Below are 114387 nucleotides of genomic sequence, written 5' to 3'. Positions count from 1 at the left end.
GATTGGGTGTTCCAATTAGGGATTGCTCTTCCAGATTATTCGGCAATATCGCTTTAAATGAAATTTTCACACGTTAGTTTTATTGTATAATGACATGGCACCGTGTCCTTGAGCAAGACACTTAACCATTGCTTCGTCCTTCGGATGGGACAGAAAGCCGTTGGTCACATGTGTTGTGTAACGCATGTAAAAGAACCCAGTGCACTTATTGCAAAGAGAAGGGGTTCGCCGCGGTGATTCCGTGGTTGTGGCTGCTTAATGCGCCGTAGCACCTTGTAAACCCTTATTAGGTGCTAAATAATTGGGTCTCAGAATTCATCACTGCAATAACCTATCTTTCTGAAAGTTTGTTATATACTCAGCGCCTTGAGTACCTTGTTTGGTAGATACGTGCGCTATGTAAGACTACGATATTATTATTATTATTATTATCATTATTATTATGTATATGGGATTAAAACAATCGAACGGCTCCAAAACCAAAGGTATACTTTGCCTTTAATGCGTCCAGAAGGCAACATCAGTAATGCAATGCGGAGTGACAGGATAAAGCCATACTGTCTTGAGAGCCATTTCTTGTACCATTTTAACATAACAGGCCAATGTCACCTGCCAAAATGGGTCAATGCTCGAATGAAACCTCGTACGTGTTCTTCGTTTTACAATTCTGAAGTACATGAAACGAAGAAAAAAACGTTCTCAGAATTCTTAGAATCATCTGTCTTTCGCCGCTCCCTATCTGTTTAACCAAAGACCGCTGGGATGGGGCTTGATAAGCTTGTGCAAATTCCTGTTCAGGGTGTAGTGAGGCATGATAAGTGATTCAACAGCAACTGGCGCAATTGCACGTTATAAAATTCACAAGACACCTCCAAGACATATACCAATATTCATTTCATTGGACTGTAGTATAAAATAATGAAATAAATTGATTTAAAATATGATCATTTGTAAACAGCACTGCTCAAGATCTCATTAGTATGATCATGCGAGCGTGATCTGATGACCAAATTAAGCAGGTATTATACCCCATGCATCCTATACGTGGAAATGCCTCGTCGCATTATTATTAGCAATAATTGCATCTTGCGGGGCAGACAGGTGCTGCTGATGAAGACGGGTGCAACCTTGAACAAGAAACAACCACTGTTACTTACTGATATTTAACAGTTCGAATCTCTCAGCTTACCACTGATTTCACAATGACTAGAGTAATGATATTGACGTCGAGTTACTGAATCACAATTTATTGACTGGCGCAATTCATAATCATATACGTTAAACCAATGTTTGTATGAGAGAGATTGGCTGTTTATATCCCATTGTGGATGTTTGTCGAGTTCCCTTGATGGGAAGATCATCTAAACAAACAAACAAACAAACAAACAAACAAACAAACAAACAAACAAACAAACAAACAAACAAACAAACAAACAAACAAACAAACAAACAAACAAACAAACAAACAAAACAGACAAACAAAACAGACAAACAAAACAGACAGACAGACAGACAGACAGACAGACAGACAGACAGACAGACAGACAGACAGACAGACAGACAGACAGACAGACAGACAGACAGACAGACAGACAGACAGACAGACAGACAGACAGACAGACAGACAGACAGACAGACAGACAGACAGACAGACAGACAGACAGACAGACAGACAGACAGACAGACAGACAGACAGACAGACACACAAACGAACATACCCTTCATTACGTAATGCTAACTTTTTATAATAACGCAAGCTATAACCTTCACAAACTGCAGTGGAAACTATAACCTATCATTGAATGTTACCATGGAGGAAGGAAGAGCCTTCCTCCATGATGTTACCAAGTCTGGAAATTATACACCGTTCCATTCTTATTAGACGATCCCGTGAGTTTAATCTGATAACAAGATAGAGCAAGCACTTTGTGTGCCCCCCCCCATCCTAAATTGATACGTAGACATGCATGGTTACACAGGGGCAGTAATTGCATCTTGCGGGACATAGACAGGTGGTGTTGATGGAGATGAGAAACAACCTTGATCTAGGGACATCCCCTGATATTACCTAGAACTTCATGCATATTAAACATAACCTTCATTACGTAATGCTTACTTTTAATTATAATAGGGGATGTCCCCTTAAAATTCATGCCTAAATTAAAGGCAGTGGACACTATTGGTAATTTCTCAAATAACTATTAGCATAAAACCTTACTTGGTAACGAGTAATGAGGAGAGGTTGATGGTATGAAACATTGTGAGAAACGGCTCCCTCCGAAGTAACCCAGTCTTTAAGAAAGAACTAATTTTCCACGAATTTGATTTCGAGACCTCAGATTTAGGATTTGAGGTCTCGAAATTAGTCATCTGAAAGCACACAACTTCGTGTGACAAGGGTGTTTTTTCTTTCATAGTTATCTCGCACCTCATCAGCAAGTAATATTTTTAAGGGAAGCCTTCAACCACCATTATTCTCAGACTGTGTGAGTTTGTACCCAGACCCTTTAACAACAAAACAACGATCATTCTGATTCACTTCATCAGTTCACATGGCAGTTTGTTTATTTGGCCAGTTTCTCAAAAGTGCACGGTACTTGGTGAACTATGGATTATAAACATTATGGCTAACTCATTAATGTTCTGAACCACCAAAATTCTCAGAAAGGTTTAGGTGTCTCTGCAAACCATTGTATCCCAATCATTCCACGTGAAGTTACAAAATTCCTTAATATGGCGAATTATTTTAAATTGCCTAAGATCATTTACTTATTACAAACATCACACTCGAGTGAAGAGATTTGTTTTTACCGAGAAAATAATTCGCTTCACTTCGTCCGAGATGAACACACGATGATGTGTAAAACGTCAACGGGGTATGGCCAGCATATGTGAATCAGTTTTCTTGGAAGCTATATAGTACACGTGCTGGGAAAGTTTGGAGTGCATATTCGTCATGAAAAGTCTGCCATCTGTGGCCATCTTCAATTCAGAACACACACAAGAAGCTGTTTTCTCTGCATACCGTATCAGAATAAGTCATGCCAGGAAATGTTATGGTATTTTGTTAACTGTGAATGAATTTGGTTTGGATTTTGACAGTTGATTTCTTTCAGGAGAACAACACTAAACTCTTTGATTCCATACAGATGGCATTTTGTCTCAATGTCTATCAGTATCGGAATGAATAAATGACCTGCTGTCAATTTTACCAAACTCTTCCAAACTTATATAGGATTAATCTTAAGAATTAGGACGAGTTAAGTTCCTTAACCATAGCAGTTAGGACGCATTGAACCCATCCTAAGATAGGACGAGTAACTCGTCATAGCGTTTCGTGAAATAGGCTGCTGTGTCGTGGATAAGAGCACCGAATTCAAGCTCTGGTGTTTCTGCTGAACGGCAGAGTGTGGGTTCGAGTCCCAGTCGTGACATTTGTGTCCTTGATCAATATACTTTAATTTATAGGTTTTCTCGGTCAAATTCGGCAAATGAGCAGTCAATTTCATTTTCATGCGTTCGAATTAAAGCTGTTTAGCCTCTCCAGTTGTTACTGCGTTTCAAATTCAGAATTCGTCCATTCAATTTCGTTTTGAGTCGAGTCAAATTCCTTTAGAACTCTGTTAAATTTAGCGTATCGTCATTCTTTTTCCTGACACACACGCCTCAAGAAGCGTCTGCGAATTTGAATGCTGCTTTGATGATTTCTTAAATTGAATGACTATTTTGTTAAATCGAATGACGCAACATTACAGTTGACTAATCATAAAACGAAATCGAATTACCCTTTTCAGTAGCATTCTATTTTCGCGCGAAATAGAATAGGTTGATGGTATAAATTGGCTGCTCATTTGCCGAAATTGACAAAGAAAACCTATACTATGATTGATCCGTCCTTTCGGATAGGACATTAAAGGGAAGGTGTACGTTTTGTAATCGCTCTTAAAACCAATGCCAATATAAACTTACTTGGTTAGAATACAGCAGCTTTCGATAAAGCATTTCGAGAATAAATACACGTCGAAGTAATGTGGTCAAGGAAAAAACATAGGGCCTACAGTTTGAATCCCACAAACTTTAATCTGAGAAACGTTACTGTCAGAAAACAAAAGATTGTTTTGTTTCAACTTTGGAAATGAAATGTTTTGGGTTAGTTTTATAGTTTGAAAAAATACATAGGCCTATTTAAAACAAAATCAAATGGTTCCAAAACCAATTGTATACGTACACTGGCGTTGTGCACGTATGGAAGATTCGGGGTTAACCCCAGTGTGTGTTCACACCACACACCCTTGTGAGGTCGTATCAGGCTTGCGAGATACATTGATTAAGTTTACTGTCATGAGGCTTCCTTGTTTTCATAACTTTATATTAATAATAATAACATCAACCGGAGCTATGACCTGAAGTAAACTTTAGTGTTAAGTATTCATCACTCAGTTGACGAATGGAAGTTTCAGCTGTTGTTTACGTTTAGTCCAGAAAAGAAAATTCCTCCTTCGTCAAGATTTATCCCCTGGCCAGGTGTGTTCAATTTAAATTAGCGCACGTATACATGCAATATCGGCAATTATGTCATCATGTTGACCGCGATGATGTCAGTTACTCTGCCCGAGATTCAGAGAAACTAACGGGGTACATGAAGTGTAGCCGAGACGGTAAGGTATACCGTTACGGATCGTTGATCCTCCCATGAGACTCATCGTTGGTCACAGCTCTTAGCATCTCCGAGAGGATTCCAATATTATAAATCCCGTAAATCTTCATATAAATTGGTAAAGGAATGTCTACATAGCAATGACACCAAAACATTGGTGCTCCCAAAACAAGGCATGGAATTTCAGCTAAGGATGTTAAGGTCCGCATAAAGTATCATTTTGAACTAAATATTAACATGTTATCGGATTTGATGCCGCTTGCATTGGTGAGGTAGCAATATATATTTGGTTTGCGGTAAGCATGTGTATTATCTACTTGCCATGGTAGAATATGTTCTTTAGAGAACTAGAACTGTCTTGCATAAAATATGCATGTTCTACTACCGCGGAGATTTGTCGGATTTTTGGGAGACTTATCAGATCTGAAAAACAATTATCCTGCATTTTTTTACGAGAAAATATGAATGGATTCATAGCAAGTTGGCTTTCTCATTTGGTGAACATTTGAAGAACAAATATTATTAGAATTCCTCTGTGCAACAAAACGTCGTCTAAGTTGCATTCATTAGGCCGATTAATCGATACTTAAATTTGATAATTACGTCAGCAGCGACTAAAATGTCTTCACAAAAGACTAAATACCATTACATTGTTGATAAACAAACCGCCCTGGATGGCATGGTCGGCCGAATGTTAGCAAAACATTCAATCGTGTTAACAGATGTTCCGACCAAATTAAACATTTTGTCACAAACTTTAAATTGTGGCCATATGTTCTTTTTTTTTGCATTTATGGCATTCCAATGTTTTACAACCTCGAGGCTATAAACGTGGTTGGATTCGACGTTAGTGTGAAAATACCATGACAGTTTGTTGCTGTTTCCTCAGCAAGCAGCGATGATATTCGACTGAAACTGCCATATGTGACATTTATATATTTCGAAATAATTTGCCTATTATAAAGCAACATTATGTTAGGAATAATTAATCGATATGACCTTACCTTTAAAGACCACGGGGGATCAATTTGACTAATGATGCAGGTAGAGCGTGCAAGCTGTCTTTGATTGAAGATCAAATATTAAAATGTCAACGCTCCACACTATAATAACAAGAGGGGAATGAGATTGCAGTTTTAAATGATGTACTGTTTAATGTTTATAATGTCAAAGACCAGTCTCCTCCCTTGGTGTATCTCAACATAATATGCACAGAATAACAAACCTGTTAAAATTTGGATATTTGAGTTTACTTTTGGTGTTTGGCAAAAACTTTGTGTATCCCATCAAATGCATAACATAACCAATCTGTTAAAATGTTGACTCATTCGGCCGTCGAAGTTGCGATATCAGAATGGAAGAAAAGAAAACCCTTTTCGCACAAGTTGTGTGCTTTCAGATGCCTTGATTTCGAGACGTCAGCTGAGGTCTCGAAATCAATTCAAATATTTCAGTAATAAATTACTTTTTGACTCAAAAACTACGTTATTTCAGAGGGAGCCGTTTCTCACAATGTTTTGTAATAATGTCAACAGCTCTCCATTGGTTGTTACCAAGTAAGTTTTTATGTTAACAATGGGTAATTACCAATAGTGTCCAGTGCCTTCAAACGGTATACTTTTGGTATTTGTCAAAGACCAGTATCCTCACTTTGTGTATCCCAACAAATAACAAACCCTTTGAATTTTGGGCCCAATTGGTCATCGAAGTTGCAAGAAAATAATGAAAGAAAAACTGTCGCCATTGTTGCATAGATTTGTGTGGTTTCAGATTTTCTTCTTCTAAAACTATACTTCAAAGGGGGTCGTTTCTAACAATGTTTATAATATCAACAGCTCTCCAGCGAGCTCTTAAGATTTCATGGCCATAACATTTTGGAGAAATTACCAAAAGGTTTACCTTCCCTTTGAAGAAGGTTGGTCCATGAATATTTGTATATTGTTTCCATGAATAAATACAAATAAATACAATTATAGCAATGTTGACCTCACCAAAAGAAAAAATAATCAATAAAAAGACATACACCGAAGATTATACAGTACACATCACACCCTAATCAAGAAATCATGCATGACTGCAGGCAGCGACTTCACGAAAAACAAAATGGCCTCCCGCCAGTTTCAATTTGGTCATCTTCAGGAAATCACTTTGAGAAAAAATGATGTCCTAATCATCACGTGTGTGGTACCCGACAGATGCACACGTAAACTACACTCATCACATTTTGCCCACGGCAAGGAAAATTGATTAATTTGTGTTCGTCTGTCCTAACATGACTTCTGGCAAAAAGTAATAATGACATGAAATACCTGTGAGTTCAAACCGGGGTGCTTGCGTAAAAAGCCTTGTGACAAGGCTATAGGAAAGACCCTGCAAGCGACCAGACGTATCGTCCATTATAGCCTCGGGCCTACATTTTGAAATAATTTTAAGATCAGATAAGAGGGAGCAGACCCCAATTTCGCTTAAACATTTCAGCCCACTTAATTCACAACAACGTTTCGGTAACATGATCGTTTTATCCGGTGTGGTATTATTCTTGACTATCCTCCGGCAATAATGCAGTAAAACATGATAACCTCATACACTAATGGTAATCGGGGAAACACAGCAAAACAGGAATGAATTGTTTCTGTCCGTACGTTCTTGTTCCTTTTTTATGTTATTGTTTGTCCGTCCTCAGGCATCTCACCACAAGCCACGGCTTCTAGATGATGCCTCCATACCTTATGAATATATTCTCTGCATTGCAAAATAGCCTTGTTTACTGGTTACTGCTTCTTTTTAAGATGTTGTTATGGCTTTGTACTGTTTTAATGAAGTATACAAATTAATGTGAGTTTGAACTGAAGGTATTATACAAGATTGTAGGGCAAAAATTGTTAATGTTTTGTGTTGAACGATCAACAATACATGAAACAAAAACCCTGGTAATTTTATGCGTCAAGAGCGAATAATGTTCAAGCAGGAAGATTAATCCCTAGTATAAAAGGAATACAGTAGCGCTTCTCATATTCAAATGTTGGGGCATAAAAACAGATTTCTTTTGACATAATAATAATAATATAATAATATTGAAGTCTTATATAGCGCACGTATCTACCAAACAAGGTACTCAAGGCGCTGAGTATATACAAACTTTCAAAAAGATAGGTAATTGCAGTGATGAATTCTGAGACCCAATTATTTAGCACCTAATAAGGGTTTACAAGGTGCTAAGGCGCATTAAGCAGCCACAACCAGGAACACCGGGGCGAACCCCTTCTCTTTTCGATAAGTGCACTGGGTTATTTTACATGCGTTACACAACACATGGGACCAACGACTTTACGTCCCATCCGAAGGACGAAGCAATGGTTAAGTGTCTTGCTCAAGGACACAGTGTCACGGCTGGGGATTCGAACCCACACTCTGCTGATCAGAAACACCAGCGTTTGAATTCGGTGCTCTTAACCGCTCGGCCACGACACTTCCACATTACGTCAAAAAGTCATGTTTCTCAAACGGTTTGATACTAACTAAAGCTGCATGCTGCAGATTCTTACCGGATGTTGTTATTGCCATTTATTTTGAGAGTGATTACAATCGCTTTAACCACTAGTTGGTTGTAGATGATTAACATTCAAAACTCGATAAATCATTATCATTTTCAGCAAACAAAAATGCCATTCATTAATACAACTGTCTTATCTATTAAAAGCACAACAAATCAGCCAATTTCCAACTCACAAACATAGTTTGTCAAATACGCACCCATAAAATGTCTTTTCCTTACAACTGATGATGCATAACCTTTCAATAAATATCGAAATTCAAAATTGCAAAGCTCCAGATGTATTCATTCGACCATTAATGATGAATATACTTGGCTCATTACCTTGCAGACATTTTGTATCATCTTCTGTGTAATATTGTATTATAATAACGCTATTACAGGGGAAAAATATACTCATAACCTTGACTTCTTTCAGACCCTTTCACACCACACAATTCTTAACATTGGACCCTTGACAATTAACACATAATTTCGTGCGAAATTTCAGTTGTGTGAACGCAAACTTTGTTTAATAGTAACCAAGGACCATTGTTTTTGTTTTTTTTAACAGAGATCCAGACCTCGGAAAAAAAGCAACCATGATAAAAATCACTACATAGTAGTGTGAAACGATTACACAGTGCCATAACGTAGGACCCTTGCTATGGCGATATCATTATTTTCATGCCCAAAAGGTGTAACTTTTATATCTTATTCCGGTCAGCCTGAAATTCAAGCACCCTGTTCACGACGTAAGACACTTTCAAGACGCCCATTTACGGATTCCTAGTTGGTTTAGGAAACTCGTCAACATGATAAATGAAAAGCCAAGCATCCTGTTCACGACGTAAGACACTTTCAAGACGCCCATTTACGGATTCCTAGTTGGTATAGGAAACTCGTCAACATGATAAATGAAAAGCCAAGCATCCTGTTCACGACGTAAGACACTTTCAAGACGCCCATTTACGGATTCCTAGTTGGTATAGGAAACTCGTCAACATGATAAATGAAAAGCCAAGCATCATGTTCACGGCATAATTTACTACTATTTGTCACACTGTCATGTTACATATAATAAAGCCACATCAATGAGATGGATCACCACTGACATCCAATACCGAAAGGGGGCGGTCTAAATTACTGCTCGGCTCCTTGGGGAACAAGGATGATCATGACCGAAAAACCCAAGTAATCAATCAGGTTATCAGACTGGAACAGTCATCAACCTCGTACTCAAGACAACGTGAAAAAATTGGGGTTTATTGAAAACGATGACACCAATTGCGATTTTGGCACATCACTTTATTTTTTTATTTTTTTATTACACACCCAACAGCACAACTAGCGCCAATAACAGAATGGATATGAAACAAGAAGAAATGTCCAGCTTTAGATGTGGGGAGGAAAACCCCAATGGGGGACAACCCATCAGTTAAGTAGGGACTGACAACCCAAACCACATGCACGGCTTTGGTCTGAGGTGGGATTAGAACCGGGGTCCCACAGAGATAATCGTACCGCAGTCTTATATAGCACACATATCTACCAAACATGGTACTCAAAGCGCTGAGTATATACAAACTTTCAGAAAGTCATGTAATATTGCAGTGATGAATTCTGAGACCCAATTCTGTAGCACCTTAAAAGGGATGTGCTATGGCGCATACAGCAGCCACAGCCAGGAACAATGGAGCGAACCCCTTCTCTTTTTGATAGAGTGCACTTGGTTCTTTTACATGCGTTACACTACACAACACATGGATGAAGGGAAGGATATCACTTTTTAGCCAAGTCTTTGCCACACCTTCTACGATGCCCAGCCCTTGATGAGGTGCTGCCTTGGACCTGATGGCAGCAAACGAGAAGGCTGTGAGGTGCGCCCAATCCTGGTCAAACATTTGAAGAGCAGTGTTGGACTCGAAAGAAGACAGGAAACTTAATTCATTAGTTCTCATCAAGAGTAATTTTATTTGAAAATTGTAGCTTAAATTTAAATTATAAAACATTGCATTTTTCTCTGGATTATAAATATATAGCATCACATATCAAACGATAATCAAATGGAATAGTATGAATATTTAAATTTTAGTTAAACTTATATCGATGATGATCACTGGATTGATATTCATAAGCACAAAAATATACAAAATACAATAAAAACAAATAAAACAGTTCAAAATTATATTCAGTTAAAATTAGACTGCATTGAATGCATCATTCAAAATAAAGGTAAATATTACAATAAATTAATTGTTAACATTTATTTGTTGCCACTACTTTCCAAAACAGATTAAGGAATAATTTATTTTCTTTCATATTTTGCTAAAAGTTCTTTTCTCTTGTTTATTTGTAATGTTTATTTATTAAAAAATATCATACTCCTTGATAAATTTCATAATTAACTTCAGCAGAGATTCATTTTTATAAAAAACAAAATCATACATAAAACAAAACATGGTAATAGTCAATAGAAGTTAATAATTAATACTGAATTGTAGCTTGGAATAAACCTATACACGTCACTGACCTTTCGTGCTCATAGACCTTTAAATCAGTGTAACCAAACTGAGGCTGGAAGGAATCAGTGTAACCAAACTGAGGCTGGAAGGAGAAATAGTCTGGTTCCTTTTTTTTTACAATGAATGTTAGCATATTTTAATGCTGTAGGATACGGGGAACATGACCAATGTGGTGGCCGGGCGATGAATATCTACTCTACATTCAGTTCAACACTGTTGATTTTGGGGAAATTAAACAGGCTTTGCCTGAAGCCTTTATCAGACTCAAATTTTGGGGTGAAAAAATAACCTCTTTCTCCGAAACATTTATTTTTACTTTAAAGAGTGTCGTTCCTAACAATGTGTTTAATCATCGACAGCTCTCCAGTGATCTTAACCAAATAAAGTTTTTATGGTCATTCATTTTTGGAGTAATTACCAAACGTATACCCCCTTTAAACCAAAGTTGCAAGACAAACTATGCTTACAAGAATAGTGTTACCAGCAAAAGTACCACTGCACATGTGCAATTTGTAACTGGTATCCTGCTCATTTCTGCTTAGCAGAAAATGATTAAGCAATATTTACTGCTAAAGCAGCTCTATGAAATTGGGCTGTTTGTAAAATCAGCTATGTGTAATAATATATTATTTATTATAATAATAGGCACATTGCACATGTTTGCCAAAGGCAACCCGAGTGCACCCTTCACATACATAACTACATCATGCAAAGGACTATTCCTTCCAATTATGATGCAGCCAATTAAACTTATAATAGCCTCTATTATAGTTTTTCTTAATTGCAACCCGTAATATTAAAGGGTTTTGATACTTTTTGAATATTAAGTTGTTGGCTATGGCATGAATCCCTACTCACTGTGAATGAATACACATACATGTACATGTATGTAATATAATTCACCCTCAGCCTCACTTTCAGCCTCATTAAGTCGTCAAGTGTTTTGGGAAAAAAGTGAAAATCACGGAGCAATGTTTTCAGGAGACTCCCGTAACTCCGTTGTACATGCTACAATAATTGTTGTCTCACTCAAAAAACAAAATTCTTGTGAAATTGTTTTACTCATTTCTCATATACGACAGCACCTCAGCACATACAATTTTAAGTGAAGCATTCTACCATCAATATTTTTAAACCATGTGAGTTTAATATAAATCTGTGGACGTTTGTGTTTTGGGAAATACGTAGTAAAAAAAAAAAGTAGCCAAACCCGAAGAAGAAAGTCTTTACTGTTTACAGTCATTCAATGAAAATAATTGCAGTTCATCCGTGCTAATTTTCTAAGAGTACCTCGGTCACAACATTCGGTGGGAAAACTTTTCTCCCGGTTCCGGTCCTTCATTTACGGAACTTGCACATTGTTCTCAGAGGCTTCTTTGTTGAAATCACTTTGGTAACATTTTTATCTCTGAGGTCATAACCTCTGACCTCTGAGTTGACCCGAGGTCAAGGTGCAGTGGTCGTGACCTGCCTACTTACAGTAGGTATCATCATGGGACCGTGCAGATTTAAGATCACACAACAAACTTGACTTACAAGAAGCATCACAAGGCCCAGGTATGTTCAACTTGTAATGGTATCTGAAAACAGGAGAAAAAAACAACCACAAACTCAATAACAAATCCCAACAAGTCTAGCTGGTATGACACTGCTCTATAAATGCAAAGGTCGTGGGTTCGATTCCCACTCGAGTAACATGCCTGTGACTTTTTTTTCCACAGAACTTGGGAAAGTATTGAATATACATATTCTTTATTCCCCAGACTTATCCCCCAGTCTACAAAACTTTAATGTCTTTAAGTTAAACTGATAAGTTTGTTCTCACCTGTAATATTTGTTGAACATCTTGTCATCTGTTTGAAATGTTTCTACAAGTTTATTCCAGTCCCTGGGCTGTAGTTCTTTTAGACCATAGGCAGCCTGGGAAACAAAAATGAAAAGCAAGTTTCATAAAAGGAGAGAAGAAATACAAAAATAATATGGTCATCAAATGGATATTGGAAGCCCTTAGGAGGTTCTTTGCTTGTTTCGTTCCATTTCTTTTCATTTCATTTCTTTTCACGAAGGACTCACAGAAAAGCGAACTTAATCAATGTACAAGCCAAGAACAACAAGGACAGAAGACAATGAACGAGTTTCTGTTTTAGATGTGGGAGGAAAACCCAAGAAATTAAAACCCTAGAAAAATCATTCCAGGGTAAAAACCCCTTTTCATTTAATTTCACAAAGAACTGTCAGAAAAACAAACTTAATCATATCACTGTACAAGCCAATAACCCCCAAGAAAAGAAGACAATGAAAAAAGTTTTATGTTTTAGATGTGGGAAGAAAACCCCAGACAAAAAAACACAGGAAAATATTCCAGCGAAAACCCCATTTCGTAAAGAACTCTGGGAAAAACAAACTTTTTTTTTTTTTTTTTTTGATTAAAATCATTGTACTAGCCAAGACAATGAAAGAAGTTTCTGTTTTAGATGTGGGAGGAAAACCCAGACACTTAATCCAGGGAAAACCAACGCAGTCAATTAGGGACTGAAAACCCAATCCACATAATGCCCCCAGCAAGATTCGAACCGGGGTCCTAGAGATGGAAGGGGAGGAGATAAACCACTACACCAACCCAACCATATTATAGTATACAAATATTGAGTGGCTCAGAGTGGAATGGGAGGAATATTATCGCGAGGTAAAATTTGGACTGTTCCATTTCACGAGTCTTTTATTATGCATCTTAAAGCAGACAAATTTCTGCAACAAGGGTGTTTGTTCTTTCATTATTCTCTTACAACTTCGATGACCAATTGAGTCAAACTTTTCACAGATTTGTTATTTTGTGCATATGTTGGGATACACCAAGTGAGAATACTGGTCTTTGACAATTACCAAAGGTGTCCAGTGTCTTTAACATGTTGCTTAAATAGTGCAATGCATTGAGTAAAAACAGGGTTTGATATGGGCCATGCAATAAAGATTTACATAGCTCACACTTGATGCTAAGGATTGACCAATCAGAATTGAAGATTCAAGTTTGTTTGAAGATAAATTGTTGAACGTACCTTTGCTGTGTATTCCAGTTTCCATATCGGTTTATCTGTCAGGTTTGCATCAGTTATGTTCATGACGTATGTTGAATGATCTAATACAGCCTGCAAATGAGAATACCAAATAACAAAAATTACTTCTTTGTATTTACCGTTTCAGTTTTAATGTGACCACTTGGTTAAATAATTTGCATTTATAACACACATCTTGCTTGTTCTGTATTCTGGTTGGCTGAAACACTGTCACGTGGGGTGAACTTATATAGTCTAGTGCTCGCGTGCATGTTTTACAGGAATAGTGCTTGGCACTACTCTTTGAAAATAGTGCCTGGTTACAGCGCACTCTCTTGACGTGAACCGTGTGGGTGGGTGAGGGGTTGGGGGGCAGGGCAGGGGCAGTCAAAGTTGAACTAGGAGTTCTTAGTCTAATGGGGTTAGGAGTAGTCAAAGTTGAACTATGAACTGTAATGGGGCAGGGGGTAGTCAAGGTTGAACTACATGTATGAACTGTTAGGGCAATGGGGCGGGGAAGTCAAAGTTGAACTATGAGCTGATAGGGTAATGGGGCAGTGGCAAGGGTAGTCAAAGTTGAACTATGAGCTGGTAGGGTAATGGGGCAGTGGCAAGGGTAGTCAAAGTTGAACTATGAGCTGGTAGGGTAATGGGGCAGTGGCAAGGGTAGTCAAAGTTGAACTATGAGATGTAATGGGGCGGGGTAGTCAAAGTTGAACTAGGAGACGCAAGGGTAAAGGGGCGAGGGAAGGCAAAGTTGAACTAGGAGCTGTTAGGGTAATGGGGCATGGGCAGGGAGTAGTCAAAATTTAACTAGGAGCTGTTTAAGTGTTAGGGTACTGGGCAGGGGGTCGTCAAAGTTGAACTAGGAGCTTTTATGAGACTGATGCAGGGGGTAGTCAACGTTGAACTAGGAGCTGGTAGGGTAATGGTTAGTCAAAGTTGAACTTACCCATGAGCTATTGAGGTAATGTCCATCCACTACATAGATTCTATAGTTAGGATTGATGTTTGAGTAGGTGGTAACACTGCCACCATTGTACAACATACTTGTTGGACGTTTCGTCTTCTCATCATAAAACAACTCAAAACTGTCTTTATGGGTGTGGCCAAAAAACTGTCCTCTTATGGTACTTTCATATCTGGAAGAGAAAAGCAAGAACTAAAATAAGACTCTTAGAAAAAAACACAATTACTATTGGCTTTTTCCTGATAATTTAAAAGCAGGGTTTGGCAATTGTTAAAGACCAAGATGCAGTTGGTCTTAAATAACAAACCTGTGAAAGTTTGGGCTCAAGTAGTCATCAAATTTGCACAAAAATAATGAAAGAAAAAAAAAACACCCTTGTTGCATTGACTCGTGTGCTTTCAGATCCCTGATTAAGGCTTCATGCCTGAAACCTTTCTCAGATTCAAATTTTGAGGTGAAAAATTACCTCCTTCTCTAAAACTACATTACTTCAAACATGTCAAAGACGGTAATTTCTAACAATGTTGTTTACATATATAAATAGTTCTGCAGTGCTCTTTACTAAATTATTATGGTCATTCATTTTTGAAGTAATTACCAAAAGTATATCCTCCCTTTTGTTTACCAGAATAAGGTTAGCATCCATTATCACATCTGTATCTGGTATCATGCTAATCTTTCTTAGCAGAAATTGTTCAAGTAGTATTTTCTGAATACTGTTTGGTTTTATTCTTACACTGATGTGTGTAAGCACTGTATACTCAGTACTTTTTCCTCAAGTTCTGTGAAGAAAGGCATAATACTTCTTGGGTGGGATTCGAACCCACTACCTTTGTAAATCTATTGTAGATGTCCTACATGTACCAACTAGATCACCGAGATTGCACGGTGGCTCGAGGCAGTTAGAGGCAGTCAATGCTATATTTTAGCAGGGGCATAGTACTTTCTGCATCAGCAGCTCTATGAATTTTGGCCCAGAGCACAACCCTCCACTGAATTAGCTATTACAAGTATGCTAGAACAGATTATCAATGCAATTATCTTTATTTCACCCAAGGGGGCGTTAAAAAGCACTTATTTTCAACAAATGGGTCAATACATTACAAAGAGCAAATTCTGCACCAGCCAAAATGCTTGTATAAAACCTTGTGAGAAACGGCTCCCTCTGAAGTGATGTAGTTTTTGAGAAAGAAGTAATTTTCCACGAATTTGATTTCGAGACCTCAAGTTTAGAACTTGAGGTCTCGAAATCAAGCATCTGAAAGTACACAACTTCGTGTGACAAGGGTGTTTTTTTCTTTCATAGTTTTCTCGCAACTCCGACGACCAATCGAGCTAAAATTTTCACAGGTTTGTTATTTTATGTACATGTTGAGATACACCAAGTGAGAAGACTGGATTTTGACAATTACTAATAATGTCCACTGCCTTTAAATAGCATCATGTAATGGTTTACAAGGTGCTGTGGCACAATATGCAGCCAATCAAACCAGGAACACTGGGGTGAACCCCTTCCCTTTACGATAAATGCACTGGGTTCTTTTTACATGCATTACACAACACACAGGACCAACTGGTTTACGTCCCATTTGAAGGAGAAAGCATTAAAGGCAGTGGACACTATTGGTAATTGTCAAAGACTAGCCTTCACAGTAGGTGTACATGTATATCTCAACATATACATGTACATAAAATAACAAACCTGTGAAAATATGGGCTCAGTCGGTCAACTTGCGAGATAATAATGAAAGAAAAAACACCCTTGCCACACGAAGTTGTGTGTGTTTAGATGGTTGATTTTGAGACCTCAAGTTCTAAATCTGAGGTCTCGAAATCAAATTCATGGAAAATTACTTCTTTCTCGAAAACTATGGCACTTCAGAGGGAGCCGTTTCTCACAATGTTTTATACTACCAACCTCTCCCCATTACTCGTTACCAAGTGAGGTTTTATGCTAATAAATATTTTGAGTAATTACCAATAGTGTCCACTGCCTTTAAAGGTTACAGTGTCTTGCTTTAGGAAACAAGTGCCACGACCGTGACTCAAACCCATACTCTGCTGATAATAATAATAATAGGGACATTTATATTGCGCAGTGACCTATATAAATATACTCTACTGCCCATTACAAGGAATACCAAAAAAAATGCAGAGAAAACAAAGAAGAAAAAAAATACACAGAGCAAGAATGAATTTAATGGGTGAAGTAAACTTAGATTAAATACATTTAGTGAAGAAGACTGTCTAAGACAAGGAGGGAGACAAGGAGGGGCGTATACAAATGCCCGATCACCTCAGGTAGCCCTTGATTTCCTTGATGGGTGCGACAGTAGGTTGATTGAGAGAGTGATTTCATGGTAATGAGTTCTTGAATGCACATGGGTGCTAAACCATGAATGGCTTTATAAGTTAATAAAAGAACTTTAAATGCTATGCAATAATAAGTCGAGTTGTCAACCACCGCTTCTTTTCAGAACCCACATTTCTTGAAAGCAATTTTACACATGCTACTGCAAACCTCATCTGACTGTACTCACACCATGCAAAGTTTCTAATCCTACATAAATAAATTAACATGTTAAAGGGAAGGTACACATTTGGTAATTACTCAAAACAAATCTTAACTTAAAAACTGACTTGGTCACGAGCATTGGAGAGCTGTTGATAGTATAAAACATTGTGGGAAACGACTCCCTCTGAAGTAGCATAGATTTTGAGAAAGAGGTAATTTCTCACTAAAATAATAAAAGACTTCTATTTATTCTAGCCAGTCTTTTGCTCATATCTGAAAGCATACAAATTCGTCCAACAAGGATGTTTTCTCTCATCACTTTCTCGCAACTTCGATGACCAATTTAGCTCAAATTTTCACAGGCTTGTTATTTTATGCTTATGTCGGTATACACCAAGTGAGAAAACTGGCCTTTGACAATTACCAAACGTGTACCTTACCTTTAATAGAAAATGAGACCAACCTGTTAATGATTTGGTTGTAATTCCAGCTCCATTGTGGTAAACAATCACCAGATCCTGGTGGGATATGACCGAGGATGTGAACAAACTCATTCTCATCCTCAGCTTTCTGCAAGACATCAATTAACCACTGGAGCTCGTTAGCTGGATCTACTTCATTATCTAACAACCACCTGTTGGTTAAATAGAAAGGTCACAGATTAAGAAAGGTCAGGGGTTAAGAAAGGTCAGAGGTCAAGAAAGGCCAAGGACTAAGAAAGGACAGAGGTTAACAAAGGTCAGTGGTTAAGAAAGGTCAGAGGTTAAGAAATGTCAGAGGTTGGGGATTAAAAAGGCACAAGGTTAGAATTGAAAGGTCAAGGGCGAACAATTAGCTTGAATAATAGTTAATAAGCCTGTCTTAGGCTGTGTGTGGAGTTTTGCATGTTATTGGGTCCAACAAAGCGAACTGGTGAATGATAATTGCAAGTTGTAAGCATTAGTGTGAGATGCCACTGTACTCAAGTTCATATTTTAATTATATAATATTTGCCTTATTAAGAGATGTTATCATTGCCTGGGAGTGCGTTATTCTCTGAATATGTGCGTTTTAAGGGATACTTTAACTTTCTTTGTAATTTCTTGAACCAGTGAAGCATCTATTTTACAGCAGTTTGGGTGCTCCAATGCAGGAGGGTTACCTCCTCTGGTTGCAACCCCCATTTGTACTAACTTAGTATTTATATCTTTATTTATTTACTTGTAACCATTATTCCTGTAATTTTGTTGTTGTACAAATGGAAATAAAACAAACAAACAAACAAACAAACAAACAAACAAACAAACTAATGTGCTGCCACTGAGGGTTTTCTTTGCACAGCAAGTTAGTCTGGAATGCATGAATTACTGCAATTATCAATCAAAACTTCAAAAACCTGTCTTAAAGAGTGTTTATCTTTGTGAGTAGAAGTCTAGGTACTTACCAGTTTTGATTGTTGCACATGTTCATATTCAATGAGATGACTCTTAAACCCGGATAGACTGGTACCGTGTAGTATCCACCTCTGGAATCAAAAACAAAACAAATATTTCATAAATTATCAAATGGTGTCAAAAAAATAGCTTGAGCAAACTCATCAAAACATTGAGAATAAACCAATCAAATCTCAGCTCTTTTCGAAACTATTACCAGTGTCATATCTAAGGTATGGAAGGGCCCAATTTTATAAAAATGTTTAGCAGAAAACACTGCTTAGAAAATATCTTGGCTCAGCAAAAATGAGTCGGGCACCAGTCGCAACAATTTAAACTTCATGTCATGGAATGATGGCTGGTAACCTGCTCCTGCTAAGCAAGGTAAAATGTGCTTAGCAAGTTTTTGTGCTTACAGGCTTAGTGAAATTGAGCCCTAGTATGGCACTAGGCCTGGGCACCAGGGAGCAGTTGCTATTTGAGTCAGACAAGCTTTTTCGGAAATTCAGGGAAAAAAAATATCTTCAGATGTTTGATCTGTTTTTTATTATCATGTGAGAGAGAGCTGCTTTGTCTATGTAGATTGATTTATTGAATTTTTCCTTTCTTTTCCAAATGAAAAAAAAAATAAAAACTTCCCTTCATTAACAAAACATTAAGAATAAGAATACAACATCCAGTTAACTTTTTCTTTTTGAAATTTGCAAACCACTTAGAGTTCAGAACTATAAAGAAAATAATATGTTGTATTAACAATAATATGATTATATGTTATTATCTTCTTGACTAAGTATAAAAAAGTAATGAACAACAAAGCAACAAAAAAGCGAAATATTATTTAAAAAAATACTATCAGAACAAAAAGTAAAAATACATTAATACAAAATTCTGTACATGAATTAATTATGTTAAGATACAATAATGAATACATAAAATTAAAATTGGGAAAGAAAAGGAAATTATGACAGCGGAGCATGCAGGATGAGAAACAGATTGTGGAAGGGGGAAAGAAAACTCAAACAAAAGAAAATAAAAATCGGGTGCTTGATAATTTAAATAGAAATTCAACACGATCCTGTATGATTCCTACCTGTTAAGAAAGGATGATGGCTGCATCAGTTTTCATTTTGTTTGAGCTCAGATTGAAAATCTGGAAGTTCTTTTTGTCTTTGGGCTTGCACGGAATCATGATCAGACGTCTGCACATGCTTTTAACGCTTGCGCAGAAGATTAATCCAGGGTTGCTTCCCTCCGTCCAGGAATGTGATTGGCGAAAATTGTTAATCGAGAGCTCTGTTAAGATGTAGGCGTTGCGTGATTTGCGATAAGACTAAGGCGCAAGGTTGATACGTTTTTGCGTATAGCGACATGCAAGCTGTTAGGAGACATGCACTATCGAAGGCTACATTGTTTCAAAGCCCTTTGTTGGGCTACAAATACAATTTCGCAGATAGGTTACAACATGCATTATGCAAAATCATTTGACATTATGTGAAGATGGATTTTTCAATACATGGGATATGCACGACCAAATAGAGCCAATACAAATAAGCAAATTTACCTAATTACATTATACATGCACATGCACATTAGTGTCACCTAATACAGCATATGATCGGTCAGCCATGTTCATAACATAACATAACAATTGAAATTTATTTCACCCAGATCAAAGCACACATAATAGAAATTAACACAGATAGAGTCGTAAGAAATTTAAGAAATGGAGATGAACATATTCCCTAATGACAGAAGGAAGATTGTTCCAAATCTTTAGTCAATCTACACTAAATGTTTTTCAACACAGAAATTTGTTTGCACAGGGAAAATTCAAGTGAAAAATGTCAAGTGTGGACTGAAGAAAACATGAAGGAACTGGACAGTGAATTAGAATGTTTTGAATGGATCTGTTCTCTAAATAGGTAGCCAGTGAAGTTCCCTGAGTGTGGGTAAAACATGTATGTTCCCTCATGGGTGTAAAACATACCAAACGATTTGCCCTAATCTTTGAACTATGTCCAATTCATGAGTCAGAATACCAAATAAAAGAAGGTTGCCGTATAATAGATGTTAAACTTGCATAGTGGATAAAGAATATTAATTTTGTTTTTTTTACCCATACACCGATGTGTGTTAGCACTGTATACTCAGTACTTTCCCGAGTCCTGTGAACAAATATCACAGGCATGTTACTCGGCCGGGATTCAAACCCACGACCCTTGCAATTCTAGAGCATTGTCTTACCAACTAGACCACCAAGGCTGCCCGGCAGCTAGAGGTAGTTCGAATCCTAGGTTGCCGTAGTTCAAACACTTTACTTTGTTGAATCAATATGCATTTCCCTTAAGTTTCTAATTTATAAAAGTCTACCTCCATCGTGTATGTCTCATCAAGAGACAACACAAGAGTCTTGATCAAACCTTTTGCTCGTAACCACCTTGCTTCAAAGTGAAGTTATTCTCAAAATACTTCATACACATGTACTTTCCAAAGCTGCTGTACTTCTAACCAAGTACATGTAAGTTTTTACAGCCACTAATTTTAAAAGCGTTTACCAAAGGATACAGTCCCTTTAAAGACTTTTGTTTAACTGTTTTGGAAAATAACCGTAAAGGCACAACTCTATCATGATGAAATCGGCATGTGAGGCATTTCCAAATAACTGTTTGATTCAATGGTGTTGACGACGATTACTACAATAGTGACAAAGCAGTTGATTAGTTCTGACATGAGGAAGTGGTTGGCTCCAAAGGCAATACAGCAAGGTAAAGAAGTGAACACACGAACAAACAAAAGGTTAAACAGACAAATGTCATACGTTGTAACTGGCTTACTTGATAATTGTAGATGTTGTTTCTTTAGGTAGCCATTTAGCGTCAGTCACCCATGAGTCCACCATAGATTGATACAGCCATGTTATTGAGTTATGACCAGTCACAAACGGAGGTGGAAAACTGTTTCAAAATCAAAATTATTTATAAACACCATTAATTACAAAGTACATGTAGTAATCATTAGGGCGAACCCCTTCTCTTTTTCGATAAGTGCTATGTTTTTTTTTATATGCGTTACAAAACACATGGGATCAACGGCTTTACTTCCCATCCGAAAGACGAAGCAATGGTTAAGTGTCTTGCTTAAGTGTCACGGCTGAGGATTCAAACCCACACTCTGCTGATCAGAAACGCCAGAGTTTGAATTTGATGCTCTTAACCGCTCGGCCACGACACTTCTACTACTTTACATTGTATATATATATATACCTGTTAACCGGTGAACTTTCATGGTTGCCAAGTGCAGAGTAAACTGGTACCCCGGGGAGGTATTTCATCAAGTATTGCGTTGTTTCGTTGAGGGCGCTAGTCTGATCTTGACGTGTCTGGTTCCACACATCATGCGCTGGAATGTCACCAGTTAAGTAAACTAAATCAATCTGTGCAAAATGAAATATAAATAATATAAAAATAATAATGTATAGACCTTTATCATGCTGCCTCCATCTTGGTCATGTTCCTCTTATTGAATAACAATAATGAATGCTAATAATCATTTTGCAATTAGGAACCAGACTATTTAGATCTTCCAGCCTCGATTTGGTAACATCTCCACATGGCTGCACCATGATAAAGGTATATTATGTGTATGTCTGTCACAAATGACACTTTTGGTGCGCTACAGCCATTATTATGAAATTTACTATAAACACCAGGGCAAACCCATTCTCTTGATGATAAATGCACTGAATTATTTTTTTGTGAATACACAACACACAAAACCTTCATATGGCTTACGCCCCATCCTAAGGACAAAGCAGTATAATGGTTTTAACCATTAACCTTTGTATTGCTTAACGACACTGGACACTATTGGTAATTGTCAAAGACCAGTCTTGTCACTTAGTATCTCAACATGTGCATAAACCTGTGAAAATTTGAGCTCAATTGGTCGTCGAAGTTGCGAGATAAGTATGGAAGAAAAAACAACATTGCCACATGAAGTTGTGTGCTTTCATGCTGCTTAAGTACTGTTGATGCAAGTTAGCTTGGTGATGCACGAAGGCGGGAAATAGAGGCGGGAAATGTAGCTCGGTGATGCATGGTAAAACTGCATCCTACTCATACACTATCCAAATAAATAAAAACCAAATTTACCTTGTGTGTCTGGGCGATTGTTTCCAGCAAATTTTCCACAACTCTTGTTGGGGTGTCACACCCTCTGTAGTCTCCCCATTTGCCTGCTCCGGGTACCCCTTTAGCTGAAATGAAAGGAGGAGTCGGATTAGACCAGTTCATTGTAAACCTTTTGAATCAATTTAAATGGATGTTAAATTTGCATCGGGGATAAAGAATAGATTTAGATTGCAGTGGTTTGGTCACCTCCAACGAATGGGAACAAATCGCATCACTAAATAACTCTACAACTGGTCACCAACCCATGGGAAACGCAGACGAGGGCGCCCTAGGACATCATGGAAAAATGTAATCCAGAGGGACCTCTCCAGACTGGGCACTGGGTGGTCTGTGGAGGAGGCAGAAGTGGCAGCTCAAGACCAGTCTATTTCGAAGCATCTCACAAGTCAGGCAGCCGGTGCAGAAATGCATGATGCTAACCGATGATGATGATGATAAAGAATAATATTTTTTTGTTTTTTTACCCATATACACCGATGTGTGTTAGCACTGTATACTCAGAGTGCTTTCCCGAGCTCTGTGAAAAAAAAACCCAGGCATATTACTTGGGTGGGATTCGAACCCACGACCCTTGAAATTCTAGAGCAGTGTCTTACTAATTAGACTACCGAGACTGCCTGGTAGCTAGAGGCAGTTTGAATTCTATGTTTTGGCAGCGGGTACGGCGACGATATAATACATGTTAAATTTGCATCGGGGAGAAAGAATATTAATTTTGGTTTTAACCCATACACCATTTATGTCAACTTTTGCTATATAGTTCGCAAAAGAACTGTCCTGTCAATCAAGTACAACCTGGGAAAGAGATAACGAATTGGCCAGGACTACTTCTTCTGCTTAGCGGATTGAAGGGGACTTCTTGTGTCTAACTTCAAGCTATTGTTAAAAGTCTTAAAAATCGAGTTGCAATCATATAGGTCAAGAATAGTGTAAAGTTTAAGCCCCACAGGTCAAGTCACAAGTCTTCAAGGTCAAGTTCCAAGTCCTTTCAAAGTACATTGAAACTAAACCAATAAGTGTGAAGCCTAAGTCCCACAGGTCAAGTCACAGTCCTAAAGGTCAAGTCTTAAGTCTTTAAGGTCAAGTGTCAGGTCCTATGTGTCAAAGCTCAAGTCATAACTTTGGGTCTTACATGTATGTACATTAATTTGGGAATGAAAATTTAGTCACTAGGAAATAATTTCAATTTGGAAGATAAAAGCTTTGAGTTAAAGCTAAATCTTCAAATACAAAACGTTATCTCTCCTGCCGTCGATTTCACAAAACTCTTCCTAACTTAAGACTAGTCTTAGGACTTGGGACGAGTCCCAACCCTGCACTGTAGCATGCAGACCTTTAGATTAATCCTAAGTTAGGAAGAGTTACTCGAGATAAGACGAGTCCTAACTCTTTGTGAAATCAACGGCTGAGAGTAGTCGGGTAAAATTTCATGTTATATTCTTATGCTCTCTTTGGTCACTTTAAGAGCTTTAATACATGTACTACCTGGTGGTCCGTCATTAGAGCGACAGCAAAGTGGTTCCCCGCACTCTGCATTGGTTCCCTCCATGTACATCCTATCCCAATGTAAATCACTAATATGAAGCACATTCATCGTTGGCAAGCCTTTCTGTAATGATAAATAAACCACAAGGGAAACTGACTGGGTTAATTTTAAATCATAAAATAACACTAATAATAATCGGTTTTTATATGTAGCACTTTATACAACATGTCTCAAAGAGCTTCAATATTATTACACCTGGTAACTGGGCCATGAATCATTCCTTAAACCATCTCAGCTCCCTGTGGAGTATACAGCCTGTGCCGCAAAATATGTAGCACACTTAGCTAATCAATCACAAGAACCATCTCTGCCCTCACAGGTACCCATATACCCCTGGGTGGAGACAAGCAATTATAGTTAAGTGTCTTGCTCAAGGACACAAGTGGCACGACCGGGATTCAAACCCACACTCTGCTGAACAGAAACACCAGAGCTCGAGTTCGGTGCTCTTATCCGCTCGACCACGACATCCCAAATCATTTTGGTTGAACAGAGAAAAATCAACTGGAGGGTGACTTGAACAAACGACCTCTGGTTGCAATTCCATTCAATTAAAAAAATTCGATTCAAGTCAAATCAACTCATTCAACAATTATTTTGGTAATGCCCTCACATAATATAGCAAGTCATTGGTGTTTCATGATATTAACAGCGACAGTTATAAACAGTAGCCATTATTATTATTACATAAAGTGCTAACACTGCCAACAACTGTTTTGTATACAAAACCAATTCTGTAATGTTCCTTTAAACGATGGAGGATCATACGATATTTAGATCATACCTTTGGTGGTAGTGGAACGACAACAGGTGGCTTAGGTGTTTTGGGCAGAGTGATATTCCACAGTGCATCTGGATTATACGGTACACCACAGTCACTGCCGAGTAAGGATCCGCAAATCTGTGTTGGTGTCGCATAATGACCAACGAGTACTCCGAACAATTCATCCTGAAACAAATGGAATAATTTCACAAGTAAAAAAAAGTAGCTAAGCAAAAAAAAAGTTGCTTCAGACAAGCCAGAACAGTTAACTCCCAAAACACCTTGTGGCATGTAACACCCTTGTTTGGAATCCTGTCTATTTTTGCTTAAGCAGGACACTTTTATGCACTATGTCTTGCTCAAGCAGCTAAAATTGGGCCCTGATGCTTAGACAGTTCAGTATTTTCCTGCAATGTATGAGGAGCTATGTTCCGAAGTACATGTATGAGACAAACTCCTTTAAATAGCACTCGATTTTTTAGGACGACGACGACGAGTTGACAGTCTCGCTCGTGCTGTCATGGCGGTGTCCACAAGTAAATCGTGTGATGACTGAGTGGAGCCTCCACAACAGTATTGTGAAAAAAGCAACAACATAATCGAGTACTTGAGGAGTAGGAATTACAAAGAAGGTTCTTCTGAAAGCCAGAAGAACACTCGTATGATAACAAAAAAGGTCTCAGGGATTTATTGCCCGGTGACGTCACCCGGAACTTTGAGCACACCGGACATCTGAGACCACGACAAGGGTGCTGTTATCAACACGGCCATGACAAGCAAATTGTATTATCAGAGAAGATAAAATTTACCTTGAACTCTGGTGCAATCAACTCACAAACTCTCGCTGACTCAATTTTCCCCACTTTACAAATGTCCACCAAGACGGCAAGGATATCATCTTCAGTAGAATTCATCTCCAGCAGAGCATCAACTGCACTTATTGCAAGCTTGCAAGCATCACATCCTAAACCATTAGATCTGGGTTGGTCCTGAAAGAACTGGTATAGACTGGTTTGGACCCCATTCATCAGGAGTGGTCTGGTTGTTGCTTGGTGGATGAGGCACAAAGCCAAGAGCGATAAGATTGGTTTGATCATCATGGTAACCTAAAACCAATAAGAAGGAAAAATGGGCTTTAATTTTACACTAGACAGTGAATCAGAGGCCAGTGGTTTGTTAACTAAAGCATGGTTTATACTTCCTGCGAAGGCAAATGAGAAGCAAATTTTTCTTCCTTTCGTGCCGAGTATGTACAATGTCTGGATCTTTAATCACTAGTCGTCATACACACACTCAAAATAGTTCCGTACTTTTTCAACGGTTTGTGTCTTTAATTGAGTGGAGTCTTGTACATTGTTCATGATATTCATTTAAACTGGAAAAAAATAGAATACAAGTGACAACCAAAACAAGGAAACTAACTGTCATAGTTTGTTTATAAAAAATGTCATTCGGCAGGAAAAGGGACACAGAGAAGGAAGAGTTTGAAATCAAAATAAAAGCAGGGCGCTAGATTCGCTTGAGGCAATACCGGGCCTGTATGCTTCGTTCTTGAAAGGGCAAGGACACGAAGGCATTTTCTCCTCGACAAACGGCATTCTATGAGGGTATTGTAAATTTCTACTCAGGGCATCAAGGCACTGACCGGGGGCATGGAGGCAATCAACGGAAGAGTATATATCAGGCCTGCATTACATGCAAGTGCACACTGATACTCCCCCTTTTTCTTTACGAAACTGACACTTTGCAAGGAGCACATTGTATAATAATATCGAAGTCTTATATAGCGCCGGATATACCAAACAAGGTACTCAAGGCGCTGAGTATAGGGCCTAATACAAACTTTCAGAAAGATAGGTAATTGCAGTGATGAATTTTGAGACCCAATTATTTAGCACCTTACATATAATGGTTTACAAGGTGCTACGGCGGGCATACAGCAGCCACAGCCAGGAAGGGCGAACCCCTTCTCTTTTCAAAAAGTGCACTGGGTTCTTTAACATGCGTTACACAATACATGGGACCAACGGCTTTACGTCCCATCGGAAGGCTAAGCAACGGTTAAGTGTCTTGCTTAAGGACACAAGTGTCATGGCTGGGGATTTGAACCCACACTCGGCTGAACAGAAACACCAGAGTTTGAAATCGGTGCTCTTAACCGCTCGGCCACGACACTTCCACTTGTAGGCCCCCTAGTGTTTACATTACAAGAATCACAAGAGAATGTTATTATTAGACCTGGGGTCGATTTCACAAAGAGTTAGGACTAGTCCTGACTTAGGACTAGTCCTAGGAGATGTACAAATTGCATGGATAGTCCTAAGTTAGGACGAGTAACTGGTCCTAACTCGAGATAAGACTAGTCCTAACTCTTTGTGAAATCGACCCCTGGCTTAATAAAAATAAAGTCTGTTTGTTCCCGATAACCCGACTGTGCAAAAACCTTTCAACTGTAAAGATTTTACCAAAATGTGGCTAAATAAATAAATTTCTACCCACCATTCATATTGGCTTGCAGTTTAACATTTATAACATTTTGTTAATGCACTTTTTGTATCATTATTTGTACTCGCAACGCAAATAAACCAAACTAACGTGTAGGCCTGGGCGAATTATTCGAATATCCGGTTAATGGCGAATAGGTTTTCCTATCCGTAACCGCGAATGCCTTTTTTTTCTTAACCGGATATCCGCATAGGGCGCGAATAGCTATTTATAAACCGGATAATGTAGTTCTGTAATTACAACCAAGTAACCGGATATTCTTTAATATCCGAATATCCGCGGACGTCGGGCAACAACTGACATGAATGTTTTGTCTGAATCCTAATGAAACTTCTATTAAGACAGCATAAAACAGCATAAATTAAGTATTTAACTATGCTCACCTCCGTGAAGAGTTAAAACAATGACATTTCTGACGTAATTTGTTCAAAGATTACAAAAGTTTTCCTTCACGTAGAGTCATCCACGATCAAAAGAAAAAGCAAATCGCCATCTTTAAATTAGATCCAGGCATTTTTATGAATGAACCGAGTGACACTGTCTAAAACTAATATCAATCCGCCCAGAAGATATCATTCACAAACAAACAGCGCCCTCTAGCGACAAAAAAAAATTAAAAATAAATATATATATATATACTTAATAGCGCCCTCTAGCGGCAAAAAAAACTATTCGAATATCCGGTTAATTTCGGATAGTTGGCCAGCGGTATCCGAATAACAAAATTTCACTATTCGCCCAGCACTACTAACGTGTAATTACTTGTCATTTGTATAAATGCATTTGGTAATTTCACATACCGCTCTGTTTCTCAGCACCATCTACGACGCTGTGTTGCAATGTAAATCATTTCAGAAACAAATACGAAGAGTTTTTTCAAACCAGAATGATTTTTGGGGTAAACAAAATATTTCCCCTACCTACATGTACCGCTCCACATGTTACCAGAAACTAAACATTATTTTTATTAGGCCTAATCCGCAGTGCCGTTGCAGATAAGCTTTCTTGTTGTGTAGATTTTCATGGTCAGATAAAAATAAATCACTTGGCAGATTTATATCAGATAGAATCACTCAGTCAGATAGGGTATGTTCAGACAGCGTACTAAGTTATTTAAACCCGAACCGGTTTACACTTTTGAGGTTGTTGTAAAAAGTTGTTCCCTCTGCGTTCAGAAAGAACTGAGTTAAACTCGATGCGACTCTTATCTTTGGTTTTAAGAGGTCAAAGAAAACACGACCCCGTTACTCTAACATCTGGTTTATTGTCCTGTTCATTGGTCACCGTGTGTTTACGTAATGATTACGGAGGTCAATGGGTCCTCTGTTGTGAGTTAAAGCCATTGGACACTTTAGGAACAGAAAAAAAATTAAAAGTTCACAGATTAACAAATAACTTACAGGGTTTACAGAAGGTAATGGTGAGAGACTTCTCTTGAAATATTATTCCATGATATGCTTTTCTTTTTGAGAAAACAATAAAACAATATCAATTTTCGATATCGAGAATTAAGGATTCATTTTAAACACAAGTCATGACACGGCGAAATGTGCGGAAACAAGGGTGGGTTTTCCCCTTATTTTCTCCCGACTCCGATGACCAATTGAACCTAAATTTTCACAGGTTCGTTATTTTATATATAAGTTGTGATACACGAAGTGTGGGCCTTGGACAATACCGAAAGTGTCCAATGGCTTAAAACCAGATATGGTCTTGTTTATTCTGTCCACACACAGTGTTAAAAGATAAACTCGAAGCGGTCTAAAGATAAACCCCCTTGCTGGACGGTCTATCTTTTGTGGGTTGAACTCCATACGGTCTAACTTTAGTACAGTTCAGACACACAAAGTTGAACTCAATCGGGTTGAACCATAAACCGACTTTAGCACTGTGTCTGAACGATCTCTTAGAAATAAGACTAAGAGAATCATTCTTCTTCTTCTTCCTTTCAAGTGCAGCCTTCATAATTGAAGATAATCGCACTGCCAGACACACCGGGGCTAACCCCTTCTCTTTGCGATGAGTGTGTACTGGATTTTTTTTTGCGTTGATAGTTGTTATATAACAACACACGGGACCTTTACTACAGCTTTACGTCCCATCCGAAGGACGAAGTGCCAGTGGTTAAGTGTCTTGCTTTATTAGCATAAAAACTTACTTGGTAACGAGTAATGAAAATTTCTTAATAGTATAAAAATTATGAGAAACGGCTCCCTTTGAAGTGGAGTAGTTTTTGAGAAAGAAGTAATTTTTCACGAATTTGTTTTTGAGACCTCAAAGTTAGATATTGACGTCTCAAAGGCAAGCATCTGAAAGCACACAACTTCGTGTGACAAAGGTGTTTTTTCTTTCATTATTATCTCACAACTTTGACGACCGATTGACCTCAAATTTTCACAGGTTTGTTATTTTATGCATGATATACCAGCAGTGCATTTCACTGTCTAAATCGGCCACAAAGAGATTGGATTTATCCACATCCTGATAATAATATTAAGTTTTGCTCTGCTGTTGGTTGTTGACTGTACATTGTATAGTTATATACTGTGTACATATACATCATACATGTACCGGCCAGAATTTAACAGTAATGCATACATGTAGATTGTAGGCAGGTAGGTACATGTACGTAATTGCATTTTTTGTACCAGTGTGTATTTATAATAAAAAGAACCGTAGCACTGAGAGCAGTATGTAGCTTAGTGTACATAGGCCCTACTTTACTCCTAGAACTATTTCGGTTTCGTTCCGCTATCGTCTCCCGTAAGACGATAGCGGAATGAAATCGATTTCACAAAACTCTTCGTAACTTAAGACTAATCTTCGGACTTGGGACGAGTCCCAACCCTGCACTGTAGCATTCAGACGTTAAGATTAATCCTAAGTTAGGACGAGTTACTCGTCCTAACTCGAGATAAGACTAAGAGTCCTAACTCTTTGTGAAATCGACCACAGTCTTTGGATGCAGAGACAAACATCACACACATAGCCCCACTTGTGTGGCAAGGCTACATAGCTGAACTAGCCTTGGCCACACAACACAAGTCAGTGGGGCTAAGAGTTTTTAAGACAAACATTGTACAAAAACACAAAAATAAACCACATTGTTACTAATTAATGACTAACAACAATTAAATGATAAGGCCTACTGTTACAGCTGTACATTTCCATGCTTTACACTGCGTTTTAATGTTCACTTACCTCAACCATGCCTCAACAGCAGAATAAGCCCAAACTCGTGCGTAGTTTTTGCAGACAACCGACAAATACATGACATACTGTCAACACGACGCACGTGATTGTAAAAGTTCATTTACCTTTTGTATCGACAAGAGAGGGCGCAATGCACAAATTACGGTGACCATTATTTGGATTTTTTTGTCTACGATTATTTTGTAGGTTGAAAAACGAAAAAAAAAAAAAAGTCTTAACAATGAGATAACCAATGATTGAAACACCCGTGACCCTAGTAAAAAAATTCATAATTTGTAGTCATTTATTATTATGTGTTATTCAACATAAAAAGGCAATGGGCAATTACAAACCGGGGGGGGGGGGAGGAGGGGAGTGGAATTACTCGACAGTGGACACAATCTTCTAAATTTGAAAAGTGCAATTTTATTACGGGTAATCGTAGCTAGAGCTTGATAAGGCGTGTTATATAAAAATGGCCGAGGAACTACATTGGACACCAGCGCCGCCACTAATGTATATTTTTGGGGGAACACTTGGGGGGGGGGGGGGGGCACTTCGAAACAGTTGCGGGGCGGGGAGCCTTTACGCCGTGGGTCCGGGACCCGCTGAAGGACATGAAGCGCCGGGACAAAGTTGCATTCTAGATGCTCTGATGGTTGATGAAGTAAAAAAAAAAAAAAAAAACGAGCTGTCGAGTGTGTTGGGGTTGTGGATTTGTAGGATCAGATTCTTTCAAAATGCAAGGGGGAAAAGTTGAGTTTCCGGTTACATATCATCACCAAAGCAATATTGGTCGGTTTGAAACATCGTTTTGCCTTCATATACATGTAGGCCTTATGGGGAGGCAAGCCGACTCCCGCCACAAACACAATATGGGGACGGAGAAACTGAGGCATGTTGTGAGAAACGGCTCCCTTTGAAGTAACGTAGTTTTGAGAAAGAAGTAATTCCTCATTAAAATAATTGAATTGAAATCGAGACCTACCGAAGGGAAGCACACAACTTGTGCGACAAGAGTGTTTTTCTTCCATCATTCACTCGCAACTTCGACGACCAATTGATTCAATTTTCACAGGTTTGTCAATTTATGCATTATGTTGAGATAATATCAAGTATTATTCCATTAATAGTTATTTGTCCACTGCCTTTAAAACTTGTTTAATAATTTGTTTGTTATCCATTTTAAAATGAATGTATATACGTTTTGCATCCACACCTAAAACTAATGCAAATAAAAAACTTATACTCATTAAAATGAATGGCAATAAAAACTTACTTGGTTAGAAGTAGGCCCACAGCATGCAGCTTTCATAAGCACTTTGAGAATCATTTCATCTGGGAAAATGTGGTTGTGAAAAAAATCCCCCAAATTTGAATTTGAGATCTCAGATTGTGTTCAACGAACTATTCTTCCTGAGTAGAGACACCTTCTGGAATGAATATTTCACAGGGAGTGGTAATGGAATTAATGTTTATCGAATAATATTAGGCTAGGATTAAAACAATCGAACGATTCCAAAAATCAAAGGTATATAATTGGTAAGAAACAAAAATCGTGAAGATCACAGATTTACATAAAACTTACACGGTCTAATGATGATGATAGACGAAAACATCCCTTGAAATATTTCTGTCTGAAATTTTCATATTTGATGAGAAATATATAATCTAACTTTGCGTTTATCGCCCAGTGAGCGTTTTATTCATTTTTGTTTTGGCATCGATGGAATGCAAAATTTGTAATCGGTTTTTCACTATTCTCTCGTGACCCAGATGGCCGATCGATCACAAACTTCTACAGGTTTGTCAGTTTATGTATAATTGTGGATTGCATAGAGTGTTTACACTGCCAGCAACTTTTTTGCTAGCAAAACCAATTCTGTAATGTTCCTTTAACCGGAACATAGGGAAATTCGTGCTCAAAGAGGAATTTATATGAATTATAATTCTGTACAAACTTAAGATATTTCGTGAGTGTCAAAACTCAAATCCAAACCTCGAAAGCACGATAAAGAAAGTGGATTATTGGTCAATTTATGGAAAAAGACGGTGATATTGATCGTTGTTGTCGATGATTTTATGACAAAGAAAACATTTTTTGACACACAAAATATTCATACTTGCATATTATTACTCACAACTTATACTCACAAACTGTCTTCCAGAATCAAATAATATACTCAAACAAATGCAATCATTAATTTATGTAACACAATTATTCTGTTTTTATAACGGCATAATAAAGTTGCAAGGCCCGATTTTCGCTAGAAAACCTTTTTATTTATATATTGTTTTTTCTCTAAACGTATTTTGACAGATTGGAAGCTTGATAACTTTGTTAAATTGAAATCTACATTTTCGGGTCAAATCGGACCTAGCATCCTTAAAAAGTAATTACTATAGACTAAAAACTGTAATAAATGCGAATTGGTTTTAAAAAGAGCGGTTTTCACCATGGTAGGGGCAGACATAATGTCAAAATTAGCACCAAAATGGAAGCGGGCTAGAATGAAATGCTGATCCCATCTGCTTGGATGTAGTACCCCTCCCTCTCCCAACCCGAGCACATACACTCTAAAAACTCCAGGGTCCGAGTTGACATAGATCTGGGTACAACGTGGCCTGCATAATTTCATATCTGGGTCAGTATGACCTGGAATCTGTGTCATGACCCAGGAATATAGGTCAAACTGATGCAAAATGCAAGTCAAATCCCATGCAGTTTTGACCCACTGCAGGTCAGCCTGACCCCTACATGGGTCGGGTCACCTAGGACATAGACTCAGGGTCTATTATGGGTCTGGCTGCCCTGGAAACATTTCAGGTCACCTAGAACCCAGACTCAGGGTCACCTAGACCCCAGACTCAGGGTCACCTAGAACCCAGACTCAGGGTCAATTCGGGGGTAAGGCTGACCTGGAAATAGGTCAAGTCCCCCGTGACCTGGGCTCGGGGTCAGGGTGACCTGAAAATGGGTCAAATAATGAACCTGGACTCGGGGTCAATAAAGGGCACGGCTGATCTGGAAATAGGTTTGGTCCCCTAAAACTAGGAACTGGACTCAGGGTCAGGCTGACCTGGAAAAGTTCAAGTCACCTAGAACCCAAACTCAGGGTCAATTCGCTGACTTGGAAATAGGTCAGGTCTCCAAGGACCCCCGACTCCGGGCCAGATCTAGGTCAGGGTCAGGGTGACCTGGGTGTGGGTCAGATAATAAACCTGGACTAGGGGTCAATCAATTAAGGGCTAGGCCAACCTGGAAATAGGTTTGGTCCCCTTAAACTAGGACCTGGATTCGGGGTCAGGCTGACATGAAACAGGTTCAGGTCACCTAGAACCCAAACTCAGGGTCAATTCGGGGGTAAGGCTGGCCTGGAAATAGGTCAGGTCTCCAAGGACCCCCAACTCCGGGCCAGATCTAGGTCAGGCTGACCTGGAAGTGGTTGAAAGATGGGATCTCAGATTCTGCGTCTGTTTGACAAATTTCTATGTTATTTTGATACAGCTTTGGTGTAATTTTGTCCCAAAAATGGGTCAGGTCTCACAGGCACCAGAATCTGTTTTTAGACTGAGTAGGTCTAATTACAAATTTTACCACCATTCAAAAAGAAATTATTGGCCAAATCTCACTCAATACAGCCTACTAGGCAACAGTTTGGACACACTAATAAAAGAGTATGACTTTTTATAATCATTGGCTTAGCAAGGTATTCAGATTCCAATAATTGTTTTTCTCTGAAAAATGATGAGTTACACATGGGAGATATGTGATACCAAAATACAGAAAGATACAATCCAATAATTGTCTCAGCCATCACTTTGTATCATTACGTTTAAAGTTGAGCTCTTTCATGACTTAATATTAAGATACACAAAGGTACACACAGTTTTTCTGCAGACCACCAGCAAGTCTCTCTTGTGAAACAAGGGCTACCACAATAACACTATAATGAGTCTACTAAACACATCATTTTCTCCCCACTGTCATACCATGGTCATACCTTCTCTTCACCGCAACACCTCAGCCCAATCTCTCTCACCACCCTACACCACCATGTCCTTCCAACGCAAACTCTGAGCATACCACTTCTCCATAACCAAACTCTCAATGCCATCTCCTAAAACCCATCTCTTCAACTCTCGTAAATTCTATATTTGCAATTTTGTTTACTTCCATCTCCATAACATAATTGAAAGGCCATTGTAGATTGTTACGGAAGGAAGAGCGCGCGCATGCAGAATCTGCTGGGGATCACTTCTAATAGACCATGCAAGTCTCCCGCGTATTGGAACCAATCAGGCCTACATCGCCAAAATGCGTGAAAGAAACAAATTTTCCCTTATTCTCCTTGCTCTATGGCCATTTTCGAAACGGTTTGCCCTACAAGATGGCAACTTTCAAAGCAACAAAGGGGTTATTCAATACGGTCTATTGATTTTGGACAGACTTTACCTTTCTATGATTCAATGTTAAAGCCATGCAGGCCTGCTTTGATCATGACAACACAGCCCCTTTAAATATTATAGATAGTTCCCACATTACATAAATCGGCCATCTTAACGGGCAATTTGGAACACACAGCCATGCGTTTTGCGCGAGAACGGCATGCAGCATGCAGCACGCGCACATTTCACAAAACTCGTTGTCTGTTTTAATAAACTAGGCGCTTGACGTGCCTGCAAGCCAAAATGCAATTTGCCCGTAAAGATGGTGTCTATAATTGCAACTTATATATAGACCTTATGCATTGACGTCATACAGCCATCATCTTAGAGGTAAAACGGTAATGAAACAATAGAAATCCATAGATTTGTACGCGCGACACACAGGATTGGCCAATGAACAACCTCCTTTTGACCTGTAGGTGAGGGTGCCCTACTGAGATGACGTTATGTGCAGGTCTATAGGCACGACTGCAACGCACACTGGCTTTTCAACTATGTTATGGAGTTTGAAGTGAAAAACTACAACAAGCGAAGTTTATCGGAGCTGCACAAGCGTGTGCGTTGAATCAGGGCCCAATTTCATGGGTCTGCGCTTACAATCACCATTCTTAGTTTACTTTCCAAGTGCTGAATTTCTGCGCTAGCTGTGCAAGCAAAGAATGCCTAATAACATAGGAGTATGCACGCGCACAAGTAAAAATTCCCCGCTGGCAAGTGAAATATGCTTGACCTAAGCGCGGAATTCCCTGCTTTAAGCGCTGATTCTTGCTTACGGTAAGCAGAGCCATGAAATTGAGCCAAGTTGAGTTTGTGTAGCATCCATAAAACTTCTCTTCAGCTCTCCATACACTTTGAACATACACACACATCACTCACACAAAACAACCATACGAAAACATTACAAGTATGCCACATAATAATTTCTAATGAATTACTAGGTTTAGCTGAAACAGGAGGCCAATGTAAAATAGCCACTAGTGAAAATGAAACTTCAAAAGCTATTAAACAAGGAAAAAAACATAACTACTTCATTTTCAGTCTGAAAGCATAGGCCCCTTCTGATTGTTGATTTCATACTTGAACCATTTTCTCTGTAAAATATTTCCTTCTGTATTTAACGCCACTATACACTTTCGGTACACTGCCTGAGACTGTTTTGTCAGCTCTACCAAAACCTTTAAGTGGCAGACTCCGTTAATTATCGTGCCAGTAAAACATAGTGCATAATATTCTGTTAAATATTTCGTTTCTTATTTTCATTTACAACACTTCTTACCTAGCATCGCTATAAAAGTAGATTATTTACCAATTATTTTCAACAAGAAACAACCAACAAATACCAACTTCGCCCAAATTTGTACATAATGTATAATAAACCTATAATTATTGTATATCAACAATGTACATGTGGATATATTTTGAGTAATGCACTATAAACACAATATGTCATTTACATTTTTACAATTACAACTATGAATGTACATGTACCTTTAACTTTTGTTCACCCTTTGTTTAGTTGTTCACACTTTGGTCTGTTTCTTTTACCTTCCATCTTTTTATTTTACATATATATATTTCAAGTTGTTTTCAATATATACATGTATTTATAAATAAAATGATACGAAAAATGGCCTGCATCAAATTGTAAGGCAGTTTGCAGTCATAGAGTTATATATAAGAACTAGAGGGCGCACTGGTGATGCTTCTTGCAAGAACGCGACGGGACTGCAGTGAGAGTGACACGTGCGCCATTCTATACGCGCGTTGAATACGGCGTGCAGCAGATTCTGACTCCACTAACAGTGATTCATTTGGAAAACTTGTCTGACAGTGCCTCTTTTGAATCAATTTCCTTTAGCACATATTTGCTTATCGCATGGGGGACACACCCTGGGGGTCAAAGTCCCAAACGACAACATCATTGCGCACACCGGTCTGTCAAACAAAATTATAGGCTTTTTGTTAGCAAGTAAAGGCCTGGTCACACATGCCTCGATAACGAGAACGAAAACAAGAATGTTAACAATGCTCGATTGGTCGGAATGAGTGTGGGCGTATTCTGCTTAGAGCAATTCAACCAATAGAATGCGTTCTCTTAGCGTTGTGATCGTCACGTTTTTGTTATCGCTGCAGATTGACTCAGCCTTAAACGAGCAATTTTTTCCTATAAGTTTCTGACTCAAAGTTCACAGTTTAAAGAATATTGTACACAAGCTGACATGTTTTATGGTAACTCAAGACCATGCGAAACATATTTGAAAGTAAGCAACGGGTGTAGATTATATATCTGCAAAACTTGGACATCCTTGCACTTAGCAACATAATGCTGGTGCTGAGAATAGTCACCCGACATTAATAATGTCAGATAAACCACCAATTGGGCAACACGTAGGCTGACAAAGTTTTCATTTTTTTATGTTTGTTTTATTCATTTTTGGTTTTTTCACTTAGTTTGTGTTGACAAATAGATCCTGTGTCCATTTTACTTAATTTTTCCCAAAATGTATGCAGTTTACTGTTTACTGAAAAAAAAACCCATTAATTTAATGAAATAAATTGATGTAAACAATATTATTTGATCCAAGCACCACTGGCCCCCAAAAAGATGCCAGTCAAAGTTTTGACCAGTTTTGAAAAAGTTTTGAATTTTGGTCTTTTTTTTCCATCCGTCTTCAACCATTCTTTGTCTCTTTCTTGTGCTTATTGGATAGATACTTCCAATTAAAACAAAACTTTTTGACTTTTATATCAATCTTCTGAAATCAGGTGGTCACACCCCGTTCTTAATGTCCCTCTCCATCTGAAGCAGTTTGCATGATTTGCAGGTCTATATTCACAGTTCTCCAATTTCTTGACGAATCTTTGGCTTCTAATCGAAGACCGCACCTCACACATTCAGATGGATGGCGTCTTCCGTTTCACTCTCTACAACCGGCACTCGGACAAACCCGTCCATATCCGCCTCAATCTCGTTTCTGACTCGTCCTTTCTTCTGAATCTCTTCGTCAACATCAGTTGTTTTGACCCCTCCTCGTAGGAGGGTGAACTCCTCAGCCTTGGTCGGCTCATCAGGCTCTGTGTCCGATTGCGAAGTGACTGCACTCAGTTTGATAGCATTTCTGTTCGCATCAGACTGGGTTTGTTTTGTCCCTTTCTTCCAGCCTTTGCGACCGTTTGTCGTCTGTAGCCTGCTTGGACGCTCTGCACAAAAAATAAATAATAAGCAAAAGTTCACAGTAACCTTTTGTGTGAATAATTAAAGTTGACTTTGATCTGAAATGAGGACCTTCAACCAAACATGGTGTACCATCCAGAAACTAGTCAAAAACAGACAGGAGTGGATCGGAACTTCATTGCTGCCCTACATGCCAACAGCGGCATAATGGGCAACAGACCTTTATCATGGTGCAGCCATCTTGAACTTCTCCCATTGATATCAATGTTACCAAACCAAGGCTGGAAGAACAAAATAGTATGGTTCCTAATTGCAAAATGGTTTTTAGCATTCATTATTGTTATTTGGTACGAGGTACATGACCAAGATGGAGACAGCATGATAAAGGTCTATAAGTAAGTGACTTTGATCTGCAAATAAACTGAATTCAAAGTATTAAAGAGATGGGAAGAAATGATAATCACTGAGGACTTGTGAAAGGTGAAGGGGTAACTCTGTTTCAGCCCCAGGAGTAGGTCAGGCATGGCCCTCATGGACTTCATTCCACGGTGTTGGACTCAGAGCCCCTTCAAAAGTTTCTCATAGACTTTCGAATTTTAAAATGAAAGTGGCCTTGGCCTCCTTGCCAGTATCAGTTATAAAGGCAGTGGGCACTATTGGTTATTACTCAAAATAATTATTGGCATAAAACCTTTCTTGGTGACGAGTAATGGGGAGCTGTTGATAGAATAAAACATTGTGAGAAACGGCTCCCTCTGAAGTACCATAGTTTACGAGAAAGAAGTAATTTTCCACGGATTTGATTTCAAGACCTCAGATTTAGAAGTTGAGGTCTTGAAATCAACCATCTAAAAGCACACAACACCGTGTGACAAGGGTGTTTTTTCTTTCATTACTATCTCGCAACTCCATTGACCGATTGAGCTCAAATTTTCACAGGTTTTTTATTTTATGCATGTTGAGATGTACACCAAGTGAGAAGACTGGTCTTTGACAATTACCAATAGTGTCCACTGTCTTTAAGTGTAGCCTTCACCTTGAAGTGGCCGTCTGTGGCCTTGTGAATTGGGCAACATCTCACCAAAAAATGTACAAAATAAATTGGTTCCCATAATAGCCTTATGCATTGACGTCATCCAGCCGCCATCTTTGAGGTCAAACTGTCACGAAATAATCGAAACGCACATAGATTGGCCAATGAACAAACTCCTTTTGACCTCAAAGCGAGGGCGCTGTACTGAAATGACGTCATGTGCATAAGGTCTATTACTTGAACATGCAAAGCCTTAAACATCATTCGCTACAATACTAATTGGGAAATGGAACAAAAAACTATTAAAGGAACACGTTGTTTTGGATCGGACGATTTGGTTTTTGAAAGCGTTTGTATAACCGTTTGTTATAAAATGCATATGGGTAGAAAGATGTTGTAAAAGTAGAATATAATGAGCCACACACATAAATTGCACGGTTTTTCTTTTACCTCATTGACTAACACAGTCGGCCATTTATTTGAGTCAAATTTTTGACTCCCATAAATGTCCGACCATAGTTCGCAAAGTAAAAAGGAAAACCACGCAATTTCGAGGCAAATTTGTGTGGATCATTGTATTCTACTTTTAAAACATCTTTCCAACCAAATGCATTTTATAACAAACGGTTATCTCTTTTTATAGACCAACTCGTCCAGTCCAAGGCAACGTGTTCCTTAAACAGAAACAACCAAGTGTCGATTAGAAACCTTAGTGGTTCCTAGGAATTAACTAATTGTAATACCTCCGGTGGAGTTAGCCTGCTTCATGTCTGTGGTCATAGTAGCAAGGGATAGGTTGAGAGAGGTGCGAGCTCTGCTCAGTACTCGCCGGACGTATGGGGCTGTAAGAAGGGTGTACAACATCGGGTTCACTGCTGAGTTGACTGGAAGAACAAATACAGCTATCCAAGCGTATACCTAAAAATGCAAAATATGGAAAAGTTCTCTCAATTCTCTGCTCTTTCAAGTTTCAGGTTTAACAATTCAGTAACTCAATTTATCTTCCCCCCAAAAACAGGTTATGTTTATATTTCAAATTGTATAACTTGCAATAACAAAAACGATGCATCAACAAATGTGCAACGGCAATGGGAGACATTGTAAGGCTTGGTGGCAGCAGCCTTACCAGGTAAATTTCCAATGTTTATGTAGTTCTGAGGGTGCACACACTTCTGAGAACAATGTATTTACCTGGTAAGTCTGCTGCAACTTAGAATCACCGAAAGTCTCCAGTTAAAAGACGTATAATTTATTAGTACCAGTTATGAACAAGGAAAACTGACGAGGTAAACTTTAAATATTTTGGTTTTGAACAAAGAAATATTGACTGGAGTGGGACTTGAACCAATGACCGCTGGATTAACGTACCTGGGCTCTACCAACTGAGCTATCTAGCCCTATGTTGGTGGTCTCCCTATTAGTTAATATCTTTGTTCGGGAGAGCCAGTCAAAAGTCATTAACCGTTAGCTGCATGTGACCAGGGATCACATCAAAGTTTATGATACAACCTGGAAAACAGCAGAAAGGGGATCACCTTAAGGGATGTAACAAGGCGGAGTGACTGGGCAAGTTTTAAATAGTTTGGGTATGAACAAAGAGAGTTTATCAGTAGGTAACTTTTCCACTCAGTCACCATTAATATCTTTTAAATTTTGAGTTCAATAAAGTTAGATTATCCTTTCCAAATAGTTAATTTTTTACAAAAACTTGTTGTTTGAGTGGCTTACCTGAGGTGGGATGTAAGCCCCGCCGAGCGAAGCCACGCCCAAAAGTATGATCGGTATCCAACAGACGAAATCTGTCATGACGATCAGTGTCATCCGTCTCGCCATTGCGTCCCCGGTGTTCGCGTCGCGCGACCGGTTAACCGCCTTCTGCGTACGCCTGGCCACAACGAACATGACAGAGTATGACACAGCGATGGTGGCAAAGGAGACAAAGTTGAGTACCAGGAAGATGACAACTGAGTACTCCCAGCCGGGGTAGTCTCCCGGGGTGATGTGAAGGGCGAGGCAGACCCCGGACCGACCGTAGAAGTTACCGAAGTACTCCAAGCCGGCGAGAGGAAACGCGGAGAGGAAGATCACCATCAACCACGTGATGACCATAACGCGGACCGCGCCGCTGAACTCCATGTCCTTAATACGGAACGGGAAGAGGATTGAGAACAGACGGTGCAAGGTGATGATGGTCAAACTGAAGACAGACAGCTCACTAGAGAAAGTGGAGAGAAAGCCGGCAAAGTGGCAGAGACCAGACGAGCGCCAGTGCTCATCGAATAGGATGTAGTAGCCGCGATAGTAGGCATCGACGGCTGCAATGATGAGAAGGTAAACACCCATGCAGAAGTCACCGATGGCAAGGTTGGTGATCAAGAATGAGTGGACCTAGTCATGAACAAATAAGTAAAATACTTTGCTTATATTTGGTTTAAGGTTTTTGTTACCGTTAGCCGACCACGAAAACTAGCTACAAGATACGTAATGTTTCATTTGAATCTATTTGTTATGATATCTGTTCTGGGTAAGTTTTTGTACACCAATTGGACTAAGCATCTGATCAATACTGACGTGCACCTAAATACCAAACTAATCATGCACTCCCAGGTCAAAATTCCAGTTGAACCTAGTTAAACTGTGTTTAACTGGAACTAGTTGAAAACCAGTTGATAAACTAGTTGAACACAGTTAAAACTAGTTGGTTTAATATGGAAAATGGACAGAAACAAACCGGTTTAAAATTTAAACCTAGTTGAACACAGTTAAACCTAGTCCAAACCAGTTGGTTAATATGGAAAATGGACGAGTTTGGTCGCTATCCAGTTGAACCAGTTGACCCCAGTTAACTGGTTCAACTGGAATTTGGATCTCTTGTTTCCATTGTTGGACATCAAAGATGCAACTAATGCAAGGGGTCTAATACGATTCCATTGTTTAGCAAACACTTTGCGTGTCCCGCTTTATCATCATAGTTAAACACCAAGAGGTTAGTCTAGCAAAAAACTTTTCTACAACGTGTACATGTACCTGCAAAAAGAAAAAACTGTTACATGCCCAGGGTTGGGGATATGTTGCATGCTTACTTGCCTTTTGGCGAACCCAAATGGGAGGAAGATATTGGTTCTTATAATAAACTTGGCTTTTGACATCTGAGCTACAGCATTTGGGACAAAGTTCCAAACAGAATGGAAGTGTGGAAGTGTCGTGGCCGAGCGGTTAAGAGCACCGAATTCAAACTCTGGTGTTTCTGATCAGCAGAGTGTGGGTTCGAATCCCCAGCCGTGACACTTGTGTCCTTAAGCAAGACACTTAACCATTGCTTCGTCCTTCGGATCTATGTGGTCGCATGTGTTGTGTAACACATGTAAAAGAACCCAGTGCACTTATCGAAAAGAGTAGGGGTTCGCCCCGGTGTTCCTGGTTGTGGCTGCCTAATGCGCCTTAGCACCTTGTAAACCCTTGTAAGGTGCTAAATAATTGGGTCTCAGAATCCATCACTGCAATAACCTATCTTTCTGAAAGTTTGTATATACTCGGCGCCTTGCGTACCTTTTTTGGTAGATACGTGCGCTATATAAGACTTCGGTAATATAGAATCAATCCATACAAATTGTTGGGAAAAAATTCTTTTGCTTGTCATGGTCCCCGCATTTCATTACCCTGACTTTGGATCCGCCAGAAACGTCAGACAACATTGTTAATAAAAGTTAATAAAAGTGAGAACAGTAACATAATAATCTAGTATGGGGCAACATAATTTAACTAATTGGTTCAACAGTGGGTCACACAATGCTCTTCTAATATCTTGAGTATTATTTTTTCCAGTGGTTCGTACCAATAGACCCTACGCACAACACGCAGCATACTCATTGCGCGCCGCGTCTCCTGTCCGCCATTTTGGGTGTCAAAACATGCACAAAAGGATGGTACACGCCTGGAACAATGCGGGTCTACCATTTATGCCTTTTAAGGGGAGTCCAGTCCTTTTGTGCACGTTTTGACACACAAAATGGCGGACAGGAGACGCGCGTGTATGTGCGCTGCGCGTTGTGATTGGGTCTATACCCTGAAAGTTTTGTAAGCCTATGTTTCCACAAACCAACAGGCAAGCTTGACTAGAACTGATTTGGCAATATTTACCCAAGTTGGCCCAACCATATCAGGGTACTGTTCGCACAAGGGGCTCTGTTGAGCAATGAAACACAGAGAAACGTACACACACAAAGAATGGACTTCTGTCATGCTGGAACAGTATTTGTGACCCACTCTGTGAAAATGAGTCACATGTCGCCCAATGCAATATTAAGTTGTGGACAGTTTAATGTGGCAAATGTAAATAAAAAAATAAAAAATCTTGTTTTCTTTTCTTTTTAAGATCTTTAGTTGCATGGTTAACCTTTAGAACACTTACTTTTAGGCAATAAAGCTATGAATACAACAATTTTGTACATATCCTTTTGGACAACAATGGTAGTTTAAAATATCATTTTACTTGTAATTCGTTTTTCAAAAGAAATGGTGTAGTGGCTAATTTCAAACGGGAGTAACTCAGCAACGCGATACACCCCAAAGCTTAGACACATACCAAATTACTGCTGCTGATGTGTTCTTTCCAGCCCTGCATATAACTCAATTCCTGAAATTGCCTACAGGCCTGTACATCTGACTCATTTTCACAGAGCGGGTCACATTTGTTATAATCTCTGTCTCAATAATTATCATTACTGGTACACCACACACACACGGCCATTCTTGTCATTCAATTGGTGCAACACGTGTACTCCATTATATTGCCAGGTATAAACTGCTGCAGCGCCAATAAATTCAATATTGAACAGGCGCCTGTCCAATATGGATAGTTAATGGACGCTTTTGCAGTGTTGTTTCCAAACTAATTATTCCCCACCCCTTAGTCCTAAAAAGGTTCTCAAACCGTTGCGAAACTATACAGTAGGTTTCGGGTGTGTTCCAATTTACTTTATAGATTTACAAAGTCAGTTTTATAGTTTAAATAGCAATTGTGGCAGATGTGATAGGGAATTCTATACCCCTATCCTATCCCCATATGGGTTACTATGGGCTAAAGGAGGTGGATTAAAAAGAGGGCGCTACCAGAAGAAGTTTGTGCGCGCAGTTTGCCGTTTGGGGGGACAGAACCGCCTGCCACATTGGCAGACTCAATTTATATTCGCGCTGATTAGCTATATCACACACCAATAGTAAAATATCAAAGGGAACAAACTATGCTTCAGTGACATAGTATGTCATGCTTATGAGCAAGAACACAGAAAAAAAACTTAGCGAAAGCTCCCCAAAAAAATCAGAGCGGTTAGGTTAATTTATTTAAACCGACACCCAAGATTAGAAGGGAAAAAAGAAGAATATTCATCAAGGCGTTAGCTGACAGTGCTCAGTGAACCATGCACACATTGTGAGGGCTAGTGACACACACACAATTTTCATATTCAGTGACAAAACAGATGTTCAAACAATTGATAGAACAAGAACAGTTCAATATAGATCTTTCACTTAGTTTTGTAAACCTAAGCAAGAAGTTATCAGTCCCAACATTCACAGGAAAAACACAACTTATTATCAGCAGATTCATGATGGTGCGTAAGGCAGGTTATTGGTAATAGACTGTGCAAGTCGTCTCGTGTGTAATCGGAACGAGAAAGCATGTCAAACGAAGAACTTTATTTTTATGAAATCAAATCTTTGCTTTAAATTTTTCTCATGACTAATCTGAACAATAAAAAATAATCAGTACAACTTGTATTAATTCTTTTTTAGATTTTCAAACAAATACACATACTTGGTTACATATTATGTGAACAAAAGTAAACCTCTTGGACATGGATGTTTATTTGATCTTAAAATTGTTGAAATCCCTTTTGTAAATCTACGACCGACCGAAAGAGGAAGCTGATGCCTCAAAAGGCTTTTAACCGCGGGCGACAAAAATTCTTAATTTTGTGGAAGGTTTGGGGTGAAAAGACTTTACTACCAGGGAGTTAGTTCTTCATTGTGGAGTTACATCTTAATTTGTCTCAATGTTTCGACGAGCCTGTTCTAGTCATCGTCAGGAGAGTTTACAGATCAACACTTACCCTGTTATCCCTCTTGCTGTTCATCCGCATCATGATCACTACCAGGTTACCCACAGAGGCAATGATCCCAATCACCCATATAGAGCCACGCAGGAATACGTTGGCCATCAGGTCCTCGCAAGAAGAGAACTCGTCTGGTTTGGGGTAGCAGTCTTCCACATGTTTTGCCATACAACAGAAGCGATATGCATCTGTATATCTGTAGAATTGAAAATATCACACCAGTTAAAAATACATATTTATACAAGTTTGGGGTATAGACCTTCATCACGGTGTGGCCATCTTGATTTTACTCCATTTCAACTCATTGTAACCAAACTGAGACTGGACGAAATAATAGTCTGGTGCCATGTTTGCGCACTGAGTTTTAGCATTCAATACTGTTATGGAAACATGGAACATGACCAAGATGGTGACAGCATGATAAAGGTCTATAGACCTGCAGCCATCTTGAAAATCTCCCATTGATATTAATGTTACCAAACCGAGGCTGGAAGAACAGAATAGTCTGGTTCCTATTTGCAAAATGGTTATTAGCATTCATTATTAAGATGGACGCAGCATGATAAAGGTCTATAGCAGTCTTCCACATGTTTTGCCATACAACAGAAGCGATGCATCTGTATATCTGTAGAATTGAAACTATCACACCAGTTAAAAATAAATATTTATTTAAGCTTGGGGTACAGCAGTCTTCCACATGTTTTGCCATACAACAGAAGCGATATGCATCTGTGTATCTTATTGGGTAGAACTGAAAATATTAAATTAGTTAAAAATACATGTTATATAAATAATCCTCACTTAAAGGGAAGGTACACGTTCGGTAGTTACTCAAAACAAATATTAACTTAAAAACTGACTTGGTAACAAGCATTGGAGAGCTGTTGATAGTATAAAACATTGTGAGAAACGTCTCCCTCTGAAGTAACATAGTTTTTGAGAAAGAGGTAATTTCTCACTAAAATAATAAAAGACTTCTAGCTAGAAGTCTTTTATTCTTATCTGAAAGCACACAAATTCGCCAACAAGGGAATTTTTTCTTTCATCATTTTCTCGCAACTTCGATGACCAATTGAGCCCAAATTTTCACAGGCTTGTTATTTTATGGTTATAATGGGATACACCAAGTGAGAACACTGGTCTTTGACAATAATTACCAAACGTGTACCCAAAGGTATTACACGGGATTGGTAGAGCTGACAAAAAAGCCAGTGCTCATGTTTCGTGTGATTAACCATATACATGAAACAAACCTGTGAAAGTGTTGCCATAATGAAATAACAACAAACCTGTGAAAATTCGGCTTAATTTTTGTGAACCAGCAGAAAACAGTAAAAAGCGCAATCACAAACTTCAGCATTTGAACACATTTTGTAATAAGCGAAATCAGCAGTTGCTTTTGTCAAACTGTATATATTTCATATATAACTGTAAGTAGTAAAACACTACAGAAGAAAATAAAAGAAACTCACAACTGTTGTAAATTCGGAAGACCGTAGAATGCTCTGTCGTGAATGAAATCTAGATTATTGTTGGAAATATCTCTGCAACACAAAAGACAAAAATTCAAAAACTAAGTTAAAATCAATTTTGGCCTTTGAGGAAAGACTCTGCTAAAATCAAAGTGTCAGGCCATTGACTAGTTTTTGTGTGTTTGAATTAGGAGAGACTTTTTCCATACACATTGTTTCAAAAAGTTAATACATGTACCTGCCATACTTAACAGCATTAACGTAAGTTGTTGATATACTTTGTGTTGTGTAAAAGAACCCAGCTACGTACACGTAATGCTAAGAGATGGGTTTGCCCTGGTGTGTCTGGCAGTGGCTGCTGAATGCACCGCCCCACCTTATAAACATGTACTCCCCAGGGAGCTGAGATGGTTTAAGGAACGAATAAAGGCCCAGTGACCAGGGGTAATAATGTTGGAAACGCTTTGAGAAGCCCTCCGGATGTAAAACTTATTATATTGCTATTATCATTATAAGGTGCTACAAAGGGTTTCATAATTCAAAAATTAGCTCTGCAGAGTGCTTTGATACACCCCTAGAGGTGTGACAAAAACGCTATATACACGTATAAACCAAGTATTATAAGATGGCACAACAAGAGTGGTTTTATGCAGTAAGTGTAGCCAGGTTCAGTTTGAGGTGGAGACACAGGCAAATGTCGTTGTCTACTAGAGAGAAGCATAGAAAATATCTTTGAAGGGAACTGACAACAAAATTCAAGGTCAGAATGCAACAAATTGTTTGATGACAAGGGAATACAACAGATAACTGGTAAGGAGACCAATTCAGAACTGACTCCGCAGCAGTACAGTTAATTACGATCCTGTAAGCTAAAGTAGTAGTCCAGTCTATTTTCTATACCATCCACCCTGGTAATAGTTAGAAAGCAGGACAGTTCTTTTCAGAACTGAGAAGTCTCCCGAACCTTATGATTAACTACTCCGTGGCAGTAGAATAAAGCAAGACAGTTCCGTAAGAACAACTCATGCAATGCCTCAAATCCTAGATAACTGATATATTGTACACATTTTCAACTTACAAAACTAACAGCTTGTTCAGTCCAAAAAATGCACTTTGAGGGATGTCTGTAATATTGTTTCCAGATAAATTTCTGTTGGGAAAAGAAAAAGCAACAGTAAAAATTAAAACTGTCAACCCTGTTTCCATGTGAACCTACACAAACTTGACTTGGACCATTTTAGGTTCAAAGTTAAGCGCTAACTTGTAGCCAATAAATTTTAGTTAAACATAAAAGACATTCTATCAACAAATCTACCTAAGAATTAACTACCTTTATGTATTCTCCTAAAAATTGAAAATAAAAATTTAAAGATATTTGTACCTGTTCGCATCATAAAAAAATTAACAATATGGCTTGCTTTTGCTATAATTACATTAAAAGTAAAAAATAAGTAGATAATGAATACACTCATATTTACATAGAACACGATTGCATTAACAATACAAAAAAACTTGCTTATAAAAGGTTTTATAACTCGCATACGAAAGGTTTTGCTTACAAAGTGAAATGTTTTATAAGAATACTTACAGATATGCCAAGTTGCTAAGGCCTTCAAATGCTCCATTATATATCGATGTAATGCTTTGTCCACTTAAATCCCTAAAACATTCAAAAATAAAGATAGGCTATTATCAAATACACACAATCAAACATTTTTGGTTGCACGAATACAACTTTTTCAGTAACTTGCAATACAGTGCCACACAATAGATAGCCACGGAGAGGCAATTGTTCAGAGTGTTTTAAGGTATGGGTCGACAACATTTTATAAACAGTTCAATAAAGATTGTTACACCTCGGTAACAAATTGTGAAGTTTAATTGGTTGAGAACCAATCACAAGATATGATACAAAGTAGCATGGTCCATGGCGCGTAGTTTTGTTTACCGGTGTACATTTAAACTATGTTAAGGACATAAACACAAATGATTCACTTGATATACTTACAGAGTCGTTAAATCTCGGAGTCCTATAAATGCTTTGTCTTCAATCGTTGTGATTTTATTGCCGTTTAACTTCCTACAAATTGGAAAAAGTTAAACCTTGTTACAAAAATTTGATTTTTTTATAAATTATATTCTTTTAATTTTTTTTTATATATAATTTGTTATAAGAAATTTCGTACAAATTTTTAAACAATGTCCAGGCAGTCCAAATTTACTTTGCAAAACACGATTTTATCAGTAAATTTTGCTTTGTTTAATCCAAAATATTTCAATTTATCACACTGATATAAAAATACTTACAGCATCTTAATCTTGAATGTGTTGAAGAATGTGTTACTTTGTAACACAGTAATGTTGTTGTCTGCTAGGATTCTGGAATAAATAAAACAAAATACACAACGAGTATAATGAGTAAAATGGAAAAGTGTTTCAATCATTTCTGTTTTTGTTCTACCCGGGCCCAATTTTACAAAGCTGATTAGAGGACAATTGTACTTAGCAAATTTCTTTGCTATTAGCAAAATTTCGTAGCAAATTTCTTTGCTAAGCAAGAAATGAGTGGGGTACCAAACACAGGAATGGAATGTACAGTTGGTAACCTATACAAAGCCAAATTATTGCTTAAGTGTTTTTTTTGTGCTTAGCACATTTTTGAGCTTGCATGCTTTATGAAATTGGGACATGTCTATCGTACGTTCTTGTTCCTGTTTATGTTATGTTTGTCTGTCCTCAGGCATCTCACCACAAGCAACGGCTTCTAGATGACGCCTCCATACTTTATTAATGTTCTGCCTTGTAAAAATGCATTGATGGTTACTTCTTTAAATCAATATTTTTTGTTTTGTATTGTTTGGAAATATAGAAGGTTTTGCGGTAATACCATGTAATGACTATCTCTAAATGAGTTGGGGTGGTCCTGAAAAGAACCGTTGGTTAACTCGACGTTTCGATCAGTATGCTCTGATCGTCTTCTGGAGAATGCTAGACTTTGATGCTACATGCTGCTTAAGTACTGGGCGGCGGATTAGCTTGGTGATGCACGAAAGCGGGAAATACAGGCAGGAAGTTGAACTCGATGATGCGTGGGGTATTTGTTTGGAAGTTTTCATTAAGTATGAAAATTTGTTTAGATTGAAATGAAATGAGTGTTTCGTCATATTTTGAAAAAATATATTCCGGGGAAGTTGTGCCTGTTTGAATGTCAATCATTTATAAATAGGCCAACCATGGCAAAGTTTTGAAAAGTATATAATTTTCAGGATAGTTTACAACAGTTGCTATTGCCCATTGTTGGATTTCTGGTCAACTGAACTTCTGTAAGGAGTACACCAACATTAAAGGCAAAAAAAGCAATTTCCGATTCAAAAATGCCATTAATCAAAATATTATTGATAATAATAGGAATTTAACTAGTTGCCTTTTAACTTTGCATCAAATGTGCCTAGCACCATTGCTACCCCTGTTCATTGTGCTTTAAGCATTCCTGCAACCATCAATATGACTGAACAATGAACTTACAATGAATGGAGATTCGGTACATTCTTCAAGGCCTCGCTGTTAATAAATGAAATCTGATTATCCGATAGATCTCTGCAGAATAGAAGAAAAGAAGGTGTGGTTTAAAATCTTATTAATATAATGGGTCACTTTCGGTAATGCTATAGATTAAAAATTAAGATTAAAAATATTTATTGTCATGGTAAAACCATGAAATTTGTCTTCCCTGTGTAAAGGAGACTATACAATACATACAAGAAAGGCATAGCAAAAATAGACAACAAGAACAAAGTTACAGTTTACAGATATATACAAATATAAAGATATAAAGATGTGGGGAGCATGTAAAATGTACCAAAAAAAGAGTGAACCAAATTATCTCAACCATCTACTGGTAAAAAGCTTAATTGCACTAGGGAGAAAGGAATCCTTAAACCTGTTGGTCTTTAAGCATAGCTGTCTATAAGCATAGCTGTCATATACCATGCCAGGTATGTGGCAGGGGCTGTGTCCCCCAACCCCCCCCCCCCCCCTCCAAATGTTCCCATATTTGAACACACTCTTTTTCTCTTGTACAGGAAGTACATCCCCTAAAATCCTATCAACGAAGACATGCCAGAATGGATACGCCAAGTGTCATGACTGGGATTCGAACCCATACACTGATTGTGCACAGATCTGCACCTTTCTGCAGTTAAACATGGCTACTTAAAATGAATGTGTACTATGCAACTCTGTAAATGCAGTTTTTTTAATGAAAAAGTTGAATCCCTTGAACATTCCTTTCACATGTTGTGGTTGGGAAAATATATCATTACATCATGCAAACAGTAGACCAATCAGAGCAAGCGGTTGTTCATTTCTATTCTGATGTAGCCATAAGCCCTGGCAGTGTTACACTTTTGTTTTGTACTACAGTGACGTCCTGGACATCAGGGTCCATTTCTGAGGCAGAAAAGTTTTAAAGCTTCATAACTCAAATCTTACCTGCAAGAACGCACTAATTTCAACAGACTCACATTCCATGGCAGCATATATTTTTCTGCGGTGGGTTTTGATCATCATATATTCTTCACAAATTTGTCATTTTCATGAAATAGTGCAGCTCCCAACGTTAAGGAATTCCCATTTTTGTTTGTACACTCACAGTCTGCCGTGTGTACGCAAGACGCACGACGCGCAAATATTGCGTTGCGTTTGTGTGTTAACGCTGTGCAGTCAAGATACGGTGACCAATAATTCATGCGTCTTGCATCTTGCACGCGAATGTATACACGTACGCACGCCAACAGACAACACTGTGAGAAAACGATCAAAACAGGAATTTTTTAACGTTGGGAGCTGCATTATTTCACGAAAATGACGGATTTGTGAGAAATATAAGAGGACCAAAACCCACCGCAGAAAAATGTATGCCGCCATAGAATGTGAATCTGTTTAAATTAGTGGCTTGTTGCAGGTAAGATTCGAGTTATACAGCTTTGAAATTTTTCCGCCCCAGAAACGGGCCTTAATACATGTAGATAGGACTCTGTATCTGTGTACAGAGGAAGAGTCCTATATTGACCCCTTGCACGCGTATCACACGCGGCGACCAATGCCATGCTCATCATGTTGGTGGGCAGTTAGGTTTACGTGTATTAACGCCGCGTCGCCTAAAATGCACACTTTACTGCATAACGCGCAGCATAGAGTCAATATAAAAACGCACAGTGAAATTGCCCACCAGTATGGCGCATTCAAGATTTTTCTGCTGATGACGTCAGGTGAAATGGGTCAATAGCATAGAGTTATATATAAGAACTAGAGCACGCACTGGCCTATATACACGCCCCGGTATGCAAGCAGGCGGCCATTTTCTAAGTTGGCAAAACAGCGTGTGTTTGAGCGTCCATTTTGTTAGTTGAACAAACAGCATCGCGTGAGCGTTCAATAAAAAAACCTCAAACGTGTATTTCATATTCAACGCGCGTGCAGAATGACGCGCTTGTCATCTTGCGGTCCCGTGGCGTTTGTGCACGAAGCATCACTCGTGCGCCCTCTACTAGTTTATATATATAATTCTATGGTCAATAGGGCTAAATGTAGCCAGAGCTTGCAGAACTCCAGTCCGTTGCACTGATTGGTTCGGCCACAACATGATCAATAAAGTGAAGTAACACTTACAGATAGACCATTCCTCTCACTCCCGCCAATGCTGTTTCATTCTCCAGTAGAAAACTTAAATGGTTGCCAGCCAGGTAGCTACAAGTTAGTGAATAGAAAAAAAGCTTCATAAGCAAAACGGAATTGTATGTCGGCAAATACAAGAATAACGTAAGAATTAACTATAAACAATAGTAAACTTGCAAGTACAACCATGTAATAATTCTCTGTTGAGGGAGTGTTGGCTTTGAAATAAACCATGGACTTTATGTTTTCAAATATGTACTCTGCCCATCTTCTTTCCCTCTTGGAGTTTTTGCAGTGTATTTAGTGAGGATGCAGTCGACTGTCGTTATAACAAGATAACTGGTAATGGCCAAATAACCTCTTCATTACAGGAACATTGTTGTAAGAGTACAGCTTAACGATAAAACACAAAGTAGAAATGAGACTATAGGCTTCAGAATGTCATCTTTATAAAGCAAAACCTCTTTATAAACAGTGCTCTTGATAATGATAGACTGCATACTGCAATGAAGCTCATGTTTTATCAACTGAGTTTCATTTAATTTACTGAAAGTGGAGATGGTTGTATTTATTGAGTTTACAGATATCAATGCAGGGCTGAAGGCCAAGTGTACTTTTGGTTATTTGTCCACAAATTAATGACCATGAAAACATACTCCAGTAAAGCGCACTGGAGAACTCTTGAAATCTTAGAAAGGCTTCAGGCATGAAGTCTTTTCTAGCAGGCTTACTGTAGGGTTCCTGCGCCTTGAACACCCAGCAGGGTGGATACGTGCGCATTACAAGTCTTATTATTATTAAATATATTATTATTATTATTGTTACTGTAGCCACTGAACTGGTTGGAAGTCCTCAACTGATAATTATATCGTGATTGTACATAAATTTGTGACGACTTGAAAGTATTGACCAACTGAACTGAATGAGAGTCTTCACTGAAAAGCAGTCGTGAAATTGTACATATACTAGTGAAGACTCAACTGAATTTGATACTAAGAGTATTTGCAAATATAAATGATTGTAAATAATAATGTGCAAAGAATTGTAAAAAACAAATTGAATTGAATTGTCTAGTTTATTTCCTTTTGTTGTTGCAAGAAGAACAGTGTATATTAATAGACACACATGTCCAGATATTAGGCAACGCTGGTAAGTAAAACTGAGGATTATCTTGACAATCTGAAAGCACACAATCCCCTAGCTGTCATTACATACTGATCTGTCTCCGTACAGTTTATGCCTACCAACGGTGAGCTTTCATATTCATTTCAATTCAATTTAAAAATGGTTTATTAAAACATATGTCTCGCAGTTAAAAAACTGAATTGCACATGCCAACATCAAATATGTTTTTAAAAAAAATACATCAAATAGAAATTAACAATCAAGAAATAATTGGGAGGAAATGGCGATCTTGTCGTTTCCGCCTTTTCGTATCAATGCTGCATAATTATCAAATTGTCTTAAAGGAACACGTTGCCTTGGATCGGACGAGTTGGTCTATAAAAAAGCGTTTGTAACCGTTTGTTATAAAATGCATATGGTTGGAAAGATAATTTAAAAGTAGAATACAATGATCCACACAAGTTTGCCTCGAAATGCGTGGTTTTCCTTTTACTGAGCGAACTAACACGGTCGGCCGTTTATGGGCGTCAAAAACTCAACTCCCATAAATGGCCGACCGTGTTAGTCAACGAGGTAAAAGGAAAACCGTGCAATTGCGAGGCATGTTTGTGTGGATCATTGTATGATACTTTAAAAATATCTTTCTACCCATATGCATATTATAACAAACGCTTTTCAAAGACCAACTCGACCGATCCAAGGCAACGTGTTCCTTTAAGCACCAGAACTACGTGTAGCTCTCATATTGATGATCATAAAATTGTACGAATACTTGGATTAATGATTTGCTTCATGGCAGGTTGTACTTTTGGTAATTGCTACACAAGTTAATGACCATAAAAATTACTTGGTCAAGAGCACAGAGCTGTTGATAAAACCTTCTCTTGAAGTCATGTATTTTTTTTAGAAAGAGGAAATTTTTTCAACCCGGAAATTTGATTCTGAGAAAGGCCTCAAGCATGACGTTTTTCTGTGGCATCTGAAAGTACACAATTTTAAGCAGCATGAGTGTTTTTGCTTTTTTGGTTTTCTTGCAACTTTACATACGCATCAAATAAAAAACCTGCAAAAATTTGGGCATGATTGGACTTCAAACTCGATGACCAATTAAGCCCAAAGTTTTGTGAAGCCTTTCTCCGGCATCTGAAAGCAAACAATTATGTACTTGTTATTCTATGGTTTTCTTGCAACTTAAGTGACCAATTCAGCTCAAATTATCACAGGTTTGATATTTAATGAATTTGGTTGGATACATCAAGTAAGGAAAGTGATCTTTGACAAACAGATATCAACGATAATGATCTTTGATACTTTGAAGTATATTCTGCCTTTAAAGCCATTGGACCCTTTTGGTAAACAGTGTTGTCCAAGGCCCACACTTTGTGTACCACAACTTCTATATCAAATAACAAAGCTGTGAAAATTTAGGCTCAATCGGTCATCGGAGTGGGGAGAAAACAACGGAAAACCCCACCCTTGTTTCCGGGCGTTTTGCCGTGTCATGACATGTGTTTAAAATAAATCCGTAGTTCTCGTTCACGAGAATTTATATTGTTTTGCTGTCTTCTCAAAAAGTAAAGCATTTCATGGACTAATATTTCAAGAGAAGTCTTTCACCATTGCCTTCTGTAAACCCTGTAAGTTATTTGTAAATCTGTGAACTTTTTTTCTTTTTTTTCTGAACCGAAAGGGTCCAATGGCTTTAAGAATGTAAACATCATACTCACAAGTGTGTTTTACCCTTAAAATCATAATGATCAGGATCAAGTAGAATACTGTTCAAGTTTAAGTTTTCACAGTTCTGGATGTGTCCGGAGCAGTTGCATCCATCAGCAGAGCACTCCTGAACTGTTTGGAACATGGTAACAATTGCATTGTATTGTAATCAAATTTTATTCCCAAAACGGAACAAACCCCATATCCTGGGTTAACAAAATTTAAACTTATAATATAACAAAGAAGGAGAGGTGAGCAAGAACAAAATATTAAATTATGTTTTGGTCTCCTTTAACGTAAAAGCAGAAAATATGTACTTCGCAACACAATTCATAATGGTTTTCTGAGAACTCATTAGGAAAATAACCTTGTCATTATCAGATAAGATACTAAATTCGGTGTATCTTTGACCAATGGTATCGTACAAAAAATATTCTTTCTGAATGCAGTAAACATTGGGCAAAAACAAATGAAATGAATTTCGTTTTAACATCTTCTAAGCAGTGCATACATATACGATCCTTAAATTCTACACCAGTATATCTCCCAACCTCAACTTGTAATTCATGTGCTGAACACCTAAACCTTGTTAAGCAGTGACGATAATTGAGGATTGTACAAATAACTTAGGTATGGCTCTATCTCGAAATTCCTTTTAAACGTCCTGAATGTCCTAAGTTTATTTCTTTGGGTAGAAGAGCCCCGGGAATAATATAGTTGTATCATTCCTTATACATCGATGTGTGTTACGCTGTATACTCAGTACTTTCCTGAGCAAGAACACGTGAGCCTCACCAATGCCTTTCTGCACAATCTGCCGCGCGCGCCAAGCATACCCGCAGGCATGTCGGACCTTATATGTCGGACCTTCCTTGCGTTGTGATTGATCAATACGAAATAGGGCGGAGCTTAATGGATTGGTCTTTTCTAGAGCAGTGTCTTACCAACTAGCTAGAGGCAGTTCAAATCCTATATTCTAGCACAACTCAAGAATAAAGTTTTATTTCGAGCATCGAAGAAAAACTCATTTATCCACGGCAAATAGTGATCCGGTCCACTAGGCCTCATTGTCTCCTTGTTTTGGAGACGCACGGTCTGGACTAATCATGATGCGTGTTTTAAAGGTTCTATCAATTTGAAGAACCAATCACAACCGGCGTGTAGGTCGATAACGCTTCGGTAAGCATTGTTGCAGTTCACTCTCTGTCTCGGCAACGGATAGAGAGGGTCAAAATAATTTTTCTCCCCACCCACCTCTCCCATAATAAAGACACATTTATATCAGCAATTGATAATATCACCCTCGACGATGATACATTAAAATCTGGATTAAGGTTGTTCTCTGCAAAATAGTTACAATGCTAACCAGTGATTGAATGATATGTGGGGAAAAGGTGGTTTGTAAAAACTGACTTAAATTATGATAAAATATAAATAATTAGCTTGAATTCATAGTTTCTTTCAGGTAGACTCCTATGAGAAATGCTTCGGCAGACGCTCGGAGCAGGTGATGTATTATGTATACATGTGTACTTATAACAAGAGACAAGAATTAAGGTGTCAGCCATTAAATCTCATGTGCATGCTTGTTTTTATTGCCAGGTCCCTTTGGCGTCACCGGTAATAGACACCGTGTGGTGGAGTCAGTGCTTTGGAGTAGACACTTCCAAACCCGTTTATTGGGATGCAATGTGTATTGTAAGTCCGCAGCGAACTTATTTGAATTGAATAATTCTTAGACTCCTGATAGACATCAGGAAGTTCCTCAAGTATTATCACTGGAGGTAAAGAATTGTGTGTAGTGGCTTTTTGTCCACTTTTGTTTTAACCTTTTGAGTTGCCTGCCTCCTTTCATTGTTGAAATGTTTTCCGTTGAACGAAAGAGTAAATTGAGAGAAATAAATTTTGACCCAGTCCGTGCTAGACAGCGAACAACAAATACCTTGTGTCATGAGTCTTTCATTATTTGTCCGGGATAAAGTACCGAGTATACAGTGCTAATAACACACATCGGTGTGTGAGGTTAAATGCCAGTTTTTTTTATTTGTTATTATAAGGGCAGAGATAATTTCTGTTGAAAGGTGCATAAATAAAAATTTCAAAGAACTACAATATGTGAAAATGAGTCACAAGGGGGGAAATTAACTTATTGGGTTTTAAACACGGCTGAAAAGAGTCTACCACAGGCTTCATTCTGACATATCTTACACACTTGTGTGATGGTTGGTTCAATAGTTATGACCTTTTGAATAAAAGATTATGCCATAATCTGAAAATAACCCATACTGTGGAAACAGCCTGTTTAATAAAAACATCAACTATTGATGTCCAAGGGATGATCAAAAAGAACAGGTTTTATTTACCTTTATCAATCAAAAAGAGAGTTTTTACTGAAGAAAATTTGAAAAATATAGACCCTAAAGAAGCATAAAACCACATACCAAAAAATCATTTTTGTTCACCCTTCCATCACTCAACAGCCCTGTACAGGAAAGTGGGTTGTGCCACAAGCGACTCATTTTTGTAGAGCCTGTCACATATTATAAACAAAACTATCACCAAACAAAGAAAAAACCTGTATCTTAAAACTCACAGCATGAGGCCAATGCTTCATCTGACCATGATTCCATGCAGTCAATTTTCCGGTCACAGATAAACGTCTCTGGTATACAGTAGGATCGAGTACACTTGACAGTCCCATTCAAACACTCAAAATCACCTGCAATGTCAACAAACAAGCAAATCCAACAATTTTATTTTTGCTAAATTTCATAAAGCTGTTTAGCAGGCAATACTGCTTGACAAATTTCTTTGCTAAGCAAAAACTGAGTGGGGCACCAGTCACAAGAATGTAAACTTAAAGTAATTTTGGCCGGTAACCTGTTTCTGTTAAGCAATATACTTTTCTTTGCTTGGCAAGTTTTTGTGCTTACAGGCTTTATGCAATTGAGGCTAGGGGTTATTTTAAATTTTTTTTAGTCCATTCATCATGGTTGTGGTTAGACTGCAGGACTTGCAATCACATGGTTGCGGGTTTGAATCCTACCAGCTAACCGCTGTTTTCACAAAGATAAGAATAAGTTTTGTCGTCTAGTTATTGAATCACAATTTATTTCTTTTTAATATGTGTATAGAGCATATAATTAACTAGCTTGTGTCTTAATCTTAGAATAAGACAATTCAGTCTATTGTAATTAATTTAATTGACTTGTGAGATTGTTTAATATACTTTGTGAAGCGCCTCGAGATAAATTGATATTAGGCGTTCAATAACTACAAAATATTATTATTATTATAATTTTTATAACTGCTTACGGCAATTCTTAAGATGTGATTGATCTAAACATCCATATTTATGGTCATCCACATCAGCGAAACAGCGTCGCCAGGCTTCAATACATTGTCCATTTTTGCAGCGAAATTCGTCTTCGTTGCACGCTCTGTGGGCTAAAACATAAGGGGAAACTGTATGAAATCACTTGCCAAAAATAAGAACAATTGATGCATATTTGATTTGTGGTAATAATTAAAATATTAATTATTAAAACACACCTCTTGCTTTTCCTGTATTCTGTTTGGCTGAAACACGGTCATGTGGGATGAACTAATATAGGCTAGTGATCGCGCGCGCGTGTTTTGCGGAAATAGTACCAAAGCGGGCACTAGTCTTTGCAAATAGTGCCCGCGGTAACAGCGCCCTCTCTTGACTTGAACCGTGAACAAACTACAAAATTCCTTTTTCTGTTCTTATTTGACATTTTAAGACCAAGTTGTGTTATAAAACACATATTGACTGGCATAAATCAGTAACAAGTGTACGTCTATTCCCCCTCGGGCCTGTGAGTGACCAGAAGAGGGGCCTATTTCTAAATAGGTCGCTCTTCTGGTCACTCAAGGTCCCTCATAGGAATAGACGTATACTAGTTACCTCGTTGCCAGTCAATATGTGTATAATATTTACAAAGTGCTTTTCACAAAAGTTACAAAGCGCTGTCAGACAATCAATGAATAAACACAAATTATAATAACCATGTGTGTATCTACTTGCCAGGTAGATTATGTTTTTGAGAACTTGTCTTGCTTTATATTCTCCCAGTCGATTTTTTTGGAATTCGGGAGACTTCTCTGTTCTGAAAAGGACTGTCCTACTTTTTAACTACTACCTGGGTCGGAATGTAGAAAATAAACCAGGAATGCAACTTTTGCTTTAGTGGATGGAGGGAACATCTCGTTACTTCACTACCACGGAGTGAGTTTTTAATTGTTCTCAAAGTTTTGACTAGCTTGCTCTGGTCATCGTCAGAAGACTGAAGAGTGTGAGAGAAGTTGGCCTATTTATATACCTAAACGAAGAAAAAAAACTAACTGAGAAAGAAAGAAAAAACCTCTGCTTTGCAATAGTGCAAACGAACTAAAACTTTGTGCGAATGCACTATTCATTCCTGTAAGAGAATGAACTTTGCATGAGGGAGTAGAATCAAGTGAGATTTGAGGAGACCCCATGTACATAGATCTCTTTTTAGTAGATTTGCAGCTACATGAATTTAACACTGGAGCCAGCCTTAAACTTTAATGAAGGATTTTAATTAAACTTACAATCAGAATACACATGAATATACTTACTGCAATTGTTCTCATCCGATAAGTCTGGTCTCCCCTTGTAATAATAACAGTCCGATGTAAAATCACACCACCGTGTCTCCCAAATGCAAATACCTCCTGCACACTTTCGCTTGTGTTCTGGACATTCAAACGACTCTGTGAGGAATACAAATAGAAACCATCGTTAAAGGCACTGGACACAGTAATAACTGAAAACAATTGAAAGCATCAAAACTTACTTGGTAACAAGCAGTGGATAGTATCAAACATTGTGAGAAACGGCTCCCTCTGACGTAACGTAGTTTTTGAGAAAGAAGTAATTTATGATTAAAATATTTGAAATGAATTTGAGGTCCCAAATTCAGTTTCCATTATTATCTCTCAACTTCTATGACTTATTGAGTCCAATTTTTCACAGGTTTGTTATTTTATGCATATGTTGACAACTACCAAGTGTGTCCTGGGGGTCGATTTCACAAACGTTAGGACTAGTCCTAGCTTAGGACTAGTCCTAGAAGGTATACAAATTGCATGGATAGTCCTTAGTTACTACGAGTAACTGGTCCTAACTCGAGATAAGACTTGTCCTAACTCTTTGTGAAATCCAACCCAGTGCCTTTAAAGGCCTTAAACCTAATCTAGGCAAAAGATTCCCCCGCACCTTCCTTGTAACTATGAGATCAATTTACGTCCTCCCCCCCCCCCCCCCACTTTGATTTTTTCCTTGCAAATTAAAGGAACACGTTGCCTTGGATCGGTCGAGTTGGTCTTTGAAAAGCGTTTGTTATAAAATGCATATGTGTAGAAAGATGCTGTAAAAGTAGAATACAATGATCCACACAAACATGCCTCGAAATTGCACGGTTTTCCTTTTACCTCGTCGACTAACACAGTCGGCCATTTATGGCCCACCGTGTTAGTTTGCACAGTAAAAGGAAAACCACGCAATTTCGAGGCAAACTTGTGTGGATCATTGTATTCTACTTTGAACACATCTTTCCAACCATATACATTTAATAACAAACGGTTACAAACGCTTTTTTATAGACCAACTCCTCCGATCCAAGGCAACGCGTTCCTTTAATGATTAGTCCTCACCACAGTTTTCCTCATCTGATCCGTCATAGCAATCTCCAACTCCATCACATCTGAAGGTATAATTGAAGCAGTCACCGTTCTTGCATCGAAACTCATCCGGTTGACATTCATCTGATGGCGACACTAGTATAAAATATAGTATCAAAGAAACATGTTTAATCTAACTGATTTTTGTGTGTGGAATCATCCAGACTATAACACATGGAATGCAAAATCTTCAAACCCCAACGGTGCTACTGACGTGATGACCCATGATGACGACACTTAAAATAGCTCTCATCGAACCTGCCAAACTACAAGATCTATGGTGACCAAACGAACAAACAAATGCACCAACCAACAAACAAACTTAACAATACTGTTAAAGGCACCATTTTTCCCCCATTTTTTAAACAAGTAGATAACGGAGAGTCTTAACCTCTCAAAATAATTGTTTGCATAAACAGTTAATTGGTAATTAATTAAAATACTCCAATCCCCCCCCAAAAAACAAAAACCTGCGAAATTACAAGATCTATGGTGAATGAACAAAGGAACAAACAATGTTGTAAAATAGTTAATCACAATTGTACTTACTGCACATGTTATGTTCCTCAAGAACTGACAGGCAGCGTCCGTCCCCTTCACTACAGGTAACTCTACAATCCATTGGGGCACCAGTACCAGCTATGTGTTTCAGAGAACATAAAGATACATAATACATGTAGATGTTAAATTTGCATCGGGGGTAAAGAATATTAATTTTGTTTTTTACCCATGTGTGCTAGCACTGTATACTCCGTACTTTCCCGCGTCCTGTGCACAAATATTACAGGCATATTAATCGGGTGGGATTCCAACCCATGACTTTGCACATCTAGAGCAGTGTCTTACCAACTAGACTACCGAGATTGCCCAGTAGCTACAGGCAGTCCCAGTAGTCTAGTTGGTATTGCAAGGGTCATGGGTTCGAATCCCACCAGAGTAATATGCCTGTGATATTTTTTTCACAGGACTCGGGAAAGTACTAAATATACAGTGCTAACACACATCAATGTATGGGTAAAAAGCAAAATTAATAACATACAGAAAGTTGGATTTGAAACTTTTAAAGGTGGAGGAGCTACAATATCTGGGCCTAATTTGATAAAGCTTATAAGCACAAAACTTTGCTATATACACATAACGGTTTTGCTCATAGCAGAACTGGGTTACCAGCCAGAATTAAATTAAGCGTGCATTGGGTGGCTGGTGCCCCACTCAATATTTGCTTTGCAAGGCAAATTGTCCGGCAGTATTTTCTGCACAAAAAGCTGTTTGAAATTCGGCCCTGGCAAACTGTGTATAAAATTGAAAAGTCCATCTTTTGGTCTAAGTGGTTCTGAACAGTGGCGCAAATAACCATTAAACTATTTGACGACACTTTTGTTGAAAGTGTAGACTATTTTTACTCTACACTCAACTGTAGACTATTTTTACTCTACACTCAACTGTAGATTCATCAGGAATCTACAGTTGAGGGTACAAACTGAAGTTTTAGTTCAACTTGAAAATGACTGGCTTTCCAAAAATAACATCAAACATAACATCAGGTGAAAAACTCAGCTGAAAACATGTTATATTTCAATGCCCCCAAACCATTTTTTTCAGTTAAACAATTTACTTTAATAAATAACATAATTTTAATAAAAACGTTGTACTTGATAATGTTGCAAGCACTTTACAATATTCTCAAAAATTTTGCAAAATAGTTACAAATGTAACGAAACATCATTTGCAAATTACAAAGATTTGGGGAAACAGTTAAAGTCAGAGAATATACTCTAAAGTGTATATAGAATTGTGACTCGGTTCGTACATTCTATCCACGAATCTACACTTTCTCGTACATTCTCCTTAAAAGAATCCGGCATAAAGTCCATTTTACACAATTTCTTGATCAGCCTGCCAACGGAATGATTTACATGACTCTTCTGAAAACATTGCTCTGTGACTTTCGTTTTCCTCAAAAACCTGACGACTAAAATGAAGCTGAAACTTCTACAGGTAAATTATATTACACACATCTTCATTCACAGTGAGTAGGGATTTATGTCATGGGCAAAAACTTAATCTACAAAAGGTATCAAAATCCTTTAACTCAAGAATACTCACGGCATCCAACCTCATCAGCAGGGAACTCACAGTCAAGCACACCGTTACAAATGAATTTTTTGTTCAGACACGTCGGTGGCTTATCGAGGAACGGGCAGTATATATGATCCTCTAGATTGCAGTCCTCTGCACAAAAGAAATCATATTATTTGCATTATGTTTAACAAAAATAATAATAGGAGAAATAGAATAGAATCCCACTCTAGTCAATTCTTTGTTCAACCCCCAAAATCATTTCATAATTTACCCAGTCAGTTTCCCTTGTGGTTTATATTGATATCTGAAACAAAAAGTCGCATCCCCTTAAGGTGATCCCCTGGCTGCCGCTTCCCAGGTTGTATCGTAATTTGGGTGTGATCCCTGGCTACACGGCATTTAACGGTTGTATGGCTTCTGACTGGCACCCCCCAAACAAAGGTATTGACAAAATAGGGACACCGCCAACATAGGGCTAGATAGCTCAGTTGGTAGAGCGCCGGCACGTTAATCCGGAGGTCGTTGTTCGAAGCCCACTCTAGTCAATTCTTTGTTCAACCCCAAAAATCAAAAATAATAATGATAGTAATAGCAAAACTTATAACGCACACATATCCACTGATTGAGGGCCCGAGGCGCATACAATAATACATTAGGCGGAGTAAAAAAAAGAAACATGTTTAGCGTCCGGGTTTCTCAAAAAAAGGAAGAAGGAGGGGCTTTTTATTTTTTATTTTTTATTTCAAGACGGCCGCCATTCTTTTTTAAAATGTCAAACATCCATTGTTTTTTTCTATTGCTCAAACACACACTACATAAATGAAACATTTTGGACAGTATTGCTCAAACACACACTACATAAATGAAACATTTTGGACAAGATTGCTCAAACACACACTACATAAATGAAACATTTTGGACAAGATTGCTCAAACACACACTACATAAATGAAACATTTTGGACAAGACATTCAGATAAGACATTCAGATTGTTTTAGCTGAGATCGCTTAAAATAACCCTTTTTTCATATTATATAAAAAAAAAAATAATAACAAAAAGGAGGCGGCCTCTAAAAAGGAAGCGGGCGGGGACGCTAAACAAGTTTCTTTTTTTACTCGGCCTTAACTTAAAAATTTATACATTGAAAATGACCATCAAATTACAATGAGCGAGAAAAGGTCTGAGACATCAAATGCATTTTAAGTTAAGATTTTAAGTACTTAAAGTCACCTGGAAGTGGTATTTTTTCAAAATAAAGCTTTTGTCACTAATATATGTGTTTTGATGAGTGGAATGTGAATAAACAGTTAACTAAGGTTTTAAAAAATCAGTTCTTATGTTATTTACAAATTTAAGAGTAGACCCCAACCCGAGAGGGCGCTGTTCGTGACGTCAATCGAGGCAGACTTTGCCTGTAATGCGTAGAGTAAACACAATTGCAAAGTACATGTTCGGACCAAGTCGTGAGTTTGTACATTTCAAAAACAAAAAAAATTGTTTTTTTTTCGGCAATGCCGACCAGGTGTATTGCTGCTGAATGCAGAAAAACACTTTTTGAAATGTACCAACTCACGACTTGGACGTACATGTACTTTGCACGTGTGTTTACTATACGCATTGCAGGCAAAGTCTGCCTCGATTAACGTCACAAAAGGGGTAGGCGGAGTCAGCCCCCAAACAACTTTATATATTTTTTAGACATATAAATCGTGACAAATAATTACTAAAAAAAATTGTTTTATTGTTCGTAAGCATATACTCTTATGTTTGAAAGAAAAAACAATTCTATTTCCAGGTGACTTTAAGGAACTAGATGTTTGAATATGAAGTGGTAAAAACTCCACAAACGAGGAGTATAGCTGTAGAAAATGCCGAGGCAAGTGATTTTACTGTCGGGCCAGTAAAATTCAGCACAAAGTCTGGCTGTCTTCTGTTCTTCATTTGAGTAACAACAGCAGTACCTTACTGTGTCAAAATTAAAAGATGCTTTAAAAAAGTGTTTACTTTTAGTCTAATTAACTTTTTTTTTTATCTGTATTTCAATTATTTATGATCATGATAATATTATTGGGTTTTGGGGGATTTTCTTGTTTTTGTTGTTGTTTTTTAAATTTGTGCTTACCGCAGTCCAACTCGTCTTCACAGTCCAAACAGTCGCACAGTTTGTTGCAAACATTAGCGCTGGGTATGCATTTGCCTATGTTGCACTTGAATTGCGTTACATCAGTGCAATTGCATCCCACTTCATCTGCTTCGTTGTTGACACAGTCTGCATGACCATCGCAGAAGTTATGCCGGTGGACTCGAGTACCGTCGCCGCAGTCCGCAAAGTCACCTGTGTGGGTCAAATGTGGAGGAATGATGTTAGGATCAGTCTGTGGAAATCACTTTTTTATTATGTGCAAATCACCAAACACAAGGCCTGGCGGCCACCTCAACGTGTGGGCTACAATCAAATTTTCTTTCTAAGGGGCCGTTGGGCCTAAACAGGGTTACCCCCTTTACAGTCCATACGGATGTAGGATTGGGTATAATCCATCAGAAGCCTGGCTTGTACTTGATGTGCAGAAAGTACTACCTCCCCAACTGGTAAAAAAGCACTTTAAAAGTGAGCTCTGTTAACACTAAAGCCCGGTTCAAACTTCCTGCGAATGCGATACGAATATTGACATCTCATATTCGCAATGAATAATTCACAGCAGTTGAGTTGTGCTCAACTCTCTTGCAAATATCGCTGCAGAAACAGAGTTGTGACCTCAAATTCACATCAAAATTTGCAAGAAGTATGAACCGGGCTTAAGTCGGGTCAGAGTTAGGCATTTTTTGGGGTTGCGGGGCTAAAAAATGTTTTCACTCTTTTCAAAATTGTACAGACATACAGCCCTACCCTCTGATAAAGTGGAGCCATCTGTTCTTGCAGCAGGCTTCCAGATTGCTGGCAGCCTGTGCTAGGTTCTGAGGTTTCCAATACCTCTCCACTGCCAATCAAAACTTTTGGCTGAAGCTTATAAGTTTATGGGAATAACTTGGTTCTACCATGGTTCTACTTGTAAAAAGCACTTTAAAGTGAGCGCTGTTAACACAAAGTCAAGTCAGAGTTGTGTAGTTTTTTGTTAACAAACTGTAGGTGGCGCCATATACTGCTAATAGCCAGAACTGTGGCTTCAGAGACTAAGGGTGCGCCCGCTAAATAAAGGCAGTTTTGAGAGCTCCAAAAATAGGTTTCAGTGTACAAATTGTGCCAAATTGTGACCTGGGGGGTTGTTGACTTCCAACTTGATGCATTTTGGATGACAATAGGCCCTAGACAAGTGGTCCTATTTGCTGAGAGGTGTAGGGAAATTTTTTCCAAGATTGATGCTGGGACGTTTGGAAAATTACACTGGTTTGGGGATGTTTTGACTTGGGGGAATAACTTGACGAGCCTAGGGACTCCCGAAATCAAATTGAGCAGAGGATACAAGTTTAAGGGTCAATGAATAATTTCCCCCTTTCTGTAAAAAGCTGTGAGACTTCCAGGTATTTCTCATGTAATTTTGTACATTTAGCATTTTGCACTGTATGCTATGGGAGCTTATTTAGTGGGGTGCACACCCAAGTGTGATGTTGCAATAGACCGATCCATTAGGCTCTGCCCACGGGGCACGTGTGAGCAAGAACCCTTCCAATGTCATTCTGCACAACTCTGCCGCGCGCGCCAAGACAACACGCACGCATGTCAGACCTTAATTTGTCGGACTTTTGGTTGCGCAATCGGTTGTGATTGGTCGATACGTAATGGGGCGGGGCTTAATGGATGGGTCTATTTATACTCACTTTCAGAACATTGCTTTTCATCGCTCCCATCCAGGCAGTCTTCAACCCCGTCGCAAACATAGAAGGAATTGATACATTCTTGGTTGTCACAGATAAACTCCGTCGTCCAACATTGTCTCCTGTCTGTACATTACACAATAGGAAATGCCAAAAAAATAATTACAAATAACAACAAGATAGATCTATACAAACGAACAAATAAGTACATGTAATAAATGTAATAGCAACAATACAGTAAGGTTTGCAGTAAGACCATGTAATAATAATCTCTAAATGAGTTGGGGGTGGTTCTGAAAGCAACAACTTATTTAAAATATGGGTTTTGAGATATTGCATGGTGAATTTTTGTGTGTTTGCTAAATTGCTCCCGCGTGAGAGAGGCTTTTCTCAGATTCTTAATTTGGTTGTTTGAGAAATTCAACACAATACAAAGTGTTTTTATATTCCGCCATTTCATTTATACCACAGGGCTTTAGACAAACAATAGCAATGCAAATAATACAACAAATGAACAAAAAAAGAAATAAACAGAAACTAAGGAAAAATATGTTTTTTAAGTGCTGTCTTGAAAACAGGCAGTGAATTTGAGGTGGGTATGGTGATGTGAAGATGGTTCCACAGTCCTGGAGCGGCTAAGGAAAATGATTTATATGCAGCAGATTGAAGAGATTTGAAAATCAAAATGGCAACACCATGATGAAGGTCTATATAGCAGTGCTCAATGTTTTCCATTATGCCACCAGTTGAGTGTGCAAGTCTTGCCTGCGGTATTTGAGCAACGCGACCTGTTTAAGTGAGCGAGTTTGTTTCCATCACACATTAAAGCAAGGAGGGACCAACGTGGTCACACAAATGTTTGAATACCTGCATGACCGTGCACGGTCTATAGTAGTCTTGAAGTAAAGACGGTAATAGTTAAGCGCGGTGTGTAGTTACAGCGCGGTGTAGCTACGGGGACGATACACACACCCTCGATCCCAGTATGTGTGTGTGAGTCAGTTAGAGCCGCCCCGCGCTACCTACAACTGTTGCATGTGTAATATTGCACTGTGACTGTTGCATGAAAGGCAGACAAATAGGCAGCGCCTAACGACTTGTCTTCAAGTCTAGGTCTATAGAGGTCCAAGTAAATTGCCCTTCTAACACTGCTTTGGTAACATTCATCTATTGGTACTGGACACGTTTGGCAATTACTCAAAATAATTGTTAGCATAAAAAGTAACTTTGTAATGAGCAGGGGAGAGCTGTTGGTAGTATAACTTAATTGTTAGAAATGACCTCCTCAGATGCATGTTTTTGAGTTTTTGAGAAAGAAGTAATATCTCACTTAAATATTTGAATCTCGAGAACGACATCAGGCCTAAAGCCTTTACTCAGACAACTGAAAACACATCAATTGGTGTAGCGAGGGTGTTTTTCCTTTCATTATTTTCTTGAAACTTTGATGAAATATTGAGTAAAAACTTTCCCTGATTTGTTATTTTATACATATGTTGGGATACACCAAGTGCCTGGGCTTTGACAATTATCAAACGTGTCCAGCAGCCGATTTCACAAATTGTGAGGATTAATCCTATCTCAAGTTAAGACGAGTATTCCATCCTAACTTAGGATAGGTTCAATGCATCCCAACATCTACGGTTACGCAACTTAACTCGTCCTAAGATTAATCCAAAGTTAGGAAAAAGCCTTTAAACGACAAAGGAAACAAAATGGCTACGAACCACACACAGCTTCATCTGATCCGTCTCCACAGTTGTCATAGAAGTTGCACCAGTCGAACTTGGACACACATAAGTGGTTGTCGCACTTGACAAATCCTTCCAAGCACTCAAAGCTGGCTGAATAAAAGGAAGGGATGGAGGTACACACAGTTAAGTGAAGATCGTGGGCTGGCCAGAAACAAAATATTCCCACACCTCTACTGGATGGGACGAAGGACTCGGCAGGTGCAAACCTAAAGAATGTTATTTGTAATAAAATGCTTCCATAGTTTGTCAGAACTTGTCGGATTAAAGGTTCTGAAACATTTTACATTCTGCAGGTTTTTAAATTTGCTGTGTTGTAGGCACAACTCACCAATTAGTTATTTCTTCTCAATATCACTCCACTTAGTTCAAAAAATTAACGTTATAGTCTTCTCATCTTATCAAATAATTCATGGTTTTATGCTTTTTAAGTTTAATTATCCAATAGTTATTTACGTTCAGCGTATTCCTCTTTGAGTTAAATTGTAAACTTTAGTTTGTTTGTTGCTTTTGTTTTTGTTGTAACTTCTTTCGTTTTGTATTTGTCAGCAGGCAATTCAAAACAAGCCTTTTTGGCTCCTAGTTAAATGCCCCCAGGTATGTTTGCTCTGTATCCATTACAATTTATTATCTTTATTTAAATATTGATTATTTGTCTTCTTTAATTATGTCTCGCCCACTTCTTTGACTAAAATTAATCTACATCACCTTTTAAAACACATAATATGTGCACCCACTATTATTTCAAGCTAAACACACAGTTGGAATATTCCTGCGCTGGTATATTTACAACAAAATGAGCATACTTTGAGATTCTGCCTTTTTTCAATGGCTTGATGTTCATTAATGGATGTCCATAGTTTGTTGAAGTGACAGTGAAGAACGCCAGAGAGTCTGGAACCTAACGTTCTCAGGGGGCCCTCTCATGCATTAAACCAGTTCTGAGTGGCCCCATGCTACCTTATGAGCAGTTCACTCACCCCTCTTAACGATTCCCCTTTAACAATTTTGATATACAGCAGCCCTGTACATTTTAAAAGAGCAAGGATACAAAGCATTTTCTCCCTAGTCAAAGGCACCCTATGAAGAAATTGTAAATTTCGACTGGAGTATTTAAATGGCACCAAGGCAATGACCAGTGGCATGGTACAGTCGCAACCCTAGTCTTGGTTCAAGACTCTCCTGGATTTGTCACAACAGGGCGCGCTTTCACCCCCAACGCCCTATCAACCATGAACCGCTATCACCCGAGAACCGCTATCACAGGAGAGTCTTGGCACATTCGTTAAATCTCCCCCCCAAAAAGGGGTGGGCTCTGCGGGAAACCTACGCACGCGCATTATGTTTCCCCCCGATTTTGGGGGGAGATTTAACGAATGTGCCAAGACTCTCCTGTGATAGCGGTTCGTGGTTGATAGGGCGTTGGGGGTGATAGCGCGCCCTGTTGTGACAAATGCAGGAGAGTCTTGAAGATTAAAAAAAAAAAAAAAATTAAGAAGATTTTATTGTCATGATAAACATGAACATTATCTTCCCTGTGTAAAGGAGACTATACAATACATTCAAGAAAGGCATAGCAAAAACTATGCAACCCTTGACTATCGCAACCCTTGTAATAAACAGCACTGTTAAAAAGAGGTTCTGCTTATCTCATATCTGCTTAGTGTTTCCTTGTTAAAGCTTTACTCTTACAACAATATTCCTGTATAAATGAAGAGGTAATTTGGCCAGTTCCAGTGATCTTGTTATAATGAGATTTACTGCAGTTAATAGAGGACTGTGGTGAAGAGCAGTTGGACAAAATATTTCTGCTTTGTGTTTCACTGTTAAACTGTACTCTTCATTAATGTTCCTGTTAAAAAGAGGTAATTTGACCAGTCCCAGGTTCAGCTTTATTAAGAGTACATTCTGAAGTCCAGAATCTCATGTCTGCTTTGTGTTTCTTTGTTAAAGGAACACGTTGCCTTGGATCGGACGAGTTGGTCAAAAGCGTTTGTAACCGTTTTTTATAAAATGCATGGTTGGAAAGATGTTTTAAAAGTAGAATACAATGATCCACACTAGTTTGCCTCCAAATTGCATGGTTTTCCTTCTACTGTGCAAACTAACATGGTCGGCCATTTATGGGAGTCAAAATTTTGACCCCCATAAATGGCCGACGTGTTAGTCGACGAGGTAAAAGGAAAACCACGCAATTTCGAGGCATGTTTGTGTGGATCATTGTATTCTACTTTTACAGCATCTTTCTACCTTTATACATTTTATAACAAATGCTTTTCAAAGACCAACTCGACCGATCCAAGGCAACGTGTTCCTTTAATGTTCCTGTTAAAAAGAGGTAATTTGACCAGTCCCAGGTTCAGCTTTATTAAGAGTACATTCTGAAGTCAAGAATCTCATTTCTGCTTTGTGTTTCTTTGTTATGAATTAGTCATTTGTCTAGTCCCAGCAACCTTGTAAAACGAGGGGTAATTGTAGTTAATCGACATCTGTGGCAACGAGCAGTTTATGGACAAAATTATACTGCATTCAGATTAGAAGTTAAAGGGACCGTTTCGTTACTATTAAAGCGGGCCCGTGGTTGTGTATGGAATTATGAACTATATCTCTCCTACTTACTACAATCGCATGTGCACTCTCTATACAATAGGTAGAGAGGGCGTGCGCATGCACTTAGTGGGCGAAAGTGCATAGTTCAACTGGCCTGGGCCCACTTTCATGGCTCTGCTTACCATAAGAAAAGAATCTGCGCAGATGGAAATATGGAATTCTGCCCTTATGCAGTGAATTTCACAGGTCAAGCAGGGAATTTGTGCTCGTTTTCGTGCGCACTCCAAGTAATATAGACATTCTTCGTTTACACAGCTAGCGCAGAAGTTTTACTCTTGCAGAATGGTGATTGTAAGCGCAGATTCGGCGGGTATTAGCAAGCTATGAAATTGGGTCCTTCTTTGATCATGACGAAACAGCCTGCCCTTTAAGAAATGGACACATACCACATAGGACTTCATCAGAGCATTCCCCGTCGCAGTCACAGTCTCCATTGCAGCGTTTCTCCAACGGGATGCACGAATTCTGACATTGGAACTCTCCTGGGTTTGGACATCCTGAAAATCATTCACAAACACAAGTCATAAAAATAGCTACAGTACAATAAGCATCGTTTCTAAGCAGCAAAATGAAATTTGAGAGGCAGGAGTACCCCTTTTTCTGCCAAATCGTGGACAAAGGAACATCCGAATTCACTGCCTACTAGGGGGTAGCGGTTGGCGCTTTTTGCACAATGGCAGTGTGGCTGGCACAACCCAAGGAAAATGAACTCTTTCAGGTTCAACTAAAGGGTCTTCTCGGGTGCCATTTTGATCAGCCGAGTGCTGAGTGCAACCTCACAATATCATCAACGTGAACACGAGTCTAAGGTCATAAACCAAAATGAATACTGACAGGCTAAATTTAGGGTTGAACAAAGAACAACTGACTAGAGCGGGTGAGAACCTGTAACCTCCGAATTAAGTGTCCTAGGGGAATCTGTCGCCAATCTGCCCCAAAAATGATGTCCCCCAAATGAATATTACTCCCATCCGCACCAGCGATCAAAAAGACCTATTCGCCCATGTGGAATAGCATTTCCCATTCAACAGTTAGGATCATCCTTTTTCCCAATGTTTTTTAGCAGTACAGCGCCGCCGCGCCGCTGCTAAAACATAAGAGCAAAAGGTTGTGGTCCGATATGTGCATTGTTGCTGTTACGCGGCGCTATATTATTTTTAGTTGTCAGTAATTTGTGTGATTTTTTATTTTTCATGATGTTACACTTTTAAAATACATCAAATGACAAGGATCTATATGTCAGTTATATACAACAAATATTGAGTGGCTTTAATTCGTCGATTGGGAGAAATATTATCCCATGATAAAATTTGGACTGTTCCATTTCACTCGGCTTCACCTCGTGCAATGGAACAGTCCAAATTTTACCTAATATTCCTCCCATTCCACTCTGAGCCACTCAATATTTGTATAATATGGGCTGGAGGAAGTTGACTCAAAAGAGGGCGCTATTCTCGGAGCTTATTACACAGTTTCTAATATAGAGATAACCTTAAAACTATCATACGTTACTATGTATCTCTCAAAGGTTTATCACATTGTTCTACCAACATAGTTGAAGATACGATACATTAAGTACATTTATATACACCACTTTGTTGATTATAAATACTTATACAAGTCAAACTCATAGAATAGATATGAGGGATATGGTGGACACAATTCTCTGACACTATAGACCTTTGAAACGTGACAGCCCAAAATTTTGCCAACCAATGTGGAAAACTATGGAAAGCCATCAATGCAAAACTAAAACAGATGGCCACAGTTTGTAACAATGTCACACGAATATCCGTACAAAAGGTTGAATTTGTTGGATACAAAGCAACCAATCATGAGAGATATTTTACTTCATTGAAGGTTTGCAATAAACATTGAATTTGGTTAGAACATCTGTTAACACTGAACGTTTTGCTTACATTGGGCTGTCTCTATGTCAACCAGCGCAGTTTGTTTCATCAACAATGGAAAGGTCCATTGGGTAAATTTGTATGTATAGACATAAACCTAAACCAACAGTGCACCCCTTTCCATTATAACTTATATTATCTCTAAAAGAAAGGGCTTCAACAAGCACAGCAAAGACTGAAGAGAAGACACACGTTTGGGAACTGTCAAAGACCAGTCTTCTCACTTGGTGTATCCCATCATAACCATAAAATAACAAGCCTGTGGAAATTTGGGCTCAATCGGTCATCGAAGTTGCGAGCAATTTATGAAATTTAAGAAAAAAACACCCTTGTTGGATGAATTTGTTTGCTTTCAGATAGGAATAAAAGACTTCTAGCTAGAAGTCTTTTATTATTTTATTGAGAAATTACCTCTTACTCAAAAACTACGTTACTTCCGAGGGAGTAATTTTGTTTCCCACAAAGTTTTATACTTTCAACAGCTCTCCAATGCTCGTTACCAAGTCAGTTGTTAAGATAATATTTGTTTTGAGTAACTACCAAACGTGTACCTTCCCTTTTAAGCGAAACATAGGATGCTTTTTCTAAAAGGTTTCACTACAATTTCTCACCACAAAGTTGCACTGTCTCATCTGCCAAAGACTCGCAGTCGTAGGCCAAGTTGCACGTGAGACTTTGATCGATGCATATGCCTTGCTCACATTCAAAATCGTCTTCGTTTTCGCAAGAAGTTGTCTCGTCTTTATAGCGTAGCCTCCCATCTGTTTGCACAGCACAGCCTGTTTGGTCAAAAAATAACAAATTTAACAGCGAGATTTAGTTTGGCGTTTGTATTAAAGCAGCACAATAAACAAAATGGGATATAGTTGTTGCGCTGTTCGCACTCTGGATACTTCACCAGTGAACTTTGTCAAACAGGATTTTCACACTTGTGGGTATTAATAGAAACAATACACACCAACCTCATAAAATTAAAACTAAAAAAAACCATAACAAATGGGAACCAATGAAGCAAATTCAAAGTATTAAAAGAAAAAAATAATTTGTTGCATGAGTGCATGAGTTTTAACATGGTATTAAACTTAAATATAAGCAATTAACATAAACATTTGTTTTCCAAAAACGAACACCTTTTTCTTCAATAGTTTTAAAATTATGTATAATTAAAATACCAACCAATTTATAGTAAACATTTTTAAACTGTCCCAAAAAACAAACACACTTTTTTCACTAGTTTTTAAAAACATTACAAATTGTAAATATGCACAAAACCTCCATCTACATTAGTTTTAGCATAAAAACTTATAAAAAAAATAATTCACAGCAAAACTTGTTATAAACTAAACCGAACACCTAGTTTTAACAATGTACTAAGTAGTTTCAAGTAAAAGTTGTTATACTTTCAAAATCAGCGCAGACTTAATATAAGTTTGACACAATAAGTTCAAGAGCGCAGCTTGCAAGCTGTGATTCTTGTTGAGCTAGCACAACAAAAAAGTGTCACAAATTAGCTGTTTCTGGCACACACAGCGCAACCACCCTCCACCTTTAACACCCAATCGAATCACCAGCATACACTGATCCTGTTAAGACCCCATTTTCACGCTGCAAGGGTTTTAGGGGGGAGCAGTTATTTGATAGCAGTTGGTTAACAGTAACCCCAAGCGGTGTTATAGCTAGCTGCTTATTAGACTGTCAGAAATTATCTGTAATTACACCTCTCCACGTGCCGATGAAGCGTCTTTGAAAACAGCCGTTGGGATTTAGTGCAAAGGGCGCGCGGTGGCGATGTGCAGTTCGGTGGAAGGCTTAGTGGAACATTTGATATAGTTGTGATTTCTTCTTGGGCAGATTAGTAACACTTGAACGTTTGCTGCAAACTTGATGCATTGGTCTTAATTGAGCTAGGCTGTGCTATTATTTCCTTCGATGATTGCCAAGGGCCCTGTAATAACTGGGAATTAGAGCGTTGTTATCAGTGGGCTGTTTAGATATTGGTTATAAGTTTCGATTTTTGATGGATGTGATTTAGGTGTAACACTTTCCAACTATAACAGCGCACTTCATTATTTAAAGCCATGCACTGGTAGTATAGGGCCTAGCCTACACCAAATCAGTGCTTAGACCAATATCATTGTTTAAATGCAAAGTAAACCTTTGGTTTTTGGAACCGCTCGATCATTAAAGGAACACGATGCTTGGATCAGACGAGTTGGTCTATTAAAAACGTTTGAAACTGTTTGTTATGAAATGCATATGGTTAGAAAGATGTTTTAAAAGTAGAATATAATGATCCACACAAGTATCACTCGAAACTGCACGGTTTTCCTTTTAAGTCGCGAACTATCACGGTCGGCCATTTATGGAAGTCAAAATTTTGACTCCTATAAATGGCCGACCGTGTTAGTCGACAGGGTAAAAAGAAAACCACGCAATTTCGAGGCATATTTGTGTAGATCATTGTATTCTACTTTTACAATATCTTTCTAACCACATACATTTTACAACAAACGGTTACAGAACGATTTTCAAAGACCAACTCGACCGATCCAATGCACTGTGTTCCTTTAATACTAGATGTAGATAATACAATGCATCAACCTGTGAAAATTTCATTTTCAAAAGGTGGTAGTTTTTTTTTTAGATATCACAAAAAAATCTGGAGTGGCTTATTTCCACGCAGGAAAACTAATCAGTATCCATAAATACCTCAGACAATTTCGCTATTCCTATTGGTGGAGAGCGCATCACGTGGGTGTGTTGAACCTTTGTTTATGACCAGCAAAAAGTGTTGAAACACGGGCGTGACACGCGAGCTTGCACCTGTTCTTATAAGACAGTTTCTTCATTTCTATTGGTCGAGAGCAACTGCTGAAACAGTTACGACACATCACGCTATACGCGCGACGCGCACAGCTAGCATTCCCTTATAAGGAGCTGTTTACTCGAGGGCGGCAGAGGGCTTTACCATTTCATAGCGGGAGGGGTGTTGTGTTGAAAGAAATCATTGAACAATTATAATTTTTGCATTTATTTTACTTTTTGACCAAAAAGTGTTGATGTTTTGGACCGAAAGGTACTATGAATGGGAGCCAAAGTGTGTTGAATCGGTTTTCAACTAGTGGTTTAAACCCGCCGAGGCCTGGTTCTTGAAAATTTAGCTCAACTTGTCTCGGTAAATTTATCAAGAACCAGGCCTCGTTGGGATTAAACCACTAGTTGAAAACCTCTTCACCACACATTGATTCCCTTAATCAGAATACACCGATCTGAGAAAAGTACCAACTCTATACCAAGTGGTTTTGCTTTCTCTGTCCATTTTATTTTGTTCTTGCTGTGCCAGAATTTTCCAAATGTAATGCCTAAATTTCGTTATTAGTATTTTATTAATTATCATAGCAAGAGAGAGTTTACAAGAAGCATGTTTCGTGTATAGTGATAACTTACTGGTATCTTTTAACTTATCACACATGACTTTGCACATCAGAACGCGATGATGGCATTTCCACACCAACAATATTAAAGTACCAAAACAAGATTTCCCAGATTAGCAACCACTTCAGGGAATTTAGGCCAACATCCATCCATATATTCCTATACTTTCAACCTGTCAGTGAGAATGTCTCTAACTTGGCACAGCCTAAACAACACAGTCATGTGTAACACCATTATGATCTCTACTACCAATCAATACAGTGTCATATATTTCAAGGCTATTTACCAAGCATCTGTGTCTGAAAACAAATAATCCAGCACCCTCTGGCCACCCAAAACCCTCATCCCGTCTACTTACTGTTTTGATATTTGAGCCATCTCATCACTCACGAATAATAAAAAAAATATATATAAAAAAAGGAAAACCCCGACTACGGGGCCCAGGGGAGCACTGATCATATCATCTGCTTTTTGTTCGGCAAACACGCTTAAAAAATCAGCCCGATTGTCTAGAGAGATGAACGGCTGAAGAATGTTTTTCTTAGTGGAAGAAGAAAAAAGACCCCTTCTTTATCTCTGCCGCGGGTAAACCCCTATCTCTGCTAGGAGGCAGACTTCATGGAAAATAAACTGTAGAAAGCACACGAACCGGAGATGGTTTTTGTGGTGAGACTGAGATAGAATGCCCCAAACCAACGGAGCATGCACGAGAGGGTATATAGAAGGAGAAAATGTTTCGACTGAAATAACAACTGTATATCCCAGGCATGGATTCGAATTAGATTAACCTTTTGTGTGTTGTGAAGAGGGTGGGGGAAGTCAGATTGGATAGGTCAGAAGTGCGACAGCAACTTGTGGGAGTTTCGTTATTCAAATTGGCAGTGTATTAGATGCTTGACGCGTTTAAAGGCACTCGACACTATTGGTAATTTACTCAAAATAATTGTTAGCATAAAATCTTACTTGGTAACAAGCAATGGAAAGCTGTTGAACACATTGTGAGAAACTACTCCCTCTGTAGTGAAGTAGTTTTCGAGAAAGAAGTAACTCGACAAATTTGATTTTGAGACCTCAGAATTAGATTTTGAGGTCCAGAAATCAAGCAATTTATCTGAAAGCACACAACTTCGTGTGACAAGGGTGTTTTATCTCGCAACTTCGACGACCAATTGAGTTCAAATTTTCACAGGTTTGTTATTGTGCATATGTTGAGATACGCCAAGTGAGAAGACTGTCTTTGACAATTACCAAAGGTATCCAATGTCTTTAATTTGCTTTATAGAAAGCTGTATGCGTTTATGGTGAAATGAACATTCCGATTTATCAAATATTGTTTGCCTTCGTTGCGGAAGACACATAATGTTTGAAGACAGTTTTTGTTTAAAACTGTTATTCTTCATATAGGACGGTTCCTTTTTCCTTTTTTTTATTGTCAGGAGATTTAAAATAACATGAAAAATATATAGAAATCTGCGCTTGTGAAGGTTTTAAAAAATGAGCAGTTTGGCGGGGACAGATTATTTCAAAAGAATGTACTTTTCAGAAACGTTGATACAGTGCCAAAAAAAGAACAGCACAAATAATATTGCCGATCGCCCGATAAAAAACACAATGACTGATATGAAAACGAATAGTTTGCCTTTAAATTAACATGCAAGGACGGAAGATGAGGGAAATTACAATTTAAATAATCTTTAATTTTGTTGCACATTGATAAGTCAGATGTAACTAAATTGAATATTTGTTTAAAAAAATGTTATTATCTAATAAAAATCAACCAACAAAATAAAAATAATATTAGAACAATGTCAATATATAAATCGTCTCCTTGATCTTAAAGTTTTATTTACGGTCGAAATAAACAGTTTTCTATTAAACGATTTACGTCTTAATATCAAATATCGAAACAGCAAAGAAGACATTGCTTCACACAAACTTACGTGAATGTCGAAGGCCCAACATCAAAACAGCAAACTACTTTGCCTGTCATAATTTTTTTTTTATATAGACCCTACTATTTGTATTATTATGAAAACAACAAATTTCAACAAAGAGAAGTCCTCTACTCTTCCCTACAAAGGAGTTTGGTATTCTCGCAACTTTGTTAATTTGTTTTGCCATTATTACCCAGTTTCACACCCCAGAAGAAACTTGTACCAAACTATTGTTTTTACTGCATCAGCGAATTCCAGGGTTATCTTCAAGTCAGTCCCGGGGGTGCAACCCTGCCAATACACACGGGTCCAATTTCCCTGCTCTCAATAATGTCTACAAACCCATGGACACAAAAACTCATATTTGTGTTTTCTGCTGTAGTAAGGTCGTCCCCTCTCCGGGGATTCTCTAATTACATTCCTTACGGCCAATTAGCAGGATTTTATTTCCCAGTTATTTTTTTTCTTTCCAAAAGGGGGGAGGTCTTTGACTGTTACTTAAAGACATTGCAGTTAGTTTTTGGGAAATAGATAATTTCTCACGCAAAAAAAAAAAATACTCAAGACCGGAAGCCCTTTTAAAGACACTGGACACCATTTGTAATAACTGTCAAAGACCAGTATTTTCACTTGCTCAATATTTTATGCACAAAATAACAAACCTGTGAATATTTGAACTCAGTTGGTCGTCGAAGTTGCGAGATAATAACAGAAGAAAAAACACCCTTGCCAAACGAAGTTGTGAGTTTTCAGGTGCTTGATTTCGACACCTAATTCTGAGGTCTAGAAATCAAATTAAAAAACAGTGGAAAATTACTTCTTTTTTGAAAACTATACGTTATTTCAGAGGGAGCCGTTTCTCACAATGTGTTATACTATCAACAGCTCTCAATTACCCCTTACCAAGTAAGTTTTTATGCTGACACTTATTTTGAGTAATCACCAATAGTCTCCATGCCTTTAAAGGCAGTGGACACTATTGGTAATTACTCAAAATAATCATCAGCTTAAACCTCACTTGGTAACGAGTAAATGGGGAGAGGTTGGTAGTATAAAACTTTGTGAGAAACGGCTCCCTCTGAAGTGATGTAGTTTTTTCAAGAAAATAAGTAATTTTCCACAAATTTGATTTCGAGACCTTAAGTTTAGAATTTGAGGTCTCGAAATCAAGCATCTGAAAGCACACAACTTCGTGTGACAAGGGTGTGTTTTTTCTTTCATAGTTTTCTCGCAACTCCGACGACCAATCGAGTTCAAATTTCCACAGGTTTGTTACTTTATGCCTGGTCTTTGACAATTACCAATAGTGTCCAGTGTCTTTAACTTTGAGATTATATGAATGTCACAGTTCGTTATGAACACTGTCGTGCCTTTCCTTTATGGCGCATAACGAAGCAGGACAAGGCAACCAAGGAATACCTTGGGGAGATTCAAAATGTCAACATTGAAACTGGACTTCAGAATCACGAAACTTTATAGCTCGGGTGCCCCGGGCAAAGTATGACAAAACGTTAATCACTTTGCGTCACTTGAGATGTTTTTTTCGAAGAAAACAAGGATTGTAGGCTGATTGAGTGTATTGGTGTTGATTAATGGTCAGTTTTCTTCTTTTGTTTAGTCCGAACAAGTAGCATTTTCCTTACTGTCTTGCGGTTAAAAGGAGCAAGGGAATTTTGATTTGGTGCAATTTTATAAAAGATGGGGTCCTCATGTGATGGTGGGTGAAAATTACAAAATATAAACTGGCGTAAAATTTCGTTTTTGGAAAAGTGTTGGCTCTGAAACGAGCCGGTGTGGTCTGGACGTTTCGAACAGTATGTCTGCTGTTCTTCGTATAATTATTGTTCAGACATTTCCATGAACGGGTGCCATGAAGTATAATGGAAATGTGAAATTGTTAAATTGAAGGAGAAATTTGAATTGAACTTATTGCAATGCCACTTTCGGCTTAGATGATTCCTCCTTTATAAAATTATACGTAATCTACCGGTGATAAATGATTAATTCTTCCAGTTTGTTTGACCTTGAGGACGTCGGGACAGGTTCTTTGTGTGTTTGACTGCTTACGGGGTCTTGGGGCAGATGCTTTGTGCCGTACGCGGGGGTAAAAATGCACCCACGTACGGCACCAGAAGATGGCACTCAGCGCTCGAAAACATCTCCGGGCTTCTGCCCAGAGACTGGCGATAAGAAAGCACTCTCTACACTCTAAATAAACAACTTGGACATATTTTGTCACAGGTGAAAGCCGTCTGTAGACAGTTCGATGAGATCGTGGCTCTACAGACGGACACAACTTTTCAAAGTGATTTCAAGGGAAAATATAGGTTTGGTTATCACTCCCCCAAAACGGCCTTCAAAACTTGCTGGAAAGGAAAGGTGCTGTAAGTAATCACTAATAAAATTAATGGCAAAAATATCTTTTGGTTCAAGAAGCCTATCACATCCGTGCCTCCACTACACTGGACTCATTTAAAAACGCTCTCAAAACACACTTATTTAAATCTATCTAAGCTGTTAAATTTGTGCTATATTATTCATCCCATTTTCAACTGTCATTTTTGGGTTATGATTTTTGGGGATGAACAAAGAATTGACTAGAGTGGGATTCGAACCAACGACCTCCGGATTAACGTGCCGGAGGTCGTTGGTTCGAATCCCACTCTAGTCAATTCTTTGTTCAACCCCAACAATAATTTACAAATTTACCCAGTCAGTTTCCCTTGTGGTTTATATTGATATTTTTTGGTTATCATACACTTCTTGTTCAGCGCTTAGAAACCTGGTATTAAGCGCTATAAATGCATGCTATTATTATTATTTTTTTATTTCGATAATAGAGCATTTTGAAAAACATTTCACCTCGACGTAATGTGTTATGTAAAAAGATATCAGTTGTTTATGCCCAAAACAATTGAATCTGATCATCTGATAGAAACATTTATGAGATTGTGAATTCCAATTCCGGGTTATTCTAACTGCCCTGGGGCGGATTTAACAAAGAGTTAAGACTCATCTTATTCTCGAGTTGGAAAGAGTTACTCGTCCTAACTTAGGACTAGCCATATACCGTCAGCGACGCCACAAAGTAGCACTCTACGTGCTTAAGGATTTTTTTTACACATTTTTATTTTTTTTACATTTCTGTTGATAATGCACGAAGACCTACAATTCCATAATGTTTCGAAGCTCAGACAGCTTTACTTTTTTAATTAAGCTAATTAGTGTTTTCAATTTTGGCACAAACGTGGCATTTTTTGTTTTCACGAAGTAAAATCACACCGTTTACCGTTGTATGCATGGCACGCACTCGAGTCAAAGTGTGGTAAAAACGTTTTCACGAAGTAGCACGCAAGTTGTGTGAGCGCGCGCGCGCTGACCTAGTTTAAAAAGTCAATACAAAATGCTGTGTTGTAGCATAGGCGAGTGCCACTTCGTGAAAACGCAAAGACATATTTTGCACTTTTTGGGTTTCACGAAGTAGCACGCATCTTCTCTTGTGTCTAGTTTCATAATTAATTATGCAAATGAGTCAAAATAAGATTAATTGATAAGTTCAAGTCATCAAGTATCTACATTGAAACATTTAAATGGAAATACTTTGAAGTTTTGAAGGGAGGCGGGTTTCTAAAAAGTGTTCAACTTCAGAGGCCGTTTTCTTTGATTGTTGTTTTTTGCTGGTATAGCAGTGAGTGCTACTTCGTGGCGTCGCTGACGGACGTTTCTTATATCTCCTATGTGGAATCGACCCGTATTATTGTTGTAAATAACCCTAACGTTTCTGCCAGAGACAGCTGGATCACAAAAATAGAATGATTAATGTGAGGCATATATTAAACGTGTCCATCACTCTCACCTGTCTATAATGTCTGCCTACCGAATTGATTTCGCTCTATTGTAAAGCGGGGTTAACAGCATTACAGTATGTTAGTTCAAGTTCTAATCGCCAAGAAAACATAATCACACTTGAGGAAATCAATCTTTTTGAGCGTGGCCTCAGATTGTTCAATAAAACCAGATCCCAGTTGCTACCCATTTAAAACCAGAAAAAAACAATGTTCCCAGTTTTTGTCATCTCTTTGGAATAATTTGGCAACATTGCAAAGAGGGGAAAAAAGCGTGTCCTCAAAGTTTCTTTAGTCGTATGTCCAAGCAGAAATTGACGACATATTCATAAAATATTTATGGAAGGTGTATGATTTGTTATATCTTAGCTTTCGGAATCACGAAGCATTTTGGAAACATTTCACATTCAAGTAATGTGGTTATAAACAAAATATATATAACTTTTGATGGCCCGAAATTTAAACATGAGAAGCGTTCTGTATAACGATTCTCGGACTGTGTTTTCCTAATTAGGGATTACTCTTCCTGTGTGGAAGTATTCGCTCCAGTATTCGGCGATATCTCATAAACGCGACCATCCTTTTAAAGGCAGTGGACACTATTGGTAATTACTCAACATAATTTTTGGCATAAAACCTTACTTGGTAACCAGTAGAGGGGAGAGGTTGGTAGTATAAAACATTGTGAGAAACGGCTCCCTCTGAAATAACGTAATTTTCGAGAAAGAAGTAACTTTCCACGATTTTGACTTCGAGACCTCATATTTAAAATAATCATGCATCCAAAAGCACACAACTAGTGTGACAAGGGTGTTTTTTCTTTCATTATTATCTCGCAACTTCGACGACCGCAGAGCTCAAATTTTCACATGTTTGTTATTTTATGTAAATGTTGAGATACACCAAGTGTGAAGACTGGTCTTTAACAATTACAAAAGATGTCCAGGGGTCGATTTCACAAAGAGTTAGGACTCGTCTTATCTCGAGTTAGGACGAGTATAACTCGTCCTAACTTAGGATTAACCTTAAGGTCTGCATGCTACAGTGCAGGGTTGAGACTAGTTCTAAGTCATACTATTAGTCTCAAGTTAGGAAGAGTTTTGTGAAATCGACGGCTGGGTTTTTAAATAAAATTAACACACGTTAGTTTTCTTTAGGATTAATACAATCGAACGGTTCCAAAAACCAAAGGTATTGCCTTCAACGCCATATAGACCTATGAAAATTAACTCAGGCATATTTAATATGCATGTTATTTTACACGATGCTTCAACTTTTTTTTGTCTATACTCCCCCTGCGACGTTGATGCCCTGCGGGGAATTTGCTCGTTTGGGATTGCAGATTTATTAACTGTGAACACATCTGACACCCGTAATTTGTAACACCCGTTAAACGAACCGGTTGCATTTCAAATCGGATTTGTGACGGGGGCATCCTTACGACGCGCGTTGACCAAGGCAGGCAGTGTTGCGTGCAGAGGGTTCTCACTGTAAATATAACTAGCCAAATATGTATTGGGAAATTGGAAAGTTTCTCGACTTAAAGGCACAGGGGTGGATTTCACACACAGTTAAGACTAGTCTTGTCTCGAGTTGCCCTTAAGTTGTTAATATCTCCTGGGATAGTCCTATTCCTAGGACTAGTCCAACGGTCTTTGTAAAATCGACCCCGACACTGTTGGTTATAACTGAACATAATCGTAAGCATCCTAACTTATTTGGTAACGAACAATGGAGAGGTGTTGATAGTATAAAACATTGTGAGAAACGGCTCCCTCTGAAGTCACATAGTTTTTGAGAAATAGGTAAATTCTCACTCAAATAAATAACAGACTTCTGAAGGCCTGAAACCTTTTATTTATAGGCAATAATTTGTAAAACAAATGTATTTTCTGTCATGTATTTTCTGTCATTATAGTCCAACTTTGATGACCGATTGAGTCCAAAATTTTCACGGATTTGTCATTTTATGCATACGTTGCATCCACGAAGTGAACATACTGGTCTTTGACAACTGCCATAAGTATACACTGCCTTTAAGTAACTCTATGAAGTTGGTCACAAGTCGTTTTATGGTTAAGATTTGCAAACAGTATGCGCAGCTGTTATGGATGGTTCAATTTAGATGTGGGAAAACAATTTAATAGAACATAGAAATGGGGCAATGTGTCAGGAGTTTCCATCCGGTGACACCTGAATTAAGATGTTGTATCTTTAAAATAATCATATTATTTCGCATCTAGTTATTTTGTTGTTGAGTTCTACTTCTTGAAAATGAGTTAATTTATTGAAACTATTGAAAGTGTCTGAACTATTTTCTCGCAAAATTATTTATTTGCTTAAGTTGCCAAGATGTGCATAAATTTAAAAAACCCAATAACACATCAATAAGCAACAAACCTTGTTACTTTTATAATTTTCATAAATGTTTCTCTTTGTTTTTATTCGTTAGGCCTATTATTTTGTATTAAGGCTTATTATTCTACATTTTTGCTAAACAGTCAGTGTTTTTTTATTGTTAAATATATATTATTTCGCGTCTTCAACGTTTCTTATGTTTGGTTTATTTAGTGAGTGATATTTAAGTGTACTTGAATAAATTGTTCAAATCGCTTGTTTACGACGCCAGCTGTATTATACTGCACAGTCTACTATGTAAGGTATTTACAACTGTAAGTAAAGTTACCCATGTTTATGATGTGCGTTTTTTATAACCAGCGTGGCCGAGTTATTTTTTTGCAATTTGATATTTTATGGCGGCCATTCTATAAGATGACAACGCTTTAAAGACCGTTACATCGGAATGATGCGGAAAGACCCGCAGGGGAGCGAGCGGTGAGCATCTTGATCGGACGGTGCTCTGGAAACGAGGATGAATTCAATTTGATATACTTGGATGTAAAAGCCCAGTGCATGGTAATTGTAAAACGCAAATTGGTTTTAATTGTTAATGATCACGCAATGGCAATTAAGGCATAATTGATGCAAACTAATTACAGTTCGTGGTTATAACTGGTATGGGTGTGTAAAGTGCAAAGATTATGACGACACAAAACTGTAGAAGTCTATAAAAAAAAATATTATCTAGAGCATAGGTGAAATGGCATTATAGTATGCAATTTCGAATCAACAATTTAACCATATGCCTATACCTTTATAATAACAAAAAAATACAAACAATTTTTAAAGGGAAGGTACACGTTGGGTAATTACTCAAAACATATATTAACTTGAAAACTGACTTGGTAACGAGCATTTGAGAGCTGTTGATAATATAAAACATTGTGGGAAACGACTCTCGCCGCAGTAAGGTAGTTTTTGAGAAAGTGGTAATTTCTCACTATTAAAAGACTTCTAGCTAAAAGTATCTTATTCCTATCTGAAAGCACACAAATTCGTCCAACAAGGGTGTTTTTTTCTTTCATCATTTTCTCGCAACTTCGATGACCAATTGAGCCCAAATTTTCACAGGCTTGTTTTTTTATGGTTATGATGGGATACACCAAGTGGGAACACTGGTCTTTGAACAAACATGTGCAGTCCCTTTAAGACCAACAGTTCGATATTAAAAAGTACAGCTTTTAGTCTGGATCCTACAGGATCTCAAGGATCTCTATCACATGACTGTTTACAAAAGAGCCACAAAACCTGGAACTCCTGCCGGCACTATTTGTACACAGCCCAATGGAAGAAAACGGAAAATCCGGTTCAGATTTACCCGGAACGCATGGTTAAAATAATAAGAGTTTGACTCGGACTCCGTGTCATGTTGACTTTTTCTTTATTTTGATGCAGATTCCGGGTCAACTGATCCAGAAATGGATCAGGCTGGGTCAGGTTCCATGGGAAAGTGTGGAGACAGGGGTTTTGCCCCAGTGTTCCTGGCTGTGACTGCTGTATGCGCCGTAGCACCCTGTAAACCCTTATAAGGTGCTACATAATTGGGTCTCAGAATTCATCACTGCAATAACCTATCATTCTGAAAGATTGTGTATACTCAGCGCCTTGAGTACCTTGTTTGGTAGATACGTGCGCTATATAAGACTTCATTTCATTTCATTTCATTTCATTTTATTTGCCAGCAACCATGAAAAAACACAAACACGCATTAACAAATTGCACATCAAAGATTTACAAGAAAAATCAATATTACAATGGTTATAAAAAGAGAACACCAAAAAATATGCAAAAACACTAGCAAATTACTGAGAAACCTGGCCTGGCCGCGGGCAGATATAAGGATTGTGTAGGAAACACCTCCAGTGGGGGTGGAACACAAAAAGACAAGATCCCTGGCAGAGAAAGCCAATAGCGACAAAAAGTCACTTTCAAAGTGGCTGACCTTTTGGTTCGAGACAAAAACGATATTATTATTATAAAAACTATGCTACAATAGGTGTTGATTTTTTTTGCAAATGGTACTTACAGAGTAGAGTCAAGGTGATCAGCAGAGGTGTAGGTCTCATGGTGACACTCTTAGCATTGGTACAACTCCGGTGTGTCTCAAATTGATGAATGACTCAACAACCAAATGAACCTGCATGTGGGGTTACACAAATATAGGAACAAAAACATTACGATAAAAAATAACAATGTATAATATTCGGTTTGCGGTGACCAATTTGTATAAATTATTTGTGTTTTTGCTGTATGTAGATATGTTCCTCTAGAACTTTGTCTTGCTATTATTTTACTGCCGGTGAGGTAGGTTTCAGAATTTGGGAGACAACTAAGTTCTGAAAGGAGCTGTCCTGCTATTTTAAGTACTACCTGGGCGGAAGGTATTGGAAATCGGCAAGGACTATCGAGGGGATTTCTCGTTTAATAAACAAACGAGTTACAGCAAATTGTGTTTTACGGTCAACCTTTTGCGTAGCCTTTTCGTGCCGCCACTCTTGTTTCTCTTCAATAAAAAAAAATCAGTGTGACCAAACTGAGGATGGAAGGAAAAACGGTCTGGCAAAGCCCAAATATTCACAGGTGTGTTGTTGTTAGCACGTTGTGATACTCCAAGTGAGGATACTGGTCTTTGGCAATTGAAAAACTTGCCTTTGAATTCAAACTGTATTTCAATAGTGCGGTCAGTGACAACTCTATAATGGCTAGATTTAACAATATGAACAAAAGTTAAGTTATTAACTTTGTCAAAGTTAATTCTAACACACTGTAATAACGTAACTCCGTTTAAAATTTAACTTTCAAAGAGTTGTGACTCATCACCGCAATCGTTTAGCCTTTAGAGTGTAAAATTAAACCAGTTTCTGTCTAACAAGCTGATACCTTTCAATTAGGTGATTCCATTCATTTACCTGTCAATAATGGGCTCATGTTTTCTACCAAACATTTCGTAGCAAGACATGTGGTGCAGTGTAAATTACGTGTAGATGGATTTGCTCCTAAGTAAACGCAAGTGCTGCTCATTTGTAATACACCGCAGACAGACAGTATTCCACTGGGACCAAATTCTCCGCCTATGATTGTGTGCTTTTTATACATGAGCAGAATCGCTTTTAAATCGAACTGTTTGCAGAAAACTCGCCGAGGATTTACGGAGGATTGAGGGGAGAGCGTTGCTAAGTGGTTGCGGGTCAAAAACCACCTCGCCGTGGTGACACTTTTGTTGGGTATCATCCGTTCAATAGTATACCCCGGAGGCGACGTTGTGCTCAGGGGGGCAAACGGCGCCGGTTCACGTGGGAAGATGAACCATTATACAAAAAAAAGCAATCTCTGATGGACCAAGCTAACCGATCACCTTCGAGGGGGGGATGACACCACTTGTTTAGGCGAGACATCCCGGGAACTACTGCGCTGACGGGCTAGCCAGCTAACTTTGCATCGGCTGTTTCTTCCTTCCCCCCCCCCCCCCCGCCCGCCCCACGCGAATGTCTCTCAAGAAAAATCGGCTGTGTTTACATAACGGCTAAACACTTCACTCGTATTGTTCGTTTACCAATCTAGGGGTGGGGTAGGGAAGGCAATGATATATTCCGACGACGCACGACACGCAATTAGTTTAAGCAAACACTTGAACAGTATGTCACACAACCGGTTTGAACCATTAAAAGAAATTGCATAGTCCGAACTATGATTCCTTGAAACACACATTAAAAAAAAGAGGGGAAAAAAGGGAGAAATGGTTCGGGAGATCACTCCGAAGCAATCTTGATTATTGACATATTGCCATCCACAAGGCCACAGTCTGCCAATAATATCAATTAGTCATTCCAATTGAGAAGCGTCTGGTGCCAGACTTGTTAAAAAGTAACCAGTGGTACTTTTAACGAGTAGGTGATATTAAAAACAAGACAGTTACAAACCATTAGTTGGATAAATACAAGCTTGCAATGTATCCTTGCAGGGACTGAAATAATAAGTACCCACTTTCTTCAACACTTAACTTATTAGAAACGCAGAAGTCCAAAGTTTGAACCCTTTTAACAGGGTGTTTCCAAATAACATGAAAACCATGCCACAATCAGTGGTTCAAAATTTCAAGTATGCTTATTGCCGACATTTTTCATCGCCAGATGTTTTATTTATTGTAGAGCTAGAGGAAATTATAATGATTCGTCAGTTTAACTGTTAGCGAGACGATGAATAATGCTTATGAGGAAACATACACAAAATACCAGTGGGAACATTATGAACAATCTCAACGAAAACAATGGTTGTTACTTTTTGAAGAATCACTTCATTGGCCGATTCGATTTATACTAATCAGCGGTGATCGATTTCCAGTAATCAGTACAGTAATCGACTTATATTGATCAGTGGTAATTGATTTATAGTAATCAGCTGTAGTCTATTTCCAATAGCCGATTGTCAATTGACTTCACCTGTTGACATGCTAGGCTTGTCATGTACGCAGCTCGGAAGGTGTGCATATTTGACCTACGTGCATGGAATAGACACGTGAACTGAATCAAGCCTGCAGAAAAATAAAGGTGCAGTTGTGCGTACGGTGTACTATAATTATATGGCATGATTGCGCAATGGCAAATTAAAAGTTGCTCTTACGCAAGTTACTCTTTAAAGCCAGTGGACACTATTGGTAATTGTCGAAGACCAGTCTTCTCACTTGCTGTATCTCAACATATGCATAAAATAAAAAACCTGTGGAAATTTGAGCTCGATTGGTCGTCGGAGTTGCGAGATAACTATGAAAGAAGAAAAACACCCTTGTCACACGAAGTTGTGTGCTTTCAGATGCTTGATTTCGGGACCTCAAATTCTAAACTTGAGGTACCGAAATCAAATTCGTGGAAAATGACTTCTTTCTCGAAAACTACTCCACTTCAGAGGGAGCCGTTTTTCTCACAAGGCTTTTTACTACCAACCTCTCCCCATTACTCGTTAACAAATAAGGTTTTATGCTAATAATTATTTTAAGTAATTACCAATAGTATCCACTGCCTTTAAAGGACAGGTATACGTTTTGTAATCATTGTTTAACTTAATGGCAATACAAACTTTTGGTTAGAAGCTTACAGCAGCTTCCGATAGCATAAAGTATTTTGAGAATCATTTCACCTCCGTAAATTATGTGTTTACGGAAACTTCCCTATCATTTTGTTATCCCTCAAAATTTGAATCTGAGAAAAGTTATTTCGAGAAACATTTCACTTCGAGTAATTTGGATAGGCCTATAATGTAAAAAGATAGGGCCTTTAAAGGCAGTGGACACTATTTGTAATTTCTCAAAATAATTATTAGCATAAAACCTTTCTTGGTGAAGCGTAATGGCGAGAGGTTGATGGTATAAAACAATGTGAGAAACGGCTCCGTCTGAAGTGCCATAGTTTTCGAGAAATAAGTAATTTTCCACGAATTTGATTTCGAGACCTCAAGTTTAGAACCTGAGGTCTCGAAATCAACCATCTAAACGCACACAACTTCGTGTGACAAGGGTGTTTTTTCTTTCATTTAGTATCTCGCAAGTTTGATAACCGATTGAGCTCAAATTTTCACAGGTTTGTTATTTTATGCATATGTTGAGATACACCAACAGTGAAGGCTAGTCTTTGACAACTACCAATAGTGTCCACTGCCTTTAAGTTTGTATGCCCTAAAACTTGAATATGAGAAGCGTTACTGCATTAATGTTTCTCAGATTGTGTCTTCCTATATTAAGGATGTTTCATCCTGCACGGGACATTGCTCCGGACTGTCAGCGATAACTCAAAATATAACGCCCGTTTGAAATTAAATTTTCACATGTTAGTTTTACGTCAACTGGGGTGGATTTCACAAAGAAATAAGACCTGCCGTCGATTTCACAAAACTCTTCCTAACTTAAGACTAATCTTAGGACTTAGGACGAGTCCCAACCCTGCACTGTAGCGTGCGGACCTTAAGATTAATCCTAAGTTAAGACGAGTTACTCTTCCTAACTCGAGATAAGACGAGTCCTAACTCTTTGTGAAATCGACCCCAGTCTTATCTCGAGTTAGGACGAGTTACTCTTCCTAACTTAGGACTAGCCTTAAGTTTTTAGTATCTCCAAAACTCTTTGTGAAATCGACCCCTGTTTATATAGATTTAAAACAATCGAGCGGTTAAAAAAACACGAAGGTATAAGTTGCCTTTAAGTTTTATCCCGTTGTCAAAAATGTGGAACAAAATAAATGCCGTTGAGATATTCGTTGGATGAAATATACGTAAAACTCTACAGCGTATTTGTTGCTTACCTTAGGTACAAATCAAACCAGGAACGAACACACAATGGTTCCATCAGAGCAACACTCTAACCCCTCCAGCCATATCTACGATTTGTTAAGCTGTCAACGACTACAACATTATACCACGCGTTTGTATTTTAATGAATTGAAGATGTCATTGGATTCTGGCTGGAACTTTAAAGCAACAAAAAGAACGATCTCTTCCCCTGATTGCTACTATCTATTTCTCTATGGGACTGAGCGAGACTGTTGCATGCTTTGCCTGCGGCACATGCGGTGGCGGAGAAATCTCTATTCACCCTCGTAGGGCTTGAATACTAACTTCTCGCCAAAATAAGCGCTAATCCATTTACGAACCAGTCTCTTTGTTGGTCTGTTCTTTTTTTCTGATAGCCCGTTTTTCTTCTTTAAAGGTCGCCTTCAGATAAATTTGTGAAGGTTTTTAGTAGTGGTAAACATTAACACAAACATCCTGGCAGAATCTACCACCGCCCCCTTAGTAATAAGTGGAGCCAATTTGAATGCCCTTTTGACACTATATATTGAGTTTGAATAATGTAGGGCAGAAGCATCAAATCAATTTAAACAGTGGGCCAATAGGAAACCATTGCAGTGTTCAATTACACTGCAAAAACCGGGGTGTTAAAATTGACACCATGAGTGTTGTCAAAATAATGGATACCAAGAGAGATAATATACAAAAGTAATTGCATTGGCAGAAATGTGTGCTTTTTTAATACCCTAAGGTGTAAATTTTGATTCTATTTTGGCAGGCCTATGTGATAAGATGGTGTCAATTTTACTGTATACCCTAGCTTTTGCAGTTCCGTTGGTGACATTACACCGTTAAGGTGCTTTCACATGCAAGTTAAACACTGGAGTTTTAGAGCACTTTATGTAACCCAAAATAAGTGAAATAGCAATATGTGAACGTTTGTCACCTTTTCTTTTCAGACATCGTGATTTTGGACTCGCGTTATCAAAACTTGTATTTAGAAAAACTGATTCGAGAGAAGTGTTCAGCAACTATATAATAAACCAGTAGGTGCAAGTGTTTACACAATTATATTGTTTAATGTTACCAATGTTGTGCTAAGCACCCTTTACCAAAAACCTGCTTTCCTTAGACATGTTCAAATAAGTAGTCAACCAAAATTAACTACAGTTTTATGCATTTCCACCCTAAAATGTAGTGTCCACATTTGGAATTGCGGTCTGTGTAAACATATTGAGCATAAAGTCTTCCCATCCCAGTGAATTCTTTTGACACAGTTTCCTTATATATAAAGAAGCTCCTTCAATAGAAGTGAGTATTTATCACAATGGCCAGGCCGTTCCCATGCCGACCTAAGATTCTTCCTTTTACGAATCGCTTTGACATTTTTTTTTAACATCAAAGGAGTTTTTTCCGCGATTTTTTTCTCTATGTAGAAACGGATCCCAAAAGAACCTTACAGAGAATGCCAACTCTGACATTCTATTGAAATCCGAAATTGAGTTGGCAATATCTTGATTAAATTAATGCACTACAATACAAAGAAGTTTTTATACTGTATGTAGATATTCGGGCATTGAATGACGGGTAGTGCCTATCTGTACATTAATACATGTGTGTACATTAGTTATTTTAAATATTGTATCCTACTTTAGATTAAATATTGTATCCACATCGTATTTTATATATCAAGAAAGAAGCCACAATAAGAGGAAGTGATTGGTCAGTTTTAAATAGTTCGGGTTTAAAGAAGAAAAAAAACCACCAACAATTACCGGAGCGGGACACACGTATAGAGTGTTTAGACAATTTCTAATATTAGAAGCCAATCATAATTACGTGTTAGTGGGGTTCGGTGAACTGAACACAACTTACACTGCGGCCAAAATTTGATATTTCTTCCTCGATGATATTATGGAGGTACCAAAAGCTAATATGTATTGCATAGTCGTTCATTGTCTATTTCGGAAACAATAGCCTTCAAACTTTTGGGTGTCTCGTGTCATTGTGTATAAGCAGAGTTCTTAGTGGTTTTTTGCGCCAAGAGTGTCATCATTGACAGACATGGCGCACTACAAATGTTCAATATAATTATTTTTACGTAAAGAGTGAGTGGTTCCGTTGATACACGGCAGATTATAAAAACAAAAGAATGAGCAGGTAAAAAGAGACCTCTTAAAGACATTGAACGCTATTGGTAATTGTCAAAGACCAGTCTTATCACTGGGTGTATATCTCAACATATGCATAAAAGAACAAGCCTGTGAAACTTTGAGCTCAACTGGTCGTCTCAGTTGCGAGGTATAGTGAAAGAAAAAACACCCTTGCCACACGAATGTGTGTGCTTTCAGATGCTTGATTTTGAAACCTCAAATTCTTAACGTGAGGTTTAAAAATCAAATTCGTGGAAAATTACTTCTTTCTCGAAAATTACGTTACTTCAGAGGGAGCCCTTTCTCACAACATTTGATACTATCAACAGCTCTTCATTACTCTACATTAAGTAAGATTTTATGCTAAAAATGATTTCGAGTAACTACCAATGTGTCCACTGCTTTTAAAATTATACTGAAAAACAGACGCACCGCGTACACCGCGTAACAGACAAGACACTAGACCCAGCAAAAAATCTGTGCCGAGAAGTCAGCTTGAATGACAGACGGACAGATAGAACCCTCAGCCCCCTACACTATCACCCGTAGGCGACGAGAGCTGTTACACTGACAATTACCATTCCCACGCGGAGACATACACGCCACGATTGCTACTGATACTGTATATATGCAAAAAAACATCACATGCTGAGCTTCTCGTTAAAGATGCTACGTCTACGTCAGATTAAAAACTAGGTTTTTTTGAGTGAATGGTATTTAAAAGAGTATCACCCACTCAAACGACAAAAAGTTTAACTTGTACCTTTAATGGTCAGGAACCATGACTAAAATTTAAACGTTTTCTTATAAAACACCTAAGAATTCGTCACGTGATATATTGTCGGGATCCCGACAAAAACTAATTTTGAGCACTTTATTTCACTACTACTAATAATTGGCGGACTTTTGGCTCAAAAGAAAGCTTGTACCTTCTCGACCACCATCATAATAACCTATTGAATTTTAAATAAAAATGTTTGGGTCAAATCGGCCAAATATCTGACATAGCATCTTTAAAGGCACAGTGTTGGTTTCATAAAGGGTTAAGACTAGTCTTATCTCGAGTTAGGACCAGTTACAAGTCCTAACTTAAGTTTGTCATATCATAAAACTGTACATAAAAAACATCGCATACAGAGCTTCTCGTTAAAGGGCACGCAGCCGATTTCATGAAACGCATATACTATACGAATGATCCGAGCTCAAGTTAGGACGAGATCGAGTCCTAACTTAAGGTTTACAATTTACAGTGTAAGGCATGGGACTCGTCCTAAGTCCTATGAATCCTAAGTTAAGAATAGTTGGGTGAAATCGAGGGCTGCACACCTTTGAAAATTATTGTCAATGACCAGTAATCTCACTTGGTGTATCACGACGTTATGCTTAAAATAACAAATCTGTGAAAATATGGACTCAAGTGGTCATTGAAGTTGCAAGAGAATAAAGAAAAATAAACTCTTGTTGCACAAATTTGTGGACAGATGCCTAATAACATGGCCTCAGGCCTGTAGTGTGTTGTTATTTGAGTGAAACATTCTCAAAAACTACGCTACTTCAGAGGGAGACGTTTCTCATAAGGTTTTCAGCTCTCCATTGCTCGTAACCATGTAATTGTTTATGCTGACAATTATTTAAAGTAACAAGCCAATAGTGTCCCGTGCCATTACAGGGTGTCTAGTGCATTTAAAGGATCTCGTTTGGAACACTTGGGATGTTTCGGTATGTAGAGATATATAAAATAAAAAAACATATGCAAATTTAACTTGAAAAGGTGAAAAACCGGAGTGAATTATACCAAAGCAGGAAGAATACTCCGTGATTATGGTATTACACAATCTGAGAAACGTGTCTGACAGTAACGCTTCTCAGATTCAAATTGTTGGGGATAGAAACATTTTGGTCATTACTAAACTACCTCAAAGTAATGCTTTATACTATCGAAAGCTACTTTACTTCTACCAAAGTATGTTTGCATTGCCATTGACTTTAAGAGTGATTACTGAACGTAAACCTTTCCTTTAAATGTAAGTGCTGCTGTGTATTCGTACAAGTTGGCCTAGATACGTGAAAAGGTAGAATCAGCATATAATATTATATAGAAGAGTTTGCGGTAACACCATGTAATAACAATCTCTAAATGAGTAGGGGGTGGTTCTGAAAAGAACCGTTGGAACCGTTTCAGAACCACCCCTACTCATTTAGAGATAGTCATTACATGGTGTTACCGCAAACTCTTCTATATCTTATTTCCACCAAGCAAAGTTTCAAATCCTACTTAATATAATATTACGCATAATATTAGAAGCCGACCGGTAACGCTTCTCAGCAACTTGTATTTTTCTTAGTGATATATTTTGTTCCATAGTTTTTATTACCATTAGGTTGCAGAGTCGTTATATATACGTTTATACAGACACTTTAAAGGAACACGTTGCCTTGGATCGGTCGAGTTGGTCTCAGAAAAGCGTTTTCACCCGTTTGTTATAAAATGCATAATGATTAGAAAGATACTTTTAAAGTATAATACAATGATCCACACAAACATGCCTCGAAATTGCACGTTTTTTCTGTTATCTCGTCGACTAACACGGTCGGCCATTTATGGGTGTCAAATTTTTGTCTCCCATAGATGGCCGACCGTGTTAGTTTGCAAATTAAAAGGAAAACCACGCAGTTTCGATCGCTGTATTCTATTTTTAAAACATCTTTCTAACCATATGCATTTCATAACAAACGGTTGAAAACTCTTCTAAGCAACGTGTTCCTTTAACGAATGGGGATCCAAGTTATGGATAAAACTATCCCCCCTTCTTTCCCCGCTCGTCCCCCACCCATTCTGTATAAAGCCGTGAGGAATTCGGAGAACGTCCCGGGGTTCAGTTAAAAGGCCCTCGACGTGTATAAGAGGTCGTCATGGGACTGTCAACGACGTCCGTACAACTGTTGCATAGTGCAATGTGCTCGTTTAAATTGCTTTCTTACTCTGTCTGTCTCTTCATTTCTTATGTTTGTGAATCGGGACATGATTGCACGGGTTGCCATGAAAGGTTGTTTTCGTCACAGAGAGGCTATGGGCTGCGTTTTCATGCATCTCATCTGCAAACTTTGGGGCTGCGCTGTACAAATATTTGGCGTATATACACTTAAAGTCGCACCGCTTCTGTTTTTTTTTGTCACACTTAAGAATATTAATGCATTTGACGATAACGGTGCAGCATTATTTGTAATATCAGGGAACTTCTGATTAGAAATAACACTCTCCGAAATCTCGCACATGGACCTTTTAAGTAATTTTTTAATCTATTAGCTTTTTTTTTGTAATTATAACAAACGTTCGAGTGGAGCCTAACTTTTTTGAGCGAAAGAGCAATTTCAAATTAAAAGCAATTTATGTTTGTTGCAATCGTATTTCAAATATGTTTTTGTTGCATTTGTAATTTTGTAAGCTTTAATGGGTTTTTTATATATAGTTTTCAATGTGTTTTTTAATCAAAATATGTAGCATATAAAAGGTTACTTGCTTATTAAACTAACGGGCATAATGTAAAAATCTTTATTTTGCCTGCTGTGATAGCTTAGATCAACAACAACAAAAAAACAACAACAACAACAATAAAGGTCGTGGGTTCGAATCCCACCCGAGTAAAATGCCTGTGATTTTTTCACAGGACTCGGGAAAGTACTGAGTATACAGTGCTACACACATCGGTGTATATGGGTAAAAACCAAAAATTAATAACAACAATAAAGCAACTATTTTCATACAAAATGCCTAGGTTTAAAAATAAGTGGTATAAAGTGGTATAAACATGTCATGATTAATCAGCCCATATGGAATCCAAACATGTTCCTCAATTGTAATCCAACGGTATAAAAGAAATGCAAACAGGCCTTAAATCATATAAATGTACATTTTCATATCGACTTGAAGTAGTGTAAATAGCCATAAGCACAACATGTAGAGTTGAAAAGTTTCTTGGGGTTGAACAAACACAAATTTACAAGGGCGGGATTTGCTCCAACCACCTCTGGATTTAAATACAGGTGCTCTTACAGGCCGATGTCTGCGGGCTCCCAATTTTGTCAATTATTTGATAATTGGAAAAGTTCTATCATGTCCTCATGATCGCACAACTTATGTGATGGGGACAAAGATACAATTTTTTATAAGCAGTTCAGTATGACATTTTGGCCATAATACTTTGTAAAAACTCCGTTCAAAAGACACACTTATACACTATGTATTGTTGTTTTTTGTTTAGATGATCCACCCATAAAGGGAGCTCAGAAAACTCCCACACAGGGGGATATTTAAACACCAAGCTTGCAACAGCCAATGTCCATGATTATGAATTGCACAAAGCAAGAAATTGTAACTCGAGAAACCAGTCAACACTATTTATTCTAGTCATGGTGAAAGAAGCGGTTAGCTGGGGGCATTCGAACCCAAAACCTTGCGACAGCAAGTCTAACCACTTGGCCACGTTGATTTCGACATAGACAGAAGCCAGGATAATTGTCCCCGCATTGATCGACAACTTCCAAAGCACTTGACAATAGAGAAGTTCCTAACACTTTGATCGTCAACTGTTCATCCAGCACTTCACGCTCTCGCTCTCACGGACAGTAAAAAGTCAAAGAACCCAACGTGAGTGTTTCGCGACGGTGTGATGTTAGTTTCGACACGTACTGTACATTGGGACGCTACCAGACATAGATAAGATGCGATCTTGGCTACGGGGCACTGACAACATCAGGAAAAGAGCTTTCTCCGATTCATGGGATGGAGGGAGAACAGTTTGATTTCCCTAAAAGGGGTCATTATATTAACTACAACCTATCGCGTTTGTAGGCTGTTCGATGGCAGTACCCCCAAGGATTATGTGATCGGAATAGTTCAATATTGGCCACCTCGGCCATCATGCTCATTGCTCACACAAGAAGCGCACCTACAGGCATACACTAATTTTGTTTCACACAAGGTAAATCGTGAGGACGTGTGGGTTTTAGGTTTATCTTTAAGTGGGGAGGAGTTTATGTTTTATGTTTTGTTTGGATTTTGAACAGGCAAACAACGACAAGTTTTGTAGATGATGACAAATTTCAAACTATCATGAAATTCCGTTCTTTAAAGGCACCGTTGGCAGCAGCTGGCCAAATAGCGATCAACATTTACTTGGCTAGAAAGTACAGATGCTTTGCATTTTGAGAAATATTTCACTTCGAAGAACTACGGTTTTGGAAAAGGATATCACTTTTTATCCCCCAAAATTGTAACATTAGAATGCGTTGTAGTAAACATTTCTCAGACATGTGTATTCGTGAAGGGATTATTCTTCCTGCTTGGACCAGAGTTTCGATATCACAAAAAAAGTGCGACCACCTTTGAAAACGAAATTTCCACAAATAAATGATATTGTATACAACTACATTTATACAGGATTTATATAATTAAAGGTTTATAAAACCAAAGGTATACACAACGCCTTTAAGTGACATAGTTTTGTGATAGTTTGAAATTTATCATCATCTGCAAAACTTTATGTTGTTTGTTGTTAAAGTTCTCGTTTTAACGTTGCCTGTTTTACCGGTACCTTTGATTGACTACTAATTGATATCCAACGGTGTAAATTCTCAACACAAGTGCAGAGTACTGGTGAGAACACCATCCGCGAAATTAACGAGTGTTTGATATCACCCATCAAACACTCATCACAAGTATAACACAGACCATTACGGTTTGAACAAAGTACGAGTACGTCTAGCGTTGCAGAGTGTGGTTGTACTTCCTGGCCCTGGACCTGTTTACGAAAGTCTCCCTATTCTCGAGTAGGCATCATATTTGATTTCTCTACTTATAGGTTAGATTGGGTTGAATTTAACAGATTTTATTTGTGGTGACGTAGAAATGGGTCAGTATTTCGTCTTCTCTCAGATGGAGGTTCTCAGAGCAAGACCAATTTGAGAGGATAGTGTCACTGATGAGCTCTCTGGGCGGGAGTGGCCACGGGTCAAGTAGGAGGTGCTTCACAAAACGCTAGTAACAGCACTCCATTGAAACAAATCCCCGAAAATTGAGATGTTCATACACACTTTAAGAAATGACATCTTTGCGACTTTAATTTTAATCAAATATTCCCGACAATGGAGACGTTCCCAACACTTTGACAAGAATAGACATCCTTCTTTGTGACTCTACATTAAAAGTTCCCGGACAATGGAGATGTTCCTAATATACACTTTGTCAAGAAAAGACACTCCGCTTTGCGACTTTCCTTTATTACATTACAAATTCCAGGAATATTAAGTTTTTTTCCTATGCACAATTTGGTAAGAAAGACATTACATAGTCTTTGTGACTTTACATTACAAATTCCCGGACAATGGAGATGTTCCTATACACTTTGTCAAGAAAAAGCATTCCTACAATTGCGACTTTCCTTTATATAAATACATTAAACATTCCAGGAAAATTTAGATTTTTTCCTAAACACATTTTGGTAAGAAAAGACATTACATAGTCTTTGTGACTTTACATTACAAATTCCCGGACAATGGAGATGTTCATAACTTTGTCAAGAAAAGTCATCCCTCTTTGTGACTTTACATTCAAAATTCACCGACAATGGAGAATATTCCTATTAATTATATACACTGTGTAAGAAAAGACGATCCTCTTTGCGACTTTATTTTACTTGGAATGGAGATTATTTCAGCGCAGTGAATGGTTTTCCGAAGACCTGGTTCGAAATAATTGAAGGCATCAAATTGTTCTTTGAGTTGGAAAACAGGTATTAGGGAAACATTGTGGGATGTGCAGTTCGTTCAAAACATGATATCAGACACGTTTTCCTTTGTGACCATTGCTGATTGCTATAAAGTTTTTTTTAGTGGTTTTCCATTCAAGTTAGATGGGTTAAAAAGCATGACCAAAATACAATTTGATTTTACCGCGCATTTCAATTGCGACATAAATGGAGGTGCATTTTTCTTTAAGAAAGAGCTTTGAAAGTTTGCCTTATAACAAATTGCACGGACCTAAGCACGACCAACATAATTCTATAACACGCGTTTCATTAGCAACATGAATGGAACTCGAAAGTATTTTATCTTGAAAATGTTGAAAACTTGCTTATAGTAACAAATATCTGCAAGGACCGCAAGCGCAACTAAAATACAATCTGAGTTTACCACATTTAGATTGCAGCATGAGTGGAGGTTTGGGGCATTTAACAAAAAAAAAACAATGGATAAATTTTGATAATACAATTTTCTTGCAAGGTCCCAAAGCACGACTAAAATATTCTTGATTTTACCAAACGTTTCATCATGGGGTAAAACTTACTAAGCACAAACAAGAAATCGAACAGGGGTTGTTATGGAGTATTTCTGTTTAGAATGATGTGATGGTAGCATATTGTGTTGCAAAGTTTGGTTATGTGTTTAATTGTATGAGGGAAAAACAGACTCTTTGAACAGATGTTGAGGCGGGCAGATGGCAATTGATAATTAGAGGCATTTTAGCGTCGGGCCATATCGGGTCACAGGTGTTTGGTCCCGATCACTTGCAATCTGTATATTGTGGAGCAGGGTTAGGCAAGATCCCTTCCCCAGAGAAGTATAAAAAATGATATTCAGTAATTGTTCTTACTCAGTTAAATTAAGTTGTCACACTGCTGGTGTGGCATAATCATTGCAACAATGAAGTGTAAGTGTCAGTTATAAACATTTGGTTCTTGACCGAAAAAAAAGAAGGAATATTTTATTTTAAAGGCAGTGGACACTATTGGTAATTACTCAAAATAATTATAAGCATTTAACTTTACTTGGGAGCGAGTAATGGGGAAGAAGTAATTTTCCACGAATTTGATTTCGAGACCTCAGTTAGAATTTGAGGTCTCGAAATCAAGCATCCGAAAGCACACAACTTCGTGTGACAAGGGTCTTTTTTTCTTTCACTATTATCTCGCAACTTCGACGACCAATTGAGCTGAAATTTTCACAGGTTTGTTATTTCATGCATATGTTGAGATACACCAAGTGAGACGACTGGTCCTTGACAATTACTAATAGTGTCCAGTGTCTTTAATTATGTACCACACTGAATTGCGTAACAAGATGATCATTACGGATAAATTATACCTATTTTGTGATGGGGGATGGGTTTTTCAATATGCGGAAGGCACCGATGCTCATCTAAACTATCTCCTTATACAAGCCCTTCAATTTCAGATAAAAAGGATCGCTGCTCGATGACCAATATTGCCTGAAATACTATCCGCCGGGTTGGTTTATATAGCGAGGAGCATTCACAACCTCACCCTGAATGAACCCCTTCTTATACAGTTCATCAATGCTTTTCGAAAATCAGTCACAAAGGCATCCAAATGGCCCGTCTACACAAGCTGAACTTTAATAACCGTCAAGTATGTCAACAACAACAAAAAATAGTAGAAGAAGAAGAGTCACTATTAAATATGAATAGAAGACTTGCGGATGTGTAAAATCTCTTTTGAGGGAGTGTTGGCTCTGGAAAGAGGCGGTTCGGTCTCGACGTTTCGAACACTATACTCTGCTCATCTTCAGGAGAACAAACAAGTTGCAGCGGAAGATACAATATTAAAAGCATATATCAACCGTAGTGGTAACTTTTTGGGTTTCTGATCTTTTTGTTCGATTATATTTTTATGAAAGAAAGAACCAAAACCCTCGCTCTTCAAGTGTGATTCGGGTAGAAAGACTCAATTTACAGCTAAACAATAACCCCCCTCTGGCTCGGATGGTTTGAGGGGTCGATAAACACGAACAGTGATTTACCCCCCATTGTCATCCTTGACATTGTCCGGTTGATTTCTACGGGAAGTTGAAACTGAATACTTTCCGTTCTACATATTGCCGGAGGCGCTTTGTTACGGCGTGTATCATATTATGCCACGGGGTGGGAACGAACTCTAGAGCCTATATTGAATTTGTGATTCAAATATTTTGCAAGATATTATTTTAGTTTCCTAATTTATTTTACGAACGAGCCAGAGTTTACTTAACTATTATTACTATAATACCATCAATATTCAACAATAAAGTTTGATTACCTAATTGTGACATTCTACGAAAATATTAAAATTATTCTTAAAGGGAAGGTAATGTATCATAGAGAGCCACAATCAAAAGTTTACTTTAAAGCACTGGACACTTTTGGGGAAATTTCTCAAAATAATTGTTAGCATCAACTTACTTTGTGACAAGAAATGAAGAGCTGATAAAAACATTGTGAGAAACATAGCTTTTGAGAAAATGTAATTTCTCACTCACATATTAAAGTACTTCAGACCTGAAGCCCTTTTTTTAACATCTGAAGCATACAAACTAATTGTACAACAAGAGTGCTTTTTCTTTCAATATATATTCTCTTGCAACTTCGATAACCAATTGAGCCCAAATTTTCACAGATTTGTTATTTTATGCATAACGCCAATTAGTGATAATTTGCCTACTGTTCTTTGACAAATTATTACCAAGGGTGTCCAGTGCCTTTAAGGTGCTGATGCACAGTTAAAGGCACTGGACACTATTGGTAATTACTCAAAATAATAATTATCATAAAACCTTACTTGGTAACGAGTAATGGGGAGAGGTTGATAGTATAAAACATTGTGAGAAACAGCTCACTCTGAAGTGACGTAGTTTTCGAAAACGAAGTTATTTTCCACAAATTTGATTTCGAGACCTCAAGTTTAGAATTTGAGGTCTCGAAATCAAGCATCTGAATGCACACAACTTTGTGCGACACAGGTGTTGTTTTCTTTCATAGTTATCTCGCAACTTCGACGACCAATCGAGCTCAAATTTTCACAGGTTTGTTATTTTATGCATATGTTGAGATACACCAACTGAGAAGACTGGATTTTGACAATTACCAATAGTGTCCAATGCCTTTAAGCATAGTGAGCCTGCTGGAACAGGTGAGCTTTAATTGGCGTCTTTAGTGAGCTGGCCTTTATAACTTGTACAGGAAGCTTATTCATATTTCGGGGCCATAATAATACAGAGAATACTATCTCTGCGGATAGGCTAAATAGCGAGTTCTTGCTACATATCTGTATTAATATCCATTTCTTTTTATAAACACTGAGTTGAACGAACTCCCTTGATCTGTCTAGCCGGCCCCAAGGCATATGCTTTCATTTAGAGATATTTTCCAGGCGCCACTAGTGAACAAAAGGGACGCCTAGGCCAATCATACAGACAGCAAGACATACGCATTACGGCTCGTTTACATCAACGAACAATCACTATCATTAATGGTTATGATCGGGCCAGACTATGATAAGGGAAATTGTTATCGATGTCCCGGGGCCAGAAATTGAAAAAAAAAAAAAGAAACTGCTTAGGAAATAAAATAGCACAAAGGTCCATCATTTGATATCATTTCCTTCTTTTCAATTGGTACATCAATTTTTAAGATCTGAAGGAATGTTGAAAGATAACCCAGGCTGATGGATAATTATATAAAACAGTGCCACTTATAGCTTACTATCATCCTGCTTTAATTATTAGCTACAGGTGTACTAGATTGGGGTTTATTTTCAAATGAATTTGCTATTCTTACCATGTATAACCTCTCGATTTAATTATGGTTTAGATAATTCTATTCCTACGGAACACTATATACGAACCGTATATAGATAAGTACTTCCTTGAAGGTATTACACCGAATGGTAAAATTGTTTAGTTATCATAGTCTGAAAGCTAACTCAATGTTTCATACAGTTGTTTAATTACAGTTAAAAAGCTTACCCATTTTTAATGTTTAATTACAAGCTTAGTGAATGGAACTATGGAACCATTTGTACGTGAATTATTATTTCCCCTCTGAAAATAAGTCAAATTCGAGAAGGCACTTGAAAACCCTTAAATTTTAAACACGCAAAAGCTGATTTTTTTTTAGTGTGTTTACAATAATGCTGAAACTTGTGGGTTTTTTTACGTGTTTTTTTACACCATTTTATTATCAAACGGATTAAGCCCAAATTTATGGTTGTTATTCACTATAATGGTTGATCACATAGACATGAACACTGTCTGCGACTGTTTTGTCAGCTCTACCAATACTGTCTAATATTTTCAAAGATTGACGGGCAATATCCTTGAAAACGAAATTTGTCTGTTTAACGTCTTCTTCTGCGAGAGCAAAACAGCATCTTTCTCTCCAGTCATAATGAAGTAAACGTATTATAGCACGCAGTATAAGATTATTTACGAAATGAAAGCGAAAATACATGCTCAATCAATAAGTCAGTGCTGCCCATCAGGCGTAAGACGTTGTATCAGCTAAGACTCAAAATTCATGACTTTCTTTGACTTCTTTATGTCGTAAACGGTACAGCAGTAACCAAACGAATCTTCTATAAGTCTGTAGTGTCATTAGAATAAAGCTTTATTCCTTCAGTTAAGTCCCCACTAATCTAACAGTTATAAGGACATAGACAATTTAGGTGAGGAGATCTGAAGTATGTATTGAAATACTTTCAATCCTTGCCTATTTTTACGCACCATTCACGCAATCCAAGATAAGGAATGAAGGGACGATCCACTGAGTGATTTATCTCCTGTACGGATGCCATGACACGTTCACTCAAATGTAACTTCATGGATGCAGTGAGCCCTATAAAACCTTAACAACTTTAAAAGAGGGTTTACTGGATTATTCCTGTTATCGGAATGCCACTAAACCAGTTGCACTTCATTGATCAAACGAGGGGCACTGCCAGCTATATTTCCAATGCGTACTGCATATATGTTAACGAAGGATATACATTTCAAAATCGAATTCACTTTTACGACTCGAATCCAGCATTGAACGGAAGACACTCGAAATGTGCATGCACTACACACTATTTTGCAAGCAAGTTGACAGAACTAGCAGATGTTTGGAACTACAAAAATGTCTCGTATTCGGAAAGTCACAGTTTATTTACCCGGTTTGAGGCTACATCCATCCATTCAATGCACCTGTTGGGATACACCAAGTGAGGATACTAGTCTATGAAAACATTTCTACCTCCATGATGAAAATAATCAAAAGTATACACTCCCTTTACCGGAGGGGGAAGGGGTGTTATCTCTTCCACTGAATCGGGTTGACTGGGATTAGGGCGTATCAAGGCTTTGTGCAACCTGCTGAGTCTAATCCACTTTTACCACTTTGGGTTACTTTAAGCTGTTATCCAAGCGTGAAATGTGCGCAAATTAAAAGTCCATTTGACACCTTGGGAGGTGGGTAAAAAAAAACATGTGTAGTGTGTAACCATGCAGCGTGGTGTAACTATGTATAACCATGGAGCTATAGATAAAGGTCCTTTTGCCCTATGGTATGTAATGACAAGACGTAACGAATTTGGAAAATTAACGCAATTAGATTGTGGGTTTTGTTTTCATTACCATTTTTGAATTATATTAACTTGATTAAGTAGCACTAAACTAAATACCAGACCATGATTTGATAAGACCATTCTACTTTCCTGGTAACACCTGGGGATGAAACAGTGACATAACCCTCATTTTAAAATGAGGCAAACCAACATCAACATTCCACTCTTAAATATTAGTCAGCTGTGTTTCCATGGTGTCCCATCCTACCAGGACAGTGCCCAGTTTCATTAACAACTTGCTTACTTTAAAACAGAAAACTCTAAATAGGTTACCAGCCCCAAAACTAAACAGCTATCATTGATGTGACTGGTACCCCTTTTTTCTTGCTCAGCCAATAAATTTTAAGCAGAATTTTCTGTCTAACGCTAACGTAATTTCAACTGCAAAAAAGGGCATACGTCAAAACAATCAAAATCAGCAACATTAATGCAATGGTATTGCTGTTGTTTTTTTTGTTTAATGGTTTTTGCACAGTATTGTTGATATCGAAAGGAACATATTTTCATAATGGTCTTGCTTTTATTTCACCGTAACTGTATACTGTTTACTTGTTAAATGTACAACATAATCTTAACACTTTCAATGGTGTCTTGGGGGCAGAACAAAGAAAAAATGGACGAGAGCAGGAGTTGAACCTGCGACCTATGGATTAACGTATCGGAGCTCTAACAACGTCCAATAGCTCTACAGCACTCTTAACAATTATGTTTTATGGTCATTAATATGAGTAGCAATTACACAAAAAGTACAACCTGCCATTAGGGAAATTATCAATCCCAGTATCCGTATGATTTTATCATCAATATGAGAGCTACACGTAGTTCTGGTGCTTAAAGGAACACGATGCCTTGGATCGGACGAGTTGGTCTATAACAAGCGCTTGTAACCCTTTTTTAATAAAATCATATGGTTGGAAAGATGTTTGAAAAGTAGAATACAATGACCCACACAAGTTTGCCTCGAAATTGCGTGGTTTTCCTTTTACTGTGCGAACTAACACGGTCGGCTATTTATGGGAGTCAAAAATTTGACCCCCATAAATGGTCGGCTATTTATGGGAGTCAAAAATTTGACCCCCATAAATAGCCGACCGTGTTAGTCGACGAGGTTAAAGGAAAACCGTGCAATTTCGAGGCATGTTTGTGTGGGTCATTGTATTCTACTTTTGCAACATCTTTCTACCCATATGCATTTTATAACAAACGGTAACAAACGCTTTTCAAAGACCAACTCGACCGATCCAAGGCAACGTGTTCCTGTAAGAAAATTTGATAATTACGCAGCATCGATACAAATAATGCAGAAACGACTTGATTCATGTTTCCTCCCAATTTTTTCTTTATGCAGGCCTGCAATTTCATTTGAAAGGGCAAGGCCGTTTTCATTTTGAAAGGGCAAGGCCGTTTTCATTTTGAAAGGGCACTTCCACTGGAAACTCTGAAAGTCTATGGGACAAAAGGGGCACCAAGGCCAAGACCAGGGGCAACATAGGCTCTTTACTCGTACCTTTAGAGAAAAGTAAATCGCAAAATTGTGAATGTTACACATGCCTTGTTTCAAGTGCACACGCTCTACCGCCAGACAGTCTCGCACTTTTGGGCAGTCAAATTGCACGTCAAACATACAAGGATAGGCCTGTATTATAAACGCCACCACTTTCCCTTTTAATGTACACTACACAATGAATGACACACCAAGGTTGTTGTCAATTCAATCAAGATTATTGTCATAATGTTATATGGAAGGCAAAAGTAAGGTCTTGTGATACTGGTGGAAATTTTGATGAATATTTCAAAGACACCTATATATAGGCTACGCCGCTCCTATTCTAAAATGAGTGGTGGAACAATAGCAAACAGGATGTCTCCTCACCATGGTCTCACTTTGTGATTTCCGTTTATAGTACCACCGCATTCATGTCAAACTATGCCGACACAATAACATTTCCACTACGTAATATTTCATGTCTTGTATTTCGTTTTAATCCGTAAAAAGGAATGTATCCGAAAGTGGGTCAAATAACTGCAATCAGAATTAATGGATTCGAGTGCTATTCTTGGGCTATTCCCGCAGCTCTGTTTTGAAATCAAGAACAATTGATGATCTGCAAACTCAATTTTATCTACGCGTTCCGAAAGAAGGAATCTTTCACCCATGGGACCTCTAAATTCATTTGTCTTTTTGTCTAGCGGTAAATCAAAGCTGCAGGTATATTTACTCACGAAAAAAACCCTCTATTAATCTTCTCTTTAAATAAATAAGACAAGATGAAGTGATCAAGACATCAACGAGGCCATGAATTGTTGTACATCATCTCAATTTTGTTTCAGATGTTTTTTGAGCACCTAGTGAGAATAAAAAGGGCCGTGCTAAAAGGCATTGGACACTATTGGTAATTACTTAAAAACAATTATTGGCATTAAACCTTACTTGGTAACGAGTAATGGGGAGAGGTTGGTAGTATAAAAAATTGCGTGAAACGGCACTGCTTTTTTATAACCCCTGTATGTTGTTGGTTTATCTAATGCTCAGCGCTGTATATATACACCTAAAGGTAGCCCGAGCCCTATATGTAGCCCAAAACATGTACCTAGATGTAGCCCGTACCTAAATGTAGCCCCAAACATATACCTAGATGTAGCCCGGACCTAAATATAGCCCCAAACATGTACCTAGATGTAGCCCGGACCTAATGTTTTGGGCTACATTTAGGCCAGGCTACATTTAGGGCTCGGGCTACATTTAGGTGCCGCACATACGGCTAATCAAAGTCACTATAGATGTTTTTCTACAGTACATTATGTTAGGTGGGAAATGTGCTTATTTGCTTGACGGGTCTGCTAGTTATAAGAAATGCCGTATAATTAGACTGATGTTTGCGTATCACACCAATGGAGAAAACAGTCTTCTCCAGGCTAAAGATAGAATTGCCCCCATTGAATGCTAGACGCATGATGAACTGTATCTGTTTCTGATGGTGTGGGCGATTGACATAAAGGTAGCATCACCGCTGCATGTTTTGTACACCAACCAAAAAGGTCTCGGTTACGTCCACAGGGGGAATCAAGCCATATACGTTGAACCGTACCAACCAATGAGTCCGATTCCATCAAGCTTTTCCCTTTGCATAAGCAATCAATATAAATCTTCTGCCAATGTGCTTTTGTCGGAAAGCGTATACCATACATGTTTATCTTGATACCAACATATAAGTGTTGCCTAACTATAAGACCTTGAAGAAGTACAAATATATTACTCGTATTTCAACGCACAGATGCGTGGGTTTAACAGCCTTTTCGCCTTTCAGATTTTAACAGAATTTAGGAATACCTCAATGTTTTTTTCCCTTTTTCCCCCCATAAATAAAGGTTTATCCCTTATCAAGTTTAATAGATGTTAAATTGGCATCGGGGATAACGAATGCTAATTTCTGGTTTTTACCCATACACCGATGTGTGTTTGCACTGTATACTCAGTAATTTCCCGAGCCCTGTGAAAAAAACCAGGCATATTTACTCGGGTGGGATTCGAACCCACGAGCAGTGTGTTACCAACTAGACTACCGAGATTGCCCGGTAGAGAGGCAGTTCGACTCCTTTGAATGTTCGAATTTATTGACAGCGGGTACCGCTGAACTTACCAAGTTGTTATTAGATTGTTGTATTATTGTTGATGTTTTTATACATATATATTGGTCATGTTGTTGTCGGTGTTGTTGTTGTTGTTGTAGTTAAGTTGATAAAGTTGTTGTTATTGTTGTTGTTGATGATAAGTTGTTGATGTTGTTGTTAATAGGGTTGTTGTTGGTATGGTTGTTGTTGTTGCTGTTTTTGATGAGTTGTCGCTGTTGTTGTTGTTGTCTTTTTTCCGAATTTGTTGATATTGTTGTTGTTGATGTTGCTACTGTTGTTGGAAGTTGCGATATTTGTTTGATAAAAGGATCAAGCCTTTTTTGCTCATGACTATTATAAGTACTGGAATGAAGCATGGGAAAAGGGCATATCTAACGGGGACACAGCGGACTGATGAGAACAAGGTTGTTATTTCTCAAAACTAAATGAATTTCTACCTGATTGTGATATTGACAGTACAGCCCATTGTGGTCGCCCATTGTACTGAACAAAAAGTGTTGGTAGGTGTGCACTCATTTCATTTGACAATCAGAGATTTCAATATGGACGAGGAATTAACCAATATGTACATTACAATATTAGCGTCACACAACACTGATAACCAATAATTCCGTATCCATTCTGTACCAATTTATGTCAACTGACGACTGTGACGGATATTGACGATAAGTCGCTCAAAATCCGCGTAAAACACATGTTACAGTAGTTTCAACCATGGATGTGCATTGCGGATAATAAACTGATTTTTTTTTTTGCTTTAACTAAAACAAACTAAACTTCATCGTTTATTAACAATATTATTACACGGCACATTTTTTTTAATTTTGGTTATTGTCCTTTAAGAAAAAGACGAATATTGATTTGCTGATAAACTAAAAAAACAATAATCCCAAATCACATCCACAAGGTGTCCGAACTTTGGCGCCTTCGCTCTGTAAAGTATTGATGGTGGTGTCGTGTGAAAAGTGATTCAAATAATTGCCATGGTAGTAAAGTAGTTAAAGGCAGTGGACACTATTGGTAATTGTCAAAGACTAGCCTTCACAGTTGTATCTCAACATATGCATAAAATAACTAACCTGTGAAAATTTGAGCTCAATCGGTCTTCTAAGTTGCGAGATAATAGTGAAAGAAAATAACCCTTGTCACACGAAGTTGTGTGCGTTTAGATGCTTGATTTCGAGACCTCAAATTCTAAACTTGAGGTCTCGAAATCAAATTCGTGGAAAATAACTTCTATCTCGAAAACTACGTCACTTCAGAGGGAGCTGTTTCTCACAATGTTTTATACTATCAACCTCTCCCCATTACTCGTAATCAAGAAAGGTTTTATGATGATAATTATTTTGAGTAATTACCAATAGTGTCCACTGCCTTTAATTCATAGCAGTTAATAATGTCAAATTTAGTAAAGCGCACAACCAAGGCAACGTTATTTTTGCAATGCAAACTTATTTTGGTAATGGGCACTGGGTAGCTATTGATATTAAAACATTGTCGGAATCGACCCCCTTTGAAGTAATGCGGCTGAGACAAAGAGGTAATTTTTTCACCAACAAGGAAAGGCTTTCTTTCTCAGGCATCATAAAGCAAGCAAATCATGCAACAAGGGTGTTTTTTCTTTCATTATTTTCTTGCAACTTCGATGACCAATTGGGCCCAAACATTCACAGGTTGTTACTTTCTGCGTATGTTGGGATACACAAGTGTGAATACGCAAGTGTGAAAATGATACTCCGCCTTTTAAGACAGAAGACACTATTGGTAATTACTCAAAATAATTATTAGCATAAAACCTTACTTGGTAACGGATAATGGGGAGAGGTTGATAGTATATAGAACATTGTGAGAAACGGCTCCCTCTGAAGTGACGTATTTTTCGAGAAAGAAGTAATTTCTGCAAATTTGATTTCGAAACCTCATAATTTGAATTTGAGATCTCGAAATCAAGCATCTGAAAGTGCATTACTTCGTGTGACAAGGTTTTTTTCTTTTCATTTTTATCTCGCAACTTCGACGACCAATTGAGCTAAAATTTTCACAGGTTTGTTACTGTAGGCACATGTTGAGATACGCCAAGTCAGAAGACTGGTCTTCGACAATTACCAACAGTGTCTAGTGTCTTTAACCCTTTAGTCCCTGCACCGCCCGAGTTTGCTGAAATCCAATTTCTCAAGGTTCTTGCAGTAAATTTCTGGAACTGTAGTTCAAATTTTAAAAGATAGCCATGGCTTAATGTGCATATGCACAATTTTTTACCCTTTCGGTAATATTTGTATAAAAGTACAAGTTCTCATGGGAACAATAAATGCCTCTCGTTAAACGGCTACGGTAATTTTTATGGCGAATACTTTTGTGCACGGATAAAATGGACACAATAGCTTTTCAAGGCTTTTTTCTGGCTCAATGATCATACTAATTAAATGCGAAGGCGTTAATTTTCGACAATATCATCATAAATATTGATCAATTTCCTATTTACTAATGAGCGTTTTTTTTCGTAAGAGCTAAATTATTTCATCATCATTAGCTCCGACAAGTCAACTGTGAAGGGAGAATTAATAACATTCTATAACAACTAGATATATTAACATATGCGTAGACCTACTTATGACTGTCGAGTTTTCTTTTGATGTTCCTTTTTTTTCTACAAACACAAGCTAGCGAGGTTTCCTCGTACCGCATACAGTGTATCGCTATAGGCGGCTGGGCGGTACAGTGGCTAAATGGTTAAGTATAACTATGATATGAATATTGGTCACAGGTTTTATGAACGACGCATTGACAGACCTGCCCGAGTACATTGGGTATTATTTTTGCAGTGAAATATGATCGCCTGCAATCCCTACAGGCTGGAAAACTAAATTTGAAGATACTTTATATTACAGTTTGGGCACAAACAGATATTTCCACAGAAAGAAAAACACATGACAGATGGAGTGAAATGTCAGTGGATAGTCGATAACGAGATAAAGGTGGATCCTACGACATATATATTGAATTATAACATCTCTGCAGATTCTGTTTAGATTGAATGCCATATAACCAGCAGGTAAAACGAAAGTATACGTTTGGTAATCACTTTTGAAAATATTTCTAAACAACTAGACAATCCATCTGTCAATACAAAAATGTCGCAGTTTTTAGTACAAAGCATTTTGAGAAACATTTTACATTGAAGTAATGTAGTTAATTGTAAAAAGATTACATAACAGTTTTTCAATGCCACAAAAGTTGAATCCGAGAATTGTTACCGCATTTCTAATATCACACGGGGTTTTTTTTTCTGGCTCAAGACTAAACGAGTTCAAAAGTGGAAATTTGTTTGTGTTGTAGTGTTTGTTTAATTGTTGTTGGTGGTGGTGGTGGTTTTTATAAATCTTGTTTTCAATTGATTGTTAAAATAGAACTACATTGGACCCCGGATATAGCCCAGACAATTATCAACATGAAACCTTACTTGGTAACGAGTAATGGGCAGAGGTTGATAGTATAACACACTGTGAGGAACGGCTCCCTCTGAAGTGACGTATTTCGAGAAAGAAGTAATTTTCCACAAATTTGATTTCGAGACCTCAAGTTTAGAATTTGAGGTCTCGAAATCAAGCATCTGAAAGCACACAACTTCGTGTGACGAGGGTGTTATTTTCTTTCATAGTTATCTCGCAACTCCGACGACCAATCGAGTTCAAATTTTCACAGGTTTGTTATTTTATGCATTATGTTTAGACACACCAAGTGAGAAGACTGGTCTTTGACAATTACCAATAGTGTCCACTGTCTTTAAGTCAATAACAAGCCACAAGGGAAACTAAGACTTGGGGTTGAACAAAGAACAATTGACTAGAGCGGGATTTGAACCAACGACCTCCAGATTAACATACCAGCGCTACGAATTCAAGTCATCATAAAACAAGTGCAACAAGACCAGAGTGATGGTTTAAGGAGAGGTTCTGATCGGAACCTAATAGCTCTCATGGAGTGACAGAATCCCAATGAAACATGATAATGATCGATCTCGTGATTCAGCCAAGGAAAGCAGGGTTGATTTACCGGGGCGATCGGGGCTCCGATCCGAGTCGCCGGCAGTGGAAAAGTAACTAAGACACATCAAACTAGCACACTCCACGTCAAGTACCAGCACGTGCGAGAGACGCATTAAAGACGTTGTTGCCCGCCTGGCTATCAGCCTCAGACATTACAATTTCACTCACACACAAAGACAAAAAAAAAAAGATGGAAGTAAAAGAGACGTTTTCTCCAGTTCCACTTACCTGTCTTGCAATCACATTCACCCCCGGGGCAATTACAGAGCGCACAGACAGTCTTTATCCCGCCGGAGAATGAGCCGGGATGACGGCCGAGCGAAGGAGCCACACAAACCCCCTTCGGTTTGTAAGTAAATCCGTACCGTGGGCGCACTCAAGCAAGGCTGGACGGTAACTGAGGAGATTGCATTCGTTTTCAGTGTGGATCGAGAGAGGAAAGAAGGGATGTGAAGAAATAGCAAAGAAGAGAGAGGGAGAGTGGGCACCACAGACGGCCGTGACGTCACGGGGATTAGCGTGATTGCCATTGGCCAAGGGTTCCTACAGTGCAACAGGCGACAGGGTGGTGATTCTCTTCTGATTCGTGTGCGCGAAGTATGAGGAGAAGAGTATTAAGGGTGGGGTTGGACTTTCACAGGTCGAAAACAGAGTCCCTTCATGGTGCATTATAACATACTCCCACACAGATTTCTTGTCAAAGAGTTTCCGGCTTTCGTCG

General features: G+C 38.2%; 2 protein-coding genes across 2 annotated transcripts; both read right to left on the bottom strand.

Moving 5' to 3' along the window:
- Positions 1–10302: 10302 nt before the first annotated feature.
- LOC139949621 (sphingomyelin phosphodiesterase-like) lies at positions 10303–30956 on the bottom strand. The gene is made up of 13 exons (XM_071948060.1): positions 30870–30956; positions 25973–26269; positions 25185–25349; positions 24340–24463; positions 22816–22919; positions 21928–22097; positions 21499–21618; positions 18676–18756; positions 17716–17886; positions 14720–14909; positions 13771–13860; positions 12540–12634; positions 10303–12294 (listed from the first exon to the last, which is right to left on the bottom strand). Exons 1-13 carry the CDS (start codon positions 30876–30878, stop codon positions 12186–12188), a joined length of 1725 nt encoding a protein of 574 aa, XP_071804161.1. The 5' UTR covers positions 30879–30956; the 3' UTR covers positions 10303–12185.
- A 2036-nt stretch (positions 30957–32992) lies between these two features.
- LOC139949619 (uncharacterized) lies at positions 32993–114032 on the bottom strand. Its single transcript, XM_071948058.1, has 25 exons — positions 113895–114032; positions 87154–87264; positions 74125–74292; positions 71990–72100; positions 68970–69086; positions 67246–67368; positions 65552–65764; positions 63453–63578; positions 61896–61985; positions 61320–61442; positions 60243–60377; positions 58935–59066; positions 58213–58338; positions 55631–55751; positions 52773–52850; positions 50628–50699; positions 49410–49481; positions 49111–49182; positions 48691–48762; positions 48181–48252; positions 47103–47174; positions 45628–45826; positions 41246–41905; positions 40261–40435; positions 32993–38510 (listed from the first exon to the last, which is right to left on the bottom strand). Exons 2-25 carry the CDS (start codon positions 87191–87193, stop codon positions 38197–38199), a joined length of 3483 nt encoding a protein of 1160 aa, XP_071804159.1. The 5' UTR covers positions 87194–87264; positions 113895–114032; the 3' UTR covers positions 32993–38196.
- Positions 114033–114387: the final 355 nt, after the last annotated feature.

This window comes from Asterias amurensis, chromosome 17, assembly GCF_032118995.1.
Source record: "Asterias amurensis chromosome 17, ASM3211899v1".
Classification (NCBI taxonomy): domain Eukaryota; kingdom Metazoa; phylum Echinodermata; class Asteroidea; order Forcipulatida; family Asteriidae; genus Asterias; species Asterias amurensis.
Note: the sequence above shows the minus strand (reverse complement) of the source record. Positions and strands in the feature narration are given on the sequence as shown.

Excerpts from the sequence above, each read along its gene's own strand:
- LOC139949621 (XM_071948060.1), bottom strand. Across the intron at positions 24,464-25,184 it reads TCGTTCCACTACCACCAAAG|AAAGGCTTGCCAACGATGAA; the intron begins GTATGATCTAAA and ends TTATCATTACAG. Across the intron at positions 21,619-21,927 it reads GAAAGTTCACCGGTTAACAG|TTTTCCACCTCCGTTTGTGA; the intron begins GTATATATATAT and ends ATTTTGAAACAG.
- LOC139949619 (XM_071948058.1), bottom strand. The coding sequence starts at position 87,193 with ATGAGACCTACACCTCTGCTGATCACCTTGACTCTACTCT. Across the intron at positions 61,986-63,452 it reads TGCTGATGAGGTTGGATGCC|CTGGTACTGGTGCCCCAATG; the intron begins GTGAGTATTCTT and ends TGAAACACATAG. Across the intron at positions 49,183-49,409 it reads ACATTCAAGATTAAGATGCT|GAAGTTAAACGGCAATAAAA; the intron begins GTAAGTATTTTT and ends TCCAATTTGTAG.